Here is a 121,568-nt window from a genome sequence, read left to right as displayed (position 1 = left end):
TTATTAGATTATAAATATAATAAATAGTTTGAATATAAATTTTGTAGTTTCCTCCTAAAGAAATGCGAGTAAATTTCACAAATTCTCAACAAATTTATTTAAATTACATCAACTATCTTTTTGTTTTTTTAAAATAACACCGATCTTTCTTAAGATTAATTATTGTGCATCACATACTCACTTGTCGTTAATTAATGATAGTGAATTTTTTTTAAAATCCCCAAAATAACCCTTCCATCTCTCATCACTCTTTTTTTTTTCCTTTCTAGAATTACAAAAATAAATATAAATTATTGATGTTGATAATCAACAAGGGACTTATTCTTTATCGCTAACTAACAACAGTAAAATTTACTGACCGTTAGCAAGAGAAAAATAGATAGATTGAATCTAAGTTGAAAATTGTACCCAACCTAGATAGATTTAAGTTCAAACTCATAACACGCATAATAAATGAAAAAAAAATGTGGTGTGGAGAAGGGGAAGATGAAGAGAAATATGTAAATAAAAAAACTCATCGCTATACTTCAAGGACTCTATTATTGTCTCTATCATATCTCATTTGAAAATGCTCGATAATCAACTCAAATCGATGGCGATGGGATTTTTTCATTGCTGGTAATAAAAATGCCCATTAACTAAGGTTTTTACATAAATATCAATGGGGTTTGAAACCTCAATTGAAAACAACAATAATGGAGTTTTTAGAACTCGCACAATCATTGCCGCACATTAATGAGGAGTTATTTTCTTAGAAATTTCGATCAATTGGGATTTCTACGAGGGAGATGGATTTCTCTAACGATTATTAAATTCTCGTTAATCAAAGAAAAAAATAGAATAAAAATTGAAAAAAATAGAGTTGTTGAATTTATTGCTATCAAAATTGACATGCGAAAAATAAAAGAGATGGAGATATGAGATTATCAAAAAAGATAAAGAGTAAAAAAAAAAAGAAAGATAAGAGTTAAATGGTTAGTTTATTTAGTTAATTAACTCTAATGAATAATGCTAGAAGTCATGCAATCATGTGGTGCATTTTTATTGGAGGAGACTAAGAAAGTTATATGTTATAAAGATGCGATACATAATTGTCATCAATAAGGATATGATACAAAAAACTAACACCCTCTCTAATAAGGATACGATATATAACCATTATCAGTCATGACTCTTAATATTATTAAGTGATTGATTTTTTAAAAAATAAATAAAATTTAAGTAAATTTGAAGGATAATGTAATAAAACTACAAAGTTGTACCATGCTGCAAACACATCGTTGGCTGAATCCCGTGTCATTGCTAATCTTTTTGTTCATTCAATTATTTTAACACCATCCAATTCAAATGTTTTCAATTTTGAAATACAACAACTTAAACCGTTAAGGTTGCGTTTTCTTTACTGTTTTCAAGTTATTTTTAATTTTTAATTTTCTAAAATAATGAAAATGTGTTATTTTTATTATTTTTAAAAATATATTTTTGAAAATAAAAAAAATTAAAAAAAAACTCAAAACAACAAAAAAATTATTTTAAGTGTTTTTATTCAAAATAAACTCAAAATTTAAAACATATTTATTTATTTATTTATATTTTATTATTATAATAGAAAAAATATTGCAAAATTCATTAACTTTAAAATGTATATATTTTTTAATAATATATTAATATTAAATATTTTTAATTTACTGAATAATAAAATTTATTGAATAAAATATCATTAAAAATTTATTTTCAAAATTTAAAAGAGAACGTGTTTTTAATTTTTTAAAAATAGACTACTAAAATTAAAAATAAATTCAAAACTTAAAACTAAAAATTAAAAAGTAAAGAGAATGTAGTTTAAGGTTTTCTAAAAATAATTCTACACAAGATTTACATTCAGTAGAACTTAAAATAATTAAAAAAAATTAAAAATGAAAACAGAATTCAGATTTCATTGAACAATGAAGGTAAAATGTGAAAAAAAAACTTAATTCAGACTTATTAGTACAAGTATGATGGCTTGCAGGATATGAACCGATGAAACGCGCCACATTCTGTGAGGTGACGAGAAGAAACTGAATCGAAAGTCGAAGCTGAAGCAGCTGCGGTGCGGTTGTTCTGCAAATGCCATTCTTATTTATTTTTCAGCTAATTAAGGAAGAGTGAGCTGAACGGTTTCTCTGAACTGCAGCCGCCTCGTCTCGCTATAGAATGTCCGATGTTTATTCGGCCAATACGTTAACCAAATCCACCCTCTGATCTCCCATTCCATCTGCTTCCCCACGCTTCCTCTCTGCACCTTCCACCATAGATTCTCTCCGTATTCATCGTGAGCAAATATCACTCCTCCTTGCTTGGTGAAAGGCCGATAAGCACTGGAATAGCGGTTCTTGAACCAGGCCTTCGGTTGAAGCAACGCCATCTTTGAAGGCTTCGATGAGAACACCTCCCTTCCGTCCTCGCTGTCGTGAAGAAACCAATTCAACTTCGCGGTATCTCCATGGACAGATTGCTCGAACTTCCAGGGCTTCAAGCTCATTGACATCGTCTCTCCAGCGGAAACCCTAAGCCCCAAGGAAGTAGTCGAATCGAATCCGCCTTCGAGCGTCTTTTCGAAGCCGATCTCTCTCCTAGGGTTTTCCGAGGATTTGCCGACTGATATGCTTAACACGTTGGTCTGAAGAGTTGGAGTAAGCTGCAAGGAGATTCGCGATGGGAAGTGTTTTTCGGCTGTTCCAGCTCCTCGCTCAGAAAGGAGGGTCTTGGTTGCGAGTCGAATTACATCGCACCTGGTTGAGAAGACGACAAGGATCAAATTGAAGTACACTTTGTATAGGAAACAATTATATACATATATATATTGCTTATGAGCATTGTTGAGTTTCAACTTTCACTGCAGGAAATTATTTAGCAATGTTCTCCATTTTCATTACTTGAAGTGAAATTTGAAACTGAATTTTGAAGTTTGCTGATTAGTCAGTGTACCTTATGTTGTCCACATCCACCATCACGTCAATCCACTTCTCCCGAACGGTGACTTTGTAATTTAATTGGATCACACCCTCAAGTTGGTGATAGTTCAAAGAGAACCACAAGCGATCATCGGGTGGAGGATTGGTTGATTTCTCAATATCCATTGCTATTACAGGACAATACAAATGAACTTTCCATAATCCAACTGCTGAAATTGCATAAGAGAACAGAGGGGATAGTGTCTTGAGGTTGTTGTTATTAGCTCGGAGCTCAACAATCCAGTTGGTGATGGCAAGGTTTATTGATCTCATCCATTGCTCTTCTGAGTTGGATCCTAAGATCCTCATAAATAGCTTTGTCGTTTCTCTTGAGCGCAGGCATGCTAGTTGGTTCTTGAGAGTATTAAGACATTCTGAGCGGATATCTACAGGAGCTTCATAGATGCAAATTAGGAAGGTGAGAGTCAGAAATGAGATGTTAAATACATCTTTGAAGTTGTTCAGTGAATCTATTTTGGGGATTCTAAGTAAAGAGGTGTTTCTATTTGGGCAGTAGCCAAGAACATCCTCAATGATATTAACCAAGAGATTGAAAATGGTTTCTTCATCTACAAACTTTGAAGTTGTGGAGCTGAGTTTAAATGGTTTTGAGGTCCAAAGAGATACCGGGAGGTTGAAATCTGCAATCATAGAGAATGAGAGAAATGGAGATTGAGGATTTTTGGCTACGGATAATTTAAGGGACGGTGATGACCTTAAACCACAGATACATATGGACATTAAGTCTTCTCTCCAATTAGTAACTGGTGGAAGGCTCTGAATCCACGCCCATACATCTGGGAAGGTAGAGGAAGCCATGAGAACTGATTGTGTTTAGCTTTCTCTGCCTCTTCCGGTGTATGCACCTTGAAGTGATGCTCATATTTAAAGGCTTTATGGATATCTTTGAAGCTATCTTTCTGGTTGGACAAAAGGTCAATAAGAAAGAGGGTGCTACTGTTCTAGATGCCTTTCAGGAATACACTAAGATGAATATAGTACAAAACTAGACATAGATATAGATGGCCTACAATATTAGAAAATTAGAATATCTCCAAAAGGATAAGTTTTTGATTCAGGACAGGAGTAATAGATATGAATGTGTTGCAGTTCTAGGTACGTAAGAAAATTCTCATGGCTTTCATGGATAAAGTCAGGCGAATAGTGGTTAAGAAGTACATTTGGGTGGCGTAAGATGTTCGTTTGCACGTGTATTATTGGTCTCTCCTGAGAAATTTTTTGTGAATTGTGGACAAAAATTACCTGTTTTCTTTGCTCTCTCTTCCAAAATTGAGTCTTTTTTTCACGCTTCTTTACAAAGTATTTTGTCATTAAAACAATTTAGAGATACAGCCACATTTAGTGATAATATGTTGTGTTTCCATGCAAGAGTGAGTGCAGTGATGTTACTTGGATTGACAAATATTTCCTTGTGCATTATGTTGATACTGTAGAATGTGCCACCTCCCCAAGCTACTTCATTCATGTTGAGGAATGGACAGAACAAAAGAGTTTTCCATGGCGTGATAAAAGAACCCTCACATAGTGGATTACTGTTGCTTATAGTTGGCTCTGAGTCTCTGACCAAGAACGCTTGCTTATTTATTTTAAAAAAACATGTTAACCCAGTTCAATGTGCAAACTGTGCAATTGGTAACTTATGCAAGATTTGTTTCTTAAGTTTGTACAGTTTCTTGATGGAAAAAATATTTGCTATAAAATGCTAACCTTCTGATGTGCAGTGGTTGCTTGTTCATTTATTTCATTTGTTTTCAATGTATATGATCTTTTCACTAATCTCCTGTTCAGTTTACAAAATTAATATAACTGCAACTAGCAGTTCATTCTATTTCAATTTCAGATAGGCCCCAGCCACAAGCTGCTGACTCCATGTTTTCTGATCGACGGTTGTTGTTGTGAACTATACTCTCGTGGAATTGTTCTCTCACCTCTGGTTGGTTTGGATAGAATTTCCATAATCAAAACAATGAAGTAGAATCATCTCATAATTTAACGTGTTTCTTTAATCAAAGCTGTTTGTTTTGTTAATCATGTAGATTGACAAAGAATGTGACGTTGATCTGAAAAGTGCTTGTGCCGGAAGCAAGTTAAGTTGACAAAAATGAGGTATTCCTATATTTCGGTGCATGGCAATTCTAAGTCGTGGAGAAAACTTCCTTTTTCTAAATTACCTATGCATAGAAAAAGAAAAATGCAGGCTATGAAAGGAACCTGGTAAGAGTCTTAGAAGCATTATTACTATTCAAGTGTTTGTCTATATCTGCAATATTGATGCTTCCAAAGGATATTGCACCTAAACTTGACAAGGATTTCCCTGGAACCGACAGATACGTGCCATATTTGTACTGCTCCACGCAATCTCTGAAGATTTTGTCTTTCACAAATATTAAGGCCTATCAATATGTGCAATAGTTAGTTTTTCCCAATTATCTGAAATTTAACATTCCTGATATGCATTGACTACGCAGTAGGCCGCCAACCTTCTTTATCTATGTTCATATTAATGACATTTAGGGTGCGCTTGATTACAAGTATAGAATTTGTATAAAAAAAAAAAAATTTTAGGTAATTGAATTATCTAGAATAAATTTTTTTAAAAAAATATCAATTGAAAGTGTTTGTTTAACTTAATTTTCTACCTATAAATTGTTATACAAAGAACCCTTCAAACCCCTTGGCTGCTCACTATCGCCCTCGCTTGCTGCCTCTTTCTTGTGGCAAATCTGTTTCCAAATCTTCAGGAAGTCAGAAATCAAAAGATAATATGGGCAGAAACTTTATCTTGACGAAAACGAAGATGAACGACGATCTGAAACTCGAAATAGGAGCTTGTCTTCGACGGAGATGGCGACAAACAAAGGGAAGAGTCAGTGTTGAATGGAAGAGAAAAACCCTCGAGGATGAAAGAGCGGTTAAGGGTCAAGACTGCGTGAATTGTCTAAAAAATTTGGCCCCCCTCCTTTTGCTCTCAAGAATTTTTTTTCAGCAAAAGTGAGAAAATACCATCACGTAACCAAAAGTTAGAATTTAATTTATTTGAAAAATATAACCACTCAAATACCTCAAAAACTAAAATTTAGATAAAAAAAATAATCATTTTTCATAAAAAAAAAATATGACCAAATAGGCCCTTATATTTGTTGTCATATCTTAAGACGTTAGGGTTTGAGGTTTCTTTGATCATATCCTACATGTCCTACACTATAAACGTCACATATTATCTAGTGGCAGGGGAATCCTATGCTAACGAGTCGTATCCATGGACTTTTCATAATGGTTCATTTCTTGTTTTCTTCTCTTTAACAGTATTTTTTTTAACTAAATTCCCTAGCTGTCGTTTGATTGCTCTGGGAAAAAAGCGGGAATATTTTCTCGCTGCATCCGCCAGGTGGCATGTACAATTGTAACTAACTACTTCCCTGAAGAATTTTTGTTGCTTTTGTGAAGTAAAGAGCGCATGTTGAATTTCAGTTGCCCCTGCATTAATCTCTCTGTCACTATCAGAGGATATATAGATGAGCATCTTTGGCTCTACTTTCTAGCCAACCTTACAGCTCTGCCTACGTCTTGCATGCATTTTCTATTATACCAGGTGTGCGGCACAAGCAGGGAGGTTGCTTCACCTTCTTTCATCTCTGAATATTACTGCTAAACGCAGGTCATATTCTCTCTTTGCCTTCTTAACTGGAATGCAACAGTACATGGAACCCCCATCTTGACTTAATCTTACAGTTTTCTTGTCATTCTACTGAATTTATATCATGTTTTGGGCCTGATTAGTTATTTTCCAATATTTTAGTTGTTTTTTTTTGGGGGGGGGGCTTGACAAACCCATTTTTAATAAGATGAGAGTTATTTTTGTATACGTGCAGCCTTACCTTTATTGGCAAAAAGGCTATTTTCACACTTAAGGCTGCGAGACTGCGACCCATGAATTACAAGAAGAGACTTTACTATTACTACTCAGGCTTACTTTAATATATATGAAAATAAATTTTTTGTGAAAGAAACAAATGAAACCCATAAGAAATGTCTGTGTCATAATTGATGTTTTTATCATGGAGACTTTCTAGTTAGGGAATTGCGGAAGCATGAGGTGAAGATGATGCCAAAACCTTGGACTGTTGCGTAAAGGACTAAAACCGGCTTGAGGGTTATGACCATACCTAATTTTTCCATCGGTCTTTTCTCGTGGAAGACTACTATAGTGAAATGCAACCTTTTTAGGGTAGGGTTCCATTGACAGGTGAATCAACTCGACATTACATGTTCAAGTTGTTGTTTGAAAAAACTCAGGGATTGTTCTCGTGTTTTAATTTTATATTTTGAATGTTTATTTTAAAATAATTAATCTTTTTTATCTGTAATATTTTTTTTGTTTTTAAAATTTTAAGCATATCTCAACTAAAATGACATTTTTTTGTTTTGAATTTTTTATAATTTTTTTTTATTTTTGAAAACATGTTTTTAAAAGTATAAAAGTAAATATGTCGTCATTGTTTTAAAAAATTAAAAATTAAAAACAAGCTGAAAATGACAAAGAAAACAAAATTTAAGATTCTACGACTAAGATGCGTGATAAAAAAATGGGCGGTTGTCTACTATTATAAGAAGCTTAAACTAAAACACAGAAAAGTTTCACTAGCCAAGCATCTGATTCTTTGCTTAGTTGCTAGACATTTGCTTTAGACTACCTTAGAAGGATGAGAAAGTAAAAGGAGTTCAAATCACTCTCAAATTGCTAATGTGCTTTGTCAAGTAATGCTATTAGCTTTGTCAAGTAACGCTATTCCCTTAGTTATGAGTAAATTACATTTAGATCTCTTGTAGTTTTGGTCATTTATATAAAAGTTTTTATGATTTAAAAATATTCTAGAGGCCATTTATAGTTTACGTTTTTTTTTTTGTTTTTAATTTTTAAGATATAGGATAATTTTTAAAGTTATTATACAATAAATCTTAGGGGTACACTGTTCTCTCTTTAATTTTTTAAATTATTTTAAATAAAAAATTTGTAGTTGGGTTGGGTTGCTGATTGCAATTTTCAAGCAATTATATTGTTATTGCACATCTTACTCAAAAATTTAAGATAATTGCAAGCTATTTATACCTCTTAACATTTGAAAAAATATAGAGATCATCCTCCTCCTTTAATGGAGCAATGCTACTTTGCCTGACAAAGCTACTGACTGGCTTACCGTGAGTGTCAAAAAGACCAAATTACCCTCGTCCCAATTGTAAATTTTCAAAAGCTGCCACTGTTTGCTCGCTACTCTCTCTTCTCTCCATGGTCGCTGATGCAATCACCACCGCTATTGCATTTGCCTCGCCGCCATTGCCTCGCCTTGCCTCTTCAACTACCACTGAGAAAAATACAACGACGATCGGAGAGGCAATGAGACGAAGTGAGGTGGCGAGCGATGACAATGAGATGAGACAATGGTAACGAGGCGACGAAGGTAAGACGGCAAGGCGAAGGCAGTGGCAATCGGTGATTGCATCAACAGCCATAGAGAAAATAGAGAGCAACAGGCAAGCAGTGACAACTTTTGAAAATTTGCAATGGGGATGAGGGTATTTTGGTCTTTTTGACACCTCTCGATAAATCCCTCGGGCAAAGTAGATTAAGTGCCTTTAATGTGGTGCTATAGCCAACATTAAAAGCTGAAAATAAGAAAAGCTTACCAAACTAGTATGTTCAATAACTTGGATTTAATTCTTTAATCCCATCATTTGAGGCTATATTTAAATTGGGAGGCTGGAGGGGGGAAGAGGAAATAAATAATCCTCCTTTCAGAAAGAATTGAGGAAATGGATTGAAAGGATTCAATCTCCTTCCAAAAGCTTGAGGTGAAGATGTAATTTCAAACTCTAGAAATGTTAAATGGGCTTAACGGACCCATTCCCTCTCTCTCTCTCCTGCCGCTTGGGCTTGGCCCAGCATTCTGTGTGGCAGGCTAAGCTTAGCCTGTTTGCTAAACGGGCCAGGTCAGCCCTCAACCCAAAGGATCCTGTATTAAAAAAATTATTTTTAGATATATTAAATTGTAAAATACAACATAATAATAAATATATATTACATTTATATGGCTTAAAGTTGAAATTTCAAGATTTACATACATTTTTATGTAAATAAATTTTAAACATAATGTTATGTATAATACGCCCTAGCAAGAAATAAATGTAATAATATTATAATAAAAAATGTTATTTATACAATTAAATAATATTTTTAATTGTTTTTACACTAAATTTTAGATTTAATTTAAATATTTTTAATATCTCAAGTCTACAGAAAATATTATTGAAAAAATTTAGACTTTTAACTTGTCGATACATATTTTTAAATAAGAATACATGAAACTTATTTACTAATTTCAAAACCACAAATGTTTTAAAATCATAATAATATTCATTTTCTAATTTGACAACAATTCTTTCTAATTTTCAAAACCAATTCTATACAAAAAAATTATCTTTTTTTTTTTTTTAATTTTGAGTCAACCAAGTGGGATCGATCAATTAAACCAATATAGTTCCGTCGATTCAATTGATTTTGTTCTATATGTTCACCAATTTAACCATAATTCACTCAACTACTTTCTGCTTGAAGCAAATCAGTTCTTCAATCAAATAGATTAATATCTTTTAGTTAATATATAATAGGTAAATTACAGAAAAACCTTAATTTTAAACCTAATTTTTAATTTCTTTTTAATATTGCCATTGTACTTTAATTTTAGTTTCAATCAATTATAGGCTACCGCTAGGTCTATCGTAACTTGTAAAAAATGACTTGATATGATTAGGTGGCAATTGAGATTGTCACATAATGATTATGTTTTAAAATCATAATAATATTCATTTTGTTAAATGGCTAGAATATAAAAAGTCATCTAATATTTGTTTTATATTATTTTATAATATTTTAATGATATTTAACAAAATAAAAAGATAATTTTAACAATGTAAAAAATTTAAAAGTTGTGACTAGAAATGGTATTGTTAGTAAATAAAATGATAAATGACATAATTATCCTAATATCAATAATTGAAATAACTAAAAAAACGACAATTTTATCTAGATAGATTTTATCTAAATAGATTTATTGTCCAAAAAAACACAAATACAATATAAGAACATGCTCCAAGTCATAGATTGAGCAAGTGATATACTAGTATCAGTTCGGTAAGTCGTGAGTTCGATCCTTGCTTTGCATAAGAAGTCGAAGTCTCATACCTACTATTTACCCTTCCTGACATAATCAAGAGCACGAGTACCAGGGATCACGCAATAACGGTCATCCCAAAAACATATGATTGATTTAAAATATAATTCTCCAAGTTAAAGATAAAATTTTGCTCATTTAGAGATTGTAACGTCTATAAGAAGGGACGTGAGATTTCACTATAAGAGACAAGCCCCCATTTTTTACAAAGGTTGAAAACAACCACCTACTGGCATCATTGTTGCTTGGGTTGGAGAAAGGTGCCTCATCTATATGCTTTCTATAGTTGACTCTAATAGGTAGTTATTCAACTCGTCAAAGATAAAAATAGGGAGTCAAATCCAAAAATTTAGTTCCAATAGAGTTCGCTATAGTCAATTTCCCTCGTTAAAAATTTGACAAAATTAAAAAGGCTTACCACAATTGGCAATCGAAATTTTGCTAGCCCTCCTTGCCATTTCCTCGCCCAATGTTAGAAGAGGTCAACCAGATGCGACAAAAGTAAAATCGACCTAGAGAAGAGATGTTGAAGAAGTGGCGACAACAAATTTGGAGAAAATGAATTGCAAGCAGAACGAACAAGTTGCAGACACCATATCCGACAATGTCGACAAGCATCACTAATAATGGCGAAGTCTTCTTCGACAATGAGCAGATCAGGCCTAGTTTGTGATTTTGAAAATATTTTGTATTTATTTTTGTATTGGATGAGTGATATTCTGTATTGGGTTATTGATTTGTGTATTTCATTATCAATTTTATGTATGTGCATATTTGATTATAAATTTTTGTATTTGATTATTAATTTTGTATATGTGTATATTTGATTATCTTATTTTTTTATTATTAATTATGTGTATGTGTGTATCTGATTATTTTGTGTATTTGATTATAGTAATAAAAATTATATGTAAGGATAAAATAGATAAAATTGAAATTTATTAATAAATAAATAAAATAGAGAGTCAAATAAAAAGAATAATATGAAGTGTTGTTGGAATAGATACAGTTTTCAAGACAAAATCAAAATAGAGAACAAATTATTTATAATATAATAAAGAGTATGGCATAAATTCTCGTTTGAATGAGCCTAAAATTGTAAAGTGCGTGTGTGAGAGAGACAAGATGTTGCATTTTTTTTGGTTTTTAATTTTGAATTTTAAATTTTGAATTTATTTTCAATTTTTTATTTTGATAGTCTAATTTTAAAAAATTGAAAAACGCGTTCTCTTTGAAATTTTAAAAAATTATTTCTCAAAATAGAAAATTAGAAAACGCATTATCTTTGAAGTTTTAAAAATAATTTTGTAATGATATTTTATTCAATAAATCTGATTATTTAATAAATTAGAAATATTTAATGTTAATATTTTATTAAAAAATATATATTTTTTAAAATTAATGAGTTTTGTAATATTTTTGTTCATTATAATAATAAAATATAAATAAATAAATGTGTTTTAAGTTTAGAATTTATTTTGAATAAAAACACTTAAAATAACTTTAGTTATTTTGAGTTTTTTTATATTTTTTTATTTTTAAAAACAGTAGAAAGAACATATTTTTATTATTTTAAAAAATTGAAAATTAAAAATAATTTAAAAATAATAAAAAAATGTAGAGTTGTTCTTTTTGTATTTTAATTTTTAGTTTTGAATTTATTTTCAATTTTATATTTTGAGTATTTAATTTAAAATTACTTAAAACAAGTTATTTTGTTTGTAGTGTTTTATGTTTTTTGAAAATTTAGAATGTATTTGTGATTAAAATTGTTAAAATATTTTTTTATTTTTTTTATTTTTTTATTTTTAAAAATATAAAAATAAATATATCTTTATTATTTTAAAAAATTAAAAGCTAAAAACTAAAAACGACATAAAAATAAAAAAGAAAGCATGAACTTAAGAATTGGTTGAGATCAAAAACATTTTAAAAATAGAATTTTTATTCTCGGAAATTTACCCATATAAACTTATATATATGTATATATATTTGTTTCTGTATAATGTATATTGAGAAAGAGTGATAGGATTGGGTCTGCAAGCTGCAAAAGATTGGCATCTGTTCTTGGAGCCCTTGAAACTCCGATCTACAGCCGACAACCGGCCATCTCCCACGATGGCTTCACCTCCAACCCTCCCGATCTCAAACTCTCAGTCCACTACCTCCGCCGCCGCCCAATCCCAGCCACCCATCGCCACCCCCGCCTTCCGCTCCTTCATCACGCGCCTCTCTTCCTCCGTCCGCCAAGGCTTTTCCCAGCGCCGCCCCTGGTCCGAACTCATCGATCGGACCTCCCTCTCCCGTCCGGACTCTCTCTCAGACGCCGCCTCCCGCGTCCGCAAGAACTTCTCCTACTTCCGCGTTAACTACGTTGCTTTGATCGCTTCCGTACTCGCTCTCTCTCTACTCTCTCACCCTCTCTCTCTCCTTGTCCTCCTCTGCCTCCTCGGTGCCTGGTTCTTCCTCTACCTCTTCCGGCCGTCCGATCAGCCCTTGGTCCTTTTCGGTCGCACCTTTTCCGATCGGGAAACTCTAGGCATCTTAGTCGTGTCCACGGTAGTTGTGGTGTTCCTCACCAGCGTCGGATCGCTTCTGATCTCCGCTCTCTTGCTCGGTTTGGCGATTGTTTGCGCTCACGGCGCGTTTAGGGTCCCCGAGGACCTTTTTCTTGACGATCAAGAGCCGGCCAACGCCGGCTTCCTCTCGTTCCTCGGTGGAGCCGCCTCTTCTGCCGCGGCAGCGGCGCGGGTATGAAAAAAGGCGTGTTTGGATTTGGACCTGGTCCGATCTGATCCGATTTAATGTGATCTGCGAGGGTAAAATGAATTTCATCCTTCTTGCCATAGAACTGTACCTTTTCTTAGAAAAAAATGTTAGTTGCCATGGAGATTTTGCAGTATGGATTAGGATTTTAATTCCTGTTTATCTAGATTTGATCTGTAACCTGCAACTTTGGATCTTTATTTTGTGCCAGATTTAACCGATTCATTGGCATTGGTTGCTTGTAATACTCTTTTTTCATGTTTCTTAATCATTTCTGTTTCGAGAAATTGTGACCTTTAGCTCTTTGTTGATTTTGCTTTTGTCAGATGAACATGGAATTACTTGTACAACATCAATAAAAGCCTTATTGAGGATGGCTTCATGGAATTTCTTTATACAAAACATATAGATGACCAATCAAACCACAGTAATGAATTTTTTTATGGAAATGGTTTCACTTATTCTCATTTTAGTAATTGACCAAGAATGAAATAAAAAAACCTTAAATTCTTTCTTTTTCTTTTACTCTCCTTCCACAAATTCAAGATTAGCTTAGGTTTGTTCCCATTTCACATTCTGTTCAGTGGAGCTTTTTTTTTCTCTGCCCCAACCTCTTTCTGTCTGCTTGTGCAGTTATTCCAGTCTCTTACTTGAGCATGTTTCAGCTTTTTTATCATTATATAGATATTTTGAAGCATCACATTTGTTTTGTGAAGTGGATGTTGGTCTAGGACTATAGAATTCATGTAGCCGAACCCACTTAGTGGGATTAAGACTTGCTGCTGCTGCTGCTGCTTTTGATTCATGGTCTGTTGTTCTTGTTGTCCTGTTTTTGGTTTTGGTTTTGGTTTTGTTGATGTTCTGTTGTTGCTAATCACTGTTGCAGTACTTATTATTGGAGTTTAATTCATGCATCAGTACAGGATTGGTTGATGAACGCTGGGTTCCGAAATTTTTGATTTTAATGTAGCCCTCTGCTTCAGTTGGCTTTGAGGGATTTAAGCATGAATGTTGAAGAACGCTATGGTTCAATGATCCAATTCAAGTAGTTGTTTTGCTCCTATGAACCTAAAATCTTATGTTCTAGGCTGCTTGTCAACTGTGACTTAATTTAATTCATTGGTTACACGGATTGTGGTTGAAGTTTCTGAACCATTCCCATGGAGACAAAACATGTTATCTCCCCCATAACTTGAACTTTGCCTAGGAGTTCAAACTTTATTTCAACAGGTGAGTTCATTTTGGGGAAACATGACTCAGATCCCCTGTGCTCCTATCATTTAACATATCAGGTTTATGTGGTTTGCTTTATTTTATTTTATTTTTCAAATAGCTCATTCTGTTATGTCAAACGGCCTATCTGCTTTAAGAATAGAGTATACAAATTTCACTCAGACCTCTTGTGGTTTCAATTTAGTTTTTCAGCCCTATATGGTTTAAATTTAGCATTTGAGTTTTATTAAAAACAGAGTCATTTTAGCAAGTTTGTTAAAGGCAGTAGCCCTCCAGACTAATAGAAGGGACTACTTGGGAAAAGAGAATATAATCACCGAGGTCTCAAAGACTCAAATGCTAAACTTACACTATTATGGGTTGTGTACGTAGTTGTCAAGCTGTGTGCCTCTTCAGTACCAAGGGGTAGTGCCATCTAAGAGGCGTTGTCTAGGCGCATGAGGCGAGCACCTTAAAAGCATGCCTTATGTGCCTTTTGTCAACTGAGAACTCATCATTTTTTTCCACGTTCGAACTGGTATATTATCGATTCATTATTGTAAACTTAGTTTTGTATCTATATAACTGCACGTACATACGTGTAGATCAGCAAGAGACGAGGCTGCCAAAGTTTTCACATGAAGTGGTCGTGTGTGTGGGCACGTGAGGCTCTTTTCACTGGTTACCTAGCCCAGTGGCCGAAGGCAGGTGACGAACCTGGGACTACCTATTTTGCAATTCATATTATGTTTTTGATGAATAACTTCCGGCTATGTATTTGTTGTTATTTTGTAACATCTTATTTTTTCCCTGCGGTAACTTCGATTTTTTTTTTCTTTTTATGAATTTCTGTTAACTTTAACTTCTTACATTGTCTATTTCTTGTAATTCCTCCCTCCCCTCCCCCCTTCCCTTTCATTTGCTATTAGGCTCTTCTGTTTCAAAAGTTCAAATTTTCCCTTTTAATCTTTGTTATTTCTTGTTTTTTTGTTGGGGTTATGAAACTATTTGTTATTTATTTTATAATGTTATAACTAGCGATTGACATAATATTGGTTGTTCTGACATTGCTTGTAATTTGCGATTTATAATTTAATCTGCTTGCATTTATCTCTTTGTAGATATGTATTGTAAATAATGGTATGAAAATATGTCATATTTTGAATAAATGTGTCCATTGCATCCAAGAGATGTGCACATTTGACAAATATTGTTGAGTTGAGTAGATTTTGCCCCATCTTTTTTTCTACTTGAATTCTATTCTATTGCACCCAGCAGTAACTTAAAAGTATACACAATTTCTCCGTGGAATTAAGAAAGCAGGAGGAGGTTGAACAAGCTTAGGGATTTGATTTAGAATCCTATTAGTAGGGTTGCAGTATAGTATCGATATGGAACAGAGTGAAATCCGTATTGATTGAGCGATGGCTTGAGAAGGGGTTTTTTGGTTTAGGCTATGTCTGGGATAGATCAGTAATTGCATGGAAGGGAGATATTAGGCTATCTTATCTTTGTTCACAAGCACAAGTCATGTGCGCGTGGAAGGAAGAGCAGAGCTGAATTTGCCAATTAACTATATCGATGTCGTTAATGTTTGACATAATATTCACTTCTGTTAAATCTATCATTACTTTATAAAATTTTACTTAACCCAACCTTAATTTAATAGATAATGTATCTTGTGACTAAATTCTCATTGTGGACTGACTTTACCTGAAATAGCACCGTTTTTCAGTATTTGTTGGTGCTTACGGCACATTAGGAATTTGACGATTCATGATCCATCTAATTCTAATTCTATCGATTTTCTTTTGAATCTCCATCTCTTGTTAGGTGGAGGTCATCTCCACTTGACACCTCGCTACCGGGTTGGTAGACGTGCGTTGGTAAGTATTAGAAGTCTTAGAGATCAAAATTTCAAACGCGTATGTGGCTTTTATTTATGTTATATATGGTCTCTGTCTCTTTTTCATGTGTTTATTTTGATTTAAGAGGTGAAAAAGTTAATACCGCAGCCACTAAGTTTAATGGGGGTTTGTTTTGTCTCTTGAAGCCAACTTGGTCAACCCTAAAAAGATCTCATGAAATCGACCTTTACTGCTTTTTACTTAACAAAAGTAAAATAAAAATCAATTATGGGTGTTTTCTTCTTGTTATGGCGACAACTGTTACTTTTATCCCAATATGGTTTGTGTGTAAAATCTCAGTTTGTTAATATATTTTCATATTTGTATTCGGTTCGTTTAACTTAAACGAGCTTCATTTTGAGTTTGTTCGTGAATAATAAATGAATTTAATTAATAAATTTGTTATTTTCAAGTTTTTTTATTGTTTAACAAACAATAAATGGGAGTATTCAAAAGACAAATATCTTCATCGGCCAAAAAAAAAAAAAGAAAAGAAAAACAAATTGTTCATGAAAAGAATACTATATCATACGTCTTATAATATATAAAATATAAGTATATAATATTTTAATTAAAGAATAAATAAATTTTAAATTAATTATAAACGAATTTGTTTATAACTTGAATAGAACATGTTATGAAGACAAATGAGTCGAATAAGTTTTTATTTGAATTCGACTTGTTTAAATGAGTTGAAATTTTTTATTTAAATTTATTTATTTATTTATTGAACGAATATAAATTAAACTAACAAACTCTTCACCAATCATATCAATTCATTTATAGTTCAAATGTTATTTTGAACTTAAAATATAAGACATAATTGGTAGATTATAAATGGTCATTACATTCAGATTCTAAAGTCGTTCATGGATCAATTGGATGTATCACATACCCTTTTGTTGTTAAGTAATGATAATTAATTTTATTAAAATAATCTTTATATTTTTCTGTGTCTTTTCTAAGATTAAAAAAAATCAAATTATTAGAACTCACACCTAATAGGTTGATTAAGGCCCCATGAGAAAGAGAAACTTAAATGTTCAAAAAGGTTTATTTGAACCCATGTTCTTCAAACTCAAAAATTCTAATTTTGAGTATGGGTTTCAAATTTTTGAACTTGGAGGATTCTTTGAATTTGGGTTTGAAACCTTTTTTTTTAAAGATTTCTGGGTTTGTCAATAATGATTTAAAGAAAATTAGAGAGACTTTTTGTTAGATGTTATTTTCAAAGATTTTTAAAGGTTCAAAAAAAAGAGAAGAAAACTCATTGTTAGATGTCATCTTCATCGTCATTTTTAACATTGACACATCACTCTAGTCTTGCTTTTACTACAAGCACATCGCTCAATCTATTCTGTTGGTTGGTTGATCACGAGGAGAAAATCTATTACTGAACTAACAACAATAAGAAAAAACCCCACAATAGGAAATTATGAGGATATGAGAAAAAAAAAAAAAAAAAGGCAAAGAGAAGGTAGGGAGAGGGAGGAAATATCTTTAAATATGAGGGTAAAATGATCATTTGCTTGATTAATTAATGACAATGGAAGTGTGTGCTATTTTTAAAAATATAAAGATAATTTGTGCTATTTTAGTCAAATTTTAAGGCAGTGTGAAATTTAGCTAAAAAAATGTACCACCATTCTAGCATTAATAATAATCTAGTAAAGCAATTTCTTTTATGAAAGCAGTTTGTGCACCTTTAGGTGACCTTCGATTGTGTTTGCTACATTTGTAAAAGTGAAAAAAATAATGTTTTAATTGGTGTGTGTGAGAAGGTGAATTTTAGACGATCTGTCTTTTTGAAGGTGGAAGTAAACAAGTAGTGACAAGAATAAGAATCATAAAGCATATATGAGATGAGACTAACAAGAGGGGGCTGTAAAAGAGAATTTAACATAAAAGTCAAAGGAAAGGATATGTAAGTGAAAATTCTCATCTTAAATAAATATTGCTGTCATTTCATTGCAACCCGGACGCAATTTATTGTTAAGACAAATAAAAATAGCTTATTGGAGAACACTTCTGTTGAGGCCACTCCAACAGCTCCCCCATCGTACGCCTTATCCACCATATTTTTTATTATATTATAAATAATTTACTCGATCTTATCTAAAAAAATTATGTGTGTTCTAACAACACTTCATATTCTTCTCTCTATTTGATTACTTATTTCATTTATTTATTACTAATCTTCAATTCTATTTATTTTAACATACATATAATCAATAATCAATAATCAAACACACAAAAATAATTAAATACACATATATACAAAATTAATAATTAAATACATAAATTAGTAATTAAATATGTACATACAAAAAATCAATAATCAAATACGCACATACATAAACTTAATAATCAAATATACAAATCAATAATTAAATATACAATATCACTCATCTAATACACAAATAAATAAAAATTTCTCAAAAAAAAAATTACAAACTATTGGGATGATGGACGACGGTTGTTCTGCAAACCGTCGGTTGTTCGTGGAGTCGTTGCAGTCGGTCGTTCCCCTAGTCGCTGCAATCGTCAAATTTGGCAATCAATTTATCTTCTATCGCGTCTATACCTTTCTTCTTCAACCAATCTTGTCATTTTCTAACATTGATGGTCATTGTGGGGAAAGGGATGACGATGCAATCATTGCAGATTTTGATTGCCATTAACAATCGAAATGAGCTTCGCCAAATGCGATTGCAAGATTTGTTAGAGGTGTGATTTTAGGGTTAGTTCTCTAAATTTGACAATGATGATCGATTTAGCAAATTGTTGGAGTTAACCTAATGTAATAGTGGTGAAATCTTAAAAATTTAAAGCTCTCATACACTCTTTTAAAGAGAGAGAAAATAATGATAGTGATGCTAAGTTCTTGTTCGTCTCTTTTATTTTGGGGCATGAAAAAAAAAAAAAACTCTCATTTGGTATATATCTATTTGAATTTTGTAACTTTTTATTACAAATCTTTAAATATTCTGAAGCTGCCAATTTAATTTACACTAAACTTTGCCAATATATCCCTGTAAACTAGCAGTTTATATACTATTACGTATTTAAATTATGCATACGTAATAATAAGTGAAGATAAAATTTATTTTATTTTTTAAAATGTTATCAAAATTCAACTGCTATTTTTTATTAGTTTAATAAAAATTAATTATTAAATTTAACTAAAATTTATAAAACCCAAACTTTTTTGCATTTTGTGGGGCCAATGGGCAGGCATGTCCACGTCATATCCCTAATTAATCCGAGGTGGATACAAATCATATGACGTTGAAGTTTCGGAAAGGTCGCAGTGGCAGTGACAGTGCCAGTGGCGGAATCGTAAATTAAGGCTGCCATGTCCAAGGCAGCGGAAAAGATAGCCGTTACGAGGAGGCGGCGGAGGAGCCTGTAGCCACGGGTGCCATAAAAGAAAAACAGTATTGTGTGTGTTATACCCTAGGCATGTGTCTGTCATCAGAACAACTAGCCGTTATGCCCCCTTTTATTTTCTTTCTATCTTTTGTGGGAAGAGGCGCCTCTGTTCACAACCCCCCCCCCCCCCCCCCCCCCCCCCTCCTTAATTCCTCTCTCTCTCTCTCTCTCACGTGCCCCATCTGATGATCTGTTCAATCCCATCTCCAGTTCCTATTACAAAACCATAAACCTTCTCAACCCCATATCTATTCTCTCTCTTTCTCATTCTTCTTCTTCTTCTTCTTCAGAAATCCCTTGCTTTTATGGAGTGCAAAAACCCATCTCAGATTAAACTTCATTTTCTGGCGAAAAGAGAGGCAAATTGGTGCCACATTTCCACCAAGAGAAAGGAGAAATGGAAAGGGGAGTTTGAGTTTGTATTGTTCCTTCAAGTGCTGCTGGTTTTTCTGGTCCAGCCCGTTTCAGGCCAAGCTTGGGACGGCGTGGTTGTCACCCAAGCGGACTACCAAGCCCTCCAAGCCTTCAAGCATGAACTGGTGGACGCTAAAGGGTTCTTGAAGAGCTGGAATGACTCTGGATATGGAGCTTGCTCGGGTGGTTGGATCGGTATCAAGTGTGCTCAAGGCCAAGTGATAGTAATCCAGCTTCCATGGAAGGGTTTGGGCGGCCGAATCACCGAAAAGATTGGGCAGCTTCAAGCCCTCAGGAAGCTCAGCCTCCACGACAATCTTCTTGAGGGTCCAGTCCCCACATCTTTGGGGTTTCTCCCCAAACTCAGAGGTGTCCAGCTCTTCAACAACCGGATTGCGGGTTCAATCCCACCTTCCATTGGATCCTGCACTCTGCTTCAAACTCTCGATTTAAGCAACAACTCTTTATCGGGTTCAATCCCATATAGCATTGCCAATTCTACTAAGCTTTATAGACTCAACCTTAGCTTTAATTCCCTATCTGGCTCAATCCCAGATAGCCTAACTCGCTCACCTTCCTTGATCTTTCTTGCTCTTCAATACAATAATCTCTTTGGAGCAGTTCCTCCTCCTCTTGGCAAATCCAGTGAGCTCCAAGAGCTCTCCCTTGGCCACAACAAAATCAGTGGAACACTGCCAGATGAAATGGGCAGGTTTTCCAGGCTCACAACACTTGATCTCTCTTACAATGCCATCAATGGGAGCTTGCCTATTGGCGTCTCCAATCTGTCCTCACTTAAAGTTCTCAACTTGGAGAACAACCACCTTGATGGCCAAATCCCAGAATCATTGAACAAACTACAGAAACTTAGTGTTCTTAATTTGGCTCACAACAATCTCAGTGGAGAAATCCCCAGCTCCCTTGGTGATCTCACAAATCTCAGTTCCTTCAATGTTTCTTATAACAACTTATCCGGCCCTGTTCCAATTCGCCTCTCCCAAAAGTTCAATTCAAGCTCCTTTGTGGGAAACCTTCAGCTATGTGGGTTCAGTGCTTCAACCCCGTGTCCTTCAATGGCTCCTCCTGGTTCCCCCCCTCCCTCTCCCGAGAAACCAAAAGGGCCGGGGCCGGAAGCTGAGTACCAAAGACATTATTCTCATAGCAGCCGGCGCTCTGCTTATAGTCCTGCTTTTACTTTGTTGTATTTTGCTCTGCTGTTTGGTCAGGAAAAGGGCTGCCTCAAAGGAGAAGGATGGCCAGGCTGCATCAAGGGCTGAAAAAGGTGTCCCGCCGGCCGGAGGCGAAGCCGAGGCAGCCGGAGAGACGGGCGGAAAGCTCGTCCATTTTGACGGCCCCATGGTGTTCACGGCTGATGATCTTCTGTGCGCAACTGCGGAGATTATGGGGAAGAGCACTTATGGAACTGTTTACAAGGCCACTCTGGAGGATGGCAGCCAAGTTGCGGTGAAGAGGCTGAGGGAGAAGATAACTAAAAGCCAGAAGGAATTTGAAGCTGAAGTCAATGTGCTTGGGAAGATCAGACACCCCAATCTCTTGGCTTTGAGGGCTTATTACTTGGGCCCCAAAGGAGAGAAGCTTCTTGTCTTTGACTACATGCCTAAGGGAAGCCTAGCAGCCTTCCTCCATGGTGAGAGGCACAAACAACAAACTTTTTATCTTACTATACGAGGTCGAGGTTAGGTCTGCCACATTATTTTTGACTCGCTAATCATTTTTGTTCTTGCAGCACGCGGCCCTGAGACTGCGATTGATTGGCAGACAAGGATGAAGATAGCGCAAGGCACAGCTCGGGGCTTGCTCTACCTTCACGCAGAAATGAACATAATCCATGGCAACCTCACATCCAGCAACGTTCTGCTTGATGATCACACCAATGCAAAGATCTCCGATTATGGGCTTTCCCGGCTCATGACGGCGGCTGCGAATTCCAATGTGATCGCGGCTGCCGGGGCGCTGGGGTACCGAGCGCCGGAGCTCTCGAAGCTGAAGAAAGCGAACACAAAGACTGATGTGTACAGCCTGGGAGTGATCATCCTGGAGCTCTTGACAGGGAAGTCCCCTGGTGAGGCAATGAATGGTGTGGACTTGCCTCAGTGGGTTGCCTCCATTGTGAAAGAGGAGTGGACTAATGAAGTTTTTGACTTGGAGTTGATGAAGGATGCGCCTACAATCGGCGATGAGTTGCTCAACACGCTGAAACTGGCTCTGCACTGTGTTGATCCCTCGCCATCAGCGCGGCCGGAAGTTCAGCAGGTCCTACAACAACTGGAGGAGATTAGACCGGACACCAGGACAGCTGCAGGTTCCGGCGACGATGGGGATGGGGCGGGAGCCCCCTCTTCCACGAGTGACTAGAAAGGGAACACTAGTAGTTGGGTTTTTGATTGTTTAGTAGGTAAAAGAGGACATGCGTCTGTTCTCGAATTCTTTCATTCTTTTAAATTTTTGATGCCATGCAGCGAGAGTGTGGTCTCTCAAGTGTGTCTGTAAAAATACCCGTTTTGTTTCCGTTCATTTTTAGTGAATGATTTCTGTTGGGTTGAAGCTTACATTTCATTTCAAAGAAGTAATGGCATAATTAAAAAAAATAACACGCTCATTCACCAACAAACAAAAAAATAATATATATACAGGAATATCATTTCCCCCAAAAAATAAAAAAACATGTTTACAAGGTTAGGCCAACTGCCCAGAAAAAAGAATAAAAAAGGTGCAGCAGCGGCATCTTCTCATCCAGCCCCGCGCTTGAAACCAGAATTAGTTTACGTAGCTGCACTGCAACCGATAAACCTGGAACATAAAAACTTGAATTTTGGGGATTTAACGAAGCTTATTGTCCATTACTGAATTTAACGCCGGGGGGGGGGGGGGGGGGGGGGGAGATTTCTAGCATATTAAAAAGCTTTGCCGAGTCAACGACTACTGGGTGTCTCTTAAATTAGGTACACAAACAAACTACAGCCGGACGCAGGTGTAAAGAAGAAGAAACATTCTGAACCACTGGACATTTTTGCATCAGCCACTGGCCTTTTTGGCATATCCACTTGTTTCATCTGCAACCATTTTCCACACATTCTCCATCTTCTCCGCGTATCCAACCTGTTTGGTCACTCATTTTGAGAGAAGGCAACATAAGACATCTCATCAAAAGGAAACAGAAGATATAAGCAATAAACTAAAAGGAAGGAGGTCCAATATGGAAACGTCATTATGCCAGTTTTCCCAACATATCTGCAGCGTGAAAATAAGAGAAGAAACAATATGGATGGGCTGCGACCATGCGTCTCATACACATTTTTCCCTTTTCTTTTTCCAAGTATTTCCTATTCAATTTACAAATTGAAGGAAGACTCTTTTACTTTCTGGAAAGAACTTAAAAGATAAATAGTTCTGGCTCGAGCTCCAATTTGTTCACCAAAATGCATTCTCAGTGAAATTGGACAACCAAAAAGAACTAAATTTTTGCCAGCACAGGGGCATTGTTTAGAAAAACATGAGAGCCAGGTCAGACAGTTTATCTAATAGGGTCACAGATCTGTATTGTTCCCAAGGGCAAACTCAATCCAACTTTTAATGCTAATCTCAAACTTCCAATTCTCTGTTTTAAGCCCTCTGCTTCCACATTAAAGCCTATCAGATGATGTGCTTCCTATTTCAGCTAAATTCAGAATCTAAACAGCAAAAAGGATAAGACTAATTTATAGAAACTACACGAGAGAGTCAATTGTAGCTTCAGACCAGAAATCTAATTCTGTTAAATCATTTATTAAACTTTTGTAGATCATACCAGTAAAACAAGCGATCTATTTCACTTAAAGAAACCAAAGGTATTCTCCTTCCATCTCTGCTTGCAAGATAATTTCTTAGCTCAAACCCAATAATTATTTTTACTAGGAAGCACATGATATTAATGGATCAAACTATATTGACCTCAATTTGAAAAATGGAAGATTTTAAGTAGAAAATATAAAGGTTCAACATTGGTATTCAACCATTGGACTACAGAAACCACCATTTTCTAGTAAAAATCAAAAAAGTTAGTACTGAATTTCAGTGAACCAACATTTTTAGAAACTAAACTAAAATGACAGGAAAACACTACAAATGCAAACGGCCCAAGAAATTTCACCAAACTTATGCAAGTCAATAGGTACCCTAGATGGAATTATCTATGACTGGGTTCAAACACAGGAAGTGCAACTCATTAGCCAAGTAGCAAACTTACGCTCCAGATAACACAAGAAAGTCCATGGCACCAGTAATCAAGAGACTATACCTGATTAACTACAAACCCTTTCAACATGCTCAAAAAGTCATCATGCCTCTCTTTGTCTAGCCTTTCAAGCTCATTCTTATTGTTTTCCTGCACATAGGTGATGGATAAGTTTTCTGTTAGGAATGTTCCATGAGAAAAAGATAAGACAAAAGATGAATTTGACAGCTCAATCAAGATGAGCGATACATATTCAGAATTAAAAAGAAGAAACAGAGCATAAGGAGGAACAACTGCACATGATAAGACACATTAATAAAACATAGACATCCACAAAATCTTACAAAGATCTATACTGACCTCAATACAAGTTACAAATTATGTTTAATATTTGGGCTCAATTTGCAATAGAAATGAATAAATTGGGAAAATTGCCCATGCTTGCATAACTTTCAAAAGCATGCATGTTTGGAAATCGTGTTTTAATGCATAGAAGGGGATTATATAGGGGTGGCATAGAAAATAATATGAGACTAGTTCAAGAACTTAAAAGCTCAAACAAATTGAACTATATGTGTTAAGAACTAAACAAAAGGACCAAAGTGATATGATGGGGAAGCAACTGAGCATCATAAAAAGAGTACTCAAGAGACAGATAATCACAATTTTTTGCTGAAATCAATAAACCTAAAAGAGAAAACTAGAAAACTATCAACCAAAAACAAGAAGCAAGAGAACTAGAAAAACTTAGTCCACTAGGTTTTTAGTTTGAAAAAGAGGCTGAAGAGAAAAAGCAACCATTCCACAATGGCCGCACAAAAAGAAACAGTTTGGCTAAAAGGAACATAAAATCCTTCCCGTTGTGCTGGGATAAGCTGATACGCTCCCCTAACCCTTGCGAAGCAGGGAGCTTCACACTAGGGATGCCCTTTTAGAAACATAGGTGCCGTATGGACTAGAAAAGACATTTTTTTTTTTTTCTAAATTCTGAACATCAAATCCTAGAAGAGCAACAGAAGTACTTTACTGCAGAGAAAAATCAAAATGATGAATGAAATTTCTAATTATAGCTCGTTATACTCCTATTTAGGCCCAATTGTGTCCTAAGATAAAATTCTCTTGGGAAATCAAAATTTAAATATTATTAAATTTGCATGAAAAGGGGCATTGACTTGCTTTAAGAAGTAGGAGTCCATTGCTGCATTCAATTAGGCCATGCAAAAGAAGAAAAGGAAAAAAAAAAAAAACACTTGAAATGGACATTTGATTTGAAAAAATTATGGTTTTAGATTTCGCAAAGGGTGTTCAGTTTGGTATGTGCATCTCCATGATGTCCCCACCACCCTACTAGTGGGGTTAAAGCTTTGATATATTGATGGCATGTGTGACACCAATTTGGTCAACGCAGGGTAGTGAATTTCACCTAGATCCAATGTGGTTTGGTGTATCACCAGGTTTCACATATTAACATTGACCTCCCCTGCATTTACAGGCTCAGATTTGTGTTAGACTATGCAAAATGCCTTGTTAGTCCTTAATTTGAACAAGAAAATGTTATTGACTTGATTAACCAATAAAACTGCCTACTAAGCCCTTATTTGATAAAGACATTCTGATAAATTCCATCTAAGAAGAACTTTAGCTCATTATACAAATTGTAGTCTTCCACTCACCATTTTATCATAATTATTTTTTTCCCACTTACATATAAACAAAAAATATAATGAAAAATACACGTCTTTTAGAATATAATCTTCTAATATTTCACATTTGACTCCATTTTATTCATAAAAATTAAGCAATGAAATTTTAAAGAAATGAAATGACTAGATAAACAGCTATTAAAAGCAATCCCCAAACCCAGGCAAGTATTCATTTTTGGTAAGCAAATACATCAATTTCTTTTGCAATTTAGAATCACTATCAAAATTAACATATTAATCTAAAAGAAATTCAAGCCTACAAATAAGTTACAAAGTGGCATATTGGGGAGAATATCATTTCCAAACCCTACTATGGGAAATGGATTAATCAATAGAATACATCTAAAACATAAATTAGAGTATGACATTTATTCATTTACAAAGGAATCATAACTCAAATACAAATTTCTAGCCCCAGAAGTGTTATCTCTTCTTTGGTTTCTCACTTATCTTCTTTCATCTTTTGTTTCTATACAAAACCTATATTCAAGCAAACCTAAGTCAATTCCATAAAAAATTACTTCAGTGTTTGGTAATCAATATGATTTCATTTTTGGATTGAGTAATCCCCTTAACACTTCATGATATATAGGTAACTGTAGTTCCCTCCCATATGTGGTCACCATTGAAGTGTAGATGTTGGCATGAGCATGATCTGACACAAACATTTTGAAGCCACAAATTTCAAAAATTGTTGTACACAACATGATGGAGACACATGATTAGATAAGTATATATTTTACATTTAGCATGAAAACATTAAATGTATCTTAAGTTTTTTAATTACAAATGCATTCAATTTTCTATATCAAAATAGAAGATGGCTATCTAACACAACACTCTTGTGCTGACCATTGGCTACCTAAGTCAACCCTCCTTGTTCATCTAGCAATGTGATTGGTTATAATAGGCCAAATAGATTAATATATCCTAAATTTAGGGTCAATTTTAAATTTTATCATGTTTTGATATTTGCTTCAATTTAGTCATCGAACTTTTATTTTTGTTTCAATTTTATCATTGATCGAGCAAGTGTGTGTCGTTGCTTACGTGGCAGCTAATGTGTCAAATAACGAACACATCAACAAAAATGGTGTCATTTCTGGACCAGCTCGTCAATGAGCACGGCCAAAACAACGCCATTTTGTCGTGTTGTTCTTCGTCTTCTGTAAATCTGTTGTTGTTTCAATGGAAGAAGAATTGGAACAAGGAGAGTTGCTTTCTTGGAAGAGAGCAGCGAGAGCCCACCTCTGTCTTGGAGACCATTGGAAGCCCAAGCCCACCGGCTTCCTCCTCAACCTTATCTTCCTCCTTCGGCGGTGGCAGCAACAGCGGGTCCACCGACACAACAGAGGTGGCAGCGGTTTTTGGCAACCCATCTCAGAAGTGGCAAGAACCCACCACCAGCTCGGGTCTAGGACTTGACTCGGAGCTCCACCTAGTCCTACCACTACTCGGTCTAGGCCTTGATCGAGCAAGTGTGTGTCGTTGCTTACATGGCAGCTAATGTGTCAAATAATGAACACAATAGCAAAAACAACGTCATTTCTGGACCAGCTCGTCAATGAACAAGGCCAAACCAATGCCATTTTGTCGTGTTGTTCTTCATCTTCTATAAATTTGTTGTTGTTTCAGTGGAAGAAGAATTGGAACAAGGAGAGTTGCTTTCTTGGAAGAGAGCAGCCAGAGCCCACCTCTGTCTTGGAGACCATTGGAAGCCCAAGCCCACCGTCTTCCTCCTCAACCTTATCTTCCTCCTTCAGTGGGGACAACAGCAGCGGGTCCACCGACACGACAGAGGTGGCGGCAGTTTTTGGCAACCCATCTCAGAAGTGGCAAGAACCCACCACCAGCTCGAGTTGCTTTCTTGGAAGAGAGCAGCCAGAGCCCACCTCTGTCCTGGAGACCATTGGAAGCCCAAGCCCACCGACTTCCTCCTCAACCTTATCTTCCTCCTTCGGCGGCGACAACAGCAGCGAGTCCACCGACACGACAGAGGTGGCGACGGTTTTTGGCAACCCATCTCAGAAGTGGCAAGAACCCAGCACCACCTCGGGTCTAGGATTTGACTCGGAGCTCCACCTGGTCCTACCACTACTCGGCGCAACCTCCACCGCTGTTGCCACACCAGAGAAATGCGGGTTGGGGATTGACGACTGGGAGGCCTATTATAACCAATCACATTGTTGGATGAACGAGGAGGGTTAAATTAGGTAGCCAATGGTTAGCACAAGAGCGTTGTGTTAAGTAGCCATCTTCTATTTTGATATAGAAAATTGAATGCATTTGTAATTAAAAAACTTAAGATACATTTAATGATTTCATGCTAACTGTAAAATATATACTTACCTAATCATGTGTCTCTATCATGTTGTGTACGACAATTTTTGAAATTTGTGGCTTCAAAATGTTTGTGTCAGATCATGCTCATGTAAACATCTAAACTTCAATGGTGTGACCACATATGGGAGGGGAACTACAGTTACCTATATATCTTGAGGTAGAATCAAGTTAATCACATTTGTATAAAAGCCAACATGAGAAAATGTGTTCCAAGAATGATGCTTTGAGAGTTGGTGATTACTTAAGAAAATTTTAATCAATTTTTAAGTTAAAGAGAGAACAGTGTTTAGTTATCAACTGAAAAGAAAAATCATGTACAATTTTAATATTAGAACCAAAATCAAGTATGATTTTGAAAAGAAGTAAAAAACATGCCCAAAACTTTTGATAAAGGGTTAAAAGAGATGCAATTCTAAACAGAGTCAAAGTAATATTCAGTTTTGAAAAGAAGCCCAAAGCCACATTAAGTTCTGAAAAGAGCATAACTTCGATTTTGGAAATGTGTGATTGTGGCTGATTTATTCATAGAAAGATGATAAATTGATTCTTTTATTGTTTCTTACAAAAAAAAACAGTCACCTCCCGAACCAAGCTGAGGCCAGTCACAACCCTGTGAGCCCCTTTCCAGCAACTAAGTGTCCCTAGATGTAACTTCAGTTTTTATTTATTATTTATCATTAATGGTGGAATAATTTCACATAGTATGCCTGGCACATCAGCGTATCCTTTTGTTTTACGCCTCGTAACTCTTCCTCAGCTAGACTCCAATTTGCTAAAGTGATAGATAGGTGTCAAAACCCCAGATTTAACAAGGGTCCGTGCAGGTATATTCAAGGATAGAACAGAATGGAGAGAGAAGAATTGCATATCATTCATCACATGATCCTCTATTCTTTGGCTGTGGCCTTATATATAGTCTCCAGCTAGAGTACAACCAACCGGAAATGTACACCCGGTGAAGTATGGCTACTCCTAACCAAGTACTATCCTGACAGCATAAAGGAAATTACATTTACTATCCTACCCTTTAGGAATGTGACAAACACCCCCCCCCCCCCTCCCAGGGAAACATTTTGTCCTCAAGAAATTACAAAAATTGGACAACTCGAGGGAATTGTCTGAGAAGATCAGGCAAGTAGTATTCCCAAATTGTGTGATCAGGGTGCAGGTGACTCCACTACACCAAGACTTGGGTGAGAGGTAGGGAATTTTGATACATTACTCTCTTCTCCAGCACTGCAAGTGGCTCCACTTTTTCTGATGAGTCTTCTTCCATAGGAGGAAGGTCCAAGCTAGTTAGATCAGTAGGCCCCACGAACTTTTTTAACAGGGAAACGTGAAAAATAGGGTGGACCATCACTCCTTCCGGTAACTGCAGCTTGTATGCCACCTTTCCCACCTTGGCCATTATAGGAAATGGTCCATAATACATGGGATGTAACTTTGACATAGGGGTTGTAGAAAAAAGCTGTTGCTGGAATCTATTGACCTTCAAATAAACCACGTCCCCTACCTCGAAAGTTCTCTCACTCCTCCTCCTATCTGCTATTTGCTTCATTCGGTTTTGTGCTACTATTGACTCTTTCTTTATCACCTGCAATGCCCCTTGTCTTTGCTGCAAATACTGGTCTACTGCCATTTCAGCACTTGAATATTGCATGATAGCAAGAATTAAGGGTGGCTTATATCGAAAAAGGCCTCAAACGGGGATCTCATAAAGGATTGGTGGAAGTTTGAATTACACCACCATTGGGCTAGCGATAGCCACTTGTTCCAACTCTTTGGCTTAGAAAAGCAAATGCATCTGAGGTTAGTCTCTAGGCATTGGTTCACTATTTCGGTCTTTCCATCGTTTTCGGGGTTATATGCCGTTGACATGTGCAGCCCCACTCCCAATTGCTTCCAAAAGTAGTTGGTGAATATTTTGTCCCTGTCTTAGATGACGGACGGTGGTAGCCCACAGAATCTAATAGCAGCCTTGCTACCTCAGGGGCTGTAAAGGGATGAGCCATACTTATGAAATGGCCAAATTTAGTCAGTTTGTCTACCACCACTAACACAACACTCTTCCTTCTGACTTAGGCAAGCCTTCCATGAAATCTATAGAGATTTGCTGCCTAGCCTGATCCGGAACATCAAGTGGCTGCAGCAGGCCTGGATATGGGACCTGCTCATGCTTACAACACTGACAGACCGGGCATTCCAGCACATATTTGGTCACATCCCTCTTCTGTCCAGGCCAATAAAACAATTGTCTTACCGTGTGATAAGTGACATTTAAGCCCGAGTGACCTCCTATAGGTGAGTTGTGCAAAGATTGTAGGATCCTTTTCCTGAGCTGGTCATCTTCCCCTATTACCAGCCTCCCTTTGTACCTCAATAACCCGGCTGACAAGGTATAACCATTTTCGATTAGCAGGCTGAGTTGCTAATTGAGTCACAAGATCCTTTGCCCATGCAGTTTGTTCATAACTTACTGTTATCTTCTTCACCCAATCAGGCACCACAGCTGAGATAGCTTGATAACTCCTTTTCTCCTCCTTCCTTGACAGTATATCTGCCACGGTGTTTTCTTTCCCTTTTCTATCCTGTATGGTATAATCCATCCCTAACAGCTTAGTAACTCCTTTTCTTTGTAAATGAGTGTGCAACCTCTGTTGCATCAAGAATTTGAGGCTCTCATGGTCAGTCTTAATCACAAACTGGCTCCCCTCTAGATAATATCTCCATTTGTCTACTGCCATTAACACTGCAATCAGCTCTTTGTCATAAATGCTTAGTCCCAAGTGCTTTGGGGCCAAGGCTTGGCTGAGAAAAGCCAAGGGTCTTCCCTCCTGTACCAACACTGCACCAACCCTTGTTTCACACACATCTGTCCACAAAATAAAGGGCTTAGTAAAGTCAGGTAAGGCTAGTATAGGGGTCTATGTCATTGCCTTCTTTAGTGTGTGAAAGGCTACCTCTGCCCTTGGATTCCATCCAAAGTTGTTCTTGAGTAACTCAGTTAATGGTTTGCATATAACACCATAATCCTTGATGAATGTCCTATAATACCCCATTAAGCCTAGGAATCCTCTTAGGTCTTTGACTATGTTAGGTCTAGGCCACTCCACTATGATTGCAATCTTATTTGAGTCTGTGCCCACCCCTTCCCTAGTAAATATGTGGCCTAAGTACTCCACCTTCCTCTCAGCAAAGGTACACTTAGATCTCTTTAGAAATAGTTGATTAGATCTGAGGATTTTGAAGGTTGTTAGAAATACGCGAGAGATTACTACCCATATTTGGGATTGATTTCAGTTGATTTATCTTTCTATATTTCTTCCTAGGAGATTATATTTTTTACTGTATTTATAATTGCATTCTAGATTGTAAATATTTCCTAATCTTAGGAAACTATCTAATTAGGAAACTGCCTATATAGGATAATAGGTTGTATATATACTTCTTGTAACCTTTCAATGAAAGTGTGATTGGATTTTCCATCATTGTGACATGGTATTAGAGCCATAAGTTCATACCCTTTGGAGTAAGGCAATTTTTGGCTTTCAGAGGCCGTAGCCTACCTCAATCCAATCCCCTTTCATAACCTTATAACCATGATGGACTCCATTGAATCCGGTAGCACAACAGAAGTTCCTTTTGCTGAAAATTCCAGCAACGGTGCAATGCCCGGTGGAGAGCTACAGAACATCCAAGCAGCCTATAGGCTGAATGGAAAAAAACTACTTGAAGTGATCCCAATTGATTAGGACATTCCTGAAGGGCAAAGGGAAGCTAAGCCACTTACTTGGAACCGGGCCTAAGGAGGATGATCCTATGTATGTAGCCTAAGATGAAGATAACTCGTTAGTTATGCCTGGCTCTGGAATTCCATGTTGCTCGAGATCAGTGACTACCATGTTTCTAAAGACTGCTAAGGAGATTTGGGAGGCTGTGAAACTCACTTACTCTAAGGTACATGATTCTGCTTAGATCTACGAGATTAGGGCCAAAGTAGCCGCCACCAAGCAAGGATCTCGGTCTATCATCGAATATGCGAATCTTTTGCAAACTTTGTGGCAAGAATTTGATCGCTACAAGTGCATTCAGATGAAGTGGAGTGAAGATGCTGCTATACAAAAAAGATTTGTTAAAAACGAAAGGACTTATGATTTCCTTGCAGGTCTAAACTTGGAGTTTGATGCAGTAAGAATTCAAATACTTGAAAAGGCAGATTTGTCTTCTCTAAATTAGGCAATATCAATTGTATGTGTAGAGGAAGGACGAAGAAGGGTGATGCTTGAGACTACTCCAACAGATAGTTCAGCACACTTAACCTTGAGGAGTTCTGGCCAGGAAAAACAACCTAGAGATGACAAGAAGGTTTTTGATTGATCCAAAATAATGAACAAGGACAATTTGGGGTGCACATACCGCAAGAAGCTTACGCATACCATAGAGAAGTGCTGGAAACTTCATGGTAAACCAACCAAGGGTGGACAACAAAAAGGACAAGGGCAAGTATACGTGGCCAGTTGCCAGCAGTCTATTGAAGGAGAAGCTCCAGATCAAGCAGATACAATGGAGTTAAACCGGGAGGAGATTGAGAAGCTAAGGAATCTATTAGGGACGCTGGAAAAGAAACCTAGGACAGGTACTTGCACTCTAGCCTTTATAGGTATATGTTCCTCTTCTCCTACCTTTCATGCTTCAGATGTAACCCTACAAACACATGGATACTTGACTCTGGAGCCACAGACCATATGACTTTTTCTTCACACCGGTTTCTATCCTATACACCATGTTTTAGCACAAGAAAAATAACTATGGCTGATGGATCTTTAACAACTGTAGCTAGCCAAGGAGATGTCCTTATAAACAACAACCTAGTCCTAAAGAATGTTCTCCATGTCCTTAAACTTTTCACCAATTTTGTTTCCATTCAAAAACTAACCACTGATGCTAATTGTCGTGTCATCTTTTATCCCTTCTTTTGTGAATTTCAGGCACAAGACCCGATAAGGATGATTGGACGTGCTAGGGAAAAGAATCGACTTTACTATCTTGAAGACCTTAATGGACAAACTAATGAAAGGAGAGTTTCCCATGTAACATTCTTAGTTAAGTCCAATAAAGATAGGTTTTGGCTCCATCATTTTCCTCTTAGTCATCCATCTTTTAGGGTTCTTTAATTGTTGTTTCCTTCATTATTCAAGGGATTAGATGTTAGGGAATTTCATTGTGATGTGTGTGAGCTTGTAAAACATAGAAGAGTCTCATTTCCTCTTAATAATAACAGAAGTTCTCTTCCCTTTACACTGATTCATAGTGATATACGGGGTTCTTCTCTTGTTCCTAATATCTTAGGGGCTCGATGGTTTGTCTCATTTGTGGATGATCGCACATAGGTGGTTTGTTTTACCTATTAAAGGCTAAATCCGAAGTGTGCACAATTTTTTCAATTTTCTATAACATGATTAAAATTCAGTTTGGGGTTGAAATATAGAGAGTTTGGTTAGACAATGCTAGAGACTATTTTAATAAGTTGGTATGTTTTCTTCCAAAAAAGGGGTATAATTCATGAGTCCTCTTGTGTTTATACTCCTTAACAAATGGAGTGGCTAAGAGAAAAAATGGTCACCTATTAGCTGTTACAAGAGCTCTTCTCTTCCACAATAATGTTCCTAAACAATATTGGGGAGAAGGAGCCTTAACAACTACATATCTGATTAACCAACTACCTTCTAGAAGTCCGGATTCCCATAGTCCGATTCATCTCCTCGCCAAGGCCTTTCCTGGGTTCAATACTTCTAATGGTCTCACTCCCAAAGTTTTTGGCTGTTTAAGTTTTGTTCATATCTACACCCCTAATAGAGGCAAACTTAATCCTCGAGCTCTCAAATGTATCTTTGTTGGGTATTCCTCCACTCAAAAAGGCTATAAATGCTTTCACCCTCCTACCAAGAAATTTTTCATTTCACCTGATGTAAATTTGTGGAGGAGAGTTCCTACTTTAACCATCCTTACCCTCAGGGGGAGACTACATTCTTGGAAGATAAGAGACAAAGACTTGTTCCTCCCTGATCTTCCTTCTTCTTCCTTGCCTCCTCTAGTCTCTACCTCACAGGACTCATTAAGCATGATACAAAGGGAAAATCTACAACCTTCTTCTAGTCCACTACAAGTGTATTCAAGGAGAAAGGTACTAGCTCCTCCACCTATGCAAGCTACAATATCTTAACCGTGTCTTAAATCTTGCATTCCTATTTCTGAACCTAATCCATCCTCCATCAAACCTACACCTACACCTGATCCTGACATGAGTACTTGTAATCAACCTAATCTCAGTGATCTTGATCTCCCAATTGCCATTAGAAAGGAAACAAGGACCTATACCAAACACCTTCTCCACTTGTTCATATCCTACTCAAATTTGTCTCCTAGACATAAAGCTTTCCTCACCAACCTAAACACCATTCCAATCCCAAAGACTTTTTCTGAACCATTAGGTAATGAAAACTGGAAGAGTGCCATGGAGATAGAGATGGCAACACTAGAGAAGAACTAAACCTAGGAATTGGTTAGATTGCCAAAAAGAAAGCAACCAGTAGGGTGTAAGTGGGTGTTCATTGTGAAATATAGATCTAATGGGTCCTTAGAAAGATACAAAACAAGGTTGGTTGCTAAAGGATATACCCAGACATATGGCGTTGATTATTTGAAGACTTTTGCTCCCGTAGCAAAGATGAATACAATCAGGGTGTTACTGTCCTTAGTTGCTAATCTTGGCTAGCAATTGCAACAATTTGATGTAAAAAATGCTTTGGACTTAGAGGAGGAGATTTATATGGAAGTGCCACCTGCTATTGGTTTAAAAACTAAGGAAAATGTGATATGCAAATTGGAAAAGACTCTCTATGGATTGAAAACAGTCACTAAGAGCCTAGTTTGGGCATTCACAAAAGTTATGTTTGGCATGGGGTACAAACAAAGTCAAGGTAATCATACCTTGTTTGCACATCATTCAGCCACAAGGGGAATAACTGCATTACTAGTGTATGTGGATGATATCATTGTCACCGATAATGATAAGGAAGGAATAGAAATGTTGAAAGGATGCTTGATCAAGGAATTTGAGATAAAGGAGCTGGGCAGATTTAAGTATTTTCTGGGAATTGAAGTAAGAACATGGATACATCTTAAAGGCTTTTTAAGAGAAGAAACTATGGAAAGTGGCCTAGTTAATAGACACTAAGGTAAGCAAATCGAGATAGGCTACCTTGTGAGGGATACAAAAACCAGATTTAGAACTTCCCCTTTTTCTATTTCAATGCAAAAGCAACCAAAAGGAATTTTCATTACCAAATCAAGCTTAGTCAAATAGAATTTTCATTAGCAAGAAAAGGTGAAAAATCATTATGGTTTATCTTAACTCCAAAATATGGTGTATCATGGCATTCCTCAAGTTTTCAGTTCCCACACCTAGGGGATCAACTATGCATGCCAACACAGTAGCACTTCAAGACAATTCTCACAACATGGCATATTAAACAGAGGAAGAGTTCTTTTGTATTTTTCTATCAATATCATCATATGATAGAAGAGAGAACCACCACAGAGTTCTTTATTTCATTCACTTTCTTGTTGGGCTATATTTACCCACATAGATAAAGGTTTCACTTTTTGTTAGAGAGCAGCTATTGAGGAAGACTCTGTTTTGGTATGAGAAAGGAAGAGAAAGTATCTCAGTAATTGCTGTAACATGTATTTCTGTCATTAAAAATAAACTCAGTGCATTTTGCTTCTTGTTAATTAAGTAATATGGATGGTAAAATTATCCCTAAATTAATTATTCTGTCAATCAGTGTCATAATAATTCACTCATTCAAGTAAAACCAATGCATGCATTTATAATCAATATGTTACTCTGGCTTGAATGTTTTTTCCTTCTCCCTTCATTCTTGCTTTAATTTTTCCTTCTTAGATTGACTTTGCCTTTTTAAAAGGGGGTGAGGTTGGTTATCCCTAAAGTAAAGGGGCATTCCATGGTATTCTTATTTCTCTGGGAACAAAAAATAGCCAGAAGAAAATGGCAGCATACCAATCAAATTCAAATTTCTGTATGTACCACTTATGCACCAATTTAGTCACAACAGCAATTCAGCAGATGTTTAAGATATGTGGAAGACAAATAAAAATAACCCCAAAATGAAATCCTTAAAGCTACAGCAGTTCTTACATCTACATTCAGGATATCAGCACACAAGATGTTACCTTGACCCGCTCATGTTCTCTGACTGCACAATTCTTAGCGTCTTCAGTGATTCTAACAGTTTCTTTCAACTCTTCTATCTTGCGTATCCTTGACCTGTCCCCACCAAAGATTTTTGATGAAGCAGCTTCAAGCTTTTCAATCCTTGAATTCAAGGAAGACAACTCTGACAAAAGAGTCTGTACTGTCAATAAAGCAGTTGATCTGTCTGTAAATGCATTGTTGACAGCTAACATTACACCAAGATATTCATGGAGTTTAGCCTGCAGGTTTATACATACAAGGAAGAACAGACAACATAGGTATGAGATATCTCCCTCAGACAGAAAACATAGGTATGAGATATTCATGAAAAAGTGAATTCTGTTCACTGCAACAAACAATTATTGAAGAACATCTCTACAATTGTCAAGAAGGGCCCAACAAAATTGTGGTTCCAGACCACCCAAGTTGAGGATCTAAAGTTCACAACTCAAAAGATAGCCTAGATCATTCACTTACCAAATGTTTGACTGTTTGTGCATTTAATTCTCGATACAATCTACTAGCTTTAACAGAAGCTGTCGCAATATTTTTCATGTCGGCAGCCCGCTCTCTTTGCGAGTTATACATGGCTTCTTCACTCTCAAACTTTGTTAGTTTGACAAATGCCAAACCCAATTCCCCCATTGTCTCTCCAACGTCCTGCTGAGCTTTGACAAGTGATTCAGCCTGCAAACAAATGGAAATCACAAAGCCGTGAGTTGTGAATTCATTTGCTTTTCAGTTATTCCCAACTAGGATTCCAAGATTTTCCTTATGATGAGTGTACTGTAGTGCAGTTATCCTCTTATAGTCATATGAGACAAATTTCAGACGAGCCAACCCAAATTTATTTTGTTTGAGCACAATTAAATCCATGTTGCCTTCAGACATAATTAAATCTATGCAGTTTCCAGCTGGCCTGAATGTTCAAGCTTGCTTCATGCAATTTGACGTCTTTTCTTAATGTTAAGTAGAACTAATTATAAATATTTATACCCTGCTGAAAAGATCAAATTAAAAGGTCAAATCGTGCTTACACAAGTGCAGATTACCAACAGACAAATGCTTCAAATCCATTCACCTTTCTACAAGGACTCCTCTAATTTTCTTTCAAACGTTCTCATTAGGAGACTATCTAAATGGTTACAAATATCTATGACTAAGCTTCACCAGTAGAGATAAATACCACTGTTTGAACCATTCATCCAGCTTGAACAACCATATGAAAGTGCTACTGTAACTTCAAAGAAAGAAAGACAAACCTGTTGAGAAAAATTACTGAGCTGCTGCTCAAAATCCCGCAACTTGTCCTTCTTCTCCAAGAACTCCTTATCTTCCTCCACCACCGCCGGCTTAGTCCCACCCCAATCATTAGAAACTGACTGCTTCAACTCCCTAAAAATCCTCAGCAAATCCCTGCCTCCTTTCGTCGGCTGCACCACTTCACTTGGATCCACTGTTGCCCCGGACTCCCCTAAGAGCTGCTGCGGAAGCTTCACCGCGCCATCAAGCATCCTCGATGCCACATCGGTGCTCCTCACCAATGGCAGCTTCCCATCAGCCTGCAAAAATACTCTCAATTCCTCGCTCCTCTTTATCACGGGATGCGCAGCAAGCCTTCGCAGGTACTTCTCCAATGCGTCCCTCCTCTGCTCCACAAATTCCTGCTTCTGCATCACCTGGCTCTCCACCACACTCTTGTCCGGCCTAATCGGCACGAAAAAACCTCGGTACGACTCCGCTAATCGATCAGAGAGCGTCACGAACTCCTTGAACCGCCTCCGAACGCTGAATTCGGCTCCGCCGAAGTGCGGCATGTTCGTCCTCGTCGTGATTAGGTACGTATAATAGCCGCTACCGCCTGGAACGAGCGAGTTCGAGAGCTCTTGCACTTTCTGCGGATCTGAGACGGAGATCCTTATATACTCGGAAGCCAATGGCGACGAGGACGAGGCTTCGCAGGAGGTATCGTGGCCGTTAGTTTCGCCTCCGTCGAAGGATCTAAACACGGCTTCGGCATAGGAAGGGGGCTCGAGGATTGAATTGAAGGAGGAGCTAGGGCTCCTGCGGTGAGAGAGCGACAGTGGAGACGAGGCAGCGAGGTCATCGTCGGTGACGATCTCGGCGAAGGCAAGCGACGGAGTGGATAAGGGATGGGCGTCGGAGGAACGAGAATCTCCGGCGTGGGGGACGGTAGAGGGGTCGTCGAGGACCAGAGTCTCCATCTCTTCGGGGGACACGCGGAGGTGGGCCTCTTCGAAGAAGCCCTCGTTCTGATAGCTCATCATAATAGTGTGATTTCTCGGTTGGATTGGTCAGTGAAGACGCCAGAACAGATTCAAATCACAAAGAGAGATCAGAGTGGTTCTTGGCGTGGAAGCGAACTCACTGCTTGCATATCGATCCGCATCGGGAATGGACGGAATCGCCGAGTGGGAAAAAAAAACTCGGATTGCGGGCTCGCCGGTTTTGGACAACTTAAGTCCACGACTCCGAGACACTCCCGTCAGCCGATGGAGGAGACTACTAGGAATTTCGTATACGGCTCCGAGTTGGGCGTACCTTATTCTACTCCGTAATTTTTTATAAAGTGATCGGTTGCCTTCTCACTTTTAGGCTTTTGTTTAAAACACATTTTGAATTTCAAATTTGATCTAATTGGATAGTGTCTCTTAAAATGAATTAGATAAATTTATATTCAAATAAAATTAAAATATTTTTTAAATTAAAATATATAATGATCTAGATAAATTTTTTGAAAATTAATTTAAGATTTTTATTAAATTATTTATTAATTTTTTAGAATAAATTGAGAATTACACTTTTATAAGATATGGACATATAGGGTTTTTTTTTATTTGTAAAATTTTAGATAAATTTATTTTTTTATTTTTAAATAAATTTATTTATAAAATCTTAAATAAAAAGTAACATGACTTTTTTTTAAGTAAGTTATCAAATAAATTTAATAATTATAATAAAAAATACTTTTATTTAAAATATTTTTTAAATTCCATTTTTTTTATTTATCTCTTAGTTAACAAACAATAGCTTGGTGTTTAATTTTTTTAAATTAGTTATAATACTTCTCCATTATTCACTATATAAATCTTGAGTATTTAACCTAAGTACCCATTAAATTTTGAATTTTTAACTGAGACACCCTCAAAAATTTTATTTTTGCAAATCAGTCCTTAAACTTTTATTGGCCAGGACACATTTCCATAAGAAATAATATCAACTAAATTAATTTTAATTAAAATTATCTCTAATATTTACTTAATTATGTTAATTTTAGTATAAAATCAAAAATAAAAATAAAAAATAGCTATTATGATTCATTGAAATTCATAACCGATAGTTTACTTTCTTCTTCTCTATCTCTCTTTAAGGTTGTTGAAACCCATTCCACCAGTTGAATATGACAATTGATTTGTTTTATTTTTCACTTGACTAATTTAATCTAATCAAGTAGAAATTTAGAATAATTTTAAGTTTAATTAACATTATTTCTTATGAATAATGTTGTGGCCATTTTGAAAAAGTTTAGATATTAATTTAGCAAAAAAATAAAATCTAGATAATGTCCTAGTTAAATGCTCAAAATTCTATAAATATACAATTCATTTATTCAATGTCATTATTAACTGAATGAGTGCTATATCTAATTTTTAAAAATATATATATAATTAATTTGACAAAATATAAAATTTAAAAAATATATCAATTAAAAGAGTGTGAGATTAATTAATTTATTTATGTTTTACTTAACAACAATTTGTGTATGAAATACGACGTTTTGGTATGTATTCAGTTTAAATATGAAATACTATTGTTTTGTACATATTCAGGTGAATACAAAATAAAATGTAATAATAGGAAGATACACTAAATAAGAGTGTGTTTGGTTTTATAATAATTTTTTTTTTGTATTATTGTTGTTCTTTCCAGCCCAAACAAGGTGATTGGACAAATGGCTCTGGGCAACCGCGATTCGCATAATGGGTGGTGGTTGATACTTGCAAACACTCTTATACTTAAATAAGTGAGAGTTCAAGTCAACAAGATTTATATAACGCTAAAAGTAAACATGATTTAACCGACAACCGAGCTGTCTCATGTGTAAAAATGAAAGGAATAGCCCATTTTGTGTTGTCGGTGGGTTGAGAGTCAAGAATCTTGAGACAGTTGAGATTCACTATGAACATGGGTGATCTAGACATGGCGTCGATGGGAAGAAGGATGTTGATGAGTTAGAGTTGATGTAATCGGAAATATTACTGAGCTGACATTGATGAGATGGGTCCTAAGAATTGGGACCAATATTGAGTTATGGGCTTATTGTAGGGCGGAGCCCAATAAAATTAATACGGTCCAATTACAATAATTGTATACATGAAAAGTGCATTCAGACATTTACACTTAATTTTAATATTTAAAATGATATTCATGTATTAATACAGTACATATATTACATGTCAACTGACTGCTCTCTGTTACGCTTTTATAACCCTTTGATTATTCTTCCTTTTCTCTCATTCATGTAATCTAATACCCATGCGCTCAAAACGTGCCACTTGGATCAGATTTATCAAATTGGAGATTCTAAGATGTTAATACATGAACCTTACAGTATTAACTCGTTGCTACTTTAATGGTCTTCCCGTGATTGGTTATATTGGTGTACAATTAATTAATTAATTAGCATTGCTCGTGTTTTGTAAATATATTTGTTATTATTATTAAAATTAAATAGTTAATTAAATTTTAAATGACTCATCAGCTTCGCTCTTCAATCCTCACAAACATACTGAGTCACTGACTCACGCCAACTGTAAACATGGAGTGAACTTTGTCATTGTCAGCTCTGCTATATTATTAGCAGAATGTATTTGTCTTGCAAGTAAGAGTATTGTGTCTTCAATAATTACGAAATCTCATGACATTCAACTTAATTATATGTTTTTTCATTTTAGTTCTATTTGTTGCACAAAAAGCGATAGGTTTAATTCAAATAAAAGATCTAAACTTACTTTAATTTAACCTATTATACATGATCATGCTTGTTTTTTTTTCTTTTTTTGGTTGATTAATGAAAAAATTTAGAAAAATCTATATTATTTGGTGGAGAGATACGAGAAAATAATTATAATTATGTACATTGCAAGATAAAAGTATTGAGCAAGTAAAGATTACGATAATACCTAAGTTGTCATTAAATAACCGATGCCATAAGAGTATATTTTTTGTTTCATGCGACTTTTTGGCAAAATTATTTTTGTTTTCTTTAAACTTAGTAAAAAATATTTATTATTAATTTTGATTATAATATCATCCTATTGTTTGTAGAAAGTCATTAGTTAGGAGTTGTCGACGTCCAGAATCAGTCGACCGTGATTTGTAGACCGGCAATGAATGAATAAGCTCAAATGCAAGGAGGAGGAATGGAATAGAACGTGCGCGAGAGATTTTTTATTTGGTTTGGCTAGAACGATGTCTATTCCACGACTGTTCTCTACTTATTCCAGCAAAATAACAATATATTATTCTCGTTATCCCCCCTATAATGGTATTTTTTATCCTTATTTATAATGAGGGGTGTTTACAATTACATAAAATACAAGAATATAAAGATGACATTATGAGGGACAATATGTTCTTATCAATTCCATAAAATCGGGAGTGAGATCCGTATTATCAAATATCTAGTTTACATCAGATAAAGTAGGTGGGTCCCTGCATCCGGTTATTCAGCAACAATGTTGTTATGCGAGCTGGATATTTTGACTAGCTAACTAAACGGTTAGGCTAACAAACTACAAACATCGCTAGGAACTCATTAGGTATATCGCTAAGAACTCGCTAGAAGTCTTGTTGAGAACTCGTTTGGTTCCGTGATCTGAGCTCGGGTTTTAATAATATGTGAGCTTGTTCTGATGAGCTCAGTTTTGGGTCTATTGGGTTTCAGGCAATTAGATCGGTCTGATAGGTCATGCCCAGCCCATAAAAAATAATGCGAGAAATATCGATAACAAAAATTGTTAAGGGTGATAATCTACAAGGAGCCATTAAAGAGCTAAGAAGCGAATTCTCTCATGTAAACATTGCATATGATTGTTAAAAGTCATTAGTTTTCATATGATTGTTAAAAGGCAAAAATGAGTGAAAACATTTTTTTTAAATCAGTTAACTAAAATTCTTAAATATTTTATGAAAGAATAAACAATTGAGCATTCAAAATCATCTTTAACTATCAAAGATGGGTTAGAATTCACTATTTTTTGCAGGTTTGTAATTTAGGATATTTAATTTTTTGTAGTTTTATTTTTTATTGATAATCCCTTTTGACATTTTTTACATATTGAAAAAAGAAAATAATCATAATGCTCTAAATAATTTCAAACAATTATACACAATTCTATTATTACAAATTAATTTAAAATAAAAATACCAACCTTATCTTTAAGTGTAGGAAAAATAAAAAAATATATATAATCATAACTCTAATCATTTGTTAAGTTCAAGTAAAATCCTAATCTGTATCCAAATAAATGCAAAAACTAATCAATTTATAAGATAAGTGCAATCTAGTTCAAAACTCAAAAGGTTTCGGCAGAAATAATCAATTTATAAGATGAGTCCACACCATGTTGATCATTTAAATACACTGAATAAAAGTGTGCCTGGTCCCATATAACATGCTTATATGTAAATAACAATATTTTCTTTTTCCTCGCAAATCCTAATTCCAGACATATAGTTTGGTAATGTTTGTTTAGACTAGAGAAATCATAATTAATTGTTATGAATGAAATATGTCACTAACAAATTAATTATATCACAACATGCACATGTGTTACTATTTAAACTATGTAATTAAATTCAGTACCACGTCAATTTTAATCATTTTTAAATAAACAATCCAATCTGACATGTTTGGTAACAATAATTATTATAATTGTGATCTAGAATTTAAATTTGACTATGATTGAAAATTCAAATTTGATTATAATTAGGGCATCAAATTTAATTGTGATTGAAATACATCTACAATTGAAGATCTATCTATCACATCTCTAGGGTTAGTTAAGGTTGTGATAAGAATTGGGGAAGAAATCATAATTGAAGAAATGAAGAAGGGAGAAGAAATCAACGGAAAGAGAGAAAAGAATTAGAGAAGAAACAAGATGGAGATTAGAATTCTTAGAGAGAAATCAGAATATCATTCATCATTTCAAAACATATCCTCCAATCTCTTACAAGTAGTCTTCATATAAACCTTAGGTAGTTGTAAACTGATTCCTAATAGCACCCATGTGCTTTTAACAACTTATAAAATATCTTCTAACAACTATTATAAGCCTATTACCATATTACCCTTTTATTGCTCTTAGGGTCATGACAATTCCCCCCATTGAAAGAGTTCTTGTCCCCAAGAACTTGCAGCAAATAGTCGTTGCTTCATCTAATTCCCGCATTTTCTATCTAATTTATCTTTCTTTCTTTCTTCTTCTAGGCTTTTTCTTCTTCCTCGTTCTTGAGTTTCCAAGATCAATCCCAGGCCTAAGTTGCCCTAAAACTTCCATCTAATAAACTTTATCAAATTCAAGCCTAATACAACCACCTCCTTCTATGGTTGTTCAATCTAATTTGGTCTTCAATTGAAGAACATGATCAACCACACCCAGGCTGATATGGTTAACAATTGAAACTTGGAGTGTAAAAGAAGAATTAATTGTGTCTGTGACTTCTTTGATAGTTCATCCCCATCTCATACAAATAAGGTAAGCGCGTATCTCTAGCTGCAGTTATTGCATTTTCATCTAGCCTACTGCCATGTTCTACTGCAAAACTTCCAGCAAAATCTTGGAAATACAGTAATGGCGAATTAGAATTAAGAGATGCTGCAACTTCAATCCCAGCTAATGGTTCCTCATTGGCTGCCATATGACCCTTATTCCAATCCTTTTTCCCAACTTGATTTACAGCCAAATTATCTAATGAAACAATATCCCTGTCCAGACTATCAGATGTATGGAAGCCATCTACATAGTAGTTCTCACCTCCAATCTATTGTCTAGATTGATTATCATCCGAATCATCAACTTCCAATTCTTATAAAGTGTGGACTACATAGATCTCTCCATCCAATCTTCTTTCCTTTTTAGAATCTTGAGTTACCATTGATAAGTTCGTTTCGGTTTCAACACCAACTTCCATAATATTGATTGAATTTTAGTCACAACCTCCTGATTCCATGCCGACAATTCAGCAACTCCTTTTTCCTTGTGTTTGTTGGAATGAACTTCTTTTTCAACAATATCATGTTGCTCATTTTCATTTGTTGCCTTATCAATCTATTCATTACAAATTCCCTTTGGGTAATTAGGGATGTAAATTGTAACCGAAACCGTGGGAAACCGAACAGAAATTGAACCGGTCAACGTGGTTAAAAATCATTTGACTGGGTAATAATTTGGTTTGGAAAAAAATCGAACACTATTTCAGTGGATATGTTTTGGTTATTGTTAAGCTCAAGGGTAAGTAAATACAATTTTGATAATAACAAAAATATTTTTATGATATAAATATATTTCTTTCTCATACAAAAAATAAATTTATTTTGAATTAAATATGAATTGTCTTTAGACATATTTTCTTATTTTGACCATTTATGTCTCAAAATTTTATGTTTGGATTTTTATTTCTTGATAAATGCATTTCTTATTTATGCAAAAAGTAAATTTATTTTGAATTAAAAGAGAATTGCTTTTAAACATGTTTTCTTGTTTTAATCATTTATGTCTCAAAAATTTACATTTGAATTTTCAAAATTTGAATTAAAGAATAATTATTTTTAGACATTTTTTCTCTTACTCATGCAAAAAGTAAATTTATTTTAAATTAAAGGAGAATTATTTTTAGACATGTTTTCTTGTTTTAATCATTTATATCTTAAAAAACTTATATTTGAATTTTCAAATATTGATTTCTCATGCAAAAAGTAAATTTATTTTGAATTAAAAGTTATGCATGTTTTCTTATTGTTTGAGAGAGTCTAAACATTTTTTGAATTTCAAATTTTATATTAATCTTTTTTTTAATGGCTAGTGTGTTTGGAAGATGTATATATATATATATATATGGCAAGTATGGGGGTTTAAGGTAGAACAAACTTAATATAATATTCAAACAAGAGTGAGAAAGTTCGAAGTGCTGGAAGTGTCCTGACTGGTGGAATTCTCAACCGTTGGTGACTTGTTTGTAATTGTCTATGGTTGTAAGTTTGTTATTTTTACTCACTTATTATGTGAGGAGATTATATTTGCGAGTAATATGATAGTGGTTCTTGTTTAGACAATGGATTGTATGTTGGTTCTAGCTCTAATTAAAAGTTAGTGTTGATTCTCTTTAGTAGAACCTCAAGCTAAGTCTTGAGAGAGAGGATTACGCTTTTTAGAACTGAACCTCTATAAATTTCTCTTGTTCCTTATGGTTGTATGATTTTATTGTTATTAATCCTATTGCAATCATCACATATTAAAATCACAAATTTAAGAGTTTTTAAAAGAGTTAAAATTATTAATTAATTTTTTTAAAAACCCAATTCACCCACCCTCTTGAGTATTTTTTTGGGCAACAGCAGTTATGGTTTTCACTAAATCCAAACTGAAATCAAACCGAATGTGTGGGTAACTGAATCAAACCGAACCGAATATACATATATATAATAAATATTTATTTATTTAATATATTATATATACATAATATATATATATATGTTGACTAATGCATTTTTTCAAGTATTTTAACTAATGCATTACAAATATATAAAATATTTAACATTTATAAAGTAATTAACCAATAAAAATAAAATCTAATATTAAATTATTTTATTTTTATCAATCAAATAATTATATCCAAGAAGTTTGAAGTTAATTTGTAACTTTATGCAAGAAGAAGGTAACTTTATTAGAGTTTGTTTTTGTTTGTTGTGGAGTTATCAAAAATTTTTATGAATGCTATTTGCAAGAGTTTGTCTTTGTTTATTGGTATGAATCAAACTAAAAAAGCCATAGTTAAAACTGAAACTGAATGGTTTGGCTATGATTTTTAATTTTTAAAACTAATGGGTAATGATTTGGTTTTAGTAGTTTAAGTTTGATTTGATTATGGTTTTGGCAAAAATCAAAACCAAACCGAACCATTGCCAACCCTATGAGTAATGACATTCACCACTAATATCATCACTAATGTTGCATTCCTCCTTGATAATTCTGTTGAAACCGGTATACTTTTTCCACTCTATATTGGAAATAGGCAATGAATCCGTTTCCCGTCATCTTGACTTCTCTTTTGGCTGTTCTATTTTAAGAAATTCCTCTTTGTTAAAACTTCTGTGATAATTCTCGAAGAATTTTGCAAGAAAGCTATAATAATATTTCTTAGTTAGTATCATCGCAAACTCATGCAATTGCTCATGTAGCATCCAATCGAAGTCCTTGCTCGTATCATATACCACACTTCTTATTTTCTTATTTAATTGGTTGATCTCATTCTCAAACTTCTTTTCTCATGCATGAGGCTTCTAGCCAAACTCCTAATAATGTCTACCTCCAACTGACAATGCAGTATCATTCTGTTGCAAGTTAGTCTCCACTCATTTCATGTGTGCATTGCTTCCCATGGCCTTACGAGCAAGACATCCCATTGAAATGCATCATTCTTCTACTACAATTGAGACTCCCATGGTTTCATGCTTGCTTTGCCCGTCATAGAAGAAATCTCACGAGTTAGACAAGCCACAGGCTAAGAACTCTAAGCGAAGTACATCCCAAATCCCCATACTTCCCTTATGTAATTGCCTCACCCAATCACCTTTAAAATTGATCCAAGAGGTGGCAAATTTCAGGCGCTATTCCGCTTCGAATTCCAGCCTATTTTAAGAACAAAAGAAGTTGTCAATTACATCAACTTGATTGGCCTTCTAAAGTTTCATAAAGCGTCTGACTCTCAATCAAAAATTACAATCAGAATCACAGCAATTGAGGATTACCAGAATTTGCCAGGTCTGTTGGATAATCGACTGCCTCAAGGCCAATTAGCCAAGAATTATTTCGTCGGAATCAAAAAGGTTTAATTTGCTTGCAAGTTCGGATCAATCGGAACTGCTATAGGCGTCTCCAAAAGCACAATCGAACCAAATTAGCCGAGTCGCCTTTAAATTTCCAAGCCCAAAGTATTAGCTGACAATCACCTTACATCAACCCAGGAGAATCGTTCACCCAATCACCGTCCAATGAGTGTTGAAATTCACCTAAATTTAGTGCCTCTGATCTTCATTGAATTGTTGATCAGAATCGTCAAACACGATGGATAACACCATCCAGACTTGCTTGCGATCGCTATAACTTCTAGATAGCCCATACCTAGGTCTATTTCACGCCTTCACTACTCGCAAGACTGAAGTGATTCAATGATCTCCCAAACCGCGCCTTCTTCTTTCGCCTCAGATGTTAGTCAACCAACGCTCTCTTCTTTGGAATCATTGGAGCTGAATTCGCCTGAATTCAATTTGTTCCACCTGAAGCCCACACTACCTGTAATTGATGGACTCTGTTCTATGGCTACTTCGTCTCCTTTGATTTGTACTGAGTTGCATGTTCGATCTGCCACTACTATTTTCTCTGAATTCCTCCGCTAAGATAGTCAAAATTTGCTCACACATAAGAAATGAAGGCTACAAATGTTCAACGGTATTCGTCGGAATCACCGTCAGACTCACCTTCAAAAGTTGGACACACTAACTGGATTTTCAAACTCACACCTGAGGAATGACTGCTCTGATACCATTTGTCACATTCCTATGGTTAGTTAGGGTTGTGATAGAAATTGGGGAAGAAATCATAATTGAAGAAATGAAGGAGGGGAAGAAATCAACAAAAAGAATTAGAGGAATTAGAGAAGAAACAAGAGGAAGATTAGAATTCTTAGAGAGAAATCAGAATATCATTTATCATTTATCATTTCAAAACATATCATTTAATCTCTTACGAGTAGCCTTTATATAGGCCTTACCTAACTGTTAACTGATTCCTAAAAGCATCTATGTATTTCTAACAACTTGTAAAATATATCCTAAGAACTATTATAAGTCTATTACCACATTACCTATTTATTTCTCCTAAGGTCATGACATTATCTTCTTTGTGCCTCATCTTTTGATTAGAATATAAATTTATTTAAATTATTTTTTGTATACATATGTAGATAAGTGGTAGATCTATAAATAAATACTCAATACCCTAAAATTATTGCATTTATATCACTTTTACAGTACCAATATCGTCATAGTTATATTTTGTTATTTTTTCTCACGATTTTTCCCGATTTAGGTTTTTCACGTTAAATTTATGTGTTCATTTATGTGTTTGATTGTGATTTTTTTAATCCAAAATCATAACTATAATTACTGTACAAAATTATTTTGAATTTGTTCTTTTCTTTTTTGGAGAGTTGTACTACAACTACATAGACATGGTCTGTGCTTTGGTCTTTGATATTGTTTTGAATATGAAAAACCTCATTTGATATTATACATGTGCCATTTTTGAATGGTTCTAAATTATTTTATTAAGCACTAAATTATTGCAACCAAATTATTTTATTAAGCATCATACTGAAAATTATTCAATGTCAAAATACATTTTCAATATCCTTGATGACATTTGTGAAAACAAGTTTTTATCGTCAAAAAAATCTTTTACATTTGATATATCAAATTTGGTCATTAGCACTTTAATATCAATACCATTTTTTCTTTTTTTTTAATTTGAAGGCCAAACTGTTGATTGTTTTTCGTAAATCGGTCAATCGTTTGTGCTTAAGATGTTGACTGACTTTTCAAGCCTATCAACCGATTTTATGTAGACTTTCAGCCAGCTCTAATCGACTGTTAATACATAAAAATTAGTTGATCGTTTTTGTCCATGTCCACCATTTTTCTCTTTTATGTTGACTATTTCTTGAGATTTTGCTCTAATAGGTCGATCGATTTTTTTAGCATGTTGACTATTTTTATTGGAAATATCTTTAATAGCTAGTTTTGCATATCATTAAATGCGACTAGCAGTTCCATCGACGACTAATAAGTTCCAAGGCTAAGAGAAACCTATAAATAGAGAAACCATTGCAAGTTTCAAGTTTTACTATTCTATTCAAGTGCCCTAACAATTTTAAATGTTTATCTCAATTAAAAAGTGTTTGTATACCATTTGTATTATTTGTTTAGGCCTTTTGTGTGTAAATTTTGATAAATATTATAACTGAGAGATTATCTCTCAAATCATATATTCTTCAAAATTTATTGTATTTTGCCTAACAAGATTGTTAGAGGGCCTACTTTGATAAGTAGTGCGTTATAATCATAATTCTTGTACTAGTAGGTATATTTGAAATAAGAAATGAGATTTTAGTGATTGTTGAAAATCTTTTGTGAGGAGTTAAGTAGTGAATTAAGCCGTTTGAGTTAAACCACCATAAATCATTTATGTCGCACTTATCATTTATTTCCATAATCTTTTTAATCATCAATCTATACTCATCATCTTATTGCACTAAAACCTCATCAATAGACAATTTTTTCTAAGCTTTATTAATTTTTTAAAACACTGAATTCACCCCATGTGTGGTGGTGCCATTATTACACAACCATCCAAAAACATAGAATTCAACTATATTCCTTATAAATGTTCACGTGATGATCGGACCGGCTAAAATTTTTTCAACAATCGTGTGTCCAAAACATAAAAGCACAAGTTTGTTTGTGCAATTTAAAAGTTATAAATTTTTCATGGGCGACCCACCTAATTAGGTTTACCTAGAATTAATATACTAAAATAAGAATGGCATGGCCGCGAGGTAGAAGACTTTATTTACCTAGAATTAATATCCTAAAATAACAATGTAATTCATATGGCATTGGTACAGGCATATATTTCTTTTTTGAGGAAAAAAAATATCAAGACTTTATTACATCAATTATTTCTGAGTTTGTTCATATAAGAATTAAAGCTAAATGCCCAATTATTATATGATCAAGATATCAGCAAATAAAAAAATAATATACCAAATCTGCGAGGCCCATTTGGAGACAGAAAAAGCTGAAATACTCATGAATCTGGGACTAGCCTTCTCCCATATCTACGCCTAAATCCGCCCCTGCTTACTCTCACAAGAAAATCATACGAGCTAGCTACCAGCTTCATTGAACTTAGTGGTCACAATTATTCCCGTTAATTGGCTTGCTGTAACCAAAGAGCTCAATTAGTTAAACCTGAAAAATGGTGGCGCGATTGAAATTCAACTCCTAGCTAGGGAGAGACTTGTGGAAGAAGCATTCAATAAATGGTTCACCAACTCCAATTGGGTTGAATTAAGTTTGGGCCATTAACCGCTGGATGTCAAAACCTAATCTGCCAATTTCAGAACAACCCTTGTTCCTCGTTTTCTCATCCTATGTAAGCTTTATAAGAAAACCAGACCCTTTCGCTTTCTTAATTTCTTTCCCAATTTATAAGCGTTTCCCACTCCAAAGTTGAAGCCACGGTCACTCGGAAACTTAAAAAGGCAAGCAAGAAGATGGAACAATTCAACGGCATTATGAACCTTCTCTTCTCTTTCATTCTGATCTTCTCCCTTTCCTGAGATTGAATATATAATATATATATACACATATTTAAGTTTTCCTTCCATGCAAAATTAAAACCTAATCTGCCAACCTCAGAACAACCACCTCTCTCTTCTTCTTCATCTATAAAAGCAACTTTCCTCCTCCTCCATTCCCACAATTTAAGTCTCATAATTTTGATATTTTCAGCAAAGTTTTAAGTCCAATTATATCGCCAGAAAAGAATATGGAAGCCTCGGTAATTGTCGGCACTTTGCTTCTCTTGGCCAGTGCATTGCCATTGATAGCTGATGCAGAAGAAACCCATTATCACGAGTTTGTTGTATGTCTAGTTCGTTCCTTGATCTCTAATTTCTCCTTGCACGTGTCTAATTATACATTTTGTTTCATCTTCTCCAGTGAGATCTAATTCATTGTTCATTGTACCCGGAGAACAGGTTCAAGAAACACCGGTGAAGAGGCTGTGCAGAACCCATAAAGCCATTACGGTGAACGGACAGTTCCCTGGACCAACATTGGAAGTCAACGATGGAGATAGCCTGGTGATCAATGTTATTAATAGAGCCCAATACAATGTCTCCATTCATTGGTAATATATTCATTTCCATCAAAGAGTAGTTGATAGAAATAGTCTAATTAAGCCAGGGTTTGCCTAACAATACGAGACTATATAATATATAGTGATCTCTTTTGTAACATGAGTTCAAACCTTATTCCTCCTCTGCTTCTACTATAGGCATGGCATTAGACAAATAAGAACGGCGTGGGCTGACGGCCCAGAGTACGTGACTCAGTGTCCGATTCGACCAGGACACAGCTTTACCTACAGGTTTACAATTCAAGACCAAGAGGGTACGCTATGGTGGCATGCCCACAGCTCATGGCTCAGAGCCACTGTCTATGGAGCTCTCATTATTTACCCAAAGCGAGGCTCTTCATTCCCTTTCCCTAAGCCCAAGCGCCAATCAACTCTTCTGTTAGGTAACTTTTTAATTACATGTCCACCAGACAAATTTATGCTACTAAAAATGCATGCAGTTGGATATTGGAGTAGAATATTGGACTTGACTCCATTAAATATAATTATTTATTTTATAAGTGAGGCTGTTAATTTGTTCTATAGAGATCACTAGGGATATAAATAGGACTCTCATTTTTATACTTATTTTAACAACAACTAGAGTTAATTGTGACTCATTTAATAAGATCTATACATATGTGCTTTGAAATTTAGATTTAATTACTCTTCCTTTTTTAACTAAAAAAAAATACATAAATGAGCAGGAGAATGGTGGGATGCAAATCCAATAGACGTGGTGAGGGAAGCCACAAGGACCGGGGCAGCTCCTAATATCTCCGATGCTTATACCATCAATGGTCAACCCGGTGATTTTTACAACTGTTCCAGCCAAGGTCCTGCTTTTATAATCACAACCTCACCGATGAATTCATCTCTTTAATTAATTTGCAGTTGCACTTGCACTTGCACATCATATATATATATATATAAACCATTATTGTAAATTAATTAATTAATCCATTGATTCTCTGTAATGCAGACACTGTGACAATTCCGGTTGATTTCGGCGAAACCAACCTCCTCCGAGTGATCAACGCCGCTATGAACCAAGAGCTCTTCTTCACGGTGGCCAACCACAAGCTCACCGTCGTCGGAGCCGACGCTTCATATCTCAAGCCCTTCACCACCGGCGTCATCATGCTGGGTCCAGGCCAAACTACCGACGTCCTCGTAACCGCCGACCAGCCGCCGGGCCGCTACTACATCGCCGCCCGGGCCTACGCCAGCGCCCAAGGCGTACCCTTCGACAACACCACCACCACTGCCATCCTCGAATACAAGGCCGCCCCTTGCCCCGCCAAAGGCGGCTTAACCCAGCCATCTCAGCCGTCATTTCCGCAGTTCAACGACACCGCCGCCGCCACGGCCTTCACCTCCAGCCTCAGGAGCCCCAGGAAAGTTCCCGTGCCGGCCAACGTTGACGAGAGCCTCTTCGTCGCATTCGGCCTTGGCCTCAACAACTGCCCATCGGCTGCCAATCCAAGCACGTGCCAAGGCCCAAACGGGACCCGGTTCACGGCCAGCATGAACAATATATCTTTCGTTTTCCCGTCGAGTTTTTCTATCCTCCAAGCGTCCCAGCAAGGGATTCCCGGAGTTTACACTACCGATTTCCCGGCGACTCCGCCTGTGAAATTCGATTACACGGGCAATGTGAGTCGGGATCTATGGCAGCCTATTCCGGGGACTAAGGTGTACAAGTTGAAATATGGCGCAAGAGTGCAGGTTGTTTTACAGGGAACAAGTATCGTTGCTGCAGAGAACCACCCGATTCATCTCCATGGCTATGATTTCTACATCATCGCAGAGGGGTTTGGAAACTTCAACCCGGAAAACGACACGGCCAAATTTAACCTCGTTGATCCGCCGATGAGGAACACAGCCAGCGTACCTGTTGGCGGATGGTCAGTCATTAGATTCGTTGCTAATAATCCAGGTAATCAAAGAAGAAAACCTAGCTACTAGAGATTTCAAATCTTAATTATTCCATATTTTTTTAATTGCAATTCATTATTATAGTTATTTTTTTAAATTTGATTACTTAATAAAAATTGAATAAGATTTTATTTTCCATTGTTAAATTAAAATCTATATATAACCGATCGATCGAATTAACCAAATACTTGTTCATTGCTTGTATGTAATCAGGGACTTGGGTAATGCACTGTCACTTGGACGTGCACATAACCTGGGGGCTGGCCATGGTCTTCCTAGTGGAGAACGGAATCGGAGAACTGGAATCGCAGGAGCCCGTTCCGGTGGATATGCCTGTGTGTTAGTAGTTAATTCCTCGCCGCCGACGAAGATAGGAGGAATTAATTAATATATATATATTTATATATTTATATACACACATGATGCAGCAGCCTATAATAATTAATAAATTAATAACATCATTATCAGGGTCGTCATATCACTCATTTTTTTGTCATAGAGACATAGATCACGGAGTCCTAGTTGGTGTCTCTCTGCTTTCCCATTAATTCTTTTGTAATTTTTGTTTTTCAAATTAATTAAGGTGCATTAGAGATGGTGCCATGGTGAAACACTGAGTACCATTTGAGTCTGAGCCAACATCTTAATTTCCTGGATATGACTGTATGTTCTATATTGGCGTGAAAAAGAGTATTCTTTTGCTTTTCAATAATATTGGTCGACTTGTGGGAGATTGGGTTGTTGGGAAATTATATTAAGAAATGTTATTAGTATATTATTATGTATATTTTAGATTACACAATAATGTTAAAATATTTGTCATTCAAGACGGTGAAGTGTATAATTAAAATATCTTTCATTTAAGACGGTGAGGCATGATAAAGGTGTGAGGGTATTTTTATCATTTATAATGCATTATATAATCCAAAGTACACATAATGATATACCTATGACATGGTCCAATTATATTATAGGAAATATTATATTCATTACAATAATTAAATTTAATTAGGTGCAGTGTGAACATTGTATAGAATTTGTATAATCATAATTTAATTAATGTGGGGCAATGTTAATTATTGTTGTACAATAATTTTTAAGTTGTAATAAATATATATATCTATTATTTTTAGACAATATGTATTTGTATTTTATTTTTAGTATATAAGCATTATACTAAAAAATAAAATAACTTATTAATTAGAACATATTAAATGTAACATTCAAACTTAGAAAATGTTTTCCATACTTTTGATAGACATAAGAATATCCGTTGTGAGATTCGGTCAGTGGTCACAACGGGAAGGTCACCGCTGACATCAAAATTAATGTGTTGTATTGTTTTTTACCAAATGGATAAAAAAGGTCACTCAGTGCTGACTTCTAAAGCTACACGTCGACCGCACGCACCGTTACCACGCGATATACTTGAATGACGTGTCGACAAGTGGCGCACATGCAACCCTTTATTCTCTAATCCTTACTGACAGGACAGGTGACATTTAAACAGAGCAGAAACAACACATAACCAAAGTCAGAAATATTATTTTGACGATATTTTTAATAATATTAATACGAATAAAAAAATATAAAAAATTAAATTTAAAACCTCATATCTATGGCCACTCTTAAGGTTGTGTTGGGTTTCTGGTTTGACCATAGCTTATAAACTATTAAAAAAAAATTGATGAAATGTTTGAGTGCACGTCATCGCCCCCATTGCGAGTATATATATATAATACATATAATCATATTATATTAATATATTTTTAATAATTATATATAATTTATTAATATTTAATAATAAAATTTTATATAATTTAATATTAGGTCTATTTTAATCTTTTTATTAAATTTTGATAACTTATTAATTTTTTTAAATTAAATATATAATTAATAATTTAAATATATATTTATTTAAATACTATTTAACTTTTAATTTAAAAATTAAATAATTTAAAAACAATGAAAAAAAGGGGTAAGCCAAACAGCCTCTAAATCACTTGCGCACATCTCGACTATTTTCACTTTATGGGCCTTATGGCTGTAAGTCACGTCACGTGCATCTCGCAAGTACTGCTATTGAGCAATTTGTCTAATCACACCCTAAGGTACCACCTACGCTATCACTTCCTTCCCAGAAATGCTACGGGTATCATTTGGGTTAATCCCTCGACTATTCAATATTTAATTTTTTTTGTTTACAATTCCCAATATCCCGCCTAATATTATCCCCACCAATATCCTGCCTAATATTATCCCCAAGTGATCCGTTCAATGTTATCCCTCTCTCCTTCACTATTTCTCTCTCTCCCACCTTTACTCCCTCTCAACCCTTCTCTCTCTCTCTCTCTTCCGCTAACCACCCTCATTCCCTCACACACTATTCTTTCTCTCAGCTCTCCCTCTCAAGGCCTCTCTCTTTTCCTTGCCAGCCACCTTCACACGACTATTCTCCCTCTCGGATCTCCATCTTATAACTCGTCTCTCTCTCTTACTTTGGCTAGCTACAAACATCGCCCTCACCAACTATATCTGTAATATCTCGAAATTTCAGTAATGATATTAATTATTAAATTTCGATTAATTATTAAATTTCGACATTTGAGGATTTAAGGTAATCAAAGAGTGGTAAAAAATAATACTGCTAATAATAAAAAAATGTGTAAATTATGTTAACTTAATTTGAATTAATTAATTAATACATATTGATAATATAATCAAAATAATAATAATGAGTTAAGAAATTAACTTAAATTAATTAATTAATAAGTAAAATTTTGTGGCTGTGCGCGTGTGCGTAAGGGTTAAGCAAAGTGGCCACTTTTCTGTCAAATGAAAACAGAGAAGAACAGAGAGAGAGAGAGATCAGTGGACTGCTCGACCAAGTGAGGGAGAGCTTGAGAGGAAGCTGGGGGGGGGGGGGCGAGTAATCGAGAGTGAGATAGAGATCGGGTGAGAGAGAGCAAGGAGGGTCGAGAGATTGAGAGGGAAGGAGAGCAGTGAGAGGGAGAAAGGGGGTGGCTGCCATGGGAGCTGGCCGAGAGCTCGGCCATGGCAGCCGAGCAAGCAACCAGCAGCGGCGGGGTAGAGCAGCAGCGTCGAGAGGCGTCCGGCGAGCCAATGGGCGGCCGCGGCAAGGCGGCCAGGGGCTTGGCCGATTGGCCATGGCCGCGGCTGAAGCAGGGGAGGCAGCAGCCGCGGGGAAGAAAGGAAGAAGAAGGAGAAGAAGAAAGAAGAAAGGAAGAGAAAGAGGAAGAAGAAGAAGAAGAAGAAGAAGAAAGAGAAGAAGAAGAAGAAGAAGAAGGCGTGCAGAGCAGTGCGCGGAAGAAGAAGAAGAAGAAGAAGAAGAAGAAGAAGAAGAAGAAGAAGAAGAAGAAGAAGAAGAAGAAGAAGAAGAGGAGAAGAAAATAAGGGGAAAATAAAGGGATTTTGGGATTTTTCAACAAGGGAAGTGATCAGGTACGTGGGTAAGAATTAGTAGAAGCGTTATGTGTTTAAATTATAAATTTTATGCGATTAAAATTAATTAATTTGTGTCCCGGTTGTGTTATTTGTTAGGAAATGATTTAATTTTCCTCGGGAGCTTGAGAGAGGTCGGAATCAGCCGATTTCAGGTAAGTTCTTAATGCTTTCTTCGTATTCTTTAATTTCCGTGAGAAACCCTGTGATTTCTCGTATTTTATACCCTCCCTTCGTCTGTTTCAGCTCATTTATTAATTATGAAATTTTGAGTCGTTTGATTTAAATTTAATTTATTAAGCTGGCTTCGAGGATTTTATTAGCGTGATTTAATTTAAAATAAATGAGGCTTATTGGGATTGTAGTGTGGTGCGCTTACGAGGGATTTTAGACAGTTAAATTATTAATATTACACGGTAGATTTATTTAATTAAAGCTGCGATTTTATTTATTGCCAGCGAATGTTTTACTTCGCAGCGGGTGCGCAAGAAAAGCGAGGAACAGCCGTGTAAAGGCAAGCTCTTAACTCTCTCTTCTTGATCTTTAATTCCCGTGAAACACCCCGTGATTTTCTGTACTTTATTCCCTCCCTTACTCTAATTCAGCTCCTAATCTTATTTGTTATTCTTATTCATTTGTTTTAATTTAAATTAAATCCGATGCTTCTAGAGTTTTATTTGTTGTGAGCTTATGGGGGTTTGTACCGCCCCCACTTCCTTTGGGAATGATGCCGAACCAGCCTGGGAATTAGGTTCCTAGACGGGCGGATTTATTTATGATTTTATCGGGTTTATTTACAGCTTTTTCTCGGATTTATTTATGGTTCGGTTAGAGCTATCGAGCAGTAGGGCAGGGGTCGGTTGTTGGTGATGCTGGGGTAGACTATTGTACGGCCCTGATGTGGACCGTCGGGTGGACACCCCTAGTCACTGGCCGTTGACCGGTGCCGGGCATTGCTGACTAGCTCTGCCGGTATGTGATTTACTGCATGATTAGATACCTTGTATTACTGTTCATGATTTGATATGCACATGGGTACGGGATGCATGTTGGGATATTCATTTATTGAGTATGCTTGGACACGGACATTCTAGTTTGGTTAGGTTGCATCCAGCGCGAGCATATGCATGGCGCGTGGTTTACTATGTGGGCGGAGCATGGCCTGATGCCTGGATGTATGGGCGCCTTGTATCACGTTGATGCTTACTACGCCATTGCATTTCTATGTGCATTGCATGGATACTGGTAGTATTTAGTTCTCGGACGAGAGTACCGTTCCGAGGAAGCCTATGGCTCGGTTGTCGGGAGTACCGACGGATACGGGTGACGGGAGTACCGACCCGGGATTGCGCGCGCAGGTTTGTGGAGATATTTGTTGCCTTTCAGGGCAGCGGCAGGTTGGTATGGGACTTGGGTGCCAAGTGTCTTATGTGGGCCCCAAGGACCGGTATGTGCTTTTATTTTGTTATGCTATTGAGCTGTTGTGTTGTAGTGTCTCATGGCTTGTGTGTACCTGGGGGTTTATTTTGGGGAGAGTTTTCTGGTTATGTTCAGCCTTCAGCCTTTCTTTCTTTATGCTTGCTGAGTCTCTCGACTCACCTTGCTTTCCATCATTCCAGGTAGTGGCGGCGTGAGCCATGGCAAGGGAGTCAGCTTTAACGGCAGAGTCGGTGTGGTGTACAGGCAGTCTCGTCAATCCCTATCCACTCTGATGTCTAAGTAGAATTTACTCTATTATTTCGTACTGTGCCAGGTGTTTTCTCGAGTCTTGTGTATGTCGGCACAGGAGTTTGTGTTTATTTATTTATCTTGTGACCGCTGTGTTAGCGGGGTACCCATAGTGCATGCATGTCTTGAGCTTTGCTTCCGCTGTTCTTATTTTTTGTGTATGCATGCCGGGGTGGTCTTTGTCTGGTGTCTCATTCTTTTCTCCTCCCGTAGGCGCTCCCGTCCGGGTAGTCCGGGGGGCTGGGATATCCGGGCGGGGGTGCTTACAATGTTGGTATCAGAGCGTTATTTGAGTCAGTTTTGTGGGACGAGTTCCTGTACACTAAGGTTGTCGGGTATAGTTAGGGATGTCAAGGTGAATCGAATAGGGTTAGGCTGTGTCCAAGTTGAGTTTTGCTGATTCGTGTGAGAGACTGTATCTCGATTTAAATTCGTGTAGGGGTGATAAGTGCACGTTAGAATGGGACTGTGAAGTGGTATGAATAGGATTTCTTTAGAACTGGTGCCTACCCCTAGGTGTTCAAGTAAGAGGTTGGTTTTGCCTTAAGATATTTACCTGATATTTGGTGTTGTTTGCTGATTTTGAGTATTCCCAATAGGACCCGAAGGCCTAGATCCCAGTATACCCTTACCCAACTCGGATGATCTCTCAGTATTGGATTGTTTATGGTGTCAGTGGGAACAGGAGTTTGCCTCTGGATAAGGAGGCGAGCAAGACGAAAATGAGTACTTAGTGAGTTGTATGTATCAGTTTGACGAGATGTTTCAAGAGACGATTCACGAGATCTTTTGGGAACTGTCAGAGACAAGTCTTGTTCGCCCATGAGCTCATGAATGACATATGGAGGTGGTTGACTGTTGTAATTATGAATGATGTGAGACTTTGTTCCCATTATGATATTTTTGCCGAAGCGGTGAGGTAACAAGTTGTCATTTGGGAGTCTTACTAGGGATCGGTACAAAGTGTGCCCAGGATTGGAACACTACTTGACACCCAGTCAATCTGAGCCACTGTGAGGGTGTCGTCATAGCCACTAGAGGGACCCGTTGGACCCAGTTCTAGCATAACTAGCAATGAGGATTTAGCGTACCTGGTAGATGAAGCTACATCGATCGCCAGGGGTAATGAGGGGAGTTCTAGTTAGTATGATTATTAGGGGGCTGCAATGAAAATATGTGGCTGTAAATTATGAGTGTAAGGATGGGAATGTGCTATAGGAGTCCAATGGTTACTAGTAGATCTGTAGGTACCGAGATGTGTATAGGGTGTACTGAGATGGGAAACTGAAGGTTGGGTAGTGCGGTAACTCGTGTGTAACAGTTAAATTGTCTGTACTTATTTGGTCGAGAAATGTGTTATATGATGAGGTATGGAGGTAAATTGAGGTTCTGAGGGGTTTGCATTTCCTTGGAGGTTTAGGGCAGCAACCCTAAGTTTTAATCGAATTTGGATGGATAACTCGGAACACTAATACAAAGTCCCAAGAGAGATCTGTGATGGGACTTCATGAGACGCCGTGTGGATTAGAACGGCTACTGATACGATGAGTTGCTTTTAGTCGAGCAGGCTTTAGAGCAGATAACACCGGTACTAAAGATCGAGTCCCAGCTACCGTATAGGGTTTTTGAGGAGGTCAAGGTTAATAATTAATGATCAAGACGAGGTACGGCCCAATCAGCTATTGGGAGTTGAGATCAGTAGCAAGGACAAGACTGAGGGTTGGTGATCACCGAATGAGTTATAATAGGAACCCTTAATTGGATGTGCCGATTCCTTTAAGGAGGAGAGACTATCGGGTGACATCTTAGACCTCGAGATGTATTGAGTGGAGAACGTCTATTCCTTGATAATCCTAGTTAAGTGACTACCTATATTTATTGGTAGGACCCTGAGCCTTCGCGGCAAATTGTGGGAGAAAGTACTGCCGAGAAAATGTTGAGTACCTGGTTAAGAATCAGTTGGAAAAGTCAGACTAAAGGATATTGCTGTTGAATTTTTGATTGAGTGTGTCGTGTCATTTTCATGCTCTTTATGTCTCGTAAGTACATGGCAGGTTCTCGTCACATTACCGGGTATCAGCCTCTCATCATGCAAGAGGGTGGCCCTACTCTTGTCTTTACCGATAGCATTGAGCTTTGTGTTGCGAGTCTGTTTATCATGGGGATTAAATATCTCTAAATTTTAAGTTGCCTTTAGATTGATATGTGGTCGAGATAGTATTAAACGGAAGTGCGATGGAAATGCAAGATAGCTTTAAGAAACAGTTAGATTACGATATCGTAATAGGCGAACCATGTTGAGTTATGATTGACGACGTTCCTTACGTCAGTTGAGGTATCAGTAGCCATAACGTGATCCAATAAAGATGATAGATTAGGGAGTCGTGGGAACTGGAAAATGAAGATATGGAATGTCCCAGATGTGATGTTGAGTAATATCATGAGAGTTGTGAGTGTATTTTGAGGACATAGATTAAATGCAAATTTCGAGGACAAAATTCTATTAAGGAGGGGAGAACTGTAATATCCCGAAATTTCGGTAATGATATTAATTATTAAATTTTGATTAATTATTAAATTTCGGCATTTGAGGATTTAAGGTAATCAAAGAGTGGTAAAAAATAATACTGCTAATAATAAAAAAATGTGTAAATTATGTTAACTTAATTTGAATTAATTAATTAATACATATTGATAATATAATCAAAATAATAATAATGAGTTAAGAAATTAACTTAAATTAATTAAAACCCTATCGGTTCTTATAATAATGGGATATCCGGGCGGGGGTGCTTACAATCTCTATCTTCGTCTATAATAAAACCCTATCGGTTCTTCCTCTCACATTCATCTCTCTATCTCTCCCATCGGCCACGAATGTCGCCCTTACCCATCAACCACGAAACTTGCATGTTGCACCGCTAGCAGTTGTGCTTACCATCACTCCTACTCGTCGGCCAGCCACTACACTCGTCACCACTGGCCAACACTCCTTTACAGAGAGGAAATTATTTAGAGCAAACTGACTGATTTGTCATGTAATTTTCTAAATTTATTGTCTGCTTGATTTATGACATTATGTTGATTAGAATCCATAACCAAATGATTATGGTATGAATCAAAAAGTGTATTAATTAGAGCACAAGAGGGAAAAAAAAATTAGTGGCTCTAGCTTTGATACTCCCACTCATTTACTGATATTATTGGTGCTATAAGGCCACAACCATATCTATTATGCCTAGATGGTACCATGACTAAAGGCTATTGATGAAATAGAAAATGAGGTGTTTACATCCTTCAAATTTAGGAATGTGGCTTAAATTTTTCACATGACGTGGAAGTTGATCATTATTTTTTAATAACTTTTTGCGTTACTTTTCACATGTTGTACAATTGTCGGAGCTTGCATCAATTGTCATCTTAGTCTAATATAGTTAAATAGTGTATTCTTCACGCATGTGTATGTGTAGATTAGGAGGTTTGAGTGATACTTATAATTCTTCTCTTATGAGAGTAGTCAATTTATATTTATATATTTTATGGACGTGTTTTTTTTATGAAAGGGTAAATTATCCATTTGTTTTTTTATCCTTATGTTAATTATGAATGATATTGAAAAAAATACTAAATGTTGTACTTGTAAAATTTATAGAAACTTGTGTTTGGTATATATCAACACATTTGAAAGTTCGAATACCTCATGTTTGGAAAAAAAAAATAAAAACCAAAAATAATTTAAAATCAAGAGTTTTACTTATGTGATGTAGTAAGAAAAACACACGAATTGCTCACAAATTTTACAGAAATGAATATGAACTAAAAAGAATAGAGAATGTGAATTTTGAATTGCATCTAAAGTTCATATTGCTTTTTACATGACAAGGGTTCGGAAATATTACACAAACAAAGTAGATTACCAAAGGGTTGGAGAAGTATTGTTGCAGCAAATGGCCTTAAAAGGAGGAGATCTCAGTACACCCTATCCCATGATAGTGCCTGTTGATGTTGTCTTCCATCTATGACAATTACTCTACAGTGCTTGCTTGTCACAACCCAACTTCAGAGGCCAAATTGACATTAGAGGAGTATTTCCACCTGATAAGATAAGAACTGGCAATGCAAGGCTCCTCTCAAGACCATTGTCAAACTCTTTTGTGTATGGTCTGCAAAAAACATCGCCACTAGTGGTCACTGACAAACCATCGCCATGGGGGTTAACATGCACACTCATGGCCCCTAAATCCAACAAAATCCTATTAATGCAAAAAGTTATTGAAAAATAATGATCAACTTCTATAGCATGTGAAAAATTTAAACCATATTCCTAAATTTTAAGGATGTAAATACCTCATTTTCTATTTCATTCATAGCCTTAAGTCATGGTACCATCTAGGCATAACAGACATGATTATGGCGTTATGGTACCAATAATATCAGTAAATGAATGGGAGTATCAAAGCTAGAGCCATTATTTTTCTTTTTACCTCTTGTGTAGTAGCAAACTCAATTATTCGATACACTTTTCAATTCCTACAATAATCATTTCGCTCGGTCATAAATCAAGCAAGCAATCAATCTGAAAAATTATTAGGAAACCAATCATTTGGCTCCAAATGGTTTTCTCTTCGTAAAGGAATGTTGGCCAGCAATGACAGGTGCAGTGGTTGGTGAGTAGGGGCGACGCTCGTGCCCAACTGCCAATGGTGTGACATGAGGGTTTCGTGGCCAACAGGTGGGGGAAATGTTTGTGGTCGGCGAGAGAGAGATATACGGTTGTGAGAGGGAGAATCGAGAGGGGTTTTGCTACAAACAGAGATAGAGACGGTGGGTGAGGACGACTTTTGTGGCCGGCCAAAACAAGAAAGAGAGAGACTGGTCGTGAGAGGAAGAGCCGATCATGTGACACTGGCCGACAAGAAAAAGAGAGAGATGGGTCGTGAGAGAGAGAGCAGAGAGAAAGAATGATCGTGTGAGGGAGCGAGGATGGCTGGCGAGAGAGAAAGAGATAGGTCGTGAGAAGGAGGGAGGGGGGATAATATTGGACGAGATATTAGGGACTCTTGGGAACATTAATGATTGCAAAAGAAAAAAAAATTAAATATTGAGTAGGCAAGGGATAGCCCAAACGGTACATGTAGCATTTCTCCTCCCACAAATCACACACAATTTTAGTATGACTTTCCAGTGATGTTTTTCACATGCTACTCTATTTTAAATATCATTATTGGTATAAATATTGCAGGGTCAATTATAGAGTTCCCTTGCATTGTGTCTCTTCTACATTGTATTGTATTTTTCTTCTCGTATTATATTGTGTTTTCTTTACTTAATACTGTACCCTGTACCCACCCAAAGTACTGACGCCTTTTTAAGTATTTTGTACGCAAGATTTTTATGGTCTCATCATACAAATGTATAAAAATTAAAAAAAAAAATGATGATTTTATATGTTTAATGTAATTTAATTTTTGAATATGTCTACATCCATGATTTTAAATAGAGATAAATTTACTAAATCAACAAAGTTTATATATTTTGAAATAAAATTATAAATAGTCTCATGATATAATTTTTTGAGTCAAAAAAAATAGGATAATGCATTTTAGATATGTATATTTATTAGAAATTATTTTCGGTTTTTAAACAACTTTATTTCTTAATTAAATATTTTAAAACACAATACATCTATTATTAACGTATAAAACTATTAAAAATTTAAAAGTAATATATTTTATTTTAAACTAATTATAACTTAACCATTAATTATGAGATAATCTTATTATGCTCCTACTAATACACTTAAAAGTTCATCTATTTTATTGAAAGTTCGGGCGAGTTATTTGATAGGCATATTTTGGGGCGGAATATGTATTAAAAATTCGTAAAAATAAAAAAAAATAAAGAAAACCCAAATTCCCTAAACAGCTTGCTCCCACGGCTTGATAAGAAGTAGGGTACATACACGGTATGCGCATTATCTGGTGCCTTCGAGAACCAAGATGGTAATTTCGCATCCTTAATAAGCGCGTTCAAGTCCCCTTTAAAAAAGAAAAAAAAAAAAAAAACGAAACCGTTTACGGATAATCCCAAGTTGAGCAATGATCGGGTACGGCACACTCTTGAAAAGATTGTAACCCCGAACTGACACACGCGGCAAGCTCCGACAGCTGTACAGCTCACACAGAGGAGGCAATTGGGTTACCCGACCAATGGCACAGTTGAAATTAACTGGAACCTTGTGGACAAAACTAGACCGATCGGACCAAAATGGGAATATCTTCGGTGCCAAGGAAAAGGAGGCAAGTGGATCGAGTGGTTCGGGAAGGTTCGGGTGACACGTGGAGAGTAGCTCGATTATAATCGCACCACGTCGTCACCCAGAAACAATATAATAATTATATACATATCTTGGAAGTAGGAAAAATTGTTTTTGGGGAGAATATCTGGAGAAGGCTATAAATATCCAAAGAGCTATGCGGACATGAGATTTCTGATTCCTCTGGAAAGAAGCTTTCCGAAACCACTCGCAAGGTAAAGAATCTCGAAGAAACTCAAACACTCCTCTAGACCAGACCTAACCGAACTGCAACGAAGAAGAGAGAATCTCAGAGAGAAGGGATATAGTTTTCGTGACGTAGACGCAAGCTTTGGACCGTTTGGAGTTTATTGGAGCCAAGGAAGTAAATATCTGCGAATGTCGTCTGACAACTTTGAAAGGTTGGTTTGAGTTCGAATCACCTTCTTCTTTCTGGTAATATGTGTGTTAATTTTGTGCTTGTGATGTTTTTCTTCTAATGAATTTGGATGGCGAGTCTGAGTTTTTTGATAATATAAGTGATTAATTTGAGCAGGGAGTAGAAGGTTTTGATTTTTTGGGGGGTGGGGTTTGTGAGGGTTTTAGTGCTAGGGTTTGGTGTAATTTTCTTGATTGATCTAGAAATGATGATGCGTCTACACATGTCGGGAACTAATGAGTTGTGTGATTCCGTAACTGAAACCTTGGTCGGAGATGCCAGTTTCTAGCTTGTTAGGGTTCTGAGCAGATTTCTTGTTCTGAAATCGCTCTGTTGCCCCAAATTACTCTGTTTCTGGATGTCCACTGAGAAGATGATTGAAAAAATATTCGGTATAAACTTCGTTTTTCTGTTTTTGTTTTGTAATTATCTGTGTACGCCGGGTAACTAATTGAGCTTGAATCATCCAACACCAAGTCGGAAGGGACTCATGGGACTGAAATACTTTCTTCTATCTTACTTTGTCATCGTTGCAAGCAAACCGTTGGCCTACTAATAATCCCTTTCTTTTTGACCACGAAAAGGAAGGAAAAACGAAATTGGTCTGATCCACTGTTAAATTTGGAATTTGTTAATCCTTTTGTGGCTTAGAAAATTGAAATTATAGAATGTGGTCGTGCTTAAGAGCTGTTATACAAAATGCTTTTTGTCATTGTAGGTTGAGGAGTTGCCGTTCTTGGTGCATTTCTCTGTTTACCTCCATTTTTATTTTCGTTTTTGAGGCGTATTAAAAGTATATACTGAAGAGTATTATTTCTTTTGTTCACAGAACTGCAGGAATGGTCCTTCATGATCAACCTTCTAATTTACCGTCTACATTGACGGATTATACCAGAAAGAGGAAATCGCGGAGTAGACGAGATGGGTCTAAATCTGTGGCAGAGACCCTGGCTAAGTGGAAAGAATACAATGAAAAACTTCATTCTTCAGATGATGGTCCCAAGCAACCGCGTAAAGCCCCAGCAAAAGGATCAAAAAAAGGGTGTATGAGGGGCAAAGGAGGCCCTGATAATTCTCATTGTAATTACAGAGGTGTTAGGCAGAGGACATGGGGTAAATGGGTTGCAGAAATTAGGGAACCGAACAGGGGCAGTAGACTTTGGCTTGGTACTTTCCCTACTGCCCAGGAAGCTGCTCTTGCTTATGACGAAGCTGCGATGGCAATGTATGGTCTTTGTGCTCGGCTTAACTTTCCAATTGGTGGCTCCGTGAATGAGGACTCGAAGGAATCTGGTTCACTGCCAACTACATCTTGCTCCGATTCTACAACATCTTCCAGCCATTCTGAGGTCTGTGGATCTGAGGATTTGAAGATGATGACAGATTCTCCCAATGTGAAGCACGAGGATGGGGGGAGTGAATCACGAATCGATGATGGTAACAGGCTTGTGTCTGATGTTAGTACACCAGAGAGCGGGGTGAAGAAGGAAGTAAAGGTGGAGCCACCGGACTTAAGTGAGAAGCAAGAACGGGTCTATTGTAATGGTAAACCAGAACCTGGCTACGGACCACATGACCGGCAAGATTGTTCTCTTTTAGAGATGTTTGATGTGGATGAGCTACTTGGTTCCCTAGATTCCAATCACACCCTTAGGCCGCCTGCCAACAATACCGGGAATGTGGCGCAGCCCACCAACTATAGCAATATTGAAGCAGAGAAGCCCTCGGATTTGTCTTACCAGTTCCAGAATCCAGATGCTAAGTTGCTTGGGAGCCTAAACCATATGGAGCAGGCGGCTTCAGGAATGGACTATGGCTTTGATTTCTTGAAGCCAGGCAGACAAGAGGATGACAATTTTGTTTTGGATGATTTGGGATTTCTCGACATGGAGTCTTTGGGTCTGTAAGGATTGTGCTCGGCTGCAGCTTGTGCTTGGTTCTGCGACCTAAATATGGCGACTCGAGTGGCACACAGGACAAGTTTGTTGAGGGTCGTGCTGAAGTGTCCCTCTTTCCTATTGTAGAGGATGTTGGATCAAGACTATAGTTCTTGTATTTTCTTGTTTTTCGGTCCTGGGCACTGGCCTTTTCTCTTTCTATTCTAGATACCAACAACAGAAAGCTGAGCTGATTCTCTATAGGTTTTATATTAGGGAATTAAGCCTGTGATACTTGTTCGTTCACCATGTAGCTGGATGGCTCTTTGTTATACTGACTCTGTTCCTGGATTATGAAGATTCTTTTTGCTGTAAATATGAGAGTGAAAGTGGTCTGAGAATGTTAACTCATAAAGATGATAAATAAAAAGAGCTGCCCACGAGAGGCAGGAGTAATCCCCGTTCCGTTCTTTTACTTTTGAGGCGTTTGATAAAAGAGAAGCTTTTAGATTTTTTAGAATGTCAAGTGGAAAATTTATATTTTTATGTTTGGTAGAATTTTAAACAAGAGTTATGAGAAAATAATATTTTTTAAATTTATTTTTAATCAACTTTTGAGGAGGGTTGAGAATTTAGATTTTTATGAATTAAGAAAAGTTTTTACTAAATAAAATAATTAAAATATCCTTTATTTTTTTATAATCTATAGTCCTTTTACAATTAGTTTTGTCATAATTTTGTTTTTATAAACACACACACACATATATATATAATATGTAAAAAAAATGATATTTTTTGACTTATTAAAAGATTATGGGTTCTAATATTTTATATATTAAAAAATTTATTATTTTTAAATAAAAATTAAATAAAGATAATTTTGAAAAATAATATGAATTTTGAAGTTGTATTTAAACTAAACATAAAAATATAAGATTATCAGAAAATAATACTAAATAATTTTGAGAATTTTTGAAATTAATCAAATATAAAATTATATAAATTCTGAAATAAAATATTTTAAAAAATATTCTTAAGAATCTAAAAACTCTTCCTGCCGTTATTAGTGTATTATTGTACTGATATGGGAATTGGGGTCCTTTTATCAGCCCATCACCCCATAAAAGTTGCACAATCTTTTAAGGGTTATTGTTTGGCCTCCTTGTGAATTGATGTATTTTTATTATCACGGTTTTATTAACACTAAAAGTTCAATTTTTAAGAGAAGCATTTGCAAGGCAGTAAAGCACCATCATTCGAGGAGGCCATGTTTGAGACAGTGGTTGACTTTCAGTTTTCATTTGTATTTTCTCTTTTTAGTTTCTTATGTTTAGTTTTAACAAGAAAATGAAAATTGAACGTATTCTTTGATTACGTTGTCAATTTTTGTTTTTAGACCCACAAATTTGTTAAATTGGCTAAACTGGTCTGTCAACTACTCTTACTATTTTTTATTGCTTTTGAAAGTACCAACTTTTTTATTTTCATGTTTACTGGTTCTAAGCATTTTTATTTTATTCACAATTTTTTATAATCTCCATCTATACTTTGTACCAAAAATAGTTAAAATGTAATTTTCATATTTTACCTAACATTTTAACAGTTTTGCACACTATTATTATTTTGTTTCACTCACTCATATAACAGAACATAGAAACATCAATAATAAAATCCTCGTATAATTAAAATTAATTCATCATTCAGAACAAGTTAAAGTAAATAAAATCAAAACTTTTGGCCTGTTGTTTCTCCAATTAAAATACCCATCTACGTTACCCTCAAGATATAAGTCGAGCGGTCTGACAAACGATATACTGGTATCAATCTGATGGGTCGTGAATTTAATTATCGCTCTGCGCAGTCATCACATTTACGATTTATCTCTCCTAATGTAATTGAAGACACGAACACCGCAAATCACGCAAAAATAGTCTTCCGAAATACCCATTTATATTTTGGTTGTCAAGAATGAGAAATAAATCAAGTTGCGAGATAAAGGGGATTAAACTTTATAATTTTAGTGTTCGTTCGACACTCATGGTGATAGGTAAATGATATTTTTCTTTCTGAATTGCTCTACTTTAACTTATACTAGTTAGGTGTGGTTAAGATTATTCTAAAATTATATTACTTAATGCATTCAATTGCTTAATCCATTCAATTAACGTTAGATATATTAATATAGGGGTATATTCATAAAAAAGAACAAATAAACCAAAAACACTTGTTGATATTTTTTTAAAATCATAATTTCTTTTAATAAAAATCAAAAAAGGTATATTGACAATTTACCCCATAATATATAATAGCCACCAACTCCTAGCATTGAATCTAGATTGATCTAGATTCAACAAATAAAGGGAGTTTTATACTTTTTTTTTTATATTTTAGTTTTAAATTTAAATTAATAATTATAAAATAATAAATATTTATTAATTAATATAAATATAAACAAATTGAGGACACGCAAGGGATTCTATATATGTCATCAATGGGAATTTTTTATTTACTCCCTATACTAGCTCTGATGGGTAAGCTTTAATAATATTCAAACTAATCTTATATCCAAGTCCCCATTGCCATCCAGTATGTTAAGGATTCTGTCCTTTTATAATCGGAAAAGCCAATCTTTTCTATTTCTCGTTAATTTATTCTTGAGTTTCAATAGGAGAAACGTACTTCACTTGGTTAAACCAATTACGCCAATTTCTTTTGGATGCCTCATCATTATTTATTAAGTAAAAGCAAAATATCACTTTTGGTAATATAAACTTACATGGTTTGGTCAATTTAATTAATACACAAACCTTTTTTTTTGGTCAATTTAATACATGGCCATATAATTTTGGTCAATTTAACACAAACCAAATTGGGTAAATTCCTCCAACGCTCATTGTGATTCAAATCTCTTACCTAAACACCTCTTATAATTTGTTTTTCATCAAATAAGTTCTTATACTTTTCCTAAATTATTAGGACGATCTTTCATTAGGTTTCAATAAAAATAATGTTGTTGGCAAAATACAATCATAAATTTATAAAGTAAAAAATATTATCGTCAAATCGCTTGATACTTTCATCACTCAAGAATGTTGCCTACTTGAGTCTACAAGAAAAAATACAGTAAGAGAACACAGAGATGTCTTATGTAAATACTTCAATGCTTAAATCAGATATTGAAAATGCTAAAAATGGTAAAATAGATTTTTCACATGTATTAGAGACGTGCATGTGCTGGAATGAGGGTTGACTTATTTATAAAGGAGAATTGAGTAATTCCAAATCTACCTAACTTTAAATTTTTATAAATAATATTTATCTCAATATATATCTTATCAGAATTATAATTTTTAATAGATAACACTTATTCTTTTTGAATTGAACTTTTATTAGGATTCCTAAATGACAATTTCTATTATTTTTGTTGGACCCTTGAAGGGATTTGTAAATATCGAAGTTGTCCAATTTATGCGTTGCGTGGAACCCCTGCGTATGAAAAAATTATTTGGGCCAAAAATGACCCCTTGCAATTTTTTGGGTAGGCCCATCTTCTTTACTTTTATTCTTATTAATTTTATTTTTGTATAATAACATCAAATAGAATTAATCAAAATAGCATTAATTAAAATTCATCAATATTTTTTTTTCAAATATCTATGCTTAATTAAAAAATTAAAAAGGCAACAAGAATGCTGTCATTGATCTAATTTCAACAGGTATCATTGGTGAACTCAAGTGGCTAGCAATGGCCATGTAAGAAAGAAAGGGAGAAAATGTGAGAAAAAGAGAGAGTAAAGGATAGAAAATAACAAGTCACTTGACAATTCAAAAGATTGATGATGATGAAAATTTGTCACAAGAGAAAGTAATAAAGTTGAGGTTTTTAAAAGAAGACAGGAGATGAATAAGGTCAACAAAGTATAATATATGTATAGCGAGTTTCTCAGCAACTATAGCAATAACTTTTTGTTGGCGTTTCATTGTTCACTCAAGACATTTTTGTTATGGGAAATTTATTCTCAAATTCCCTTATTCCAATGTGATTTTTTTTTAATAACATTTTTTAGTTCAAGCAATCCCTTTTAAATCTTATCGTATTAAATTATAAATTTTGTAAATTACGATATTATGTATAATATCATATTTAATTTCTTAAATAAATACAATATTTGATGTAATTATGTGTAAATTTTTTATATATTTAAATTATAATTATGAAAATAATTAAATAAATTAATTATTATGAATTAAAAAAAAATAACACTATTTATTTGGTGTGATAGGTTGGAGATGATTTTTTCAAATAATGCAAAAGTTACACTATTTTAGTACAAAAATTATACCAAAGTTTTGGGTTGGACACGGTGTTGGGGTAAAAAATTGTGGCAATAATTAGCTTGAATGGTAGCAATAATGCTGCCCTCTTTTATGACAAAAGCAATGACGAATGCACAATTACCATTATCATTGTGGTTGTAATGATTGGTTCATTTCAATCCTCAGTGACTGCACTGTTTTATAGCAGTCCTTAAGTGGCAACATGGCACGAAATTTTCTTGTTTTTCACTGAAAACCTTCAAAATCCTTGGATCATCTTCCCTTTCCCTCCCATCTTTTATTCATTAGTGATGGCTACTAAACTCAGATGACCGATAAATAGTGTTTTGTTGCATTTTTTTTTAAATTTTTATTAGACAATGTATTATTAAAAACTTGGTTGTTAATTTTTAAGTTTTAATTAATGCTACTTTGGTTAATGCCACTTGCTAAAGGAAGGGATGGTTTGATATTTAAATATAAGAACTCATTAGACAAAATATAAAATTAAATTGATTCATGTGAAATTGACCAAAATTATAAGGTTATACATTAAATTTTATAAGGTGAAGTTCATAGTCTTATAAAATTAATTAGGTATTCTTTTTCTAATCAATGCAATTTTCACATTTTATTTTCCTTACCATAATAACGTCTCATGTTTCAAATTACTACTAAAATCATAAAAATAAGTCAAAAGAGCCCACACCAACCCTAGTGGACACTTGTTGCACCACTATGAGACTGTCAATTGGCATCACTATAACTAGAATAGAGTACTGGGGACTTCTTTTCATTCCTCTCTTGTTCTTGTCCTCATTTGTTGATTGTTAATGTAATTAATCTCCCATTTTCATCCTTCTCCCTGCACTACACTGGTCCAATATATGTTGTCTAATCAATTTATTTACCTATTTTTAAAATATGTGTCTAAACTTTACGTTTTGTTTTATTTAAATTAGTTAAATGGAGTGGGATAATTACCATTACGATTCCTAAAATTTGTCATGTAAATTTAAATGTAATTTAATTGCTATTTAGTTACAATAAAAAATAATAATTATCTGATAAATTAGGTATATTAACAATAATAATGCTCACCAAAGAAACAAAAACTAAATTGTTTAAAAGAAAGAGCGCTAATTTGTCATTTGCGACAGACATTGATATACTCAATCATTAAATAATATAGTTATAGGAAGGGTGTTATGGTAATTTAATTCATATAACAGAGATTAGCGGAAGCTGCGGAACCACTTAGCTAATGTTGAGGCAAAAAAACAAAGAATTGAGGGAGATTTCGGATTGATTGAGTATTTTGAGGATGATTATTTAACTTAATAGAAGTTTTTTTAAGTGTTAAATGGAAAGCAAAGGCTGAATCAAATGCCCAAACTACCATCCCAGAGGCAAGTATTTACCTGTCACGTCTCCTCTCGTCTGTACACACGGCGCGAGAGTCGAGATTCCCAACCGAACCCATAGCCCACTTGGCCACTGAAACCCCAATTCAATGCAATTTAGTGCCATAGATTTATTTTTTCTCTGTTTCCCAGGAGCAAGAGCATCATTCCCGGTGGCCTTTTCTCGGAGTTTGGATGAATTCTGTAGAAAAAGCCTCCGACGACACTTTTCCGGCTCCACTTCGCCGGAATCTGCCATCTTCGGCACACTCCATCTCAACGTGAGCCCCCTCCCCCCGTTTTTCTAATATTTTTACTCAATTTATGCTTCCTTCAAGTGCGTATGTTTCCCCTTTGCATTTTCCTGGATGCTCTCAGTGATCTTTCTGTTTACACTACTTTTTTCTTCTAAAGTAAGTAGTCTCTCAAGCGGCTGACTTGGACAGCGCCTGATCGTGCTGCTTGCTTTCCATTTAAACTGCCCTCGGTTTGGTGAGTTCATGATTTTTGTGTAACTTCTTTATGTACAGCTTCGGGAAACTCTGTCCTTTTCTGATTGTCAATGCATATATTTTTGCATACTCGTCAACCAAGTACGAGCTCAGGTCCGGTTAGGTTCCTGTTCATGGCGATTGATTATTGGGAAAGGAGTGATTTGGTTATGGTTTTCTTTGTGGATTCATGAGTACAAACAACAACAACATATCCTGCCTTTGTCCCACTGTGGATTCATGAGTACATGATTGTTAATTTGCTACTATGATCATTTCGTGTCTGTTGGCGAGTAGGAAACCTAGATTAGGAAAATGAGTTTTTTTTTTTTTTTTTGGGGGGGGGGGGGGGGGAGATGGCGGCTATATGCCCTGGCTATTGGCTTGACGGATTAAATTCTATACAAAGGCAATATGTTATGAAATGAAATTTGGGGGCATTAGAGTGAATTATCAAAACTAGTTGGCCTTCAGGATAATTAAAGTAAGAGAATATTGAATGCTTGTTATTGTACTAGAAGTTATACTACAATAGGTATATACATAAGATCTTTGACTAACCTTAATAAACAACTATGGAAAGATTACAAAGAATATATAAAAGATCTATTAAATGTTCTGGTAATATTGTCAAGATATTCTAACATCCACCTTCAAACTCAAGAAGCTAAGAAGTTAGCTAACTTGAGTTTGGATTCCAATTCATGAAATCGTCTGGGTGGATGAAGTAAAAGCTACACATTGATGTAGACATCATGACGATGACAACTATGGCTGGAGGAACTACTAATAATGGTGACTAAAAGTTGCATGGTGAGGGGTGTGAGGGGCATGGCGGTTGAGAGTGATGACTAGGAAGACACACAGCTGGATAGAGGTGATTGATTTGACCATAGCCAAAGAAAGTAGACCAAGTTACAGATGGTCAAAGTAGACCCAGATGAGACCCAACCTTGTGGAGAACAAAGTTCACTGAAGTCATTATCGTTGTTCATAAATTGTGGAGGGAAGAAGACTCGAGCTTCCGAAGAGTATGACTAGAAAGGTTACTGATAGCAACTGCATGCAAGACAGATGAGAGACTACAAGGAAAATCAGATGCCAATCAGATTGGGAAGCCATCCGGCAAGAAGATCTGGAGTGAGTGACAGTTGAATGCGGCAGCAGCTTCTGGTTCTAATTGGTGGACTTGTAAGCTTCCACTTTCACTGTGTGACTGATGGTGGGTTGCTGGATGTGTTAGAAATTACACGAGATATCTTGGATTTGATATTTGATATGCTTGATTAATCCTGTTTTCCATAGTTGTGTGATACATCTTCTAGAAGATTATGTTTCTTGTTTTAGTTGTATCCAAAATTGTATATATTTCCAAATCTAGATTAGGAAACTGCCTAATCTAGATTTGGAAGCTGCCTATTGTGATAGACTATCTTGTATATATTTTCATTGGAACCCTTCAAGGGGAATAAGATTGAATATCTTTTCAGCCATTTTTGACATGGTATTAGAGCCATAGGATGTCGATCACTGGTCTTTGTGACTTTCGATTGTCGTGGCCTTCATCGATATTCAATCTTCTTACATAAATGTCAAAATCCCACAACACCATGATAGATTCAGCTGATTCCAGTAATACAACAGAGGTCTCGTTTGCTGGAAGTAATGGTAGAATCTCAGGAGGAAAGCTGCAAAACATTCAAATGATATACAGGCTGAAGGGAAAGAATTATTTGAAGTGGTCTTAGTTGATCCAGACGTTTTTGAAGGGTAAAGGAAAACTAAGTCACCTACTTGGAATCGGGCCAAAGGAGAATGATCCTATGTACACGGCCTAGGATGAAAAGGATTCTTTAGTCATGTCCTGGCTTTGGAATTCCATGATGCCAGAGATTAATGACACATTGACGTTCCTAAAGACTGCCAAAGAGATTTGGGATGCTATGAAGTTCACCTACTCCAAAGTGCATGATGCTTAGATCTATGAGATCAGGATCAAAGTAGCAGCCACCAAACACGGCTCTTGGTTTATCACTGAGTATGAAAATTCTAAACAAGGTTGAGAAAAATATATTTATCTATTTCTTAAGATTACACGTTAATTCCCCTTTTCTCTTTATAGAGGAAGAGAATAATACAAAAGAATATACATAGCTTCTAAGATATACAAAGAATATTCTATATTCAAAATACTTCTATTTCTACACTCCTCCTCAAACTGGCTTGAAGATATCTTCCATGGCAAGCTTGCTCACAAGATTCTTAAACTGAGTTTGTGTAATCCTTTTGTAAGAATATCAGCCACTTGGTCAACTGTTGGAATGTAGGGTATACAAATTACTCAATTTTCAATTTTTTCCTTAATAAAGTGTTTATCCACCTCTACATGCTTCGTCCTGTCATGGAGAATTGAATTATGAGCAATAGAGATTGCAGCCTTATTATCACAGTAAACTTTAGCTATTAGGGAAGTAGAGACCCTCAAGTCTGATAGAAGCCTCTTTATCCACATGACCTCACAAATACCATGGGCGACAACTACACGAAATTCGGTTTTAGCACTGCTTCTAGCCACCACATTTTGTTTCTTATTCCTCCAAGTAACAAGATTGCCTCCCACAAAGGTGCAGTACCTTGATGTGGATCTTCTGTCAGTTATACTGCTTGCCCAGTCTGCATCTGTATAAGTCTTTATATAAAGATGTCCACGTTTTCTAAAAAGTAGACCTTTCCCAAGGGTCCCTTTAGGTACCACAAAATTCTGTAAGTAGCTTCAAAATGTTGTGAACCAAGTGAGTGCATAAATTGACTTACAACACTTACAGCAAAGGCTATGTCTGGTCGAGTATGGGATAGATAGATAAGTTTACCCACAATTCTTTGATATTTCTCCCTTTCTACCACATTCTTGGCCTCAACAAGTTAAAGTTTTAAGTTGGGTTCAATGGGAGTTTCAGCAACCTTACACCCAAACATTCCCGTTTCATTGAGTAAATCCAGAAAATACTTACGTTGGTTGACAAAGATCCCCTTCTTAGATCTTGCAAATTTCATCCCAAGAAAGTACTTTAGAGGACCCAAGTCCTTGATCTCGAATTCATGAGCTAATCTCCTCTTAAGCTCTTCAATCTCTCCCTTGTCATCACCAATCATTATTATATCATCCATATAGACAATTAAGATTGCTTTCTTATCGTCACTAGTATGCTTGAAGAACAGTGTGTGATCTGCTTGGTTCTGAATGTAACCATAGCTTTTCACCGCCTTTCCAAATCTTTCAAACCATGCTCTTGGAGATTGTTTTAGACCATACAAAGATTTTTTTAAACGACATACCTTGTTTGTACCGAGGCTCTTCTCAAATCTCGGTGAAAGATCCATAAACACTTTTTCTTCTAAATCACCATTTAGGAAGGCATTCTTTACATCAAATTGGTGGAGTGGCCAATCAAAATTCACTGCAAGGGAGAGGAGAACTCGAATGGAGTTTATTTTAGCTACTGGAGCAAATGTTTCTTGATAGTCGATGTTGTATGTTTGGGTGAATCCCTTAGCAACTAGTCTTGCTTTGTATCTTTCTATGCTCCCATCTCCCTTACATTTTATAGTAAATACCCACTTACAACCTACTGTTGTTTTGCCTTCTGGTTTGTTCACAATCTCCCAAGTTCCATTCTTTTTAAGAGCACTCATTTCCTCCTGGACTGCTAACTTCCAATCTGGGTCACCAAGGGTCCTAAATTGTTCTTGGGATATGCAGGTTATAAATATTTGAAAGAAAGGCCTTATGATAATTAGACAATTTTTGGTATGACAGGTATTTAGCAATTGGGTGTTTGGTACAAGATTTCACTCCTTTCCTAGTAGCAATAGGGACATCAAGATCGGACAAGTCAAATGAAGAATAATCTGAAGGAGTGAGTTTAGAGTTACCAGAGAAGAAGAAGTACTATCGGAAGGCCCATCATTCGAGGACGTCAACTGTTCAATAGTTAGAGGAATATTCGGATTGATTGTATTCATCAAGGTTTGCCTTCTTGTATAAAACTGAAGCTCCGGTTTTGGAATATTCTGATCTGTTTGTGGTAATTCTCCCCCTAGTTCCAATCCTATCACGTTAGGCACCTGTGAACCAGACACACCCTGTTCCACAATGTTTGGAGCATTTATATCCTTGAGTTGTTTATCAGAGTGCAGGGGAGCACCAATCATGATAGGACGAGGATCATAGAGTTTTAAGGAATTATCCTCCTCAACACTAGAATGCAAAAAAAATATTTTCTTTCTCGATATGCTCCCCCTGAAGATGATTTTTGGAAAAGTAGGGTTGAGTTTCGAGGAAAGACACATCTATACTAATATAAGTTTTTTTGGTGACATGATTAAAGCATTTGTACCCTTTTTTATTTGGTGCATAACCCAGAAAGACACATTTTTCAGTTGTGAGATCTAATTTGGAACGAAATATTTGAGGAACATAAACAAAGCAAGTGCATCCAAAAATTTTTAAGTGTAACTTAGAATATATACAGCATAGAGGGAAGAGTTTTTTAAAGAGTGTAAGGGAGTTTGAAACTGTAGTACACGAGTGGGCATACGATTGATGAGATAGGAAGCGGTTAAAATTACATCACTCCAGAGATATTTAGGGACATTCATAGAAAACATGATGGCCCTGGCAACCTCTAATAGGTGTTAATTTTTCCGTTCAACAATACCATTTTGTTAGGGAGTTTCACGGCAAGTGGATTGATGTAAAATTCCTTTTTCCTTTAAAAAAAACCCCAAAGATTCATTAAAATATTCAGTGTCATTATCAGATCGAAGAATACAAATTTTTGTGTTAAATTGAGCTTTAATCATATGGAAAAAATCTTTGAAAGTTCTAGGCACATATGATTTCTTTGCAAGTAAGTAAACCCAACAAACTCGAGTATGATTATCAATAAAAGTAACAAACCACTTTTTGCCGGACAAAGTTGAGACCTTAGAAGGGCCCCAAACATCACTATATATCAAATAGAATGGTTTTGAAGGACAATAGGGTTTTGGAAGAAATTTAACACGATGATCTTTGGATAAATGACAACTCTCGCATTGAAACATAGAATGATCCACTTCTTTAAACAACGTAGGAAATAAATATTTCAAGTAAGGAAAACTAGGATGACTTAGCCTAAGATGCCATTACATTAATTGATTAGAAACAGAAGTATAACTAATACCACTCAGCCCATGAGCTTTTTTATTATGCAAGACATCCACATCCAAATAGTAGAGCCCGTTTATTTCTCTAGCACTGCCAATCGTCTTTTCCGAGTTCTAGGCTTGAAAAATGCAATAGGAATAAAAAAAGATAATATGACAGTTAGAGTCTTTGGAGAGTTTACTAACATATAGAAGATTGTAGGCAAGTTTAGGAACATGGAGAACTGATTGAAGATCAATATTGTCAGAGAGTTTAATGAGACCTTTACCTGCAATAGGGGAAAGACTACCATCGGCTATTTTTATTTTTTCACTACCAGAACAAGGAATATACGAGTTGAATAGATGTGATAAACTAATCATATGATCAGATGCTCCTGAATCAATGATTCATGGAACATATTGAAAAGAGCTAGATAGGGCAAATGAATTTCTACCTGAATAGGCCAATGAACAATTGGGTGTACTAGGGGACAGATTAGGCTTTAGCAGTCGCAGAAGTTGATCAAGTTGCTCTTTGTTGAATGATTCTGTATCAGCTTCATGGGCAGTAGGTTGGGATCGTTTTGATCTTGGCTTCCAATTGGTTGGCTTGCCATGAAGCACCCAACAGGTCTCTCGAGTATGGCATGGTTTATTGCAATAATCACACCAAACACGAGGCTTTTCTTCCACCTTTCGTTGACCCACAATATGCCATCCACCAGTATTAGCATCAGCAGTAAAGAGCGCCATATTTTCAAATAGCCCACTTTCACTATTCTTTTTCTTGCCCAACATAACCAGTCTACTTCAGAAAAAGCTTCACTAAGAGACGAGAGTGGATTTCTACTAACGATCCTCCCTCGGACTTCATCATACTCAACATTGAGTCCAACAAGAAACTTAAATACTCGGCTAGCATTGACCATTTTCTGATAATATTTGCAATCTTCTGTGTTTTTCCACTCATATGTATTAAAGAGATCCAAGTCTTGCCAAATGCGCTTTAAAGAATTAAAATATATGGTGATAGTATCACTATCTTGTCGAATCTCACAAAGTTTCAAGTTGAGCTCGTAGATTTGGGATTGATTCCCCAAATCGGAATACATGGCAGTGACTTCATCCCATAGTTCCTTTGCTGTAGAGAAGCACATATAGTTCGAACTTATCTCTTCCTCCATGGAGTTAACAAGCCACGTGATCACCATTGAATTCTCGACATCTCAAATGTCATATAGTGGGTCTTTACTGTCTAGGGCTGATGTGGTGCCAGTCAAATAGCCAATCTTTCCTCGACCTCAAATGTACATACGAACAGATTGCGACCAACGCAGGAAATTTGTACTATTGAGATGAATGGTCGTAATCTGTACTGGATGTGAGTCGGAGGAGTTTCGGGGAACTCAAAATTGGTCTTGAGAGGACTGGGATTGCTGGATTGGAGTGACTAAAGATGCAGATTCAGTCATGGTGGCTGAAAAACCAGATTAGGGAAACAGAAGTAAGGCGGTGCAGTAGCTGGATCTGTACACAGTGGTTGGATTTGAACTCGCTAGCAGTGACCCACGGATCTAGGTACCCAGGTGCCCAATCTAAACAATAGAAAACCAGACCTTATCTGGGTGACATAGGCCTCGAAGAACAACGACCAAGGATGGCGCTGAACAGCGAACTGGGGTGGCTCTGATGCGCGATATAGAGGCAGCATGAACGCGACCAAGGACGACGGATAGGAGCGGCTTTGGTGTGCGATGCAGAGGCGGCAACAAGTATAGAGATATATGTGACGGATGATAGCCGACCTTCGTGAGAGGCTAGGAGGTTGCGGCTATTCCAGAAGTGGGAACCCACTGGAGAACGACGACGACTATAGAGGCGGCGGCGGTCGGGATGGCCGGATCTCAAAGTTGGCAGCAACCTGAGGATGCAGTGGTGACAGGTGGCCGGTGAAAGGAAGGCGACAATTCTTGGGTATAACAGAGAAATAGGAGAAATTAGGGTTTCACAGGGAACGACTGTGATTTAATCCCTAATTCCTGCTCTGATACCATCTAAACAAGGTTGAGAAAAATATATTTCTTTATTTCTTAAGATTACACTTTAATTCCCCTTTTCTCTTTATTGAGGAAGAGAATAATACAAAAGGAAAATAACAAAAAAGGAAAGAGGAATATACACAGAATATGCATAAGTTCTAAGATATACAAAAAATATTCTATATTCAAAATACTTCTATTTCTACAAAAATCTATTGCAAATCCTATGGTAGGAGTTAGACCACTACCAATGCATTCAGATGAAGTACAGTGAAGATGTGGCTATACAAAGAGGTTTGTTGAAAAAGATAGAACTTATCACTTTCTTGCAGGCCTAAACATGGAGTTTGATACAGTGAGAGTGCAAATCCTTGGCAAGGAGGATTTGTCTTCTCCAAATGAGGCAATCTCCATTGTGTGTGCAGAGGAAGGACGAAGACGAGTAATGCTTGATGGTTCTACCCTTGTAACTTTGAAATATTCTAATTAAGGTAAGGGATCTAGAGAGGAAAAGAAAGTGGTAGATTCATATAGGATGACAAACAAAGACTCACTGTGGTGCTCCTACTGTGGCACATCATAGAGAAGTGCTGGAAACTCCATGGCAAGCCACGCAAGGGCGGACAACCAAAGGGCCAAGGAGAAGTCTTTCTGGCCAGCAGTCATTAGCAAATTGACCAGAAAGTTCTAGATCAAATAGATGCAATAGAACTTAATATGGAAGAGATTGAAAAGCTAAGGAGTTTGTTGGGGTCACTAGAAAAGAAAGCTAAGGTAGGTACCTGCTCTCTAGCCCTCACAGGTATCTTTTCTTCTTCTCTTACCTTTCATGCTTAAGATAAATCTCATCCTAATACCTGGATTCTCGACTTTGGAGCCACGAACCACATGACATGTTCCTCACATCAATTCATTTCTTATACACCCTGTTCAAGTTCCAGGAAAATAACAATGGCTGATAGATCATCAACCATTGTGGCTGGTCAAGGGGATGTTCTTATAAACAAACATCTCACCCTCAAGAATGTTCTTCATGTCCCTAAACTCTTTACTAATCTTGTCTCTATTCAAAAACTCACTTCAGATGCTAATTATTGTGTCATTTTCTATCCAACTTTCCGTGAATTTCAGGAACATGACACGAAGAAGATGATTAGGCATGCTAGGGAAAGGGCTGGACTCTACTACCTTGAAGAACCAAGTGAGCAGGCTAATAAGAGGAGTGTATCCCCTGTATCATTACTTGCTCAGTCCAATAAAGATAAGTTGTGGCTTCAACATTTCCTTCTTGGTCATTCCTCTTTTATGGTCCTTAAAGTGTTGTTTCCTTCCTTATTCAAAGGTTTAGATGTTAGAGAATTCCATTGTGATGTGTGTGAATTTGCAAAACACAAGAGAGTATCATTTTCTCTTTCTAATAAAAGTAGTTGTCTTCCATTTACACTAATTCACAGTGATGTATGGGGTCCTTCTATTGTTCCTAGCATCTTAGGGGCACGTTAGTTCATTTCTTTTGTTGATGATTGTATTCGGGTGGTCTAGTTGTATTTACTAAAAACTAAATCTGAAGTTGGCACTATTTTTTCCATGTTTTACAATATGATTAAAACATAGTTTGGGGTTGAAATAAAAAATGTTTAGGTCTAATAATGCTAAAGATTATTTCAATCAGTCTTTATCAGTTTTCTTTCAACAGAGAGGCATAATCGATGAATCTTCTTGTATTCATACCCCTCAACAAAATGGAGTGGCTGAGAGAAAGAATGGCTATCTCTTGGCTGTTACTAGGGCTTTTCTCTTCCACCATAGCGTTCCCAAACAGTATTAAGGAGAGGCAGCCTTAACAACCACATTCCTCATTAACAGGCTACCCTCTAGAAGTCTTGATTCCCAAAGTCCAATTCAACTTCTCACCATGACCTTCCCTGAACTTCATGCCTGTGGTTGTCTAACACCCAAAGTGTTCGGTTGTCTCGCTTTTGTTCACGTCCATACTCCTAATAGAGGCAAATTTGATCCATGTGCCCTTAAGTGTTTTTTTGGATATTCCTCCACTCAAAAATGTTATAAGTGCTAGCATCCTCCTACCAAGAAGTGTTTTATTTCAGCTGATGTTACCTTTGTTAAGGATAAACCTTACTTTGCTCAGACTTATCCTCAAGGGGAGACTATCGTACGAGAGGACAGGGATAGGGATTTGTTCCTCCTTGATCTACCCTCTTCCTCTCTCCCTTTTGTCACCTTAAAGGACTCCTCAAGTATGATTCAAGGGAAACCTCAATCACTTACTTCCTGTCTACTGCATGTCTATTCAAAGAGAAAAGCACCGGTTCCTCCTATGCAGGTTACAACATCTAATTCAAGTCCTATTGCTGATTTTTATCCACCTATTGACATTTCTCCAGGTATTTCTCCTACTAAACCTAAAACATCATTTATGATACCTGATGCTAAACCTGATTTGAGTGAGCATGATCTATCTCCTAGTTGTGAACTTGACCTTCCTATTGCCCTTAGAAAGGGAACAAGAACCTATACAAAACATCCCCTACATTTATTCATGACCTATTCAAAATTGTCTCCTAGACATAAAGCCTTTCTCACTAGCCTTTCTCACAATTCCAATTCCCAAAACCTTTTCTGAAGCAATAGGTAATGAGAATTGGAAGAATGCCATGGAGGTCGAGAGGGCAGCCCTAGAGAAGAATCAAACTTGGGAATTGGCCAGTCTATGTAGAGGGAAACATCCTCTGGGATGTAAGTGAGTATACACTATAAAGTACAAGTCAGATGGATCCTTAGATTGGTATAAAGCAAGGCTGGTGACTAAAGGATATACACAGATTTATGGGGTAGACTATTTGGATACTTTTGCTCCAGTTACAAAACTAAATACATTAAAGATGTTGCCCTTAGCTGCTAATTTAAGCTAGCCACTGGAATGATTTGATTAAAATATGCTTTCTTGCATGGTGACCTAGAGGAGGAGATTTGCATGGAGTTGCCACTAGGGTTTGGGCCAAAGACTAAGGAAAGGGTGGTGTGCAGATTAAAGAAGTCTTTGTATGAATTGAAAGAGTCACCAGGAGCTTGGTTTGGCCATTTTACAAAGGTTATGCTTAGTATGAGATATAAACAAAGTCAAGAAGATCATATTTTGTTTGTACATCAATAAGCTATAGGTGGAGTGACAACATTATTGGTATATGTGGATGACATTATTGCCACCAGTGATGATATAAAGGGCATGGAAACTGTTAAATAAGATAAGTAAGTGGGTAGTAGTGTATTTATTTTTAAGTACATGTATGTATATATATATGCTTGTATTATACACTTGTGGTTGAATACATATAGTTTATTTTATACATATAACATGGTATCAGAGAGCCCAAACCCTAACCTAACCCTGACCCTAGCCACCGCCGCTGCCGTCGTCAACCGACGCTATCACCGCAGGTTGCTTCGCCCGCCGTCGCCATCACCGTCGGTCTCTTCATTGGTCACTAGTTTCGCTGGTCATGCGGTCATCGCGGCTCTCCTTCTCCAAATCCGACCATCTTCTTCCAGGCGCGCCTAGATCTCGTCCTCGTTGTCGCTGCGCTTGCTTAGATTCGACCATCTTCTTCCCGCCGCCCCCAGATCTCGCCCTCATTGTCGCTACCTCTGTCCAGATCCGACCATCTCTCCGTCTCCGTCGCCGCGCCTGTTCAGATCCGGCCATCCTCAGGCTACTCCAGCTCTGGCCGTTAGTCTTCTTCGGTGACTCAGCTTCAGCTTTTGTGCACCCAGATTTGTCATTGCTCCAGATCTGTTGCTCATTCTCTTTGGTCATGTAGTCCAACTTGCTCCAATCTGCAGTTCTTTTAGCATCATGGCTTCATCTCCAGCTCACTCTTCATCCACAAGCTGATCCACCATGTCCACACCTGTGACCATTCCCCATTTTTTGGGCACACCAGTTATTACCATGGAGAAGTTGAGTGGATAGAATTATTCCACTTGGTCATTTGCAGTTGAAATTTGGTTTCTTGCCCATGGCCTTGAGGATCATTTATCAAAGACTATTTCAACTGTTCCAGAGGGCTATCAACCTTTTTGGCGGAAAGTGGATGCCCAGTTATTGAGTTTATTGTGGCAGACCATTGAGTCGACTTTGATGCTGATATTTCGACCTCTTCGGGAGTGTAGTACCCTATGGACTCGGGCTCGTGAGCTGTATACTAGTGACATCACTCGTATTTATGATGTGATTGGTGCTTTGTTCAATTTATGACAAGCTGATTTGGATATGACCACATATTTGGGTAAGCTTCAAGCTTCTATTACCGACTTTAACGAGTTGATGCCCTTTGATACCGATATCAAGAAACAACAGTAACAACGTGATCAAATGTTTACTATCCTCTGTCTTCATGGAATTCGACCGGAGCTTGGCAGATTAAAGTTTTTATTGGGAATAGAAGTGGCTCATTTTAAGGAGATGATTTTTATCTCACAACAAAAGTACATGATTTACTAATCGAAACAGGAATGTTAAGGAAGCAAGGCTGTTGACACCCCAATTGAGCCTAATCATCGATTAGGAGAGGTCCCCAAAGATGAGGTGGTAGACAAAGGATCCTATCAAAGAGTAGTAGGGAGACTCATTTACCTAGCACACACTTGGCTAGACATGTCTTATGCAGTGAGTGTGGTTAGTCAATTCATTCACAATTCAGAGGAGATTGACCTAAAAGCAGTATATAAGATTTCACCATGTCTTTTGAAGCATATACAGATGCTATTTATGCATGGTCCATGGTGGATAGAAGGTCTACATCCGAATATTGCACATTCCTAGGGGGTAATTTTGTGACTTGGAGAAAACTACAACATATCCAGCCTTTATCCCACTACATGAATTCATGGGGTCGGCTACATGAATTCTAGACTTCCATGTATTTCTGTCTTTTATCATATCTTTATTTAGGCCCACACTTCATATCAAACTTTAATGTCTCTCCCAAAGTCTCATTGGGTTTGCCTTTATCTCTTTTTTTTTTACTAATTATTCCATTTCATCAACTCTCCTCACAGGAGCGTCTCTTGGTCTTCATCTCACATGACCAAACCATATTTTTTTTTCTTTTGTAAGTGTGAGATATATAGAACAAAAACCAACGCCGAATCGGCTACAAACCAAGGCCAAGGCATATCCCGAACCAACCAACAAACCAGGGGTAAGAACACAACAACTATCACCCTATGGGCCAAAAGATGAAAAAATAAACTAAAATAAGAAAACATAGGATGAAGCAAAATAAAAGACATTATGTACTTAAAGTAAACAAAGCCTGGGTGTGATCGAAAGCAACAATCCAACTTGGAAGAACAAGCTTGTTGTGCTGATCAGAAGCAAGAAAACTGAAAACAAAGCGAGCCCCAACTAGAGAGGCTGCATCGAACACAAGGCACCGAAGGGACTGGCGCTGAACAAGAGACTCAAGGAACACGGAAGCCAGCCCCCATTACGAATAAGCTCATTTCTAATTTTATCTTTTCTTGTATAGCCGCACATCCATCTTAACATCCTCATCTCCGCTACGCTCGTCTTTTGCTCATGCTGGTATTTGACTACCCAACATTCTAAGCCATATAACAAAACTGGTCTTATAACTGTCTTATAGAATTTTTCTTTCAGTTTTAATGGGATTTTACCATCACATAACACCCCCGATGCATTTCTCCATCTTAGCCAACCTACCTTAATTCTATGCGTGACATTTTCGTGAATTTCTCCATCTTTTTGAATCACTGATCCCAAATATCGAAAATGATATTTTCTTTGTATGATTTAGTCTTCCAATTTTATTATAACATCCTCCACTCTTGCATTCTTACTAAATTTACATTCCATATATTATGTTTTCCTTCTACTTAATTTAAATCCCTTAGATTTTAAATTGTTTCTCCACAACTCAAGCTTAGTGTTCACTCCCTCTTTTGTTTTATCCACAAACACTATGTTATCTGCAAATAGCATATACCATGACACCTCTATCTAAATGTGTTTAGTGAGTTCATCCATTACTAAAGCAAATAAGTATGGACTTAGTGCAGAACCTTGATGCAGTCCTATTGTAATTTTAAACGGTTTAGTATCCCCTTCGCATGTTCTGACCGTGATACATGTCCTTAAGGGCTTGTATATAGGTTATTCGGACACCTTTCTTCTCTAAAACCTCCATAATACTTTGTCATAACCCAAGATTCCATAGAAGGGCATTATAGTAATAGATTTAGCAAGTTGTTAGGAGATATTTTGTAATGCTGTTACAACACATGGATGTTGTTATTTTGTTAAAGGAAGCCTATAAAGGGCTGTTGGTAGGAGAAGGGAAGGAAAATGGTTGAATGAATGAAAATCTTAATTCTATCTCTCTCTTAATTCTCCTTCCCTTCTTCCGTCTCTCCCTCTCGTTCTTCTTTCCTTTCTCTTCTGTTCTTCTGTTTCTTCCCCCTTCTTCTTCTAATTTTCCCCCCTCATTCTTCTCATTTCCTCCCCCAAATCTGTTAATTCTTGGTTCTAAACCTATCGGAATCCTTTCGATTTCCGGTCTAATCCTAGAGTAAACCCTAGGATCATGACAAATTGGTATCAGAGCCACCCTTCCTCGGCGATTTTCGTTACTAATTTAGGTCCAACGAATATCGACAACAGCCATCAGTTTCTTCTTCCGGTGCAACTCCAACTATGCCGGTGAGTGTCAACTTGAATATGAAGGAGAGCAGCGACAGACACCAATCCACGGTAGGTGTTGAAGCTGACCAGCAATAGGTGGAGGAAACGAACAAGTCGTAGGAGGCGATTCCGGAAACAACACGGAATTGACGAGGTGACGGAGTCGAACCATTTCGGTGGTACAATCGCCATCGCAGTTGGATTCCAAGGGCTTGTCGATCAAGGCGAACTCAAAAAGTGTTGCGGTCCTCTAGCTATGGTCGGTGATTGGGTGAGGAGTCAGTCGGAGAAGATTGTTGAATTTGCAGCAATCGCAATTGGATCCAGCACGGAGAGACGAGCAAGGCCAGTAGTGTTCTTGGCATTAAACGAGGTCCACGAATGGAGCTGCGGTGCAAGCGACTTGGTGTTGTGGGCAAGCAAGACCAAACAGTTTCGATCGGATCTTGGAGACGAACAAGGAAGGTGAAACAGATTTAAGAGGTGTTCTAGCGACTCTGGACATCTGGAAGGTGATTAGGCGTTGGGAGGTGTTAAATCTCCAAGCAAGTGAGCACCCTCAGCTCGAACTTGGAAGGCGCCAAAGGTAAGTGACCCTCGGCCAATTCTGTTACCATCCTTAGCCTTCAATTCCAGCAGCTGTGTAAATTACAGTTGTCCCAGTAGCTGGATCCAAGTCGCTATGTGTGATTGAGGCAAGCAAACCCAGGCGATCTTGGTTGTTTCTCCTTAGCAACGGATCTCGGCCACTGTCCAGCTTCCGATTCCTCTTATTGCCGCTAAATTCTGGGGATCTAGGAAGAGGACCCAGATTTGAGGCACTGAAATTCAGATCTAGGAGGGTTGTGTTGGCTGCTGAGTTGATCGGGAGGCGGCTCTCGGTTAGGTTCCGACGCTCCTTGACAGTTAATTTATGATTATTCATAGGTTGTTACTTCTTGACGGCTCTCAGTTCGAATTGGTGGAAAGAAAAAAACATATTTGGTAAAATTCGTAGTTGGTCAATCAACACAGCAATTGGATTCAAGTTGCCAATTGCTAAGTTAGAAGCGGGAAGTGTGAGGAATTATGATGGAAAGGGCTACGTTTTCTTGGCCTATTGCTTTTCCAGCCAGTGGGATTTCAGCCAAGAGGAGTAGTGCACGCACGAGGACATTGGAGTCTCAGTCGTAGCAGAAGGGTGCTGCATTTTCAGGGGGGACGACCTGATCATAAGGCCATTGGTAGCAGTGCACATATGAGACCATTGGAGCCTCAATTGCCGCAGATGAATACTTCATTTTCAGCTAGAATGGAGCTTCAGTGGCAGCCAAAGGAAGCTGCATTTTCAGTTGGCAGCAACAAGGAACATAAGAAGGGGATCAACCAATTGGACAAAGGAACCAACAGTGGGTTTGATGAAGAGTGCAAGGAATTCGGTCGAATGTTTCGCAAGAAGTTGCAAGAATTTGCAATGATACTATCTAAAAAATATCATTACAACTTTCCCGCCGAATACTTCTATGATTATCAAGGAAGTTTCAACAAGGAAGAATTCCTTCAAGTGGAGCAGAAGGAAGGAGGTGTTGCTGAAATGGAGGAGAAAAATGTGGAGGGTGAGCTTCGGGAATATTCCGAGGAACAGAAGGAAGATGTGGCTGAATTACCGACAGGGGCAGATGGTTTGTTTGTTGGAAAACCTTCATATAAGGACATTAAGGGTTTGGATTTCTTGGTATTTGAGCAGCCAAAAGTGATAATTTTGAGTGGTCACATGGAAAGGAAGACGATTAATGAGCTACATTCGCATCTTCGAGTAGAAATTAAGTCAGCTAATGATCCATCCAAGATTGAATCCATCTTTCCTTTGCCTTTTTCAAATTTCTTTCAGGTGAAGGACTTGCTTAGGGACAAGCTCATTCTGCAGTTTTGGTCCGCTATTCCATCAAGCACTTACAGATTTGAACATGAAGTCATTGAGGTCGATCAAGTTGCTTCTATTGAAATTGTTAAAACCGAGACTATGATCTCTCGAGAATCACTCAAGAATCTCACCGAATTCAAACCAACATTGAATACTGAAAGTAGAAATGTAAAACAGAATGTAAAAAGGAGAAATCAAACCAGATTGCAGCACACACAAATTACCCTGGTTCATGCCATTTACATGGCACTACATCCAGCAATCCAAGAAGCAAACAATCCACTAGAAACAAGTCTGAAACCAGTACAAGAATTCCCCTTCTTCCCTCTTCCTTTACTCTCGGATACAATACTCAACCGAAGCTAACAAGAACTTGAAACACACAGCTCTCTCTCACGCCTCTCACTGTACTCGAACCCAAGGAATAAAAGATATGAAAAATGATTGATCTATAAACCGGCCTCCACACCCTTCTATATATAGACTAAGGGAGGCGGAAATATCTAAGGGAGATAACTAACTTTACAAAAGTCAAAACTACCCTTACTAAAGCAATTAGATACACTTAAGTCCTATTAACTAACTGCTGCCACATCATCTTTAATTCTTTTCTGGTTTCTTCAATAAATCTAGCTTTTACTTTAGGCAAAACAGTAACAGAAATTCTAAGCCAAATTATGTTTGGGATGGATCTTGGAAATCTAAGAACAAAGAAGAAGAGGCCTAGAGGGAGAAAGAGGGAACGAGGCATGAAACAAATAGAGAAGACTGGAATTGGGTGAAGAGCAATGGCTACTTGCTGCAAGTTCTTGGGGACAAGAACTCTCTCAAGGAAGGGGGAATTGTCATGACCCAAGATTCCATAGAAGGGCATTATAGTAATAGATTTAGCAAGTTGTTAGGAGATATTTTGTAATGCTGTTACAGCACATGGATGCTGTTATTTTGTTAGAGGAAGCCTATAAAAGGCTGTTGGTAGGAGAAGGGAAGGAAAATGGTTGAATGAATGAAAATCTTAATTCTATCTCTCTCTTAATTCTCCTTCCCCTCTTCCGTCTCTTCCTCTCGTTCTTCTTTCCTCTCTCTTCTGTTCTTCTGTTTCTTCCCCTTTTGTCTTCTGATTTCCCCCCCCTCATTCTTCTCATTTCCTCCCCCAAATCTGTCAATTCTTGGTTCTAAACCTATCGAAATCCTTTCGATTTCCGGTCTAATCCTAGAGTAAACCCTAGGATCATGACATACTTCTCTAGGGACCCTATCATAAGCCTTTTATAGATCTATAAACACCATATGCAAGTCCTTCTACTGATCCCGATACCTTTCCATTAGGTACCTCAGTAGGTATATAACTTCCATTGTTGACCTACCAAGCCTGAAACCAAATTGATTTTCCGAGACGTCTGTTTCTTTTTTGAGCCTCTGCTCTATTATTCTCTCCCAGAGTTTCATGGTATGGCCCATTAACTTAATTCCTTTGTAATTTTCACAGTTTTGAACATCTCATTTGTTCTTGTATATAGGAACCAAAGTACTATTCCTCCACTCATCTGGCATCTTTTTTGATTTAAGGATCGTGTTAAATAATTTTGTTAGCTAAGAGATGCTCTATTCTCCCATGAATTTGCATGCTTCTATTGGTATATTATTCGGTCCCACCGCCTTATGATTTTTCTTCTTTTTTAATGCTTGTCTTATTTCTTTTGAATTTATGCGTCGATAAAATGTATAGCTCAAGTTCTCTTCGGAGTTACTAAGATGTCCCAACCTAACTCTTGTGTCCCCACTATCATTGAATAATTTTGTGAAATACTCCTTTCATCTCTCCTTAATCGCTCCATTATTCACTAATACATTTTGGTTTTCATCTTTTATGCATTTCACTTGGTTTAGATCCCTTGTTTTTCTTTCTCTTGCTTTAGCTAATGCATTTATATCCCTTTCTCCATCTTTTGTATCAAGTCGTTTATATAGATTCTCATATGCTTTTGACCTTGCTTTACTAACAACTCTTTTTGTTGTCTTTTTTGCTTTTTTATAATTTTTTAGGTTTTCTTCATTGCTGCATTGATATATAGTCTTATAGCAAGTTTTCTTATTTCTAATTTTCAATTGTATCTTTTCATTCCACCACCAAGACTCCTTAAGGTTTGGGGCTCAACCATTTGTCTCTCAATCTTGTGACTTGGAGAAGTAAGAAACAAAATGTTGTGACTCTGTCAAATGTTGAACAGGGCCGACCTTGGGCATAGGCTGTCTAAGCAGTTGCCTAGGGCCTATGCCCATTTCAAACCACTTAGAGGCCCATGCCCATTTCAATTTTTAGATTTTAAATTAATTAAAAAAATAAAATTAATTAAAAATAGTAAATTTAAAAATTGAAGAGACTTTAGGGGGCCATGCCCATTTCAAGTCATTGTAAATTTTTAATTAATCTCAATCTCCCACTTTCCTTTTATCAATAATTAATCTCATGAGCATCACTATAATTTTTAATTAATCTCAATATCCCACATTCCTTTATTAATAATCAATCTCATTCCCATGCGCCTGGCAGTGACACCCATCCCCTCACAACTATTCCATGTATTTTTAATTAATCTCAATCTCCCCCTTGTATGATTATATCACAACTATTTCTATGCGCTCGGCAGTGGTCGCGACTAGATCGTCTTCCTTAGTTCCTCTTCTCAATTTTTTATCCATCCATTGTCACTGGCGTCTGCTATCAATCTGTGTAGGCGTAGGTCCTTAATCTAACCGATTTCACAACTACACCTTCTCTTCAGTGATTCTATTTTCATCCTCATCATCCCGTTGTGTGACTTATCAAGTATATCTTTTGATTTTTTTTATTAGCCCTTAAGTTATCAATTAATTTTGTGTATATATTTCAATATTTGTAATCCCTCTATTATTAGTGAATCTACACTAATGGATTGACGATGGTGTCTATTAAAAAACATATGTTAGAACAAATTAATTGTAATAGTTTAATTGTTGATTTTTCATCTAAAAATGCTAAAATAGTAAATTTAAAGTGAAATATTGTGAATTTTATATAATAATTTTTTTTATTCGTATTAATTTTATTTTTAAATATAGTCGTAGAGGGCCCCATAAAAAATTCAGCTTAGGATCCCCCTAAAATTTCAAGGTTGGTGCTGAAGCAGAATTCAGGTCAATGACCCTAGGGATCTATGAATGTTCTCAAGATACTATTGGATGTTCTCAAGATCAATTGGGCAGCCCCTATGTGACTCTACTGTGATAATAAATCGGCTATAAGTATTGCACACAATCTAGTTCAACATGACCAAATAAAACATGTTAAAGTGGATGGGCATTTTATTAAAGAGAAATTGGACAGTTAATTTGCACCCCATTTGTATCTTCAAGTGATCAATTGGCGGGTGTTTTGACAAAAGGTCTACTGGGAGCTGTGTCAAAGACTACTAAACAAGATTGAAATGCATAACATTCACTCACAATCTTGAGGGGAAGTGTTAGAAATTACATGAGATATCTTGGATTTGATATTTGATATGCTTGATTAATCTTGTTTTCCATAGTTGCTTGATACATCTTCTAGAAGATTATGTTTCTTGTTTTAGTTGTATTCTAAATTGTATATATTTTCAAATCTAGATTAGGAACTGTCTAATCTAGATTTGGAAGCTGCCTATTGTGATAGACTATCTTGTATATATTTTCATTGGAACCCTTCAAGGGGAATAAGATTGAATATCTTTTCAGCCATTTTTGACAGGATGTGTGAAAGTGCTCATGACAAAGGACAAATCTGGGTTGTCATTTAAAGAAGACAATGTTGGCAGTTGGGGGCGCCTCTGTTGCTACGGCTAATGGCTATTAATTGCCTTAAATTGTATTCAATTGAATGAATAAACAAGATGCTATTTATTTGGGTCTTCTTCTGCTGCAACCAAGGTCTAAGTTAAAGTGTTATGAGTTTATTATAAATAAAATGGATCAAAAGATAAAGGGGTGGAAAGCTAATGCCCTTTCCTATGCTGGAAGAGCTGTAATGATTTGGGCTACCCTTGCAGCTATTCCTTTCTATCCCATGGCTACATGTGACCTTTCTAAGCAAATGTGTAATAGGATTGTGCATTTTGGTGGGGAAATGATACTAATAAAAGATTTTGCCCCTTAAAGCTTGGAAAGATATATGCTTGCCTAAGGCGAAGGGTGGCTTGGGATTTAGAAGATTTTCTAGCATGAATAAAGTAATGCTTGCTAAATTGGCTTGGGGAATGGTACCTGATGAGGCAAGATTCTTTTCAGGAGTCTAATGAGGCATTGAGGCAAAAATAGTGTAGAAATAACCATTTTATGGATGTAGAAGTCAAAGCTTCTAGTTTCCCTATTTGGAGAATTATCCTTAATGCAAGGTGTTGGAACAGGTAAAAAGTAATGCTCGAAATTAAAGGGATAAGGTTGTTGGAGATAAGATAAGTTTCCAAGAATAAAGGGGATAAGGTTGTTGGAGATACGATAAGTTTCCAAGAATAAAGGGGATAAGGTTGTTGGAGATACGATAAGTTTCCAAGATTAAAGGGATGAGGCAGCTTGAAAGAAAAAGATAACTAGAAATTTTAAATTTCAGTTGATTTCTTTTATCTTCTAAATCTGTTCTTGATTTTTAGGAGATAGTTTAGATGGTTTCTTGTATATATATACCTTACTGGAATTTAATAAAATTCAAGGAAGCATTCCAAATATTTTGCTTATTTCATGGTATCAGAACCAAAGACCTGGCAGCCTAGATCTTAAGCACCACTCTTCAATCAATGAAGGATGGTTGGAAACCAACCAACCCCAACAATAATTGATGCCTCGGCCACTAGTTCTTCTAATCGTCATTCACAGCCAAATTTTCCTACAAACCCCATTGACAACCGTTCTCTACATATTACTCAACATAAACCAAATGGGAGTAATTTCAGAGAATGGTTTTAATTAGTTTTACTAGTGATCGAAGGGAAAGGAAGAGTTGGATATTTGACATGAATTATTCCTATCCCACTAGATACAATAGCAAATTATGGCACTTGGAAAGCAAAAAATTCAATTATTATGGCGTGGCTTATCAACTTAATGGAGCAGAGGATTGGTAAAACCTATTTCTTCTACAATACTGCAAAGGAAATTTGGGATGCAGTGCAAGAGATGTATTCAAATTTAGAAAATACCTTTCAATGCTTTGAAATCAGATCAACCATTCAACAAGGTAGCTTTAATGTTACAAAGTGTCATAATGTTTTGACAAAATTATGGAAAATACCTCTTAATGCTTTGAAATCAGGTCAGCTATTCGTACAACTGAACAAGGTAACCTTAATGTTACATAATACCATAATGTTTTGACAGAATTATGGCATGTGAAATGTTGGAGAAGGATCGTGTTTTTGATTTCCTCCATGGCCTTAACTCGAATTTGGATGAAATTCGTGGAAGATTGTTACACTCAGAGAAATATTTGCTAAAGTAATGAGAGAGGAAAGTAGGCAGAAGGTAATGCTCACTCAACCTACTCACACTTAGGTCCTCAAAATTCTGCTCTTGCTACAATCAAAGGAGAAGCACTCAATCTAGGGATCAAGAAAAGGATAAGCAGTGTTGTGACTACTGTAATAAACTATACCACATGAGAAACATACTAGCAAATTCTTGGCATGCCAGCAAATTGGAAGCCACGAAATAAACAAGAAACAACCCATTTAGCCTATGTAACAAAGCTCCTATTGAAATTGAAAAAACACAAACCTAAACCTATTAGTTGAGCATATTGAAGCCTTGTACAGATTACTAATCAAACCATAGGTACAAAACTCTCAAGTCCTGCAACTTCTAAGCCAACAACTTCAATTGCTCAACAAGGTATTTTTTGGTACTCATTGATATCTCGAAAGCTTCCTGAACATGTTTGGATAGTGGATACAAGTGTATCTGATTATATGACTAGTTTGGCTAATTCTATATTGGATTATACAACTTGTAATACTACCATTAATATTTCTATGGCTGATGGCACAACATCTCCTGCTTTGGGGTTTGGAACAGTTAGCTTATTGAAACTAAAGCTGAAATTTGTTCTACATGTACTTAGATTGAAGTGTAATTTACTCTCAGTTAGCAAACTGACAAGAGACATGAATTGTAGTGTAACCTTCTTTCCATCTTACTGTATTTTCCAGGACCAGTCTTCGGGAATGATGATTGGCAGTACTGAGGAAAAAGATGATCTCTACTACATTTCAAGAGATATTGCAGCAATAAAGAATTCTCCAAAAAATAAAACAGTTTTTACTGTAACTTCTAATGCCAATGCATTGTTGTGGCACAAACGCCTAGAACACCCTAGTTTTCCATATGTAAAATCCTTGTATCCTCATCTTTTCATTAATAAAGAGTAATCTTCTATTTAGTGTGAGCAATGTATTTTTGCTAAACAACCTCGCTCTCATTACCCTATACAGTCCTACAAACCATCTAAACATTTTTCACTTGATTCATATTGATATTTGGGGTTCTACTCGACATTCAAATGTCTCTGGTAGTCGTTGGTTTATAACCTTTATTGACGATCATATTAGAGTTTGTTGGCTTTATCTCATGAGAGAAAAATCTGAGGCTAGTAGCATTTTCAAACAATTTGACAAACTTATCTTGAATGTATTCCAATCTTCCATTCATGTCTTTCAAACTGATAATTGTCGTGAATATTTCTCTTATGATTTCACTCAATATCTCTTCGAACATGGCATATTCCATCAAAGTTCATGTCCATATAACTCTCAACAAAATGGGGTGGCTGAAAGAAAAAATAAACATCTTCTAGAGGTTGCTAGAGCCATGATGTTCACTAGTTACGTTCCTAATTCCTACTGGGGGGAAGCCATTCTCATAGCTTCTTACCTTATTAATTGTCTTCCCTCCAAAGCATTTCAATTTTGAACCTCCCCCCCGGCGCACTTTTCGTGATTTGTTTCCTCATGTTCTCCTTCCAAGGTTTTTGGTTGCATTGTGTATGTTCATAACCACAATCCCTGGACAAAAATTTGAACTTAAAGCACTTAAGTGTATCTTTGTTGGGTATTCTCCTCCCCAAAAAGCTATAAGTGCTATTGTCCTTCCTCTTAGAAGTTTTTTGTGTCCTCTGATGTAATTTTTTATGAGGATCAATCTTTTTATCCTCATATATCTCTTTAAGGAGGAGACTGTAAGTGCAGATTGGTATTAGGATCCCACCATCTCTCTTCCCATGAATGACCCTATTGAATCTTGGTTGTCAATGTGTTCTCAAGGGGGAGCATCAACATCAACTTTTGAAAATCCACTGCCAGCTGCTCCTGAAAACTTACTTACAGTTCCTGACACTTCCCTTACAGTTTTTGAAAACCCACTTATAGCTCCTGCCACCTCCCTTACAGCTCCTGAAAATCCACTTCTAGTTTGTTCTCGGTAGCCTAAAGATCCTTAGCAATCTCAGCACAACCAAGCATTGGATTCGGAGCCTAGTCCACCTGAGGACAACACTACAATGGTTGATGATCTAGATGTTATTATAGCACTTCAAAAGGGTGTAAGGTCTTGTGCTAAGTACCCTATTTCTAATCATTTGGTTTATTTCAAGTTGTCTCCATAGTTTAGGGTTTTTACTGCAATTATAGACAATATTGAAATTCCTAAGACCATCCAATGTGCTTTGATGGATCCAAAGTGGCAAGCTACTGTTTTAGAGGAGATGAAAGCCTTAGTTGGTAACAATACTTGGGACATTGTAGTTACCCTCAAATAAAAAGGTGGTTGGATGTAAATGGATATTTACAGTGAAATATAGTGCAGATGGGAGTATTGATAAATACAAGGCTAGATTGGTAGCCCAAGGTTTCACTCAAACTTATAGGATTGACTATGAAGAGACATTTTCTCTTGTGGCTAAATTAAATTCTATCTAAGTATTACTCTCTTGCTGCTAATTTAGAATGGTCTCTACTCAGTTAGATATTAAAAAGGCCTTCCTTAATGGAGAACTGGAAGCTAGAAAGGTATGTAAGCTTAAGAAGTCTTTATATGGGTTGAAACAAAAGTTTAATATGACTCTTAATTGATTAGGATATCAACAGGGGCAAGTAGACCATACATTATTTACAAAACATGCAACAAATGGAAATAAGGTTATCTTAATTGTATATGTGGATGATATCATAGTAACAGGGGATGACATTCAAGAAATAAAGAGCCTAAAGAAGCAGTTGAGAGCTGAATTTGAAATTAAAGACCTAGGAACAATGAGATATTTCCTACGAATGGAGGTAAAGTATGTATTTTCATTTCACAAAGGAAATACACACTAGATCTTTTGGAAGAAACATGTATGCTAGGGTGTAGACCTGTTAGAACACCTCTAGAGAAGAACTGAAAATTTGGAGAAATCAACGACGATGCACTAATAGAAAAAGAAAGATATCAACGGTTGGTGAGAAAATCAATTTATTTATCTCTTACATGACCTGATATAGCCTATGTAGTAAGTGTGATAAGCCGATATATGCATTCTCCTATCCAAAGACATATGAATGCTGCTATTCATGTCCTAAGATATCTATCTAAATGGGACATCGGGAAAGGGACTTTTATTTCTAAAAAATGCAGAAAGAAGAATTGAGGGTTTTGTTGATGCAAATTGGGTTGGGTCTATCGAAGATAGTCTGTCAATGTCAAGTTATTGCACTAAGTTATGGGAAAATTTGGTTACATTGAGAAGTAAAAAACAGACAGTTGTTGCCTGCAACAGTGTTGAGACAGAATTCCGAGCCATAACTTATGGGATTTGTGAAGTAATTTGGTTAGAAAGGTTGATGGAAGATTTACTTATTCCTTTGTCACAACAAACAAAAAGTGTACAGTGATAGTAAATCAACAATTAATATCATCAATAATCCAATTCAGCATGATCGAATGAAGCATGTGAAAATAGATTGAAGTTTCATAAAGTGGGAAATTAAAGGAGGAGGAATTAATTTGTCCTATATTCCTACTAAAAGTCAAATTGTTGATGTGTTGACCAAAGTTATGGCAAGACCAGGTTTTGAATCACTTATTGGCAAGTTAGGAATGATGAATATTTATTCACTAATTTGAGGGGGAGTGTTGGAACGGATAAAAAGGAATGCCTAAAATTAAACAGATAAGGTGGTTGGAGATACGATAAGTTTCCAAGATTAAATGGATGAGGCAGCTTGAAAGAAAAAGATGACTCTAGAAATTTTAAATTTCAGTTGATTTGTTTTATCTTCTAAATTTGTTCTTGATTTTTAGGAGATAGTTTAGATGGTTTCTTGTATATATATATATATATACCCTACTCGAATTCAATAAAATTCAAGCATTCCAAATATTCTGCTTATTTCACAAGGCAATACCTCAAAAGGGGCTTTGTATCTCTATAGGGGAAGGTGTTTTAGTTCAGATATGGACAGACCATGGATACCCCAATTGCCAGGTTTTAAACCTTCTCCAAGGATCCCGGGCATCTGTCCAGCAGTGAATATCTCTGTTCTGATAGACTGGGATAGATTCAGGTGGAAAAAGGAGGCCTTAGATGCAATCTTCTCCTCGGACCCAGTTGAATGTATGCATTATGCAGATCCCAATTTCGGTGACTAGAAGACAGGATAGATGGCTTTGTGTTGATAAATACTCTTCAAATTTCAGTACAAAATCTGTTTATTTAAAAGAGTTACCAGAGTCTAGCAATATGGGTATTATGAGTGAAGTTGATTGGAACAAGTTATGGGATATGAGGATGCATAACCAAGTAAAAATGATGATTTGAAGGGTTGCAGCAAGAGCTTTGCCAACTGGAGATGAACTTTCTAAAAGATTTTCTAATGTTAATGATTTGTGCTGCTTTTGTGTTGACCACAAAGAAATGACATGCATTTATTATTCATGACCCTTGTGCTCGATACGTTTGGTTTTTCTTTTGGGGCCTTCATCCCGATAAATGGGTGTTTCATTATTTTCAGAGCTGGCTATCCTTTATTTTGAAACCTTAACATCCAGCAATAAATAAATAAAAACTTTTCTCATTTTCACTGGTATTCTTTTGGAGAAGATATGGCAGGCCCAGAACTCTGTCAAGCAAGGTTATTCAATTTGGGATACCCAGCAGGTTATTCAATCAATTAGTAAAGCATGGGAGGAGCACCTGCATGTTGACTCTTTGGATGATGACAAGGCCACAAAGCACAGCCTGCGAGCAACCCAAAGTGCAGCGAGCCTTGTAGAGGTGTGTTAAAATTTAATATTGATGCTGCTGTTCAAGCTGGTTCATGTCTTGGAAGCACTATTGTAAGAGATTACTGTGGCGATGCTCTGTGGGTTGGTTCTAAGATTTTTCAAGCTTACTCTCTGCGTTTTGCTGAATTATATATGATAAGAGAAGCTCTCTTGCTTGCAGAAAGTAAGGCTTGGAGGACCCTAATTGTGGAAACTGAATCACAAGAGGCTGTATCTTTGCTTAATTCTGATAAATTTGCTGCTCACTGGCCAGTTCAAGTGTTTGTGGAAGATATCAGTGTCTGTTACGCAGAAATGTCCTCTGGAACATAATGTTCTCTAATAGATCATTTAACCCAGCGACACACTTGATACAAGAATACAAGAATTGCTGCTACATTTTCTGGCACTCAATTGCCTTTTAGAGTTGCTGTCCAGTAACAAAGTGATCGTGTTGATGTTCCTGCAACATTACGGAGCCATGCTCTACTGCTAGGTTTTATCCTACTTGGTCTTTTTGATTCTTTTGAGGGCTCTGCTAGTCCGCAGTCCAAGGAGCCTTTGTCTTGTACTACTGGTTAGGCTGCTTCTGATTTTTGCTTTGCTTAGCAAAAATAAAAAAAAGGAATGAGCAAACAATTGAAAGCCAACAATACCAACAAATTTCAAATATGCCTAATCAAGATAAAATATTTAAATATTGACCTAGGTTTTTCAGAACCTTGATGATATTTTATTTGCCTTGGGGTGAACGAATTAAGATGCTCAGCAGGTAGATGAGAACTGGCTTCAAGGGCTTTGGAGAAACTGGTTGGCCATAGTAAAGGACTGAGAAGGATTGGAGAAGGTGGAGGGATTGAAGATTGGGCTGAGTGGCAAAGACAAATATGCCTAATTAAGATTCTCAGTATAACACCTCATTTACTTTCTTCAGCACGAATAATTGAGAATCACTCATGAAAAGTTGGTGTAGGAACCTTACCGAGGATCTGAATTCTGACTTGAGCATACTTAGAATTCAGACCTGCAAGAACTTCAATTACTCGAAACTCGACCATTTTCGAGTAATTCTTGAACAGATTGAATATCACAGCTACATTCTAGTTTTAGATCTCGCTTGTGATCTATTTCTAGCCAAAGTCCAGTCATCCAGTTGTTATACTCGGTGATAGACATACCCCCTTGCTTGGTAGAACTAACTTGGTTCTTCAATTCATAGATCAGTGTTGTATCCCTCTTCCTGGAGTAAGTCTGCTGCGAGTTTTCCCATATTTCCTTTTCAGTGGTAAGAAACATCAGATTCTTGCTGATCTCTGGTTTCATGGAGTTCCATAACTAGGACATGATCATTGAATCTTCTTCATCCCATGCACTGAAACTTGGATCTTTTTCCTTTGGGCTGGGATCAGTAAGATGCCCTATCTTCCCTCATCCCTTGAGAAATGTGCGAACTACTTGGCTCCATTGCATGTAGTCAGTTCCATCAAGCCGATAAAAAGGATTTATGCTCTGGAAATCACTCCTAGTGCTGGTTGTGTTGACAGCCATAGGTGTGGCCAACAGTTCACCCATATTAGCAGAGGTTAAATCCTGAGAAACAATTGATATACGTGACAGAGATGGGAAAATGTTCAAGGAAGACCGCATTGAAGACTGATTTGTAGGTCTGTGGCGGCGGCAATGAAGGCCTGTGGAAAAGATTAAGCGGGATTGTAATGAAGGCACATCTGGAAGTCTGTGGCGGCGGCAATGAAGGCTGGAGAAAAGGATTAAGGAGGACTGCAACAAATGTAGATTTGTAAGTCTGAGGTGGTGGCAATGGAGGTCGGAGAAAGTTTCCCTAGAATGATGGCTCTGATACCATGAAGGAATTCTCATGATTCTTCAATATTTTCAGAATGAATTTACAGTCCTATTTAAGGTGAATCTTGACACCTACATAAGGAAACTAGCAATCGACCTGCTAAGGAAACTAGTTACAAAGGAAATCTGTACAATTGGAAGCTACCTAATATAGAAAAATATCTATACATTCCATATCTATTATTCCATATCTCGGGTAAATCCTCTAATTTATTCAGCCTCTCTCAACACTTCTTCCTCCTTTTCCTTGGCCATGGCCATGACCTTTTCCATGTCCTCGTCCTCTATGGTTTCTTTCTCCTCCATTATTTAAAGAAACTTTGGCTTTGAGGACTTGCTCCAATGGCTTATCTTGCTTCTTCTTGAGCCTTTTCTTCACAGGCTTGTAGAGAACCCACCAATTGATCAATAGACAGAGTCTGGAACCTTTGAGTTCTCAACAACACACACCACATAATCAAATTTTGAAGTCTAGGATTGAAGGATTTTTTTACCACATGAACATCTTCCATCTCCTCGTCATACCTCTTCAATTGATTCAAAATATCCAACACCCTTGTACAAAAATCTGAAATTGACTCAAATTCCTCATGCACAAAGCTTTAAAGTCACCTCACAACGTTTGCAGTTACACCTTCTTCACTTTGTCAACTTCTTGGAGGGAGCTTTGCAAGATCTCCCAAGCTTCCTTGGAGGTGGTTGCATTGGCCAACTTTTCAAATATCACTTGAGGATTTGGTGATCCTTCTTCCTTGTCTTTGCCAATGCATCCTTTTCATTTTGAGGCAAAATGGCTTCATTTTGTTGTGCCTCGTTGGCACATTCCTAGGGTTTTTCTAGGATTGAGAATGGAATTAGGGAATAGATCGGGAGTAAGAGAATGGAAAGGGAGGGAGAAACCAGGAGGAGGAGGGAAAATTCAGAGAGTGGAGGGAGAATTTCAGAAGAATCAAGAGAGAGAACAGAATTCAAATTCATTCATTCAGTCATAAGCTGCCTAGTCTCTACTTGTTAGCCTATTTATAGGCTGTTGCATCCCTTTTAGTTGTAACAAACTGGAAGTACAATCCTATAATAGCCTAAGGTACAACAAAGAAAATTATGTGTAAAAGAACAATTACTCCTAATGCCCTTGGGTTGTGACACTTGTATCCTTCCTCTATGATCTCCCAAGCATCTTGTAAGCCAAGCAGTGCCTTCATACAGAGACACCAATTATCATAATTCTTTTTGGTAAGACAAGGAAATTGAAATGGAAATAAGCTGTTGTTTGCCATCTCTATAATAAAAGGAAAAAGGATCTGATACCACTTTGTTGGAGAAAGAGGCTTGATTTTCATTCACTATCTCATCAAACTCCAAATATAATGAAGTATATATAGCCATCCTAGGTGGCTCTTTGGTATCTAGCTACATGAACCACTTTAATCTCCAAATACGTGAACTAACCCCATACATGAACTATATTTAATATTAGATACATGTACTACCAAGATCAAAGAACATACACACACCTATTTACCTTCTACACGCACCTAGCTAGAGACACCAAAAGATCCATGCACATAGACATGTTGAAATTAACAAAATTATTTATTCCTACAACAGTGACATTAATCGAAGATGGCAACAACAGAGAAAGGAGATCCAATGTCAGTGGCAGAGGCGCAATAGAAAAACTGGCAGAGGCAGAGGTGCAGTGAAGGTAGTGTGGTTCTAGGTCTTGCGGCAATGGAGGTTTGTTGATGAAGACGATGACAACAATGGGCAGCGACAAGCAGTCAGAGATGGTAAACTCTGAAATCAATAGATTAGCAACTGTGAACTTAGAAAACAATGTCTGATTTCAATAAATCATGAAATCAGAAAATGATTTTTAAGGGAAATCAGGAGAAAAGGAGAACTAGGTGGCAAGGACAACAAAGAACCAGCAACGATAGAGGCAAAAGGTAGACCTACCATAGCCGAATAACCAACCAGAGAATTGTCTCGAGCGGCGGAGATGGCTGGGGGAAAACAAGGACATTAGGCGATGAGCAATGGAAGTTCCAGCAATGGTGTAGCAAGGATGATTTGCAGAGACTCACGAGAAACCATGAGGTTCCAGCAGTGGTGTAGTAACTCTCATGTTTGAGAAAACATAAGACTCACGAGATCAATGAAGCTCTAATAACATGTTAAAGTAAAAGAATATTGTATGCTTGTTATTGTACTAGAAGGTTTACAGTTGGTATATATAAGATCTTTGACTAACCTAAAAAGGTAATAAACAACATGGAAAGATTACAAGGAATATATAAAAGATGTATAAAATATTTTAATAATATTCTCAAGATATTCTTAACATAAATTAGAAGGGGTATTTGTGATGAAATTGGGGGTAATCATGCAATTCCTCAGAAATTTTCAAGGTATAAGTGAAATTTTGAATCCAAAGGACTTTGGTGTAATTAATAGAGATGCTGGTGTAATTTTCTAAAGGTTGGGGGCTGAGTTAAGGACTAAAAGCAATTGAATGAAATTTGCAGGGGGCACTAGGTGCAATATTCACAAATATGGAAATGTACAGTGTGGCAGCTGCGAAGTTGGCCAGCATGGGACTGTAAATTCGACACTTATGGCAGGCTAAGAGGCTAGGGAGTAGGCTGGTGATGGCCTAAGGCTCAGTCAGTGATGGAGATTGAGATAGGTGGTTTGGGGGGGGGGGGGGGGGGGTTCACTATAAAAGGGAGGTTTATTGGCCAAGGTTAGGGGCACAAATCAAACCCTATTGAGGTCAATTCTGAAGGATTGAGTGAGAGATCTGAGTAGAGGAGAAAAGGGAGAGAAAGAGGGTGAGATCACACATTTTGGTGAAGAAATTGTGAGCTACAAAAGTTCAAATCCGTCAAGTGAATCAAACGGTTGCAGCAGCAATTGGGGAGAAACAGGAAAAAGAAGAAAAGAGGAGAAGAAGAAGAAGAGAAGAAAAAGGGAGGAGAAAAAAAAAGAAAAGGAGAAGAAAAATTGGAAAAGAGATTTTGGAAACTTCACGTGGCCATGTGAAATCCCAAGCTTGGGAATTGGCTCGAGTGCAACATAGTCAAAGTAATGAGAAAGTGAGGAGATTAGAAGCTGACACTGCCACAAAGATCACATTGACTCTTCTTCCAAAATAATTGAGGTAAGGGTCTGTGCACATTTTTGCAATATTTGACATGACTATGCGATTGCATAAATTTATGTTGAATAACGTGTGAGTGCATGTGTGTGCTAGTTTTTTTTTTGGAAAATATATGTGAAGATGCAACATGCATATTAAATTGCTAAAAATGTTATTCATGTCTCAATCCCAAAGGTATTTTCTACTATAAAATGTATATATATGTTAATGTGGCAGATTGATTTACCAAGAGAAGGAAATGCATGAAGAACTGAGGAATTGAGATTTTCAGTTTGAGGCTTAAATGTAATATTGTGATCTTGAAGTTTAAGAGATATTTTGTTAAATTTGTACAAGTCTATGATCAAAAGAATGTTTGTAGGCCTAGATTTTATAGGTTCCTCATTCAGTATTTTTATGAAATTAAGTCCTTAGTGCTGTAGTGGGTCATTTGAATGTCCATAAACTTTAACATTATTTTTGATTTATTATGGTTTATTAGAGACATGTTAGCTTGATAGAAACTTTTGATGTTGGAATTATAACATTGATGATTATTTTGAGTGGCATTTCTGTAAAGACAAGCATGTTACGTGCCTTTTTGCCAAAGCTCAGGGGTGCAGCGTGAAATTTACTTAAATAGTTGCTGCTTTGCAAAAAATAAACAATCTCACTTCCCAATGATATGCTCACCCAATTGCCAATATCTGCTCAGCAGGTTGCTCTGTCAAGAGAGACAATTTAGGAACCAATCTCTAGCTTTTGAAGCAAATTCCTTCTAGGTAGTCCATTTTCTGGGCTGCAGCTACTTCATTTTCATCAGATTTCTTATTTCTTCTCTACACTCTGTTTCATTTCTTAATGATAATCAATGTCTTTGTAATTTTCATTCATGGGTTACTTGTTTGGTGTGTCAATGTCTCGATTTAGCTTATTATCTTTTCTGTGTTTTGGCTGTATCGTTTATTTTCTGATGTGAATTGCTACATTACTACTTTCTTGCATTCTTATTCTAAAAGCATGTGCTTGGATATTTGCTGCAATTTGAGCTAATTTTCATTCAGGAACTAGCTTATTTACTGTAATTTCTATGTGATTTGAGTTAAACATTGTTTTTGTCCTGTGCTTTGATTTCTCATTCTCTGTTCCTTTTTTTCCCCCCATTGCCTTTTCTGCTTCCCATTTTTAGGTTATAATCCTTGCTGCAAGCATTTGGTGATGAAGGTCAAGCTGTATCATTGTGTTTTTATGGTGTAATTTCTGATTTTGAGTTCTTGTCACTAATTTTACTAATCATTGATTAAGATTTCATGCAGTTAAGTTGCAAGGCTGCCTAGTTAGTTATTATATAACAGATGTTTTCCTCTTTACTAGTTTTGGATATGCAAAAAATAAACAATCTACTTTGATGTGGAGTAATTGTTTAAACAATCTACTTTGGTTTTGCAAAGCAGCGATTGTTTAAGAGAGGGATTGTCAACCCCCCCCCCCGAGTTGTATAACCAGCCAGCCATGAACTCTAAGTCAAGACTTATAGTTCACTAAGCCTAAACATCCATCCATATTATTACAAAAGAAAATAACCAAACTTCATAACTGAAATAACTAAAACAATATTCCACTAAAAATCCTTAAGCTTTACAAAACCAAAATAACTGTCAATAATTGAGTCCGCTAATAATCCCCCAGTCTGCATAGAATTTATTTGTTTCCAATTCTTTAATAAATCCAAATCCTCATCAAATTCTCTTCCAATAATATATATCAGTCTAAAAGTTACAAAGATTGTTTATTTTTTGCAATGTAGTGCAATTTTGTAAAAAATTGGGGTGGGAAGCAAACAAAGAGATTGTTAATTTTTTTGACAAAATGAGATACATACACGTGGCCCAATCTCTAACTTACAATGCAGCACAGGTGATCCCGTACACTGGATGCACCAATAGCCCACTAGGCCACTAAAGCCCCCAATTGAATGCAATTTAGTGCAGTAGCTCTCTCTCTCTCTCCTCGAACATCAATACTTTTCGAGGGGCCTTTTCTCAGATGAATTTGGTAGCAAACGCCCCAAACAACACGTTTCAAACCAATTTGCCTGAATCTGACCTCTTCAGCGCACTCCTCAACGTGAGCCCTGGTTCCTAATTTTTTACTCAATTTATGCTTCCTTCAAGGGCATGTATTCCCCTTTGCATTTTTTTTTATTTTCCTTTGTAGTCCTGTCTGATTACCTCAGCGATCTTTCTGTTTACACTATTTTTTCCTGCCAAAGTTATCTCAAGTGGTTAAGTCAGAAAGTGCCTGATCGCACTTGCTTTCTATTTTCTGTTGCCTCAAGTTAGGTAAGTTCATGATTTTTGTATAAACCCTTTAGCTACTGCTTCAGAAAACTTTTTCCCTTCCAATGCATATTTTTTGCATTCCTGGCAATGAAGTAAGAACTCAAGTCAGGTTAGAATCCTTTTTATGGTGTTGAAAGGGATGATTTGGCTATGGTTTTCTGTGTGGATTCGCGAGTATGTGATTGTTAATTTGTTATTATTATGATCACTTTCTGTGTCTGTCAGTGAGTAGAAACCTAGATTAGGAAAGTGAGTGGGGGGTGGCTTTTCCCTGACCGATGGCTCAACGAATTGAGCTGAATATAAAGGCAATTTTGTGCTGTTATGTTCTTTAGAAATTGGAAATTTTGCTTACATGTTTATGTATAATTTGCATTTTAGCGCATGAGACTCATCTACTTTTTGTGTGTGTGTGTGTGTGAGATGGGATTTCATCACTTGTTCTGTATGCATGTGTTAGTGACTGTGACCAGCGCAGATCCAGAATTTTTCTTCAGTGGGGGCAGAATTTAGATAGAATCACACAGCTTATTTTTTATTGATAACTAAAGAAAATTAAAAATATAAATTCACACATATAAAAAGGAAATTTTTACTTAAATAAATGTGACACAAGAAATACTAATAAAATTAGAATTCTAACCATTTTAATGCATACATATATATATTCAACCTCAAACACTCTATTGTAATGCCAAATACATATACATTTAACCTCAAACACTTTAATGTAATGCTAGATACATATTTAACCTTGTGATAGAAAACACAATCAAACTTCAATTTCCTATCCAACCAGTAGATATTAATCCGATTTACAGTGCTCAATTCCAGAAAACTAACAAAGAAAAGGAAGAACAGAAAAAAATGAAAACAAGGCCAATTTGAGAGGGCCTGCTCTCTTAGAATCTTCTTCAAGTTTCTTCAAACCCTCTCTCTTCTTTCCTCTCCCTTTTATATAGATTCCCCCGATGGTTACAGCCACGTGGGGTTGTTATTCCTAGCCGCCTCTGACCATTCTGCCCCTCTATCCTTTTCCTCAATTTTCCTCTTGCCTCCTTTCTTACCCCTATGCTGATATGTGTGGTGTATCGGTGCTCTATCACCTTGAACACCCTAATGTAATGCTAGATACCTATACATTTAAGCATATATAGTTTGACATGTATTTGCAAATAGAATGGAGGCAAATGAGTTATTAAAAAATTGATTATACTTACGAACATAGTTCAAGTAAGTTCAGGGGCTAAACTTTTACAAATTATCCTTAAAAAAATCTATTCAAAGGGGAAAAGGAGGAAAATAAATTAAAAGAAGTTGAGTGGGGCTGCCCATCTTGGGTCTTCATGTGACTGACTCATGGGGCACCTCTCTCTGCCTGTTGAGTGACAAGAAAAAGTATTAAGAATGCTAGTATGAATGGTTTCTTCAGGCCCAATGTCTGTGCAGAGGCAGTAAATTAGATCTAAGTTTCTGAGGTACAGATATTGAAGGAGAGCAAAACTCTCATGTCTTTTTAATTGAATTTTTTGTTTTCCCTTGTTATCATTGAATTGTATATAAATTACCAACTTTCTCTAATGTTGTATGTGTTGTGTGTATTATACTTGGTTGGGAGGTTTTCTGAAACTACATTTAGGATGTACTTTTTTTTTTTGTGGGGGGGGGGGGGGGGATCAATTGGACTCTTAGCCTATGTTTGGTGTTTGGGAGTAACATTTTTCAAAAATGAAAAGAAAAAAATTGAAATTACATATATATGCATTTCTACATACACATGGATAAATTTATTATCCTTTGCTTTGTGAAATAAATTGCAGGTACAGAATTTTATACAAGGAAAAAAAAAAGCTTGGTGGGAGATACTTCGGTATGATATGAGTTATAAGAGCCTCAAAGAAGATAAGGCTATATATAAAAACGATTGGCAAGCTAAAATTCATGTAGCAGACTCCATATAATGGGATTAAGGTTTGATATGTTGTTGTTGTTATTGTTTTTGTTGTTGTTGTCAGGGAGAAGTCACTGGTACAGCGGCCATGAGGAAAAGGAATATACATCAAAGCATACATCAATTTGATGCTTGCCGTAAGCACAAATTCTCACTTTTCCTCTTCTTCTTTCCTTTTGGTTATTCCAATTGTGTTAAAATTTGATAGCGTTGTTGATTTTAGAAGTAATTAAGAACTCTTCCTTGCCTAAATGATTAGTAAAGTTTAATCTTAATGATGCAGCAGTACCTGTAGTTAATATTGAAATAACTTGCAAGCCTTACTTGTAGCCATGTATTTAGTTAATCCTCTTGAAAATTAGTCACAAAAAGGAACAAAATGAATTTCAATTGGCAGGACTCGGTAATTCAATTTTTTCCTTTGAGTTTGTGATCTTGCAAAGTGGAACAATTATGATCACAACTTGCACAAAAGTGGGGGTATCAAATTATCAATATCAATACATTTTCTATGTGCAGAATACGGTTTGTATAATTCTAATTTAGTGGAGAGGTCTGTGAAAAAATACCTCATTTTTCCTAGAGCACAAGGCTGATGGTTTAGTGGAGAGGTCAGTGAAAAAATACCTCATTGATGAGAAAGAACGTTGTTTCGTTTGATTTGATGAAAGTCTACATAATAGGGAACCTACATTAGGCCAACCTGAATTGATTGTTAATTCCACTTTTTGTGCACTCGAAAAAAGATTTTGAGTATTTGACTTGTCTTTCCAATTTATTCTAAAATCATCTTTTCTCTTTCATTTTGTGATCTCACAAGGAATCTACAGCTCGAAAACCAATCTTGCCTTCTAATGATCACAACTTGCACAAACATGGGGCTATCAATTTGTCAAATGCATTTTCTACGTGCAGAATATGATTTGTTAGAATGCCTGTATTTTTGTGGATTTTTTGGGACATGAAAAATACCTCATTTTTCCTTGAAACAGCTAATTGGTTACCTAAGTTTCTTTTCTAGATAATAGCTTAGATGTTTCTTAAAGAGACGAAGAAAGTAGGCTCCTTCAATCAGATGGAAGTAATATCCGCACAACAGGGTTCCTATGCTGGACCAACCTGAATAGACTGCCAATTCCTGTTTATATCCAATTAGAAAGAAGATTTTTGAGCATTTTACTTGTGTTTCCTTTTTACTCTAAAATCCTCCTCTTTTCTTTATTTGTAAGATTAAGGGATTGGGCAGATGTTAAAATGGAATGGTGAAATTGATTTTAGAACACAGAACTCAGGTTATGGCTATTGTTCCTAAATGACATTTAACTCCAGTTGGGGCCCAATAACAGATTTAGATCCTTTCATTTTTTTTGGCACAGAAAATTTCATTTTTCAACGGCGAGGAAAACTAGATGAATCTATTTCTGTGTCTTCTAAGTGCTAGATCTTTTGTTCCACAATGTCTATTTATTGCTTTTGCTCTTTATCTCTAATTTCACAAATGATATGTCATCTGACAGCTTTTGAGGCATTTTATAAAGGCTCATGGAAAATTGTGGAGTGCTTGCGAATTAGGATGGGGGCTATAACAGCACTTTTAGCTGATGGTGGAGATACCTTTGAAGAAAATGTTCCCTTGTCAAACATTCGAATGAGGTCAAGAAAAGCAAAATTATCTGACTGCACCTGCTTCATAAGGCCTGGGCTTGATATTTGTGTGCTTTCAAGCTCTCAACTTACAGAAAGTTCAAGTGAAGAGAAAAATTCAGAACCTGTGAGTCATCCTTTAATTTATCTGGAGCTGCAACACTTCTCACATAATAAAGTTTGACCTCAACACATTATGCATTCTTCTTTGTTATATCTCTATCAGAATATTTCTCCTTTCTTCTTCTTTTAATGCTCTGCATAGGGGTTTCTCTCCCTCTAAATTCTATATTTTTTATGCCAGATGAATTTAGTGGTTCAGAATTCCCCTATGCATACTCTCTCCTCTTACGATCTTGATGTTCTATGTTTTATTTCTTTGGGCACAACTCAGATTCTGTTGCACAGTAAAACAATGTCTCATTTTGGTTATTCTTAGTTTTGTACTTACAATGATTTTTTCAAGCACAGGGAGGCAGGAATAATGAGATGCTATGATCACCAAACTGTATCTAATTTTTACAAGCTCCTTATCTGGCAATACACCAAAAAGTGATTTGCTTTCTTGACCTACTTAGGTTATCATCTCTTTGATTCTCCTAACTTTCCCCAACTGTTGTCCTGGCTGAGTTATTTGCATGCAAACTTCACTAGTATAAATATACATGTTTGCCTCTGCTACATTGGCTTCCTTTGAGAAGAGCACTTGAATATTTTAGAGTATTAGTCTAATGCCTTTTCTGATGTAGGTCTGGCTGGATGCTAAAATAATATCTATTGAGAGGAGGCCTCATGAACCTGAATGTTCTTGCCAATTTTTTGTTAGCTTCTATCTTACCCAAGGCCCTCTTTGTGTGGCAAGGAAAACACTTGCTAAAGATACAATCATTGTACAGATTGATCAAATTTCTATCCTTCAAAAGCTCAAAAGGGATGCTTGTGTAACCGAGCACTATCGTTGGAATTTCTCTGAGGACTGCTCTTCACTGGAACGATACAAATTGTTTACAGGAAAGTTCTCATCTGATCTTTCATGGCTACTTGTTGCATCTGTTCTGAAGCAAATTGAATTTGAGGTCAGATCAATAGGAAACAAGATTGTCTATCAAATTATTGATGATGACTACAACGAGAATTCACTGAAATTGGAAGGCCATGCAACTGCTGTGAATTTCAAATTAGAAAATGGAATTTCAATACCCATAATTGTCCCATTTGCTCCCACTGATATTCTTGAGAAGGAAACTGCTTTTGATGTGCATGAAGATGAATCATCATCATTTTATGATCCCATGGGGTTGCGGCGATCCAAGCGTCGAAATATACAACCTGAGCGTTACTTAGGTTGTGATTTGTCGGAGTTGGATATTGATGATGCACCTCGAATGGGGACATGCAGAACATACAGATGGGAGTATAAAGAAATGCCATTGGCACTATCCATCCAGGCTGATCATGCATATTATTTGGATGACCACTCTATCCAAGCTGATCGTGGATATTTTCTGGATGACCATTCGATCCAGGCTGATCATGCATATTATTTAGATGACCATTCTATGGGTGATGAAAGGGTCCGTTCATATAAAAAGGGATCCTGTAGGAATTTTTTTGGAGGCCAGAGTAAGAGCAAAGCAAGGGTTTTAAAATCAATAGTGTCTACTCAAAGAGAAGATCTGCCTAAACTTGATAGTCCAAGAAAACACCAATGTGAACTTGCTATTGTTCCTGTACCTGATGAGACTGATCAAATGATATATCAGGAGGATCCTCTTGATGCTCCATTTCCTGGCAATTTTTCTGGTGAGATGAATGAAGTATTTTCTAAGTATGTTTGCATAAACGGAACCTCCGCACAAACCAGAAGAAGCGTTTATGATATAGACTTGGGAGAGGCTGAAAGTGGATGGAAGGGTGGATGGACGGGTGGATGGAAGGGGAGAAATTCGCGTAAGAGGTCCCGAGGAAAAAGGGATTATTTTATATCTTCAGGACGGGAGAGTTTTCGTTATGCAGGAACCAATGCAAGAAAATCCTTTAGTGCCAGTATGTACAGGGAAATGATAAGGAAATGTATGGAGAGCATAAAATCCACAATGCATAAGGAACAACCACCAGTTATTGATCAGTGGAATGAAATCCAGTCAGGAAAATCTAAAAACCAAAAGAATACTAGTGAAATACCCTCAACGATTGAGGAAGACGATGCAGAAATTGAAATGTTGTGGAAGGAAATGGAACTTTGCATGGCATCAACTTACTTTCAAGACAGTGAGGTATGATTGATAACTTTCTTAAGGATATCAGGTCCATTATTGATGTTATTAAATAGATTGATGGATTCTCTTAGTGTCAGCTAGAAGTTGTCAAGCTTAAATTGTAATCTGCACCCTTTGTGGTATGGAAAATTCTATTTGCAACCATAAGTTTTGCTCTCCGCAACCCACTTTTAATATTCTTAAAATACCCTAAGATAAAATCTCATATTTACCCTTCATTTAAATCCTTTACACTCAACCACCCACCATTACTCTTTCAAGCGCGTGCACGCACTTTCTCACTCATCATTGCTACTGTCACTTTACTCACCACACCTAAACACCTTTACTCACCCACACCGCGCAGCCATTATTATTCAACATCGAGCATTGCACAACAACTACAACTATTATTCAACACCAAAGATTGCTAAGCACACTTCTGCTCGTCATAGGCAAGTTAAGCATGGAAGATTATTATAGACAAATGTTTACAGAGTTTTACAAAGAAGATAATAACTATTCCTATTCCGGCGAGAAACAAGATGATGAAATCCATGAGGTATTTGAAAATTTGTTGTATTTCTAATTTTGTTTATCATCAACAAGCGAGAACCAGGAGTCCTGGTTGGGACACTTGGAGTGTCAACCAGAGAAGGATCCCCCGAATCCTTGGATTCGGGGGAGTTGATACCTCCCGAATTGAAGGATTCAGGGACTCCTTGAATATTTGAACCGAAGGATTCGGGAGCTCGAGGATGCCCTGAATCCTTCGGTTCGGGGGAGTCAAGTAGTCCCAAATCCAACGATTCGGGATATTTCATTACTTAAAATTATTTATGTTTTTTATTTACATAATTTTTGTTCATTTCAACAGTCATTTGATGCTATTGAACTGTTTACTAACAATTAGGTATCATATATTATTCAACTTTCATTTAATTATTATTTGAACAATGTTTTCAAATTGTTTATGTTTTTTATTTACATAATTTTTTTTCATTTCAACAGTCATTTGATACTATTCAATCGTTTACTACGAATGAGGTATCATACACTTTGCGTAACGTAAATTATTAATATTTCTAAAACACAAATTATTAATATTTCTAAAACACAAATTCTCATTATTTATCTGCACAATTACACTAAACACGCACAAATTATTAATATTTTTTAAAAACAAATTCTCATAGGCTGCATTATTTATGATTAATTAAAAAATTAAGATAATACACAATTTACATTTAACATTAATTAAAAAAATAATAACATAGCGGTTCCCTGAACCCTGCGATTCGGGGAACCCCTAATCCCCCGAACAACGAGATTCGGGGGGTTAGGGGTTCCCCGAACCTCGCTGTTCGGGAGGTAAGTGGTTCCTCGAACCTCGCGGTTCGGGAAACCCCTAATTCCCCGAATAACGAAATTCGGGGGGTCCCTGGTTCCCCTCACCCCGCAGTTCGGGAAACCCCTCACCCCCCGAACAACGAGTTTCGGGGGGGTTTGGGGTTCCCCGAACCCAGGGTTAATCTATAAATTCGAGAAAAAATAATTTTCTCGAACCCATGAATTCAGGAAAAACCATTTGTCTTGAATTCATGAATTCGGGAGAATTGCATTCTCCCAAACCCATGGATTTGGGAGAATGCATGTATATAATATATTATATATACTATTATATGTATATAATAGTTTCTCCTGAACCCAAGGGTTCAGGAGAGGAGAAACTATATAATATAGTATATTATATACTATTATATACATATATATTATAACTATAAACATATATATAAAGATTTTGTATATAAATTATTCCAAATGAAAGAGTTTGTCATGTGGGAATTGCAAATGGTCAAACCCAATCAAATGCAACAACATTTTATGGGAATAACTTCATATTACATGCATACATATATATGTGGATTTGAAAAAAATTATTTTTCTCGAATACATGGGTTCAGGAGAATTATATTTTCCTGAAGTTATGGAATCGGGTGCTTTCAAAGCTCCCAAATCTTCAGATGTGATGATGGGCAGTTATATTATCTCGCGAAGAGCAAAACATTTGGCTGCAAATAGAATTTTCCTAAATCTTTCTTGCTTGGCTTCTATGATTCCAACAAGAAAGTGAGGGACTCCAGTGAAGAGGGCGGGCGAGGCAAGCGACTCTGGCGAGGTGGCAATGGTCTGAAGATGGTTTGATGTGAGAAGTGATGTGAAGAGGGTTTCTTGTGCGTGGGGGATGTCTTTTGAGGGATGGATGTTTAGAGGGTATGTTTAGAATATAGATGGTTGCAAAAAGTAATCACTCTGGTTGTAAATAACAAAAACTAAAATTTTACTTGTGTTGGTTGTGGAGAGTAAAAATTATGGTTGCAAATAGAATTTCCCTTGTGGTATTAGAATTTGATTTCAGGTAGTTCTAGAGATGAACTGCATGGTCCAAAGAATAATTTAAGACTTTCAAAGAGAACCTTTAGTCTTAATAATATAAGAGACCATTAATTGGCAACTTTTCTGCTATTGGATAGTATGTCCAATTCGTGATTTATCTGATGCAATTCTTTTCAGGAGTCCAATGTTGAACTTCCCACTAATGTTGTGCAAACTACGAGTGAACAATGTGGACATGTCTGCCGACATGAATACAGACTAAATGAAGAAATTGGAATTCTTTGCAGATTATGCGGGTTTGTGAGCACTGAAATAAAGGATGTTGTGCCAACCTTCGTAAGTCATCTTTCTGTTTAGAAAAAGTATTATTTCATATACAACTAGTGTTTTCCTTACAAGCACTATAGGTAGGCTGCTAGTGTCTCTGGATATCTTAGTTTTGCCTCGTATGCAGGCAAAAATTCAAGTGGTGGACTAACTGGAAAGTGCAAACATCTCGAAAATGAGTTTCTATATTGTAACTCCTTTTTTTGGGGGGGGGGGGGGCTATGCATCTGGGGGACATTGTACAGAATGACCTCCTCTGAGCTTTGCATTTTACATTGTAAAGTTGCTTATTTTAGTATGATCTGAAGGTTACCACTTTCTACCCTGCTCTGTGCATTTTTTTGTCGTGCATTCCACAATGAGTTTCTTCTATATTGTAACTTTTTTGTTGGGGGTTGGGGATGTTGTGGGTTGACCCTTGGTAGCAATGGTAAAATTGCTTCTTTTTTACTGGAAGGTTACAGGTATCCATGGAAAAAGCCTCTTTAAAAAAGCAAGTGGCTATGTACAAAATGACCTCCCCTAAGCCGAGCAAAGTGGGGAGCCTAGTGAACTGGGGAACGGATTCCTCCATTTTAATATTGTGACTGTTGAACACCAAAAGTTGGCGGTCAAAATCCTTTATTTTAGTATTATCTGTAGGTTACCGCTTTCAACCCTGCTCTGTGCATTTTACATTGCACATTCTGCTTGATGGCATATAATTCATCCAAGTCATCTTCATGAATCCTTTCTTTTCTAATTCTGCAGTTGCACTGCGCGGGTTCAAACCCATACAAGGGGACACAAAATGAAGAAGATTCAGGGCATAAGCCAGACGAAGGCTCAGGGCTTGATCTTTTCAGCATTCCTGCCCCCTCCAGTACGCCCTTATCAGAGGGGGAAGGCACTGTGTGGACCTTAATACCTGATCTGAAATGGAAATTACGGCTGCATCAAATGAGAGCCTTTGAATTTCTCTGGCGTAACATTGCTGGTTCTGTGGTACCAACAGTTATAGAATCCATGGTCAAGAAAAGAGGCGGTTGTGTTATCTCTCATTCCCCTGGGGCTGGTAAAACTTTGCTTATCATCGCATTCCTTGTGAGCTACTTGAAGTTATTCCCTGGATCACGGCCTTTGGTCCTTGCTCCGAAAACAACACTGTATACCTGGTACAAAGAAATAATTAAGTGGGAAGTTCCTATTCCAGTTTATCAAATCCATGGTGGCAGTACCTATAGAGGTGAAGTCTTAAGGAGGAAATTGAGAGTATCACCAGGAGATCCGAAGCCCAACCAGGACTTTATGCATGTTTTAGACTGCATGGAGAAAATTCAGAAATGGCTTGCACATCCAAGTGTACTTCTGATGGGTTATACCTCTTTTCTGACATTGACACGAGAAGATTCCAAATTTGCACACAGACAATACATGGCCCAAGTGTTGCGACAATGTCCTGGGATTCTTATTCTTGACGAGGGGCACAACCCAAGAAGCACTAAGTCAAGGTTGAGGAAGGCTTTGATGAAAGTTGAAACAGGGCTGAGAGTTTTGCTTTCTGGTACATTATTTCAGAATAATTTTGGGGAATATTTCAACACCCTCACTTTGGCAAGACCAACTTTTGTCACTGAAGTGCTGAGAGAATTAGACCCTAAGTTTAAGAGGGGAAAGAAAGCTGCAAAAACGCGGTTTTCTCTTGAAAATAGAGCAAGAAAATTCTTCATTGACAAAATTGGGATGAAGATTAATTCAAGCGTAACGGAAGAAAGAATGAACGGTCTGGTTACATTGAAGAATTTGACTAGTGAATTTATAGATGTGCATGAAGGTGGGAGCTATGATAACCTTCCTGGTTTACAATGCTACACCCTAATGATGAAGTCAACACCTTACCAGCAAGAGCTTTTGGTAAAACTTCAGAATCAAAGACCTATTTACAAAGGATTCCCCCTGGAGTTGGAGCTTCTGATCACTCTTGGATCAATACATCCTTGGTTGATTAGAACTACGGCATGTGCCACTCAATATTTCAGTGTGGAAGAGTTGGAGGGTCTTGAGAAATATAAGTTCAACCTGAAGTTTGGTTCCAAAGTGAGATTTGTTATGAGCCTTGTGCCTCGGTGCCTCATCAGGAAGGAGAAGGTCCTGATCTTTTGCCACAACATTGCTCCAATTAACCTATTTGTGGAGATATTTGAGTTGTTCTATGGGTGGCGTAAGGGTGAAGAAGTTTTGGTCCTTCAAGGGGATGTTGAACTTTTTGAACGCGGGAGGGTCATAGATAAGTTTGAGGAACCGGGGGGGCCCTCGAAGGTAATGCTGGCTTCAATATCAGCTTGTGCCGAGGGGATTAGTCTGACTGCAGCATCTCGTGTGATCTTACTGGATTCAGAGTGGAATCCTTCTAGGAGCAAGCAAGCCATAGCAAGAGCTTTCCGGCCAGGTCAAGCCAAGGTGGTCTATGTGTATCAGCTCTTGGCCGCTGGCACTCTGGAAGAGGAGAAGCACGGCAGGACCACTTGGAAGGAATGGGTTTCGAGCATGATATTCAGCGAGGAACTAGTGGAGGATCCTTCTCAGCGCCAAGCAGAAAAAATCGAAGACGACATATTGAGGGAGATAGTTGAGGAGGATAGAGCTCCATTATTCCATATGATTATGAAAAATGAGAAAGCTTCAAATCTGATGGTCAGAGGTAAAGACTAGGCTCTGTCTATCTATATCTTTAGTAAATAAATGTAAGGAGACATGCCTCTGCCCTCTTTCTCTTTGCCTCTCTGTCTTGACTCTTGACTGGTTTATATGTCGTTCAGTTTCTTAGTGCATATCTCTTGCTTTGCTTTTCTCACCTGGGTTATTAATTCGAGACCTACTTTACGTTAGGTCCTTCAATTCACCCAAAACGACTACTACCTCGTGGTTTTGGGGGAAACTTTTAGGTTTGGCTCTGTGTCTCTTTACAGAGTCTATAAAACAATTTCATTTTACCCAATTCATATCGTATCAAATTGTGTCTCCTCTCCAGTTTTCTTAACAGTTCGTTTTGGTTGAATTATTCGCATCCACAATTCTTGGGTTACAAAAGACCCAAAACGTATTATTAAATGATAGTGGGTTTAGGATTTCAGCGGTTAAGACCTTTGACTGATTTCGTTACTGGGCTTTGGCTTCGGCTTTGACTTGGGCCGAGAACAAGACTGGTCTTTCGTTTTGAAATTAAATTAAAAAATGGGCCCAAGGCGGATTAGGCCCACTATTTTCAAAGTGGGTCGTAGTCTCTGCCTTAAAAGGTTGGCCCCACGTGTTTGTAACATTTCACCCGTAAAAGAAGGTTGACCGGAAATCTTATCTTCCTGGTGGCGACCGCCGACCACCGTCGGCAATTGCTCCGGCACTGGGTTCCGCGTAATATATCAAACCACCAAATTTGACGAAATTTCAATCTTATACTCCAAATTTGAAGACACGCCATATTGGTGGCCATTCTAAGTCAATGCTCGCTCTTTATATGGCTTTGAATTATTTGCTTAAAAACTTCAATTTTCCTTAATTGTCCCTTTCAAATATGAATATATATACAATCACAAGGTTAGAAGGTGTGGCGGAATGCTTAAATACATATATTTCTCACATTGCTTATTAAGAATTAAATCTCTTATATCGCATGAGTCTGTCAATTTTCAATTGATTTGCATGCTTTATGAATTATTTTATACACCTAAAATTAAGAGATATATACTGACTATAAATTTCTTGTCACAATATAATATAGATATATACACACATGCACATACATACATAGTCACTATGACACGGCAGACGAAATGGTGCCTAGTGATGATTTGATATGCCACGTGACAGCTCGAGTGGCCTCAGAGTCAGTCATGATGGGGCAATTGACGTGGCAACCAAGTGTTACATTGCATACTAGAAGGAAAGATGCCACGTAGCAGAAGAGATACCCTAAGTCAAAATGGGTCAAAAGATTTGGCCCATTGCTTGCGGGTACGCACGTGTGCGTGAAGACAAAATATTTGATGTAATTATGTATTTGTATTATTATAGATTAATTATATATTTTTATTTTTATTAATTATCATATATTTCCAATTTAAACATGTGACTGTTACGGGATTAATTGGCCATAATGAAGGAGACTGGCGAGTTGGTTGACACTTGACATGTCAGGCTTAAATTCAAGAATATTAGAGGCCGAAGACTATAAAGTTTTTATTAGAGTGGTTTAAGTAAAAAATTAAAAAAAAAATGAAAGTTAATTAGTAGTTAACAGTTTAATTTTCAAATTTTAGGCAAAATTTAAATAAGAGTAAGATATAGTATAGGGGTAAAAAAAATTATTTTAAGTTAGAGATAACGAATTCAATTCTTGTTAATAAAGTAGGTCTTTGTTCTTTAAATAAAAATTATTATAAAGGGTATTTTAGAATTAAATAAAATTTGATAGGGTTTCACGAGCTGAATCTGGTGTTTTCATATTTAATAGAAATTAGATATGTATCTTTCAAGCAAACATCTAATTGTGTGTTCAATTTTTTTATAATGCTAGAATTAGAAGAAGCCCTAATAGTTGAAGTTTTCGGTAACGGGTGTCACCTTTTCCCTTATAAGTAGTGGATCCAACTCAACTGGCCAATTAACTTGGGTTGGGTAAATTTGGGTCAAAGATCCGTGTCGTGACTTCTTGTGTAATACAGTGATACAATGCCGCATTATTTATGATCGAGAGCTATTTTTTTTTATATATTTTGCTTTAAAAAAATTAAAAAAGTTATTTCTTGATTTGAACATGCAACCTTCCAATCACAATGAAACAAAAACAATTTTATTAGAAAAAATTACACAGATATTATGAACATTTAAGGTAATTACAAGTAGTACCCCTAATATTTAAGAAAATACAATTACTACGGTTTCACCTTTAATACCACATTGCAATTTTTTTTTCCGTCAATTTATCACCATTAATTCTTTTTAAATATCCAAAATATCCTTCATGCTTTCAATATTTCTCTTATCTCTTATTGGAATTAGCTAAAAATCCTTAACTATTTCTCTCTTTCTTTTTCGTAAAGACAAAGATGATATAAAAAAAAGATAAGGAAATGTATAAAAATTATGGATTGCATTGCAAAAGTGACACGCCATTGTCACTTGTTAGTTAGACATAGAGAGATTATAAGTTTTTTCAACCTCAAGTGATTATAATAATGTCGTCCACCAACAACAATGTGAGGCTTAATCTTAATTTGGTTTTTCAATGCCTTCTCTTTCCATCATTAAGGTTTACCAAATGACATGACTCTAGTTTAATTCTTTGATGATGATCATTGAATAACAATAGGTGGGTTCTCTTTCCATTCAATTAGCAATGAGAAAGCAACATGTCTTTTTGGTCATGAGGCTCTAGTTTTAGAGGGTACATCTTTTTCTTTGATTAAAGGTAGGTTCTTCAATTAAGGACAATTTGTCTTGTGTCTTCTTCTATTAGATATTTATGGCATCAATGACCTAGTGGGTTCTTTACGATGGGGCTTTAATCTCATTCTTATGGTAATGGAGCAAGGAATGCTTCATTGTGGAACACTTATACTTGTTGTATGGCGTGAGGCTTTGTGATCAATGGCTTAATTTGTTTGCAATTTGCTCTATCACCAAACACAATCGTTATTCTCTTTCTCTTTCTCTCATAATCCATTAACAACCCCATTATCAGTGTTCCAAAGGGT

General features: G+C 36.6%; 8 protein-coding genes across 23 annotated transcripts; 5 read left to right on the top strand and 3 right to left on the bottom strand.

The window, feature by feature from the left end:
• Positions 1-1,910: 1,910 nt before the first annotated feature.
• LOC127797774 (uncharacterized) lies at positions 1,911-3,846 on the bottom strand. The gene is made up of 2 exons (XM_052330914.1): positions 2,971-3,846; positions 1,911-2,774 (listed from the first exon to the last, which is right to left on the bottom strand). Exons 1-2 carry the CDS (start codon positions 3,813-3,815, stop codon positions 2,138-2,140), a joined length of 1,482 nt encoding a protein of 493 aa, XP_052186874.1. The 5' UTR covers positions 3,816-3,846; the 3' UTR covers positions 1,911-2,137.
• An 8,412-nt stretch (positions 3,847-12,258) lies between these two features.
• On the top strand, positions 12,259-16,636 carry LOC127798194 (PRA1 family protein B1). 4 transcript variants are annotated; one of them, XM_052331574.1, is made up of 2 exons: positions 12,259-13,065; positions 14,830-16,636. In XM_052331574.1, exon 1 carries the CDS (start codon positions 12,365-12,367, stop codon positions 13,001-13,003), a length of 639 nt encoding a protein of 212 aa, XP_052187534.1. In that variant the 5' UTR covers positions 12,259-12,364; the 3' UTR covers positions 13,004-13,065; positions 14,830-16,636. The 4 variants fall into 4 exon arrangements, with proteins under 4 accessions (XP_052187534.1, XP_052187535.1, XP_052187536.1 ...); XM_052331575.1 differs by lacking the exon at positions 14,830-16,636 and adding an exon at positions 13,936-14,406; XM_052331576.1 differs by lacking the exon at positions 14,830-16,636 and adding an exon at positions 13,931-14,406.
• A 2,888-nt stretch (positions 16,637-19,524) lies between these two features.
• Positions 19,525-22,539, top strand: LOC127797468 (probable leucine-rich repeat receptor-like protein kinase IMK3). The gene is given in 3 exon segments (XM_052330394.1): positions 19,525-21,103; positions 21,105-21,625; positions 21,725-22,539. Coding segments are annotated over 3 exon segments (2,385 nt in total). The 5' UTR covers positions 19,525-19,868; the 3' UTR covers positions 22,354-22,539.
• Positions 22,540-22,597: 58 nt separating this feature from the next.
• Positions 22,598-39,089, bottom strand: LOC127797469 (sorting nexin 2B-like). Its single transcript, XM_052330395.1, has 5 exons — positions 37,798-39,089; positions 37,013-37,222; positions 36,514-36,774; positions 24,275-24,361; positions 22,598-23,097 (listed from the first exon to the last, which is right to left on the bottom strand). Exons 1-5 carry the CDS (start codon positions 38,821-38,823, stop codon positions 23,014-23,016), a joined length of 1,668 nt encoding a protein of 555 aa, XP_052186355.1. The 5' UTR covers positions 38,824-39,089; the 3' UTR covers positions 22,598-23,013.
• Positions 39,090-51,149: 12,060 nt separating this feature from the next.
• Positions 51,150-54,378, top strand: LOC127796269 (laccase-12-like). The gene is made up of 6 exons (XM_052328332.1): positions 51,150-51,546; positions 51,662-51,813; positions 51,961-52,205; positions 52,509-52,637; positions 52,784-53,740; positions 53,953-54,378. Exons 1-6 carry the CDS (start codon positions 51,451-51,453, stop codon positions 54,081-54,083), a joined length of 1,710 nt encoding a protein of 569 aa, XP_052184292.1. The 5' UTR covers positions 51,150-51,450; the 3' UTR covers positions 54,084-54,378.
• A 10,997-nt stretch (positions 54,379-65,375) lies between these two features.
• LOC127796320 (dehydration-responsive element-binding protein 2C-like) lies at positions 65,376-68,036 on the top strand. Of its 2 annotated transcripts, none has more exons than XM_052328405.1 (2): positions 65,376-65,646; positions 66,493-68,036. In XM_052328405.1, the coding sequence occupies exons 1-2, from the start codon at positions 65,624-65,626 to the stop codon at positions 67,568-67,570; spliced, it is 1,101 nt and encodes a 366-aa protein (XP_052184365.1). In that variant the 5' UTR covers positions 65,376-65,623; the 3' UTR covers positions 67,571-68,036. The 2 variants fall into 2 exon arrangements, with proteins under 2 accessions (XP_052184365.1, XP_052184366.1); XM_052328406.1 differs by having other exon boundaries at positions 65,376-65,680.
• Positions 68,037-73,261: 5,225 nt separating this feature from the next.
• LOC127797945 (SNF2 domain-containing protein CLASSY 1-like) lies at positions 73,262-118,669 on the top strand. Of its 12 annotated transcripts, none has more exons than XM_052331176.1 (11): positions 73,262-73,541; positions 73,675-73,752; positions 99,749-99,922; positions 100,094-100,408; positions 104,304-104,938; positions 109,080-109,129; positions 109,275-109,347; positions 110,728-110,981; positions 111,604-113,130; positions 115,687-115,845; positions 116,587-118,669. In XM_052331176.1, exons 7-11 carry the CDS (start codon positions 109,299-109,301, stop codon positions 118,525-118,527), a joined length of 3,930 nt encoding a protein of 1,309 aa, XP_052187136.1. In that variant the 5' UTR covers positions 73,262-73,541; positions 73,675-73,752; positions 99,749-99,922; positions 100,094-100,408; positions 104,304-104,938; positions 109,080-109,129; positions 109,275-109,298; the 3' UTR covers positions 118,528-118,669. The 12 variants fall into 12 exon arrangements, with proteins under 12 accessions (XP_052187136.1, XP_052187135.1, XP_052187132.1 ...); XM_052331175.1 differs by having other exon boundaries at positions 100,094-100,489; XM_052331172.1 differs by lacking the exons at positions 99,749-99,922; positions 100,094-100,408 and adding an exon at positions 95,823-95,999 and having other exon boundaries at positions 103,384-104,938.
• LOC127796967 (uncharacterized) lies at positions 75,965-77,963 on the bottom strand. The gene is made up of 4 exons (XM_052329363.1): positions 77,685-77,963; positions 76,763-76,886; positions 76,132-76,430; positions 75,965-76,018 (listed from the first exon to the last, which is right to left on the bottom strand). The coding sequence occupies exons 1-4, from the start codon at positions 77,961-77,963 to the stop codon at positions 75,965-75,967; spliced, it is 756 nt and encodes a 251-aa protein (XP_052185323.1).
• Positions 118,670-121,568: the final 2,899 nt, after the last annotated feature.

This window comes from Diospyros lotus, chromosome 3 (assembly GCF_014633365.1).
Source record: "Diospyros lotus cultivar Yz01 chromosome 3, ASM1463336v1, whole genome shotgun sequence".
In the NCBI taxonomy this organism is placed as follows: domain Eukaryota; kingdom Viridiplantae; phylum Streptophyta; class Magnoliopsida; order Ericales; family Ebenaceae; genus Diospyros; species Diospyros lotus.
The sequence above is the reverse complement of the archived record's forward strand: the minus strand, read 5'-3'. Positions and strand labels throughout refer to the sequence as shown.

Coding starts and splice junctions, on each gene's coding strand:
- LOC127798194 (XM_052331574.1), top strand. CDS start 12,365: ATGGCTTCACCTCCAACCCTCCCGATCTCAAACTCTCAGTCCACTACC.
- LOC127796269 (XM_052328332.1), top strand. CDS start 51,451: ATGGAAGCCTCGGTAATTGTCGGCACTTTGCTTCTCTTGGCCAGTGCA. Junction 51,547..51,661: donor CCCATTATCACGAGTTTGTT/GTATGTCTAGTT, acceptor CCCGGAGAACAG/GTTCAAGAAACACCGGTGAA. Junction 53,741..53,952: donor ATTCGTTGCTAATAATCCAG/GTAATCAAAGAA, acceptor GTATGTAATCAG/GGACTTGGGTAATGCACTGT.
- LOC127797469 (XM_052330395.1), bottom strand. CDS start 38,823: ATGATGAGCTATCAGAACGAGGGCTTCTTCGAAGAGGCCCACCTCCGC. Junction 36,775..37,012: donor CACAAACAGTCAAACATTTG/GTAAGTGAATGA, acceptor ATAAACCTGCAG/GCTAAACTCCATGAATATCT. Junction 23,098..24,274: donor AAGGGTTTGTAGTTAATCAG/GTATAGTCTCTT, acceptor GTGACCAAACAG/GTTGGATACGCGGAGAAGAT.
- LOC127796967 (XM_052329363.1), bottom strand. CDS start 77,963: ATGATTGGTGCTCCCCTGCACTCTGATAAACAACTCAAGGATATAAAT. Junction 76,887..77,684: donor ATAGTACTTCTTCTTCTCTG/GTAACTCTAAAC, acceptor GGTGATGACAAG/GGAGAGATTGAAGAGCTTAA. Junction 76,431..76,762: donor GGGGATCTTTGTCAACCAAC/GTAAGTATTTTC, acceptor AGACTTATACAG/ATGCAGACTGGGCAAGCAGT.
- LOC127797945 (XM_052331183.1), top strand. CDS start 109,299: ATGAGGAAAAGGAATATACATCAAAGCATACATCAATTTGATGCTTGC. Junction 110,982..111,603: donor AAGAGAAAAATTCAGAACCT/GTGAGTCATCCT, acceptor TTTCTGATGTAG/GTCTGGCTGGATGCTAAAAT. Junction 113,131..115,686: donor CTTACTTTCAAGACAGTGAG/GTATGATTGATA, acceptor AATTCTTTTCAG/GAGTCCAATGTTGAACTTCC.
- LOC127797774 (XM_052330914.1), bottom strand. CDS start 3,815: ATGGCTTCCTCTACCTTCCCAGATGTATGGGCGTGGATTCAGAGCCTT. Junction 2,775..2,970: donor GTGGATGTGGACAACATAAG/GTACACTGACTA, acceptor CTTCTCAACCAG/GTGCGATGTAATTCGACTCG.
- LOC127796320 (XM_052328405.1), top strand. CDS start 65,624: ATGTCGTCTGACAACTTTGAAAG. Junction 65,647..66,492: donor TCGTCTGACAACTTTGAAAG/GTTGGTTTGAGT, acceptor TTTTGTTCACAG/AACTGCAGGAATGGTCCTTC.